A 113,401-nucleotide genomic window follows, 5' to 3' on the forward strand; every position below is an offset into this window, starting at 1 on the left:
ATCCGACAGAGATCCCAGATTCACTTCCTCGTTTTGGAAGAGTTTGCATTCGACTTTGGGTACGAAGTTGCTGTTTAGCACAGCTTTCCATCCGCAGACAGATGGACAGTCGGAGCGAGTTATTCAGATCTTAGAGGATCTTCTCCGTGCTTGCGTCATTGATTTCTCTGGGAGTTGGGAGTCGAACTTACCATTGGTAGAGTTCACCTATAACAACAGTTTCCAGTCGTCCATAGGTATGGCTCCGTATGAAGCGCTGTATGGTCGCAAGTGTAGATCCCCTGTTCATTGGGATGAAGTAGGAGAGAGAGCAGAGTTGGGTCCAGAGATTGTTCAGCAGGCAGCAGATGTAGTAGTCAAGATCCGTGATAGGATGAGGACTGCTCAGAGCCGACAGAAGAGTTATGCCGATCAGCGGAGGAGAGAGTTAGAGTTTGCAGTGGGCGATCATGTCTTCGTGAAAGTGGCACCTATGAAGGGTGTCATGAGATTTGGCAAGAAAGGGAAGCTCAGTCCGAGATTCATTGGACCGTTTGAGATCCTCGACAGAGTTGGGACGCTAGCGTATCGTGTGGCTCTTCCGCCAAATCTGGCCGGAGTACACAATGTCTTTCACGTCTCCATGCTGAGGAAGTATATGGCCAATCCTTCGCATGTGCTGAACTTCGAGCCGTTGCAGCTTACTCCGAACTTATCTTATGAGGAGAGACCCGTGCAGATCCTAGACAGACAGGAGAAGAAACTTCGGAACAAGTTGGTTAAGCGAGTCAAAGTCAAATGGCTCAACCATTCAGAGGAGGAAGCTACGTGGGAGTTTGAGCCGGAGATGAGAAGTCGATACCCTGAGTTATTCGGTGAGTTCTAATTTCGAGGACGAAATTTATTTAAGGGGGGAAGGATTGTAGAACCCGTAAATCAGTAGACGTATAAGCCATGCATAATTCTAGATTTTTAAATTTAATTGACTTCATTGCATGATTATTTTAAATGCATTTGTTTGAAGTTAATTATTTATTATTTCAGTTCAGCAGTTTGATTTTTAGCATTTCAGTATTTTCAGTGAGGCCGGACCGGAGTTGGAGTTTTGAGATAGAATTTAAGATTTGAGAAATATTTTCAGAAGTTAATTTAGCTAGTAACTAAGTTCATTTAAGTTAGAAAGAAAGGTTTGAAGATTTAATTTAATTATTTGAGGTGATTAAGAAATGAACTCATTTAAGTTATTAAATTAAGGGGTTAGCTCACTAAATTATTTAAAGATTAGTAAGGCTTTCAAGGATTATTAGTTGACTAGATAATCAACATTTCCCTTTATTTTATCATGCATTTTTCGGCCACCCTTAGTGCTAGAAGATTCATTTTCCAACTCACCAACTTTGACCAATTCTTTGCATGTAATAGTAGGATAATTCTAGGATTTTTGGGAGCACAATTTAATTAAATAAATGGACATATCCTAGTCTAGAATCAAGCTAAATTTCGGCCACCACCTCCTAGAAGCATCCACCAACTCATTTGATATCAATTCAAAATTCAAATTCAAAAGGGGAGTGGACTTGGTCTTGATATGATCCTATTTTTGTGCACCCTTCTCCTCACCTTCATAACCATCACTCCCCCCTCCACCTCCACCGAAAATAAGACCCCTTTTCAGTAGAAAAAACGTGGATAGCAGCTAGGGAGAAAGGGAGAAAAATCGAGAGCCAAGAAAGGTAGAGAAGCAAGCCACTCCGTCTCCTCCGCGCCGTCTCGCCTCTTCTTTTCGTTTTCTTTCGAAACGAAACCAGGCATGTCTAGATTTCTTTCAAACCTCAATCAAGTCATATTATCATTTATTTTTCAGTACATGATCATGTTTTAGCAAGCAAAAACCGAGATACATGTCAAAATATTTTGGGAACACACATGCAGAATTTCGGCCCTTTCATGACAAGCTTCACGATTTTTTTTGGTTTGTGAGTTTCAGGTATTGGATCGACTCCAGGCTCCCAAGGCGGCTTGTATACATGTAGTAGGATGCATTAGGACCATTTTGGTCCATTCAAACCAGCCCCATGCTTGCTGGAAATTCAGAATGACAGCAAGTTCCCCATAAGTGCAGAAATGTGATTCGAAATTCAGTTTGGATGTCAAGGAGGAAGGATCTGATCTTGGCTGCCCCAAGGGCCTTTAGCCATGTTTGGATCACTTCCCTAGCATGTCTAAGACGTGACTAAGTCGCCCTTTTGGTGGCTTTGTCCATGGCTCATCGGTTTTTAAATAATCAACAAGAACAGCTCCTTTCCCCATTCGGCCCTTCCATTTTTCAGCATATGGTTCGTTTCTTTTGTGGCTTGGTGTGGATCTTGGTTGGCCTATGGCCCTTAGCCACGGTTCATATCATGCTCCTAGATGTCTAGATCGTGCCATGGTCAATCAAATGGCCACTGCAACGACGCAAGACATCGATCATAGCATAAACACTACACACGCATGCACGTTGCTCTCGGTTGGACCCTTCGGTTAAGATTTGGTGTGATGCGGATTGTGGCTGGCCTAGGGCCCTTAGCCATGGTTCAAATCATTCCTTGGGATGTTGGTAAGAGTCTCTGGTCGGTGGTTCACGCCCCTAATGGCCGATAGTCTCGAAACCAATGCAAGTCTTGTAGTGCGCAGCTGCTGTATTTTTTTGACAGCAAGTATGCTGCTGTTCAGAAGCGTCGTTTGAGTTCTTGGTTGGCTTTTAGCCCATGGCCTTGGACTGGACAGTGCCTCATTGAGTTGGGAAGGTCATGTTTTCGACCGTTCGTCATTTGGATCATTTTTGAGGTCGTACGAGAATTTACGGTGCAATGTGCCAAATTGACTCTCGAAAGAGCGTTTCGTGTTTTGGCCTCCATTCCACCTAGATTTCGACCCTACCATTTTAGGAACATTATTTTATGATTTTTCAGCGTATTTTAATCATGACTATACGTCGGTTCAGTGTCGGTTCAGGTTGGCTCGGAGTCATGATTAAATGCGAAGTCATTAGGCGTCATAGTCGCATCTTTTGAACGTAAATTGCATAGTTGGTCATGTTTAAACTATTGCATATTTTTCATGGCACAGTTAGGTTGCAGCGAGCCTGGGAACGATCCAATCCAATCCAGTTGGTAAAATTACAGGAATTTTCATTACGCCAGTTAATTATTTTACGTGCATTAAATATAAAATGATTATTTTTGAGATTTATGCGATATGGCTTGTGGTTCATTCACTATGTGGGAGTGTTATTTTATACGGTCGCCAGTGACCTATCAGTTCAGTATGGTACCACCCGGTCGCCAGTGACCGGCCAGCTCAGTTCAGTTTCAGCCTCCCCGGTAGCCAGTTACCGATCAGTTCAGCTTAGTGCAGTGGCCACAGGAGTAAAACATAATCTCAACAGAAAATTTTACCAGATATTTCAGTACAGGCTCCAAGGAGCAAATATTTTTACAGTGATTTCCAATTCAGTTATGCACGTATTATAATTGCTCAGTACAGATTATTTTCAGTATGCCTCAGGACAGGATATTTTATCACATGCATATTTTAAATTCAGATTTTTACTCGTTACCTGCGATTTATGCATGCTGAGTCTTTAGGCTCACTAGACTTGATTGTTGTAGGTACTGATGAGGCCAGGGCCGAGGGCGGGGACCAGTGAGCCAGCTTGGGTCGGCAGTAGTGGCACCCGAGGACCTCAGAGCAGCAGTTGTTATTTTCTTCGCAAACAATTTTTATCAGTTGTTGGATATTTTTAAATCGTTGTTGTTGGCAAAACTTTGATTTTCTTCCGCTGCAATATTTTGAAATATTGAACTTGATTCACCAGTGATTTTATGAATAAGGCCATTTAAGTTCTTTTAAAAAGAAAATTTTTAATTTTCCGCAAATTTCCAAGCAAGTAGTTCGAGGGCCTTCACAATATTAAGAGCAAAAATCATTTGAATTAAATGATACAAATTTCACCATGTTCGAATAAAAAAATCAAAAAATTGCATCTTGGAGGTTATAAATTAATTAGGAAAAAACTTGTGTGAGACGGTCTCATGGGTTGTATTTTGTGAGACGGATCTTTTATTTAAGTCATCCATGAAAAAGTATTAATTTTTATGATAAGATTATTACTTTTTATTGTGAATATAGGTAGAGTTGACCCGTCTCACAGATAAAAATTCGTGAGATCATCTCACAATAGATCTACTCAATTAATTAATACAACTTTAAGAGATTATATAATATATATTATTTATTTAAAAAAATTCTATTGCTCGGACCCATCACATCCGAGCCAGTAGGGACGGATCTAGACGAATTTTTTCCGAAATAGTTAACATGTTCCAGAGGATGGGACCAGTCCCTCATAATGTAGGGAAAGAGAAAGGGCAGGGCAGGTATGTTATCATTGTTAAAAACCTAATTTATTTGGTTCAATTTCAAATTATATATATTAAAATTGAATCGATCGAAAAAATCGAAATTTCATTAAATTAATAATTTTATTTTTATTATATATTTTTTGAGATGATATCAATGAATGATGAATTATTTTGAATAATATTTAGCTGATTGTTGTTTATGTAATTCATAAACTTTATATTTAGATATTTTACTAAGAAATCATATAAAAATATAACATATTATATTTTACAATATATTTATCTTATTAATTTAAATAATTGTACATCAAAATCGAAATAACCGACCAAAATAACCGAATAATTTTGTAGAAAATTGAACCGAACCGAACCGAAGAAAAATGATTCGGATATCGGATTATATATTTGTAAAATCGACAACCGAAAAAACATAAATAAAAAACCGAAAACCGAACCGAACCGAACCGATCGATGAACACCTTTGTATCCAACAAGTCTTTCGAAGTAGAAAAATTCGGAGTTTTATATCTCTCTTTTTTCTTCTTTTTTTTCCAAATTAGGACAGAGTTATAACTCCGATCCATCTCCTTGAGCCATCAACACAAAGATATAATTAATTTAAATTAGACAACTTTATGTTAGTGCTTTCCCTGCTTCAAGTGCACTATAAATACGGACAAAAGTAAATGTAGAGACAACGTCCTAATGGACCCGAAACTAAATAATAATAATAATAATTATTATTATTATTAATAAACAGCCAATTATTTATTTTACATTAGATTGTGTGAGACACAATCTATTTATTCGATGATAAATGAAAATTAACTTACAGCATGCACTTGTTCACATAGTGTAATACTGATCACGTTTTCTCTGTGTTCTAGGATTCTGGTTATATATAATATAATAATAATTCACACAAAAACAATTGTGATCTGACTCATATAAATTTTTTTTTTATGTCCAAATATTATGTTTTAGTGCAAAAGTTTTATTAGTTAATTTGTGAAGAAATACTGTGTAGTATATGATGATTCGAGTGAATTTTTTTACATTTTTTTGGGTAAAAAATAGAGTATAAGTAATATATGCTTATTTGAACGAAAATAATTATATTTTATATTAAAAGTACTATTTTTTATTGTTTATATAGACTGAGTGGACTGTTCTCACAAATATAAAAATCATTACACGAAAACCTACTGACGTTTTGGGTTGGAAATTTTCTGAAACATATATTTGGTCGAGCTATCTTTTAGATTTTTTCAACGACTTAACGAAATGCAAGCTCAGTTTCTATTATAATAACATAGAGAAATTAAAGCATCAACCTAGAAACCTTAACGTGGAATAATTCATCGTGGGACACAATAATCCTAGTACGGAAAGAAGAGAAGATCAATATATCACATCCAACGTAAACAAAAGGGTCTAAAACAACATCAACGGCACTGCTTAATTCATCATTTAGACACTGGAACAACGTGTGGTGACCAAGACCAAATATCCGGCACACGACCAGCAGGGTCTCCGATGACTCCGTTCGCGGCGTTTCCCCCGAGCGTATCAACATTTTCCATCCCATTAATAATGCGTGAATCTGTAATAGCACTGTAATTATGAGAATTTTCATCTGCACAGCCAGTCATTATCTGGGAGAGATTATCCATTCGATTCATGTGGTTGTGCACGTATGTTTGGGGCGTAGTGTTCAGATAATTTTGAAGAAGATAGCTTAAACTCGAAGTCAGCGAGCCTCGAGTCACAAGATCTTCGGCTAGTTTCACCTGGATTAATGAAGGTAAAATCAGGTGCACAATACTAGAAAAATCGATGAAACGAAACGACGAAATTGTAGCGTGGCGTCTTATATACATACCTTGGCTCTTAGAGCTTCTACATCGGATTTAAGCACTCGATTGTTTGTCGAGGAGTCTTTAAACTGCTGAGAAGCATCTGTCAGTTGTTTGAACAATGATGAATTCTCAACTCGTAGTTGTTCGACCTGCAGCATGCATAAAGCCCAATTAGCATCGAGAGAACTCAAGGTGATTCTTTAACTTAAAGAGAAACAAACATATACATTTACCTGTTGTTCAAGCTCGGATAAATGAGCTTGCTTTCTTTTTCTAGAACGCTGAGCTGATTCCCTGTTAGAAGCCATCCTGAAATCACATTCTCAACTCAGATTAGACGAGCTCAAGCTTTGATAGTCTACTTTTCTTCCCACAATTTCTCAAGAGAATTAATTATACCTTCTGATGCGCTTAATGTCTACGTGATCTGTGCTTTCTACACAAGGTCCAGCTTCAGTCTCTAGACCATCGTCATCCGATTGCTCATGTGAGGAACCACTGCTTGGTCCAACTGTTTGATTATCCTGACCCTTGGGATTGATGGAGGATAATGGACTATCGACTGGAATAACGAGGAGCCAATTTAGTCATCAAATTTTGCTGATTTTTACATGCATAAAGATAACATACTTGCATAGAATTTGATGGCAAATTAGCTATTAGCAAATATAAAGGACTGAGCTCTGAACTGGTTGGAATATCATGGCATTCACTCACCGCACGATGACTTGGAGACAATTGTCGCTGAAGCATTAGACAGGTTAGGATAAAGATCCTGAGACCAGAATGAGGCATCTGCCAAAGAATTGGAACCTGAGAATTCTCTTAAAATTTCCTGAAATTCAAAAATAAAGCAACGCAGTAAAGGCTTTAACTTGATAAGAAGAATATACTGATTTCGTTATACCAACTTCAAATATCCACAACATTTTCTCATGAAATTCAGAGATCCATACGTGAAAATGTTTACTTGATGCAAAAGGAAAGATTACACGGAGAAGCTGACTTAATTGGTCATACCAAATTCTTATATTAATATTGATTCCTATGATCATTTAGTATTTCTAACAAGCCATCACAATTTTTATTGTTCAAACCACGTTATGACACTGTTCGCCAGTGTCCAACAACCAATACTTAAACAGATCTCATGAGGAACGGGGGAACCATCAAACCCCTCTCCCGCTTCTGCAAAGATTTAGCAACAAGAATTTGTGACAAACACTAGCTAGTGTGCCTCGTTAAAGAAACAGTGTGATCACTAGAACATTTAGAATGAAGTCTATTGATCCATGGCAGGTATAACAATCATATCGGCCAAACGCTTGGCTTCTTGCATGTTTCACATTGTACTAGCTTCAGATCCAACAGATCAAAATTTACACACCCACAGTTACAGATGTGACTACCACTATGAAACAAGAAACAAGGACAAAAACTTTTTCAAAAGTGAGATCCATTGGAAAAATAAAGCAACATAACATTTCAAAATGATGCATAAAGCAGTGGCTTTTACCAATTACCAAAGCACCTTTACGTTGCATCTGCATTTCTTTAGTTGAAGAATCACCTCAAGATCAAGATTCATGAAACTTTATTACGAAAACCACCAAACTTTAAACAGAAGGAGATACCTTGAACAGTTCATATTCCAACACAATTAATCGTGGTTCAAAGAATGCTAAATATTACAATTAATCAAACTGGAATTATTTTGGCATATATCAGCAAGCAAAGAGAATCTTAGCCATCTTTTGGTATGAGCTACATATAATAACATGGGGCAATAACTGGTGGCCGCCTATGAAATTTTATATGTTATTTTTCTGGGTTGGCCCCTTCTAATTGTGCGGACGTGTACATAAATATTATAGCTTTAAACAATAAGATAAAAAAAAAACATCATACAGCTAACTTTATCATTCAGACCAAAGAGAAACTAAAAAAAAAATATTTACTTCACATTACTTCTTCTCAATAATTCAATTCCAAGTACATATAAGAGTCACGAGATAAATCAATCAAAAAGACACAAGAATTATATTACAACTGAAAGGAAACAGGATAAAACATTTATTTCAATACTTTAAGCAAGACTGATTACCGAACTCCGGAAAGGAAGTGGGATGTTATGGTCACTATTTTCCATATCAAATAAACCATGATCAGACCCTCCAAATATCTCAACTTTGTGGTGTATTTTCTTCTCATCTTCTGAAGAAAATAACTCACGAAGCGCCAATAATGAATCGCTTTTTTTCATGTCACCGCAGCCTGCAAAGACAGAACCGCCGTTAAAGACTGGTTTTTTACTTTCCATTTGCAGATTTCTAGATATTTTTTCTAAAGGATTTCTTAGCTACGAAGAATATGTGGGCGTCAGGGTGGAGAAGAGAGAGGAGAAGGGAAGGAATATGTGTGGGATTTGAGTTATATATATAATTGGAGAGTTTAGGTGAACCGAAGTGAAAAGAGGAGGAAGAAGCCAAAGTGGCTTTTTGATTAATGAAAAAGCTAAGGAATCTTTGCATGAAGCTGGTCACACTTGGGGTTGCGAATTTACTTTCACGCCCTTCGGAAAATTGAAATTACACTTTGGACCATGGATTATTATTGTTGTTTTTTCTTATCATGATTTAATAATTTATATTTTATACGAACCACACGTGATGTGTTTGTTTCGTTTATATTATAATTGTTTTTATTATTACTTTTATATTTCATATATTCAAATTTTGATATCAAACCAAAAATTTTCCAGTAAATTTATATTTTATATATATATAAATTTCATCCTTGAATATATAATATATATTATTCTTAAGTAGGTATATAATAAGTGTTATGTATCTATTTCAATAAGACGCATTAACTCGATCCATGCTTGAAAACAATATTTTTAATATAAAAAATAATATTTTTTTTCAAAAATTGGGTCGAATCGGAGACCTATTTTACAAATTTGGTCCGTAAAATTGTCTCGTACGAGTTTTTATGATCATTCTTAACAACTTATTAATAATATGTTTTCTTGAAATCTTGACATATTCAGAGTTTTTCTTCGCTTCAAATTTATCAATAATTTTGTGTTCATTAAAAAATTTATCTTAAACTTCACTTACTCTGAAAATCAATGTAGCAATACCAATAAATATACACCTTATAAATTCATTGTGACAAAACATAAAATAGTATCCTTCCATGGAGCCAAGCAAGCATACTAATTGGAATCACGTTTGAATAAATCAACCTTCTTCTTTTGCATTCCAAATACATATAGTTTGATATATTGTGATATTGGATTTAATTATTATATTATGAAAATAGAAAACCAAATTTTTTTAAAAAAAAATCCTTTTATTATTACAATATCATTAATGTTGGTGATGTTTTCTATACTAAGGTCATCTCCAACCACAAAATCTATTTTGGTGTAAATTTTACACTAAAATAGTGCGATTTCTGCACCAAATACAACATCCATCTCCAACCCATTTACTTCAAATTTTACATCAAACAGAATATTCTCTAAATATTTCTTTTATTTATATTATTTTTTTAAATCATTAAATCAAATTATTCTTTAATTATTAATAATTAACATAAATAAATATTTAAAAATCAATAATTATTATTTTTAATTTTTATGCTTAGTATCTCATTATTAAAATAATAAAATAAATATTTTATTATTATTTAAATAATATTTATATTTAAAAATAAATAATAAAATCAATACATATTTATAATAATTAAACAAAAAAATAAAAATAAATAAATACCTCGCAGAGGTGGAGGAACATAATTTTGGTGCAAAGGTTGGAGATGCCGGCATAAAACACACAACGAAAATTTTGTTTTTTTAAAAAAAAAATTATTTTATTTTGTTTAAAAAAATAAAAAAAAAACCCTTATTTGAGTTGATTGAATTGAATGAATAGGCTTTTCATTGATTAACATAAAGAAAAAAGATGGGGTATTGTTCTGGAGACTGATCTGGACATCACCGGCCTATATAAAGACCAACCCATAGATACCTTCAAAAGTCTAATTGGGTTTGCCAAGTGTTGCATCACACTTTGTGCCAATCAACTTTTTATTTAATTCTTGACTAAGAAAGAGCTTTGATTTGGTGCATCAAAAAATTATAGGACCAACACCTTTTGTATTATTAAAAATTATACTAATAATTTGTAATATAATATAGATTTCACGGTCCGATCGTTTTACTCAACATGAATAATTATTACATCCGGTATAAATTTATTGATGTTTTATATTTTCCTTTCTTTTTCTCTCTTTATAATAAAGTATTTTTGGCCGGAATGATTGCAACAAATGAAAATGTGTCAGTAAAGGTGCATGCATTTCAAAGGAAGAAACCTAAATGAAATGGGAATGTATTTTTTGGAACTTTGAAAACAGTCTGAAAATGAAATAAAGCATCATGAATTTTTTTTTAAAAATGTAATATTTTCCATTTAAAAAGAAAGAAATGATGTCTGCTTACCTCTCTAATTGGCCAAGGGAAAGAAGGGGTTAAAATATTCCCCTAATTTCCTCCTCTCTTTTTTTTTTGGTTAAAAAAGTTTTTACTTTATTTTTCTACCTACCAAACTTTTTTTTTTATTGATGACCAAGTTGGCTTAACAAATTAGGTAATCTTTATTTCAATAAGGTGCATAAAATTGTCCCCTTTTCTTTTATATTGTAAGCCAAAAAAAAGTGAATTTTTTACACTCAAGGGCATAAGAGGGGAATGACTCCCATACACATATTAGTTCAGAAAAAAGTAAATTATTTCATTAACCAATTAATGGACCAAAGCATTTTTTAAAATGAAGTTTGATATTAAATAAAACATGAGGTTGCATTTGGTTGGCTTGATATATGATTATTAATTTAATTAAATTCATATAAATATTTATTTATTCCAAATCGATCAAATGATTGAATTAAAATTACAGTATTATTATTTATATATTTCTTTATTCATAATTAATTAATTATTGAAAATGAACAAAAAATAAATTATCATTTTATCCCAAAATTAATTAATCAAATCATTTATTATTTATTCAATATTATTACACATCCTACTCATACAATCATATCAACCCATCTAATGGGACTCTGTAGGATGTATATTAGTGTAATATACAACTAGATACATTCATCACACAAACAAAATGCAATATCAAAATAACCTATTAATTTCAAATTAGAATCCTAAAAAATTTATTTAAAAATATCCAAGAGTTTTTTTTATTATTATTGTGAATTAAGCATTTACAAGAATTTTTTGGGTATTTTTACAAGAGTCACAAATGAGATATTGTCTAGTCTTTAAGAATGCAGAGCATCAGATCCCAAATCCAAACAGATTCTGCAGATTAAGGAAAAAAATGGTTAACATATGAAAATTAACCTGGTTTGTGTAAATGGGATTCTGATCCAAAGTCAAATATTGAGGAGAAATGGAACGAGGGTAGAGATCATATGTTGAGACAATTGATTCAATGATTATTAGCTATTCCTTGATAAAAGGATTCATAAGTTGCAACCCGCGTCTTTGAATCGGGTAGCTCCAATTCTTCCTTAAATTTTGTTGTCATCTTCAAGAAGTCCTCAAAGTGCAGTTGCTTCCATTCCTGTATGATGCAAGGAATTGAGATCGCAACAATTATTCAAGATGCGTCGTCCAGATTCGGCCTCGTTCAAAATTTGAGCAGACAGTTATCATTCGAAAAGTTTCTTTTCTGCTCTATCAAAAAAATTAAAAGATGAAGATTCACCTCAAAATCCCACTCGCCATAGAGGTTTGGATCCGTTTGATTTTGCCAAACATATGTATCTGTTCGCAACTTCTCATAGCCATCCTGCAGATTCAAGAGATAGGCAAAATGTAGAATACATGCAGAAGTAACACTTTATAAGTTGAGCAGCCAAATAACATTTAGATTAAGTTCCTAACTTTTTAGTTTTTTCACAAACAAAAGTCCATGCCCGTTCTATATTTAAGTGGAATAAATTGCATTCGGCAATTGTTGCATAGATATCCACATAACTATAGCATAAGACATCTTTCCCTTATTATATAGCAAGCTGAGGCTTCTCCACCAAGGCACGAGCCTATTCTCTTCCTTCTTCTACTAATGATTTGGCAGAATGCATAGGTCCCAAGTCAGGGAGAAAAGCAAGTTAATCTCTTTCAGTCGCAAAAGCTTGAAAGCTCAAGCCAACAAATTAACCACAAATATAGAACAAGATGATAAAGAACCCAGACACGGTGACCTACATTAAAGAGAACATCGACAGTCTTCCTCTCATATTCAACATCCTCAAATGTATCCAAAATATAAAGTTCAGGTGGGGTGATGCCGATGAGTACCTATAACCAATTTCTAATCATTAGAAAATGCACGAGTACCCGCCGGATAGGCATCACAAAATATGCTGCAACAAAGAAAGTTCAAAAGATTGAATATGTAACACGCAACACACCTTCCCAATAACTTTCTCATTTTCGACATGAATGATTGCAGGGTAAACACGCCCCTTGATGCTAAACCTATGGCTATTCAAAATAAAGACAGAAACAAATTTCAAGAACAGAAACACAGCTCCCTGCTTACTGCATGTTGATAAGAAAAACACTTGATTCAAAAAATTATACATAAAAATAAAAAATAATCAAATCTAATTAATATTGAACATGCATAGAATTGGACAGTGATCTTCACTGAAAATATAATGTGCAAAAATTAGAATGGAGATCATTTTGGTCTCAATCCAGATTCACAGGTAAGTAATAATGAATGAATTCACACCACAATAACAGGGACTTCTATATCGTGCGCACAGCAGTTACAATCTCGAACACAAAGATTTGCTGTTTACAAAAAAAAATCACATCTTTCATGGCACAAATTGCTGCATTAATCTACAACCAAGATTACAGCTCAAACATTTCTGAATTATTCTTCACTTTTATCATCACAAAATAAAAATATTCAAAATGTCTAATTCGAAAAAAAAAAGGGCAAACACCAGTCCTGATAGGATATAATATAAATCAGGCATCGGAAGCGGCACCATCAGTTGCCCACCATCCACTAAATCTCCACAAATATTACAAACAACCCGGATCAGAAAAACAAAGCAAAAGCTAATTTCGACAAATAGCTACGAATACGCCCTCATCTTGAATAGATACATGGATGCATGTATGTATATGTTTGTAGGAAGAAATTGACAGAGACTGACTAGTCGGGTAGGGTGGCAGGGGAAGAAGGAGGGACGCGACTCAAGAGCGCGCAAACGACATCGTCCGAGAGGAGGCTACCGTAGACGAAGACATTGGAAACGGTGGCTGGATTGCTGGTGCCCATGGATGACGATGACTGGAAGAGTTCTCGCCTGCTGCAAATTTGGAGCTCCACAAGTTAAATAAATTAATTCTACTTTTATAAATACAACAAAAACACATAAAAAGCAATTATAAGACTCATGGGACTGTAAGGTTGCTAGGATCAACTCCAATCGAATATTAATACATTTTAAGGTTCAAATTAAACATAATTGAGTTCGATTTTGATTTGCAATTCGAAAATTTTATTTTTCGAATTTGACTCAAAATATTCAAACATATTATCGACTTATTAAATTTCGATAATCAAGATTGATATATAATATATTATATTAATAAAATATTAAATTACGCGAACTGTTTATAAACTATCCAACAAAATAATTTTTAATCAAGTTCAGTTCGAATTCGGTTCGAGTTCGATAATTTTGATTTTAAATCAAATATTTATCGAAAGAACTCGAAATTCGAAAAAAAAAACCCTCAGATTTTGCAAATTTGGATATATGGATTTGATACCGAGACCTTCACTAAAGTGTCATCAATCTTAGCTTGAACACTAAAACTTGTATTTAGGCCATCTCCAATCCATATCCTCTATTTTTCATCCTCTATCCTCCAAAATAGAGATCCATGATCTCTATTTTCAAACACCTTCTCCAACCCATATCCTCTAAATATTACCAAATACTCTATTTCTTTAATTTATTTCATTTTCAACTCATATCCTCTAAATATTACCAAATAATTTTTTTTAATTTATTTCATTTTCGAACACATACACACATATAATTAATTAATTTCATAATATATTATTTAACTAAACATAATTAATTCGCTAAACATGGCACAACTACATGTAATTCGCTTATTAATTTTCAAAAGGACTATATGGCAATTTTTAAAATATCTATTTTGTAATTATTTTTCACCCCTTTTCAAGCCTCTATATGAACAGTGATACTCCATAAATAGAGGATCACTGTTGCATACTCTAAAATGGAGGAAACAAATAGAGTACGGTCGGAGAAGATTTCATCCTCCATAATGGAGGATTCCTCCATTACGGAGGACGGTTGGAGATGCCCTTAGGCGTAGTTTAGTCAGACGATGAATTTTAATATTATATATATATATATATATATATAAATATTAAAACGGTGCTTTAATTTGTAAGTTTTTGATAAATTTAATTATAATTTGTCAACTAAGTACCCAATTGCATTACAATATTGGAAACTTTTTAATTGGCTAATTGGCCGTTTAATTTTTCAGGGCCCAATCTTATTTTGCAGCCCGATCCGTTGCCTCATCCCAAACCCCGTCAGCCCAAATTCTCAATGGCAAGCGAAACGCCACGTCATCGTACGGTACACGCACCACGCGTCACCTTCTCAACTACCTATAACGACCAACGAACCCCCGTCTGCTTCAAAACCAGAGTAAACCCGACGAGATGATCCATAATCTGACCATAATTTTCTCTCGTCCCTCAGCAAACCTTTTTTTCCACTCCACAAAATCCACTTTTCAAGCTAAATCACCCGAAAGATTTGTCCTTTTTTGCTGTTTAACTAGAACCATGCACTCCTCGAATGCTGTTAGAACTGCGCAAACTGTGCACCAAGTTCCCGATTTTGGGCCGGATGAAATCGAACGGGTTGCTGAACAGGCGTTTCAGAGGTACAGTTTTGATGGGTCCTCAGCTTTGCCGAAGCGGAAGGGTAAAGGGGTTGCGATTGTTTGGTTCAGGAATGATTTGAGGATTCTGGACAATGAGGTCTTGTTTAAGGCTTGGGCTTCATCGGAGGTTGTCTTGCCCGTTTACTGTGTTGATCCGAGACATTTGGGGACAACGCATTACTTTGGGTTTCCTAAGACTGGAGGTATCGCTTCGTTCACTCTGTTCATTTTCTTTGTTGAAGATTGCAGTTTTATAATATGTAGTGTGCAAGATGGGAACCACCTCAAAATATTTCAGATTTATTGTGCATTTTTCTAAGGTTAAATTTGAATTGATGCAAGGATTTGAAATGTATTTTTGTAGTTCCTAGATAAGAATACTGTAAACTTTAGATTTAATCATTGCATATTTATACATTGTTTCATGGTAATGAAGAAGCATTTGAAATTCATGCTAGTTAAATAAGTTAATGTGTAATACTTATTTAAGATAAGTAACCCTGTTTATGACTAGCTGTCTTTCTTCTTCTATTGATACTAAATGAGGTTGGTATTTGATCTTGTCACTCGTGTCTTTAAAAATAGTTACTTTGTTTGATTTGAAGTTCTTAATTTACATTCCATTCATTTTTATGCGTTATTCCACAATTTAAATTCGTTGCGTTATTCCATTCATTTTTATGCATTCCACAATTACCTTGTATTGTCTCATTTTCTAAAACTGTTGCTTGGCACATGCTTTGCGGGCTCGTATTGTTTGCCTGTATAGTGTTTTAGTACTTGCAAATCAAATTTTATCCATTAAACCATTGTTCGGATAAAGGGTATTTTATGAAATCAGAAAGTGCATAGAGAGATTAAATGAAATAGCCTTTCATACTAAATAGTTCGTAAATTTAATGCTTTATATGATATTTATGAGAGGAATTTTAGGACATGCAAAAGGTGGCATACTAAAGAGACCAAAGGCGGTTACCAAATACCTCTCTATCTTACAGATAAACATCAAATTACCGCTCTATGTGATTCATATGCTGGTAGTATACCTTTAAAGATGGTGATTGTCTTAACTCGAGGTTCCGATTTGGAACTTTTGTGCTTCGGCTCCTGTTGTTATGGTCGTTATGCTTCGTCGGATTTTTGGACTCCTTTATGCTTTGTTCGATTTTTGGACTCCCATTTGTTGAAAATGTTGAATGATTTTGTATCCTGCAATGCATTTTGAGCTACATTATTAATACCTCCTTCACTTTCAACGGGATGTCTATACTGTTATTGCAACATGTGTGATTGTTGTCTAGAAGTGCTTGATGTGGCTGTTTGCTTTTGAATTTCGACATATGTGAGAACCTTGTGTATTTACTTCTTTGGCAGCCCTGAGAGCACAATTTCTAATACAATGTTTAGCGGACTTGAAAAGAAATTTGGTGAAGCGTGGTCTCAATCTTTTTATACAGCTGGGGAAACCAGAGGACGTCCTTCCGGCACTCGCAAAAGCATATGAAGTTCACACTGTTAAGAAAATTATACTTTATTTTGTCTTTTACTAGCATAGATCGAACTATTTGTTATAATTTTTGAATCATAGTCTTTTTATCAAATTTTTCTGTCTAGTTATCAGGTTTATGCCCAGAAAGAAACGTGCAGCGAAGAGCTGACAGTCGAGAGGTTGGTATCCAAAAATTTGCAGAGAGTTCTGAATCCTAAGTCAACAACATTAGAATTGATCTGGGGTTGTAGTATGTATCACATAGACGACCTTCCATTTAGCTGCGAATCCTTACCGGATATTTATACCCAGTTCCGTAAGGTTCAATTTTCTCTTAGAGTTTGATCTCCACATGTCACTTGTCGGCAGATATTTCTTATTTCTTGTTTAGTAGATGTCTGATTATCAAAATTTCAGTCAGTTGAATCAAAATCTTCGATACGGAATTGCATTAAGTTCCCAACATCACTTGGACCTGCACCAAATGTCGTTGATTGGGGATCTGTTCCTGAGTTGTCTTCACTTGGGCTTCAGACAGAAAAGGCACGTTCTATTCAACTCTATGTATAAGAAGTTCACTTCAGGTGTAACTAGTTTAAGTTTGGTGATAAGTTTTCTTCAGATTACTGGGTCTTGGTGCAGGTCAGCAAAGGAATGTCCTTTGCGGGTGGTGAAAGTGCAGCATTGAGTCGAGTACAGGAGTATTTCTGGAAGAAGGCAAGTACATTTGGCTTGTGCTTTATATCTAGTTACCAGGACAGACCCAGTGGAGGCTAGAGTTATCAACCCCTTTGCATGAAAAAATTTGAAAATTTTCATTTATTTTTTCTAATGTCAATCTCCCCGAACGCATTAAATAACCCCCAGCCATTCCGTGCCTCGTATTTTCTCGGTCTGCGTAATGTTAACCATTTTGTCTTTATGACAAAAAATATCGCTATTTTCCTTCTGTAGGATCTGTTGAGGACTTATAAAATCACAAGAAATGGAATGTTAGGACCCGATTACTCAACAAAGTTTTCTATTTGGCTTGCATCAGGATGCCTTTCTCCCCGATTCATTTATGAAGAGGTACATAGCTACTTTTTTCATCTCTTCCATTAATAACAAATTTTCAATTATACACTGAGAGGCCCAATTTCTATCTGACATGTTTAGGTAAAGAGATATGAAAAGACAAGAGAATCGAATGATTCGACTTACTGGTATTCTTCACTAAGCAATTTAGCTGTTCATTTCTGGATTCTCGTTCGAAAATGAAATGTTGCTGCTCTAAAAATTTTATTTCGCTACTAGTCTTGTGAGTGTTGTTAAATTTCAGACGACAAGATTTTGAAATATCATAAATTTTGTTTATTCGTTATTGCATTAAAGTAAAAAGGACAGGTCTGTATTCAGCCTGCTGTATCTTTGAAATGTTATTATGTTTTTCAGGGTATTGTTTGAATTGATATGGAGAGATTACTTCAGATTTCTATCAATCAAGCAGGGTAACTCTCTCTTCCATGCAGGTAAAAAATTTACCAAAAAACTATTCAGAATTTATAGGGAGGCCCCAAAATGCATATGTGATCTTATGCTTGGTCATGTGTCTCTGTTCAGGTGGTCCTCGAAAAATACAGGCTAATTGGAGCCAAGATCAGGCACTTTTTGATTTGTGGAAGAATGGTTGTACGGGGTACTGTATCTCATATTCCATTGATCAAACATTTCTTATGGTCATTTTGTTTTTAAAAATTAGCAAAGAACATGTTCTTGTCTGCCAATTTTTGTTGCCATTTTTTCCAGCTACCCTTTAATTGATGCAAACATGAAGGAATTGCAGAGTACCGGGTTCATGTCAAATCGTGGGCGACAGGTAAGAAAAATGAAGATATCATAAGACTGAATGGAATCAAGAAACTGTAGCCAAGGTAATGTCTGAGCATTCTTTTTCTCCTAGATCGTTTGTTCCTTTCTGGTTCGAGACATGGGCATCGACTGGAGAATGGGAGCTGAATGGTTTGAGACTTGTCTTTTGGATTTTGATCCGTGTTCCAACTATGGAAATTGGACCTATGGAGCAGGTAATCCCATAGCATTTCGACAATTGGTCAATCTTATTAAATGTGAATGATGACAAACGTGGTTTTACTTACTATTTATATATAGGTGTTGGGAATGATCCTAGGGAAGACAGATATTTCAGCATTCCTAAACAAGTAAGGTTCTTTCTTAAAAAATATTCACACACACACACACACACGCACACAATCCTAGACCTATGTTCTGATAATCAATCAGCTAATCCACTAACTAGGCTGGGTCTGTTTGACTGGTCACTAACCGATGGCCCACGAAGGTCATAAACTCTATTAAACAATCAAGTTAGGTGACTGAGTTTTGATAGACCCTTCCGACATCAACCATGAACTCGATTCAAATTACTAGTTTTGGCTCACCACCCATGTAAAGAATTATATATTTAGTTTCAATAGACTTGAAACAATATAGTATCATGTTGCAATGGTTTTTTCTTGGTCAGGTCAATAAAATCTTGAAATATTTCCTCGCACATCTTTCCTCTAGACCATGAACCCCCTTTGGAATTTTTATTTATTCAACTCTTATTTGAAACGAAGAAAAAGAAAAGGAGAAAAAAAGACGAGTTAGTTTTTTTATTTGAAACGAAGAAAAAGAAAAAGAGAAAAAAAAAAAAGGAGAAGTTACTAACTTGAAATCCAATACTAAAAGTGGGTTCTGAAGTACCTTTAAGGTCCAAAGGTCGCGGGGTTTAGGAACGTATAAAATTGCTGATAATCGAAATGAGTTACATTAATCTTATCTTGGTTTTTTTGCAGGCTCAAAATTATGATCCTGAAGGAGAATTCGTGGCATTTTGGTTGCCTCAGTTACGAGTTCTACCGAAAGAGAAGAGAAACTTTCCTGGAATGTCTTACATAAAACCCATCGTGGCCCTCAAATTTGGCAACACTAAAACAATAAATAACAGGGCGACTACCCTCAGGAACAAGAAGAGAGGAGAGCAAATGGAAGGGCGGTAGAGGAAACAGAATGTGATGTGTTAAAAAATTAGGAGGAGTTTGATTGATTAGCATTTTCTTGAAAATTTTTACTAGCATTTCTTGCCTCTTTGAACGGCGGGTTTCAAATTTTTTTTTTTTTTTTTAAATATTTGCTTTGCATATGCAACGGCGAGAAGTTAGATATATATTCAATATTTTTTCGAACTTAATTTATAACTGTTATTACCAATCATATCTGTCAAATCAAAAAACATAAAGTAAAAATGAGTTCGTACATCGTTCTGCTATTGTTGTACGTTAGAAAGTTACGGTGGGAGCTTGGGTCAGACCAAAAAGACACGTGCATGCCAACGATCCCTACCACCTCCACATAAATGATTAAATAATTTATATATATTATTAATTTTAATATAAACTTAAAAGGACACGTTGCCCTGCACTATTAATTGACTAAATTGTCACATAATATAAAAATATATTATTATATTTTCTATATAGATTTGATATAATTATGTTAAAATATTTTTTAATCTTACGATCTCTCATGTTTAACAACATTGCAAATGATCATGGTAATAATAATAATAATAATAATAATAATTCAATCTTAATTTATTATTCTTTAATAATTATAAAATTTAACGTTGTACGAATGGCATCTATAAAGGGCAAACAAGGTATTTCAGCCATTGTTTGCCGCCGAGGGCATTATCGTCAAATAGTTCAGAAGTTACTCGTGGTCCTGATATTTAAAGCTTAGAAAATATTATAAAGTGAAGGCTTCTTCAAGCCCATCGTGAAAAGACAACACACTTCAAACCAAATATTTATCGTCTTAGATTTCGAGATAAACGAATAAAATCGCTCGATATTCAGTGATCGGAGCGCCGTGGCCTCGATCTGTGGCTTTATGGCGGTGTTAAAGCTGTTCATATTTACCGTATTTCTTTCGCTAATTGTTGGCCGGATAGCTGCCGATGCTGATGTGTTGATTTCGGAAGCCGATGGTGTTTCTAGATCGGAAGGCCACGACTCAGATGTCGTAGAGCGGTTCAAGACCAAGATCCATGATCTCGGTTAGTTTTTTTGAAGATTTCCTCTTTTTATCACTCCAAGTGGAAAACCCTTGATTTTGAACTGTTTTATTGTGACATTTTGAATCCAGTTGTTATATTTCGTGTTTGTTACCTATTGTTTTCAAGTTTTTTTATTTAATGCAAAACCAAAATGTTATTCCATCGTCCTTACGTTGGAACTTATGTTCAGAGCTGCGATTGTTTTACTGATGAAAAGAAAACCTTGGAAAAATTAATACTTATTTGGAAGGTATGGAGTATTCGGTTTCTGCTATTACCTTCCGTATACATGGCGAGTTATGAAAATATCCATTTGAAGAGCGGTGGAAAAATTGTGTCACTTGGTGGAATGCTTTGTGGAACTGGCCGTATTTCTGCTTGATTGCGTTCAGTTGTCTACTATTTTAAATGAATGAACTTTTATATATTTGAAATTTTTGGTGGTAGTGACAGGTGCTGCGTCTTCAGGCAATTTGGATGGTTCTCTGAAATTTTAATTTTGTGAGACATAGTAGTTTATTTTAACGAATTGGCTTACCAATGCCAAGCATGTATAGTACATACAAGAATAAATCAGATTCATGATTCTTGAAAAGTGAAACTTATTACCTGTGATTCATAGGATATCATATCACTATTGCTTCGGGCCTTACTGAAGGAAGGCTAGTTACATATCCCTTAAGAATGTTAAACCCGTAAGGATTGTTGTGATCCCTCTTTTTGTCTCGTTCAAATAGTTGCAAATTTTAAAATTTATTCCCTTTCTAAATTTTATGAGAACCGACAAGTGTACAACACTTGTTGCTGCCTTCTCGTGCCATTAGACAGAGCAGAATAACTTATTGCTATTTTATTTGGTTGCTGTCTTCTGCTATCTTACATGTTTGTTTGGTATTAAGAGTCCCTGATTGGCGAGAAAGCTCGAGAAACCAAACTGAAGGATGAGGTGATTGCTGCAAAGGAGAAGATAATAAAAGAAAAATCAGATAGCATTGCATCATTGGAGAGAGAAATTTCGTCTCTAAATGTGAGTCATTATGTATAAATTAACATGTTTGATTGAACAACGAGCTCAAGAAACAGTTATGTTTAAGCTATATATGTATCTAAGGCTTCTTGTATACTTAGAAAAAGGGAAAGTTAGCTGTTGCTGAACAAATGGGGAAGGCATATGCAAAAGTTGATGAACTGGAAAAGGAGGTGGAGAAACTCAAAACCAATATTGCTTTGAGAAATAAGGAAAAAGATCTATTGGAAACCCGGTCTGCTGAAGTTGAAAAGAAGGCATCGGAATTTAATTCTAAAGTTGAGAATGTAAGTCACATGTAGCCGAAGAGTCGTCCACGTGTAAAAAGTTGAAACTATTTGAAAACTTTCAAGTTTTTTGTTTTCTAATAGCTGCATCTCGGGTATTCATGTTCTCCATCCTTTATCTTCTTGAATTAGTGTAGAGCGTTGAGAAGTGCATGGACTCGACTTTAATTAGCTATTGCATTTCATGAGTTATTGTTAAAAAAGTTTTCATAATTTTCTGATTAATGTGGTTAGTATGTTATTTAACTCTGTGTGTAATTTGTTATTACTGTGACATTCTCTGTCTTTACAGCTTCAAAAGATTTATAATGAACAGAAAACAAAGTTGCGCAAAACAGAACGAGCTCTTCAAATTGCTGAGGTATCGTGTCAACCATATGACAAGGCATTAAATACTAATACGCATTGATTTGTTTGATCAAGTACTGATTTTTTTGTACCAAATATATATAGGAAGAAATGATGAAGGCAAAGTTTGAAGCTACATCCAAAACCAAGGAGTTGATGGAGGTATAGTTTCATTATATTATTTTCTATTTCTACTGCTCTGGATATGAGTATTTAGTAAATGATATACGCTCTAATTTACTGATGTGCGTGCATCCATATTTTTGTAAAATCTTACTGTTTTGTTCACCTCCCCCTCCCTGAATCTTTTTATGCACTAAATACACTCGGGATTTTCTTCTTTATAATGTAGTTGTGTATCAAAATCCTCTGTACATTTACAAGTGAGAAACATGTAACAGCCAAGCCCTACATACTTGCCAGTGCATTGATCAGTTAAATCCTTAATTGTTTAATCATTAGAGAGTAATGGTTTGCCCATTGTACAAATATTTATGAAGTAAATTTATTCTAAAACTAGGTACAAATATTTATTAAGTAAATGTATTCTCAAACTAGATTAACTTAATATTGCACATGCAAAAATTATCTAGTGGAAAATGGACTATTTGATTTGTTATTGTAGGTCCAATCTTTAAATTGTCAATATATTGTAGTATCATGTTGTATACTTGTATAAGAGTTGTTTCAAGGCTTTCTCCAACTATCACCATTTGGATTTACTTGTGATTGATAATTGTCATCAATTGGAACAGTTATAAAATGCATAGGATAGAGATACTGGACAACTTTATTTAGAATTACAAGCTTCTCGGGCAAATTTTTGAATTATCGCAAAATCATCTATGAACTTCGTGTTTAGTTCTCGTCTGTTTTACTTCTGACAATTAATTTGACCAAATTGAATGACCTGCTGAACATAAAGGGAAAGAGCATGTAATTCATGTTCCTGCAATTTTTCATTTGGTTGTTATTTTGAATATATTTCATGTCATTTCATTTCTTGGCAAGTAAAAACCAATTTGGATATATTTCTTATTGAATTTGCCTCTTCAATATCTGCGAAAACTGTTAATAGGCCCGTGGTGCATGGTTTCCACCTTGGCTTGCAGAATATGTAATCCAATATCAGGTATTTTTTATATTATTTTTCTAATTTCTCCGATTTATGTGCTTTATCTATTATTTAGTTGACAGACTTTCAATTTTCAGTTACATTTGGAGAAGAACTGGCAGCTGCATGGGAAGCCTGCTATGGAGATGATGACACAGAAGGTCATTGTTTTTTTAACTGCATATTCTTATTCGTGGACATTGTGATATATGTGATGGCTCATGCTCTCCTTCGGGAATATTTAGTTCGCCCTTTCATCTCAATTCAGGCTATAGAGAAGAAGACGCAAGCCGAAGAATGGGCTGCACCACATGTGGAAACAATTAAAACTGTAAGTCTCACAAGAACTCATATATCCTGATTGTTCGTGTTTGATTTATTCTGATCAGCTTTTGATGCAGAAATGGGAAGTTGACCATCGTGTGTGTAATTAAATTTCAATTGCACTTTTTCTTTGTTTATGTTTACGCTTGTTTACTTCCTAGTATTTTGATAATTAGCTGATCTGTGTTTTGATATACTTTGAATCGGTTTGTGTGGTCTAATGAGATCATTTTTGGTTTCAATTGCATTCGGCATTGCATAATGTTAATAGGGTACAATTTGTTTCTTTATGCCTTTGTTTATTGTTTTGCTTTGCTTACATTGTTCCTTCTATTAATTTGTGATGGGTGTTCATCCTATTCCATATCATCTTATGAAGAAATGGGTACCAGCGATAAAGGAACAGTGGGTGGTGATATCTACCAATGTCGAACCGCATGTCAAATCGTTGACCGAAAGAACTATTGAAATATATGAAGCTTCTAAGATTGCTGTCACTCCCCATGTCATTAAAGTTCGGGAGCGTACGAATCCCTATTTTCAGGTGAGATAATGGTTCAGTTATTTCGCTTGCTTATCTTTTCTATATTCTGCAGTATGAGACATCGTCTGCTTACCATGCAGGAATTGAAGAAATTCAGCAAACCGTATATTGATCAGGCTGCCACTGCAACTAGACCTTATGTTGACAAAGTACGTGTTACTCTGAAGCCTTATACAAAGGAAGCAGTTCATGCCTATGGGAAATTCCTTGAGTCAGCAACTATTTACCATAATCAGGTATGTGAACTTATTGCCTTCAAAGTTTGTATTCTGCAGTTGCCAGTTGCCACGATGGGAGGATTATTGAGGTTTTTTGTCGATGATGTGCTTAATTGAACCATACCAGAGCCTTGTTTTCTTGTGGCTCATTAATAATAGGGGTTTCCTTTATAATGGAATGGATTATTAACTGTTGTCTTTGTCCATATACATACTACAATACTGGTTCATGATCTCAACATATTTTTCTCATCTATAATGAAGGTTCAAGACACAGTAAAAGAGAAACTGAAGAGTCACGAGCTCACTAAACCTCTTGCAACGAAAGAGTTGATTTGGTTTCTTGTAAGAATTTGACTAGACTTTTGTGTCTTATGTTTCCATGATTTCTGTACGAATGCCAAAAAAGTTGGACGATGCTATTCCATTGACCTTTAATATTGTAGGCCTCCGCTCTACTGGCCCTGCCCATCTTTTTTCTGTGGAAATTATGTTCAGCCATTTTCTGGTTAGTCAACTGGTTTATGTATAGTGCTTTCTTCTCTTTCGATATTTATAAAATGTTGTTTTGAATTTGTATGTGTGGACCTTGTTTCTTAAAATTTAACTTATGCAACGTCTTTTTTCGTTTTTTTGTGATTATGAAATAATGTTTTGATTGCAGCAACAAGGTGAGGAAGCCTGTTCGCAATGGTAACTCTAAACATTCACGTCGAAAGGCTAAACGGGGACACTCGGATGAGTGACGAGTTAAACCCTTCCGTTTTTACTTAATTCCAGGTGTGCCTTGCGAGATTTGTTTCCAACATTCTCATGTCATCCATCATATGTGTGTGTGCTATGCGCTGTGCTTTTACACTAGTAGGTCGTGAAGATATAAAACTAGTTTCGTGTTACCTCGTTTTGTGTCGTTACTGTGAAACCATATCCAGCATTTCGTGTGGACAGATAATTTCTGCTTCTGAATTTGATGGCAATATCTCGACATTTGACATTGTTGTTTTCTACTCTCTGCAGGTTAGTTTGGTCTCTTTTCTACGCCTTCTAAGCATATAGCCTCAGCACATGTATTACACTGTCGATCCTGAAGCTTTTTGAATTTCCATTTTTATCTAGACTAGAAGAGAGTTAAAGTATTTTTTGTTATTCCACATTTAGTTTTGTAATTAGTGGTCTGAAAAGGTGTACTATTGCCTTTGTTGTCTACGTTGTTTCTATGTATTTTCCTCTCTTTATTTCCATATCTATACTCTTCCAGACCACAATCTAAACAGTCATTGTTTTTTTGTTTTATGGCAGCAAAAGTGTTGATTATAAATCTTGCATTGTGTTTTGTTGTACGTATGACATACAATCCTAGAAGATTTCGATTAATTATTGAAGAATCATGTTATCTAACTTTTTGGTTGATTGTGATACACTACGTTTTAGTCACTTTAAGATTAATTTAATTTAACTTTGGGAAAAAAAATTCAATTTTACTGATTTTATTAATTTTGGGGAAAACAATTTCCTTTGTTAATTTGATTAGAAACAACAATATAACATTCATAGCATTAATCAAAGGGAATTAATATAAAATATATATTGTTTAATTCGAACGATGAAACATCACATTGTTTCATTCAAAGTTTGTATTTTGTATTAAGTTTTACAAAGCATTATATGATTGTTTGGTGTGAATAAACAATACATTAGTTGATTACAGAGTATTATGACAGTTTGAATTAGAGGTTGCAAAACCAATGCCAAATAATCATCACTAATAACCAATTTTTTTTTTTTTTTTTGAAATCCTTACATTATGATTTACTGATATTTCACAGGTCTGATGTATGGAATGTTATTTTTTCTAATTAATAATTAAATTTAACAAGTAATACTATTTGAATAATTATTTAAAATTATTTATATAATATCATAAATATATTTAAATTTTAAATATCAATATAAAAAATTATTATATCAAAAAAAAATTGTCATTTGAGATAACTTCCTTATTGAGATAACTCCAAAATATTGAAAACAATATTGTCATTAAATCAATTTCTTTTATTTTGGTTGAATGAAAATGTTGTTGATAAAATAATAGAAAAAATAAATTTAAAAAATTATATATTATACTATCTATCAAAATTTTAAAAAATAAATAAATATTATTCAAAAAAATCAAATTTTTGTTATTTATTATATGAATAACTTTTGATTCAAAATGGTAATGATAATGACACTAATAACAATAGCAATTTACAGATAATCGATATACCAAAAATTCACTATTAACCTTTTAAAAAGTTAAAAATCATAATATTGTATATAAAAAATTAGATTTTATTTACTATGTTAGAGAGTAATGATAACTAAATATATAAAAGTAACATAAAACTCAAAATAATAACTGAAATTAAATGAATTGATATAATCAACATACACACTTAAATGTATTTTATATTTTAAAAAAGCATCAGATTAAAATTCTATTTAAAAAAAAAATTGAAAATGCTTCACATTTAACTTTGTATTTATTTTTCATTTGTTTTCAATATTTTAATGTTGTGTGCAGATGCATTAATATTAATAAGTATTTATTTTATTGCATATTATTTTTGGTAGAAATTTTTCAAAAACGACAAAAAATTTGTTTATATATATTATTACTTTAATTACATATACAAATATATTACTTTTTTGTTTAATATCATTTCTAAATCATTGCATTCGCATACATATGCGAGAAATAATGAAGAATGTTGTAGGACTGAAAGCTTACAGTTTTACCAAAATTTATAAGTACTGATAACGATGTAACTCAATTTTTTTAAATTGTATAGTAGCTCAAACACAATGTTTCGAGGTTTTACATTAAAAAAATATTCTCGAAATATTTCCTATTAATTTATCAGCAACAAATAATTTATTTCGCAAAATATTTATTTAAACTTTAATTAAAATATAAGTATATCAATTTTATCTTTAATTAATTTATATATTGAAATTTATTAAATTAATTGATTAATTTAAATTACTAATTAAATTTGGTTAAAAATTTACTTTAGGAAATTTAAATGTTAAGTTTAAGAATTATATCGTACGTATATTTTTTATTAGTTTTTCATTGTTATATAACATGTTAACTAATTAAAAGTTGATTATTTTAAGCAATTAAATATACAATTATAAAACAATAATTAGTTTAATTATTTAGTAAATTAATTGAATCATATCGAATAGAATAGGTGAGTGGTGAGACCATATATATATATATATATATATATATATACTAGAAAAATGCACGTGCGTTGCACGTAAAAACCTAAATTGTTGAAAATATATGTACGAAATTTTGATAATATTTAAATGAATTAAAACATGACTAATAACATTTATCAACTGAAACAAACTGAGCCATAAAAAATAAAAAATCATGACCATAGACGGTATATGAATAAGAAAAATTATCTTATCCACTCGAAACACTTTCCAATATGCTTCTTGGTTGATTTTGAGAACTCAACAACTCTTTGTCGTAGTTTATTATAATATGCATATAACTATTTTGGTATGCTCAGCAAGTATCTGATCGTCTTTAACATATATTATGTTATTTACAATCCTTATCCGGGATCTGACATGCTCATAGTTTGCTTCTTTATCACGACATTTTTTCGGTTTTCTACATTGTTTTTATCTGATAATCTTATTTTTTCGACTATCTTTTTTGTTGTTAAATGATTTTTCAGCTTTTGACAATCATCAACTATAAATCCTAAGAAAAAATGCTTTTACTCGCGATAAGTTTTCACTGTAACTAAAAGTATGTATAACTTATATATTCTTCAACAACAAAATCAATGAATGGTGTTGCACCTTCTTCAAATATTGTGATATTTGTGATATCATTTTTATATATTTAGTATCAATATTATAAACATATAGCTATAAGGTTAATAAATTTTTAACAACTATTTCTCTATCATTGTGAGAAAAATACTTGAAATCTCTTCAAATGGCTATATTTTAAAATTGTGTCCTCATTTAATTTGACGCAATTCAAGAAAGTCATATTGATCGTCATTTTTTGAAAGCTTTGAAATAATGATTGCGTGCATCATGTCATAAAGATGATATAGTTTCAATCTCATTTGTTGCGTTTAGAACATAATATTGTATTATTCATTGAAACAAAACAAATTTTCTTCTATCGAGTTTATATTTTGTTTTATAATATTTTATATCTTGTGGAACGATATACAAAATTAATTATTGTATTTTAAAAATCTTGAGAAGAGATACGAATAATGTAATTAAGATATGCATATGAGATATCATTCAAATATATGTCAAAGTATTTGTCTTATTCAATATCACATCTAATAATATAACAATTTAGATTTCATGAGCATTTTATGATAGTCAAAATTAATTTGATGAAATATTGTAGAATTTTATTTGAATTTCAATAGTTGGCTAAGTGAATTTATTTGACGAGGAGTTTTCTATGCTACCATCATATATGTTATGAATTAGCTGGTTAGACACTTTGACTAAAAAAATAGACAAAAACAATCTCGTAGTCACATCGAAATATATCGAGATAATATTGGAGGAAATAAAGTGAAAATGGCTTAATGTCTCAATAAAATGCACAAAATTGATCTATTATATTGTGTCAACAAAGCGTTAGAATTGTTCTCATACCATTATAAATAGAATGAGAATTATGCACAATTTGTTTTTTATGTATTTCTTTTTCTGAATGAATAATTTTTTTCTTTTTGAAAACTATTTTATTGTGAAATATTGACATTTTATATGACATCCATATGTCGCACAACCATGAAGTAACAACATAATCAATATATAACACTTAACGTACACATACAATTCTTCAATTTCTTCTTCATTGTGCTTCGTTTAAATTTAAATCTGAATCATTCTTGATCTTAATATTTCGCTTTAAATATGATTTAATATATATGTATATGTTTCATGTCACTTAGTTGGACTTAATTTCAAATATCTATAAAAAAATGTGCTTGAATTATATCATACAAAAATTAGGACATAGTATATAGGACCGCGCTTGCCGCTTTACCAAAATCTGTAGATAGTAGTAATGGTGCAACTCAAATCTTTTAAACCGCACAGCAGCTCAAGCACCACGATTCGGCCGCTCTACCAAGCAGGGACAATTATTGCACCCGACAATATCCCTTCCAATAATTGCACTCCTTGCAATCAATGGGAATCGAACCCGTGACCTTGACTCTGATACCAATTGTAGGGCCGAGCGTTTGCCGCTTTACCAAAGCTATAGCTAGTAGTAATGGTGCAACTCAAATCTTTTAAACCGCACAGCAGCTCAAGCACCACGGTTCGACGGCTCTACCAAGCAGGGACAATTATTGCACCCAACATAGTAATACACAACATTATTTTTTTTATTTAACATGTCTTTTTTTTTCATCCACTATGTTTGTCTTAACTTTTTTGTTCAAAATTTGACGCATTTCGTAGACTATATGTATGAAAAACCAAGAAATTATATAATTTAGAGAAACCATTTATTATTCTCTTCGTAGAACAGAATACCCAAAATACGTGGCTTTGATTGATATACTTTCATACTTATTTTTATATAAACAACAAGACACATCATATAATATCAGAAAAATCAATTACCGCCAACAATACTAACCAAAACGAATAAAAAAATCATAACACAAACAACCTCGATAAAAAAAAATGATAACTCAAAGTTTAAAAATAATTTATTTAGTACAATACAAAGAAATTGAAGTATATACGAGCAATAAAAAGCATAAATCACTCTCAAATTAAATATTAACTCATATTATTCACAATTTGTATAAATTTTCCAATATTTTTTTCAAATAAAGAGAAGACACCTTATTAATGTCATCGTTTTATAGATATTCATTCCACTTCTTTAAAAAAACACAAATGAAAAATGGTGCCTTGAAATCATAATAAAACCATTTAGAAAAGCAGCCGTAAAAATATAACTCAAAGTCACACAATTTTTCTTAAACCATAGAAAAATATTATACTATTGACAATATATATATATAGCAACAACAAAGCATGCGTTAACTTGTGATATAATTAAAATTTAGAATCATGCATAATCATTGAATTAGAACAAAATCGCATGCCAAAAATCTACTGGATATTATATATTTTAATAATTTATCCATATTTGTCGTTCATCAGAGGACTCTTAGACCTACCAAATTTTGTAGTTCACCTATTATTTTCATAATAAATAATATTACAAAAATAATATAAGCAAGAAAATAAAAACTCAAATTAAAATGCCTTCTATCAATCTAAGTAAAAAAAAATGATTAGAGAATATAATAATGTCGTAAAAAAATTAAATGTTGATTTATAGACAGAAGTTTGGAAATACATTTGCCCCAAGAAATAAAAAATATTATCTCTTGATATTCTGAGACATAAGGTAAAAACGAAGAAATATTTCAATTTTTTTAATATTTTGTAAGTCACTTCAAACTAAGTAATCTAAGCAAACAGAAAACATGCATTATGTGTTTAAAAATTAACAAAATATCTCAACAATAAAAAATTGAAAAATAACCATTTTTGTTGGATATTTGATTTTGTTTCTCTTTTCTTTGTGCAAACAAAAAAATCACATAAATAATCCAAACACAATTACATGATCAATACAAATGACATATAACAATCAAACATGTTAACGCTAGGGTAAAAAAACTTCTCTCATTGCAAGAACAAAAAATGATCAAATGGAGCATATTATTTAGTAATATTTATTTAGCAGTATTTATAAAAAAATTGACTAAATAACTTAAAAACACTGTTTGAAATCACTTACAGACAAACATTTCTCTCAATCACATATCTCTATTGACACATAAAGAGTCTGAAAATATTTTTATTCTAAATGGGAGAAAGAAATTTGTATGATATTAATATTTATTAATAATTTATTTTTATTCAGTCCGACTCATCTCCCTTTGTCTTCATATTATTATTTGACGACAATATATAAATTTAAGTAATTAAAATTAAATTTAAAAGTAAATTAAAATAATAATTAGTTTGATTGAGTTAAATACACTATTAATAATCTTATTAAACTAAGATAAAAAAATGACTTAAATAACATCATTAACATGACAAATTGTAAAACAAATAATAATAATAATATAATAGTAAGATCACAAATGAAAGTCATATATTTAATAGATTAATTAATAGATAATATATTATTTAGTAATATGTATTTAGCAATATATATTGAAAATTGATTAAATAACTTAAATGTTTGCAATGAAATCACTTACATATAAACATTTTCTCTCAATCACGTATTTTTGTTGATACATAAGTAATCTATATATATCTACCTTCTAAATGGGAAAAAAATGTTTTATATGAACTTAATATTTATTAATAATTTAATTTTATTTAATCACACTCATCTCTATTCGTTTTCCCATTATTACCTTAATGTTCGTAATATTAACAATTTATTTAAATTTATAACATTATGATATTGATTTTCTGTGAATTTGATGTCAATGTAAATATTAAAGTAAATAATTTTAAATTTAAAAATAAAAATATATTAATGATTATTATTAAATGAACAGATGAAAAAAACAAAAAAATAAATATGTATTTATGATAGTGATTTTATGTGAATTTGATGTCAATGTAAATATTAAAGTAATTAATTTTAAATTTAAAAATAAAAATATATTAATGATTATTATTAAATGAATAGATGAAAAACAAACAAAAAATAAACATGTATTTATGATAGTGATTTTATGTGAATTTGATGTCAATGTAAATATTAAAGTAATTAATTTTAAATTTAAAAATAAAAATCTATTAATGATTATTATTAAAAGAATATATGAAAAATAAAACATGTAGTAATTAATTTTAAATTTAAAAATAAAAATATATTAATGATTATTATTAAATGAGTAGATGAAAAACAAAAAAAAAAAAACATGTATTTATGATAGTGATTTCTGTGAATTTGGTGTCAATGTAAATATTAAAGTAAATAATTTTAAATTTAAAAATAAAAATATATTAATGATTATTATTAAATGAATAGATGAAAAAAACAAAAAAATAAATATGTATTTATGATAGTGATTTTATGTGAATTTGATGTCAATGTAAATATTAAAGTAATTAATTATAAATTTAAAAATAAAAATATATTAATGATTATTATTAAATGAATAGATGAAAAACAAACAAAAAATAAACATGTATTTATGATAGTGATTTTATGTTAATTTGGTGTCAATGTAAATATTAAAGTAATTAATTTTAAATTTAAAAATAAAAATGTATTAATGATTATTATTAAAAGAATATATGAAAAAGAAAACATGTAGTAATTAATTTTAAATTTAAAAATAAAAATATATTAATAATTATTATTAAATGAGTAGATGAAAAACGAAAAAAAAATAAACATGTATTTATGATAGTGATTTCCTGTGAATTTGGTGTCAATGTAAATATTAAAGTAATTAATTTTAAATTTAAAAATATGTAGATTATTAGGATATAAATATAGATATAGATATAGATTAAACATCGACATATAAATTTATAATTTCTTATTTTCTGTTTTCTTAAATATAAATTTTTTGTATTATTTATTTTAATAAAAGAATGTTTCTGTTTTGTTAAATATAAATTTTTTGTATTATTTATTTTAATAAAAGAATGTATAATACTATTACTATTATTTGCAAAGTATTTTCACAAAACCAATTAATTTTATAAATAATATTATTATATATTGAAATTTTTTGTATTATTTATTTTAATAAAAAAATGTTTCTGTTTTGTTAAATATAATTTTTTTGTATTATTTATTTTAATAAAAGAATGTATAACACTATTACTATTATTTGTAAGGTATTTTCACAAAACCAATTAATTTTATAAATAATATTATTACATATTGATTATTTTAATAAAAGAATGTATAACACTATTACTATTATTTGTAAGTTATTTTCACAAAACCAATTAATTTTATAAATAATATTATTACATATTGATTATTTTAATAAAAGAATGTATAACACTATTACTATTATTTGTAAGGTATTTTCACAAAACCAATTAAATTTATAAATAATATTATTACATATTGATTCGAATAATTAGTTGTTGAACAAATACTTTGATATTATTTGTAGTCATGCCATGAAATTGAGTGAAAGAGTAATAAATAATAATTAGTGAAAAATAATAATTAACTAATTACGTAAAAGAAGACAAATTGTCATTAGAGTACAATTTTAATGAGGATAATAAAAAAAATTCGCAATTCAATCTATATATATATATATATTTTTTTTTTTTTTCTCCTTTGCTTTTTTCGAATCTCTAGCATAGTCGCATTGCGATCCCCATGGAAGAAAGAGCGTTCCTCTCAAGAAATCATCGGTCTCCGGAACTCCAGAACGAATGGATTGAGTAAGCTCAAACATTTTAATCACCCGTCTTTTAGCCCATTCTAGTTGTTCCCAGTCGAAGAATTCACGCCGGTGCAGGATCCAGGATTCACTCAAGAAAAGCTTGATATCAGAGGATGACTTCAGCTGGAATCTGACCATCAATTTCCATGATTCTGAAGCAAAAGAGGATAAGGATTCATCAGAACGCGGCGAAATCCTCAAGTATGTATGCGGGGTTGACTTGAGTTTTTCGAAAACTGACTCTTCAGTTGCATGTGCGACCCTCGTGGTCTTGGATATGAGTACTCTTGAAGTTATATACGAAGATTCTGCCGTTGTAGAGCTGCGTGTTCCTTATATTCCTGGATTTTTGGCATTCAGAGAGGTATCGTACTTCGAACCCCATTTCTGGTTTTTTTTTTTCCTGGCTTTTTCGAATTGGCTTTGGTCTGATACTGATTCTTTAGTAAGATATTAGGATAATTGCGCAAACTTCTGTGCAACGGAAAACTAGTTATGTTTAATGACAGATGAGATCAGATCTCCATGCTTAATCATATTTTTGAGACACCGTTTGATACGGAAGATGAGATTCAAAGTTAAAAAATAGCTATTCTTTTACTTTACCTCACCTCTCCGCCAGAACAATTAATATGTGGATGGATAACTTTCACTCCCATTAAAGATTCTCAGCTGGATATTTATCCTTTTTTATTCAGTTCATCATCCCATCCAAAGCCCAGATATGTTTAGTAGATTCTCTTTTTTAATGATCGTGGATGATAATAATGTAGGATCTATCTTAATATTTCTCTGTTAACAGGCTCCAGTGCTTCTAGGACTTTTAGAGAAAATGAAGAAAAAAGAACTTCCGTCCTATCCTCAGGTGCCCATATCTTACACCTTTGAAATTTCAGTTCTTGTTTGCAATTGCGAATTGCACGCACTTAATGCATAAGGGGAAACTGTGAAAGTTACTAAATTTAATTCATGAAATAAAGGTTTTATACAATTCTTTTCAGTTTTTGAAAAACGAGAGTTGCTAGGGAGTTTTCGCCCTTAAAAATTATGTGCAGGTGATGCGTGTTTGTATGCCATATATGATTCTTAGATCAATGAAATTCTCATGATGTATATACTAAAATTTCTGGAGTCGTGTATCATAACAGTTATTGATGGTTGACGGCAATGGACTTCTTCATCCTCGGGGCAAGTCTTTTTCTATTATATATTCATACAAGATAAGAAGTATATATTTACCAATGCATTTATCCTTGAAAATAAATATCATACATGCTCCTTCTATCCTCCCACGGATTGTGGATTTGGGACAATAATGTGTTTTCGGTGCCAACTAGATGGATCATACTTGTCTATTTCTTCAAATGTATGGATAAGGCTTAAATTATCGCATACAAGACATTCTTTTTTAAAAAAAAATTTGCCCGTTGTTTATTCATATTTTTATTGGGTTGTTTTTAAAAAAACTGCTTCTTGTTTATTCATATTTTTATTGGGAGCTTGCACAGGCTTTGGATTGGCCTGCCATCTTGGTGTTTTGGCTGACCTTCCTACAATTGGGATAGGAAAGAATGTAAGTTTTTTTTAACTGTAAATGTTATATATGCCTAACTTGCCAAATATGTAGTCTAAGTTGTGGTAGCAATCGCTTCCAATGTGTTACTTGATGTCATTGATATCAGGTCGACTTTTCTAAAATTTTGCATATTTTTATCAAGCTCTAGTTTATTAAGCTGTCAGTAAGATATATGTCACTCTTTTTTCCAGCTACACCATGTAGATGGCCTCACACAATCTAAAGTGAGGCAGATGCTTGAAGCTGCGGAGGATTCATCAAAAGATGTTTTCACTTTGGTTGGTGCCTCTGGATCAGCATTAGGAGCGGTAACAGAATTTGCTACATTGTCTATAGACCCCTTTTTCACATACTTCTTCAATTTAATTAAATTTCATTTTATATTGTCATATGTCCTGGAGTGTTCTTTTTAATTTAACTAACTACAATTCTGGGATAATTATTACTCCCTGAAATCGCCTTCGTAGTATAGCAATTTAGAATTCCTCTATCTCCCCAGTTGACGATGAAACAGCCATTTTTTTCCCCGTTTCAGACTCTGCTCTGTTGTGTATTCTTATATCTCGCAGCATTTACAATGTGAACTGCCACTATCACACTGTATGCCGTAACATGATTTGTCTCAACATGTCTAGCATAATACCACTCCCCAGGCAAAGTGAAGAATTTGTTAGCAAGCAACAATTGTCTATGTTGTTGCATCGATCTTGCGCTGATGCCTAGCTGGCATAGTAATTGAATTGTGGTGTTTGGACAGCTATTATTAGATTTAAGATATTTGATTTATACAATTATCATCGATTATAACTTTTGGTACAGTTCTTGATCCATATCAAATCCAAAGTCATTCATTCGATTGTTGTGTTGTAAGTTGCGACAATTACTGCTAGGAGAATTGTTGGAAAACAACTATCCTCGCTAGCCTACATAGCATGACGTGGTCGAACCATAGTGACTAGGCTATTGTACAATTTAAAAGAGTTAAGTTGCAATATTATTACTCCCTATAAATTTTAATACAATAACAGAAACATGGTCCCATATTATCTTTAATCATATAACATTTGCTTCTCACTCTTTGTATGTCTTTTATTTGTGGACTGCCACCATTGAAAGTAGCATCAGCCAATGTCGGTACTGTGTACAGGCTATGAGATCGACTCAAGGCTCCGTAAAACCCATATTTATATCAGTTGGGCATCGCATATCCCTTACCACAGCCATTAAAGTTGCGAAACTCACTTGCGAATTCCGGGTTCCAGAGCCCATCAGGCAGGTGAGAAAATGAATGCTTTTATTTTTTCCCGTCGATTTTAAGATTCCCATCATCCTTGCTATATGATTCAGTTGTTTCAAAGTTTCAAAGATTTACTGTTTTTTCTCCATTTGATTGTTTAGGCTGACATTAGATCGAAAGATTGCCTAAGGAAGCATGGCTTAAGGTAATTCAGTTCAATTACTTTGGGAGGATTAATGTTGTATGATTGTTCTTGATGATGTTGTAAAGCGTATCTCATGTTTGGTTTTATTTTTGGGAAATGTAGAAAGGAATTATTTTCGGGGAACATGTAAAAGGAATGCCTTCTTGTTTTATTTCTCGAAATTACATCTAATTTTCATATTTCTTTTTTACAATCATATTTTTCAATTCAAGCAACTCCATTATTATATTATAAACACAAATTCATTAAATTATATTTAAAAAATAAAATATCTACTAAATTATTGAGTACTTAAATGACGTGTTATCTAAACATAAACTATTTTTTATTATCTTTTTAAAAATTCAAATATAAAAATTTCGGAATACCATGTCATAAATGCATCAAATGAAAAATTTGTGCTTTGCTAACGCGGTTTTCATGTCGATTTAAACTTTCTGTAGCCCAATTTGATGGTTAATATTAAATCTTATTTTATATTTTATTACATAGAAAACGTACCAAACATGGAATTAAATAAGTTGAAAATCATAAATCCACGTAATCTCTCCAACCAAATGCCACCGTCCAAGAGTGTTCCACCCTCCATAAATTTCCTTAGGGTTGATTTGACTGTTTATGAATATTGACGTTACGAAACCACATGCCTCTTGGACCAATGACATAATCATCTCTTCGAGACATCAAAACCTCGCCCACAATTGTAATAAAAAAATATATTAAGAAGACAGGCCACAGGTAAGAGACCATTTCAAACAAAACAAAAAAGAGTGTACTAATGTTCAATCCCTTCGACATTATTATGGTACAAGATGAAAACTATACTGAACACTGTACGTGTGATGTGACAAAAGAATCACAAAAAACGTACATCTACCGTAGTATACTGACCGACGATTTCGATTGGGAATAAATCTAGCAAGCGGACTAGGTCAAGTAATAGTATTTGGAGATGAGTCCAGGTATCGTACCCACAGAGATCGATGTTTAATTACTAGAATATGAATTATTTTTCCTAATTCAGGCTAATAAAATTCAAATGAAGGGAGATAAATTAATTAAAACTAAATAACACGATTTAAATAAATTAACTAAAGCAAAACTAATCCAAACTATTAATTTAGACGAAAATTCAAATTATTTAAAAACGACTAAGGCGCACAACGGTACCGAGACAATTTATAATCTACGTGTCAAATTCATATTCAATAAATTAATTATTTAATTCACGACGGAATTCCCAAAATTATTTATTAAACGATTCCTCGAATTAATAAAGCTAATTAAATCTAACAGTCCAATTATTCCTAAATGAATTTAATTAGATTTAACCGCATTAGATAGCTGTGAAATTCCAGTTTTTCAACATAAAGTCGCACACTGAAATCGAATAATATTTATAGTCAATTTAACCATGTGTTGATTGATGTGTGAAACAAATATTAACCTATCGCCTTCCGGTTTTAGATTAACCAACAAATATTCTATTTAATTGGCCAGATTAAAAGAACACGTGATAAACGACATCAATCAATGAATAAAATAAATAATCTAATTGAATTAAACTCAAAACATCAAAAATAATATGTCTCGGCCCTTTCATGACCTTAGTCTATAAAAATCTACTCCATAAACTTAAAATAAAAGTGTAAGTCTCTGTTTAAAGTCAATGGAGAAAACATGATTAAGAAGGAATGGAAAGAGATTCTCTGTGATTTGTAGGGTGTGTGAGGAATTCCTCGCTGGTTTTGCCTTCAATCTTCCTTCTTCTTCTGTGCACTTCCGTCTTCTGCTCTTTTGCCATTCTCTCTTCCGTCTGCTATTACGGCACTGTTTTGGCACTTTTCTTTTTTTCTGTACGCTTCTGCCCCCTTTTATTCTTTTTAATGGGCCTTCTCTCTGTATTCTTTTTAAGCCCATCTCCAATTAAACCTTGTAGATAATAAAATTGTATATTTTATTTTCAAAGATTAGACTCCATCTTTATCAATAAATTCAATAATATCGAGATAATAAAATAAAAATATTTTATTTCTTTTCTTTTGAAGTCTGGTAAATTTATTTTATTTTCAAATTTAATCATTTTTCATCTTTTATTTAAATCTACAATAACTGATTCAATTAAGCACATAATTAGAGATAAAAAATCTGGATAAACACGAATAAAATCCATAAATCTCTATAACACTTGGGCTTATCATCTACCCCCTATACAACCACAAAAAGTGCCAACAAAAACACCAGCACCTGAACAAGCCCGATACCGGGCTCTGACGAAAATCCACTGTTTACCGGATTTGTTGTTCGGATCATGATTTTGAACTTGCAAGTTCCAACCGAAGGATCACTCGTTGTGACCACTGAAAGATTTGGAAACTGGCAGGTGCTATCGAGCTGATTATTCCGCTGGTAGTAACTGTTAAAAGCATATGAAGCGTTACCTGGAGCATTCAAATTTGAGCAAGATGTTTCATACCCAAGACTCGTGCAGTCAGCATTCGCACAAGCGTAGCTCACACTTGGGCCTAACTGGGGGTCTTCAGGGTTGGCAGATGGTGATAAAACGCACCACCGTCGGTTCAGATACCCAACGTTGCTAGCTGGTACTAGCCCGTTATTGTTTGAACCAAGGCTAAGGTTGTACTTCAGGTTGCCATCGTAGTTAAAGATTCCCCAATGTCGTTCGAAATTACCGGGTTGAATGCTCTTGGCATCCTCATCAATAAAGCTAAACAAGTAGACATCCAGAGGACCAGGTTTCATTGGAGTACCTGTATTCATATGAGACAAGAATCCTTGGTTGAATCTTTGAGCGTTTACAATGTTAGCGTTTCTGTCCCCGTCAGTAGGCCATCCAATTTCTCCGACGACAATTGTCAAGTTTCCGTATCCGGTACCCTGCAAGGCCCATACTAAGGTATCATAATTCGCATCGAATACATTCGTGTAGATTCTCCCGTTGTCATTTATTGGTGAAGAGTACCCATCGAAAAAGGCATAATCGATGGGAAAGTTCGGATCATTGTAAAGACTTATGAAAGGGTAGATGTTTATGGTGAATATGCCCCCATTAAGACTCAAGAAACTAACAATCTGCACCATGAGATCGTGAATTTCTGGTCGGAAGTTACCAGTGGAAGGATTTTCAGTCGAGCTCTGGTACACATTGGCGTTGAATGGAATTGTGACGCGGACTCTACTACCAAGACCGGCTTTAATAAGGGCCGCTTGAATATTCCTGAGAGCGGGAAAAGTTACGCCAACGAAAGTCCCGTTAAGTGTAGGCAGGAATGGTTCATTCCCTACCGCAACGTACCTTGTAAAGGGAAAGACTTTAATCAGTGAAAAGTAAAACAAGAATTCAAGACACTGTCTGATTTATACGAGCCCATGGATCTGAGTTTTGGATTGAATCAATATTACAGGGCATCCACATTTTGAAAGGTCAATCAACATCTATATTTTTCTTGTCAAGCGGATAAGAAAGCAGGACTCGGAAATTTCAAAGATTTTCAAGCCTACCTTTTCTAGGCAAACGGACAAAGAATATGATCCATGTATGGCAAAGAATCATCCCACGAGCTTTTTGGGCAAGTAAGGGATAATTCGGCTAAAAAGAGGAAAAACAGACAACTGTTTTCACCTACAAAACAAGTAATTTTCATGATGGAATTTTTTGATGGAATTTCACTATAAGAAAGAACCTAATTTTAACAATCTTGAACATATTGATAAAACAGAAATATCAAGAAAAATAGCTTGCTATACAGCACAAGAACACCTATAGTTCATCTGGATTCAACCAAATATAACCAAAGTTCTTCAATCCGTCAATAGCCAGGAATCTGATTTTACCCGGGCTAGAATTTTAAATTCTAAAATCCTTAATATTTTAAATTAATCTACCGGATTAATATCAAATTTATCCAAAATTATACAAAAATATACATATAAATTTTTTAAAATTTTTTGGACCACCCAAGCTTTAGCACAGTGGCTCCGCCCCTGCTTCTAAGAACAAACATGCAAAACCAACTGTCAGAAGTAAAGAGAAATCACCTGATATCAACACCATTGGATGAAACGAATGTAGAAACGTTTTTCTCCACCCATCTCTCAGCAGCATCCATACTATTTGCAAGACTTGACAACATTTCATTTGGGATTCCCACCATCACCTCAATCCCTGATCCACTTAGAGCTTTAAGAACGTTTGATTCTGCATCAAAAAGTTTCAGCTTTTGAATCCCGTTGTCCCTCAGAAGCTTCACCACAGTCTGAGGAGGTAAAAGGTGGCTTGATTGTGTTCCCCAGTTAACACCAATACCATGAACACTGTTTATCGAGAACAGAACCTTAAATACTGCAAGTGCCAACACTTGATTCATCCCCAAAATTCCCATTAAATTTTAGCTGCTACCTCCAAAATTTTGAAAAGAAATGGGATTTTCAGAGGGATGCAAGATTGAGAAAATATATATATATGTGGGCGGCCTTGGAAAACCTCATGAACTGTGAAAGGGTTTCAAGATTAACAGTTAAAGAATCATATGGAGAACAAAGGAATCAACGTTAACAAAGAAAGATGACGGAGCCCTTTTAAAAGTTCCAGAAAAAACATTGAACAGTGAAACAAAAAGTGAAATACAAAGATGCAAGAAAGGCTGAAAAACAAGAAACTTGAGACGGAAGAATGAATTTTGAATTAAAAATGTGACGAGAGTTTAGGAAAGTTCGATGATTATCTATATATTTTGGAGCCAAGACAGCACATATGCACGGAATCGAGCATGTATATTGTCTCAGCCAATAGCTTTCCTCAACATGGCAGAATCGACAAGATATTGATCTTACAAGATATAGTTAAACTTAATATCTTGATATTTAAATGTGCTGTAATTCATGTGTGTGTGTATTTTTGCTTTTAGAACAAACATGAATATGGATATTCCCCACACATGATCGTCAGATATATATATATATATGATGGGGTCAAGTAGTTGAATGACAAGTAATAATATCAAGATGTAGAATAAAATCCATTGTTTTTTATTATATTCTTGCCAGAATGGCTAAATCATTAAAGATCATATAATTTGATTTATGGTTTTCGTGTGGGTGTGTCTTACATTGAGTCGGTGGGATTGTGGAGTCTCATGTCGTGGAATGGAGGACTTTTGTTAGGTGGTAATAATCTAGGGACATTCATCCATAATGGATACTAGTTACTCTGTATATGCGATGCGTGTGTGAACAATCTTTTTTATAATTATCGAGGGATTAAAGTGTTTAAATTAAAAAAATAAAAATAAAAGTGTTTGTTGAAATAAAACAAAAACAAAATTGTAATATTTGTATCACGTAAGGACAAAATTGGAAGAAAAAATTGGTGTCCATTTTTGTATCTATTAGACCCAACCTTAATATACAGTATAGATGCTTAAATCAATTATTTAACTTCCTAATTCTCACGTATGTATGTATATAATATTTTTGCTTACTAATTGTGAATATCTATGTATCTACTAATGAGATAACACTCATTTGTTGGACATAAATAATGAGGAGAATGAAAATTGATACAGTTGGTTGGTAATATTTATAGAGTAAGTATCTTGTGAGACGATCTCACGAATCTTTATCTATGAGACGGGTCAACCCTACCGATATTCAAAATAAAAAGTAATACTCTTAGCATAAAAAATAATATTTTTTCATGGATGACCCAAACAAGATATTCGTCTCGAAAAATACGACCCATGAGATCGTCTCACACAAGTTTTTGCCATATTTATAATAAAATATAATCTGAAAATACAGTTTATTATAAACGAGAAACCAATGTTTCAGGTAGCTAAATCCTATTTCATCATTCGTTTAAAAAGTAATCATTTTTGTGTTATTACTGTTAGATCCCAAAACTCGTGACTTAAAAGATTCATGTAATAAAAAAAGGTTCGTATAATAAGAAAAAAGAAAAGAAAAGAAAAATGAATAAATTATTATAAATGGTACGGTGAATAAATGACCGAAATTTAAGGTGAATAACGTTATTCTGAGTGGAGAAGTTAACTGATGAATAACAATAATCAAGAATTTGACGCAGAATTTCAAGGAGGCACCAGTATTGAATCTTCCTGGCAACCTATATTTTCCGTTGAGGGGAGACCCTTAACTATAGGGGAATTCCAATGAATCTAGTCCAATAAACGTGGCTGAATTCATGTGAACTTTTTCTTTATCTTAAGTCGCCTTGTGGAGGGAGACAGAATCCTAGGACGACCAAGAAAATTGAAGATTCCAAGAATTTTGCGGCGCGTTCAACCATCTCTTGAATTTCCCGGCGACCCCAACAAGGAGATAGAAACATAAGGCAAGTTTGCTTAGAAATTGGTTTCTATATTCAGGTTATTCATGTTCATTTTGTAATTTCAAGAAGATGAAACTTTTGTTTTTGGAGGGAAAATGGTTAATGAGATAGAATTAATTCATCATTCTTGAAAGGGTCATTTGGAGAATTTATTTTACTCGTGTATTCTTTTGCCAATCAAAATCCGGGCAGTTTTTATTTTTAATTTTGGTATTGTTTTGCAGGGGTGGGGAGGCAGTAAAATAAGAGTGGTTGAAAGGTTTAAAAATGGCCGTAACACCGGTACAATATGCTGTGGTTGTGGCCATCCTAGGCAGTGCATCCTTCATTCTTGGCGTTCTGGCAGAATTGAAAAAAGTGAGTTTATACATATGATTCAATTATCAAACAAAACAAGCTTACGCCTATATAATTTTTATTGGTCTAGATACTCCATTCAGACAACTTAATACAACAAAATCTGTAGAATTTTCTGATTTATTGTCAAGAAAAAATTATTGAACTATGTATACTGATATTCAGCCAGCAGCAGGAGAGGTGATCACAGGGAAAGAAGTAGTGATCTGCAAATACCCATCTGATCCCTCCGTATTTCTCGGATACGCCTCTTTCGCACTCCTCTTGACCACCGCGGCTATTGGATATCAGTCCTTGTTTTATCCCTACAAGGGCAAATCAATCCCAAGGGCTGCAATCTTTGGCAGCAGTTGGTGCACCTCATTCTTCTATGTTTCAGTGTAAGTATTTATATACACATAGGGTCGGTTTCAACATAAATTAGTTATATATATACATACATATATATATATATATATAATATTCATCAAGACAGATGAACATCTTTAGAATATTTTACATATCCATACCATCTAATTTGCTGATGGATAATTGCCTATATACATCTTAAATAGCACAAACTTATTGGTGAAAATTTGATATTTTTCCAGGGCGAACACGATCTTTGCTGCTATTTTCTTGTTATGGCCAACGATAACAGAACAACTTCAGCACTCAAGAAACATCCACTCCAATCTTGACTACGAGTGCCCCACTGCTGAAACAGGTCTACTTGGTGGTGGTGCATTTGCATCCCTCAATGCATCTCTCTTCTGGTTGATCTCTCTTATGCTGACCACAAATGTCCGCGAAGATTACTTCGACGATGAAGCAGAGAAACACGAGATAATATGAAGAATCTTCTTTCAAGAATCATACATGATAAATTCAAATTCCTCGTGTATATATCATCATGCACGTGGGGTTCAAAAAAGAAAAACACAGGAGGACTTGGAGGTGGATTCGTGCAGGAACTTGTAATGCTACACCAGAATTAACTTAGGTTTATTTGGTTGAAGATTTATGGTCAATTGCCTTTGAACTTTTAGAGAGTGATATCTATGTAAGTGTACATAAATAATGGTAATTTTTCTACCTAATTTCGATTCATACCTTTTCTGATAAATATTCATCTCATTTGTGATGCTGTGACGTACTAAGATTTGCAGTCAAAGACATAAATCATTCTTTAATTTACAACAAATATTTTTATATATATGAAAAAATTAATCTATACTCACACAAAGTTTATTATAAAAATTTATTGCATTTTTTTTAAAATTTCCTAATTTTAATATAATCTCTAATTTTTTGTACAAAAAGATATTGAAACTAAGTAATATTTATACAAAACAAAAAACTAATAATACGTACATACAAAATCCTTTCATCTATATTGGTCGAATGATCTCTTCGGCTCAAAACCATGAATTATAGATTTAACTTATGAAATAAGTTTTATGGTTTTCAAATTTCTCTAATCGTGTACTGCAATTCGAATTAATTATATTTATATGAAGTAATGTAATTGTGTAAAAAAAATAAGAAATCAAATTACAATTTGAAATAATGAAATAATAAAAACAAAGAAAAAAAAACTTAAAAAAGCCAAACAATGACATAAATTTTGGTCTCTGTTATGCTTACACTTAATAATAGTAATAAATAATATACTTGAGCTATAATAAAATAAAATCGTCTTAGTGCAATTTTAAGAATCGCCAAAATATCTAATTTTTTTCTTGTTTGCATAGAAAATTAAATTTATGTTAAATAAAATCTAAAAATTATTAAAATCAGAAAATTTTAAACTTTATTTCAAAATTAATATGTATCGTCAAACATAAAATTATTTTATTAATCGCATACCGACTTTTGATACATATGAGTGTCATGGTGATGAACTCCTCACTTAGGTAGTCAACCAGATCATAGGAAGACTCGAAGAATACCGTCACTAGTTTGAATCCTGTGTGTCACAAAATGTAGTCATTGCAAAGAAGCTATGCACTAACTTATCTTGTCGATTTGGTTTACTATTTCAATGCTTGTTGTAAAAATCTGTTCACTGATCATCATCATGTTTTTTTGCTATGTGCATTATCATTATATTTTTTTTTTGCTTGGAACTGATGTTAAATTACCATTCCCATAAAAAAAATAATATGTCTCTTGTGAGATGGTCTCACGAATTTTATCTGTGAGACGGATCAACTCTACCGATATTAACAATTAAAAGTAATACTCTTAACATAAAAAATAATACTTTTTCATGGATGACCTAAATAAGAGATCTGTCTTACAAAATACGACTCGTGACACCGTCTCACACAAGTTTTTGTTAAAAAAAAAAATGGACAATGACAAGAGTATATTTAATATTGGATGTGATTACGAAGAGATATACTCGTATATCCGCTCTCGTGTGTATGCATTGAACGCATGTCCTAAACTCTTTTGGAAAAAATGAAAATTTTTAAATATTAGAGAAATTTTAATAATAAATTAATTAGTTAACTAAACTCACATGAATCTCCGGGACCATTTGCCAAATTGTACTAAAGATTCATACAATGTATTTATTCTCCCGATGTGTCTACATTCATGCTTCTCGTGGGCTAGCACCCATCGTATAATCCCAATATGGCACGTAATCCCGAAATGATTCTATTTGTTATCTTCCCCCCATAAAAGGCCAGCAGTCTTCGAGCTCTACATAGTAATATCATTTCCTATCGCTCTCCTCTGGCCTTCTGTTTATTCTCGGGGATCCGTGTCTCTGAAATATTAAGGTATTTATTGCACTAGATTTATGATGGTTTCGTGACAATGGTGGATCTTTGTATCAGTATTCTTGTTTTTTTGGGTAAAGGGGTGTGATTTGTTTTTCCAAGGCTGTCTTTTTCTTGAAAGGATTGTGTAAAAGGATTCAGGTTCAAGTCCGTATTGATTTTGTGAAAAATTAAGGAGAAAAGGAGTGATTTCATGTTTGACAATTTTCGTTGTGATCTGTACTGGACTCTATCTCATGTTTCTTGAATTTTTGGGATTTTTTGTTTTCTTTTAATTTTCTGCCAAAATTTTTGCAGGCAAATCAATGGCTTTTACAATCAAGCAAACATCTTTGATAGTGGCCACACTTGGTGTGCTTTCCTTCATATTTGGAGTTGTTGCCGAGAACAAGAAGGTTTTCTTTTTATTATGAGTGAAAATTTTATAATCGATTCTTGCATTTTTAATGTATCTTCGATATTAGGATAAATTTGTTTTTTCTGTGACTGAGAAATTTGACGAGCTGACGCAATTGTAATTTTGGGGGTTAGATTTCACGAATGAATATTCTTATTCCAGTTTACTTTCTGGCCTAATATGTGGAATGGATTCTGAATCTTACTTTGGTGGATTATTTCTGTGAGAGTAGATATAGCCTGGTGATTTTTCGAAATGTTTTCGAGTGTGTTCTGTATCTACTTTCTTGTGGAATTGAAGTGTCGTTACTCACTCGGAACACAACAAGCTTTCAGTTGCTACATCTGCTTGTGTCAAGCAGTAGTTGCTCAAACGAGACTAGATAACCAAAAATATGTTTTCTTTCATTGTTTCTCATGATGAGATGTGTTGCCTATTGATTGGCGTTGTACTGCTATCCGTCGTTTCCCCTTTCAGTATCGTTTTTTTTTTTACCAGCATCACACATCTTTATTTTAGCTAAAAAGTAGTGAGCCCTGATATTACCTGTTTTCTTCTACTCATATTTGCAGCCGGCATCTGGCAACATCATAACTGGGAAGAACTTTGTCATTTGCAAATATCCAGATGATCCTACTGTTGTCTTGGGTTACTTGTCTGCTGCTTTCCTTGCTGTCTCCACTGGGTTTAGTTATTTCGCCTTATTCTACCCGTACAAAGGGAAGTCCATTCCACAGGCGGCTTTATTCCAAAACACGGGCTTTCTTGTCTTCTTCAATGTTGCTTTGTGAGTATACTTCCAGCATTTTCTATTTATCTATAACCCCAAACCCACCCTTGATTTCATTTCGGTTGAATGATTCTTTTCTTGTTTTATTATAATTTAAATTGTTTGTCACCATCCCTGTGATCATAGCTTATTGTTGTTATTTGTTGTATTCTTGGTTTCTTTTCAGGGCGACGACTGGTTTGGCGGCCACATTGTTGATATGGCCAACCATAACAGAACAACTTCACCAGGTCCGCAACGTCCATCACAATCTTGCAACCGAGTGCCCCACGGCCAAGACCGGTCTTCTTGGAGGAGGGGCGTTTTTATCTCTTGATTCGTGCCTATTCTGGCTGGTTGCATTGATGTTAGCCGACAATACTCGAGAGGATCACTTTGGTTCCGACGACAAAACTGCAGCCGGTCTTGGCCCGACGATGCTATAATAGGCAGTGCCTAAAGCACCCAAAAACTTCCATTTAGATTTCGAATGTGGTATTTGAAAACTATAATATTATGGGTTATTACATGATGTTATTCGTATCTTAATTGTTGGTATTGGTTCCGATTGGCGTTTACTTTTTCTTCGACTTGTTTCACTTCAGTTTCTTCAACGACCCCATAATGTGTATCAACGATTTGGGGCCGTTGGATCCGCAGCATCGAAGGGCTATCCCATCGTGCATGATTATTATTATTATTATTATTTGTTATAAAATGAACAATAAAATAATAACAAATTTTTTGGCAAATAAATATATTTATTTTCGGAAAAGAATTTTGAGGCAAGATTACGTGATTTCGCCATAAGCACACACGATTTGAATTAATTATGTATTTTAAATAAAATATTGAATAATTTGTTATAGAATCATTTTATAAATGGTAGTTTCTGAAAAAAAAATATTTGAAAAAATTATGGATCGCTCAAATATCTTGTCGTAAAGTCAATTATGAAAACGAAAAAATATAAAAATACATTCGAATATTAATACTCATTAATATTTTGATATTTCAATTATTAAATACAAGTTATTCATTTTTCATTTTGCATTGAATGGGAAGATTAATTCTGTTATTGTATTGATTTTTATTATATCAGTATTATATTATATATTATTAATAATATCATTTCGAAGTATTCTTTTCTTAGCTTCAAAAAAAAAGTATTCTTTTCTTTGACAAAAGAATATATCATTTAATTTTTTTTTTACAAAATATCATGGTAAAATTTAATATACAGCTTTTATTTAATTATTCTAATATATATTTTTAAAATTGTAGTTTTTCAAATTTTTTTTTTTAAAAAAATCAATTAATTCTGATAAAATAGCCCAACCCATAACCCGCAATGGAAAACGTCTTAAGAAATACGATTCGGGTAGGGTTAGGATAAGAAATTACGATTCGGGTAGGGTTAGGATTTGAATAGAATCAAAATCAAATATTGGGGAATTTCTTCAAAATCTGAAGTTGTAAACATGTACAACGGGATAGGATTGCAGACGGCGAGAGGTTCTGGCACCAATGGATATGTCCAGACCAACAAGTTCTTCATCAAGCCGAGGACCAACAAGGTTGTTGTGGATTCGAGCAAGGGCTACGAATTGGGTGAGGGAATGGCCGGCGTGACCCGAAAACCCAATGGGGATATACTGGAGCACGACCGTAAGCGTACGATTCAACTCAAGCTTCTTGTGTTGGAGGAGAAACTGATAGATCAGGGTTACACTGATGCGGAGATCGCGGAGAAGCTAGATGAGGCGAGGAAGTCGCTTGATGTTGATGAAGGGAGTAACTCAGCTGTCATCCCGGAAAAGTATTGGGTTTTCTCTATTCCTTTTGTCGTATAAGAATATTGTTTTTGATTTGTTATGTGCGGAGTATAGAGACCAAAAACTACTGGGTATGGTGGTATTGGTTTAAACTTGCATATTATCTTTGAGATGTAGGTAAAAATAATTGCAATTTTAGTATATCTTTTTATTTTTCTTTATTGTCCAATTATTTATATGGGCTACAAAATATATTATTGTGCAGACAATTCGTTTGTTTTGTTGATTGCAACGAAAATCAACAAGCTTGTTGTTTTTAAAGGATTTTGTCATTTGAAATTCAAAATTTGTTACTGACATGAAGCAAAACTTGTTCCCGGTTTCAATTCAGACAGTTGGGCCTTATTTTGATAAGTAGTTAGTTTTTGAACGGTAGATATTTTGTATATAAAATAATTTGAGCGAGCTTAGGTTTTTTAGGTTGCATACTGCGTCACACGCAAATAACAGGATCTGTCTTCTAAATAGCAGAGTTTTCATAGTTAATTCTGGTGTTACCCTCGCTGGTTATCTTCATATAACCACCATAAACTGTGGTCCAACATATTTTGGTAGCTTATACTGGTTGCACTTTCCTCTTGTGTTTGCATGCGTTCATTGGTTAACCAGTATATCTTGGCAATTTGCTTTTGGATTATATGTTGATTTTTTTCTGGTTAATTAGGGTTTCAGAGACGCAGACTCACCAGATTGCTGCGTTGAAGGAAAAACAGATGGAAACACTAAAAGCTGCTCTTGGAATAGATTCTGAAGGTGATAGAGAAAAGAAACAACACGATGCCATGGCTACAAGCATTGAAGAGAATGATGATGAGGATGAACCAAGAAATGTTCACAAAAAGAATACTGCTGATGTTCGTAGGCATCGTCATGTAAAGAATGGAAGAGATGAGAAGGATGGCATGGGGAAGGTTGTTAAGACAAATAATTCTAGCAGTGATGAATCCAAGTTTCACAGCAAGGACAAAATCAGAGGGGTACTTGATGATTCATCTGACTCAGACAGCAACGAGAAGCGTGACAGAAAGGCCAAGAGTAAACCCAAAAAGGACAGTAGAAGAGCAGCTTATGATGATGATTCTAAGATTGGTGATCACAAGAGGAGGAAAGAGACATCAAGGACACGAAAGAAAGTCATAAAACACGACAGTGATTCTTCTGGTTCAGAAGCTCAGTCTGAGCATAGTTCTGATTCTGGTTCTGAATCTGACCATGACAAGAACTATGGAAAAGCTCATAAGCGTTATGATTCAGATGATGACAACAGTTCTGATTCCAGCTTCAAACGTTCAAAGCTAAAGCAGCCTTCAAAAAGCAGACGACATGATGATTATAGTTCTGATGAAGACCATGGGTATAAGACTAAAAAGTCAAAAAGCAAACGTCGCAATTCTTATGATGACGATGAGAGTTCTGATGAAGGCAAGCACCATAGTCAGAAGAAAACCCAGCCTAGGTACAGCAGGCAGCATGACTCTGATGGTATTTCTGATGAAGACAAGCACCATAATCAGAAGAAAACCCAGCCTAGGTACAGTAGGCAGCATGAGTCTGATGGTAGTTCTGATGACGTTCCAAAAAATAGGACTCAGAGGTTGAAAGGACCTTCGAGGAGTAAGCGGCATGATTCTGATGACGAGCTCTATGATGATAGATCGAAAAAAGATGATAACAGGGAGAAGCATTCTAATAAAGCCGGCGACACTTTCAAGAAATTGGAACAACTTTATAAGTCGAAGGTAGATGGATCTGGAGATGAACATGAGCGTGGAAGATGGGGTGGACAACCTGATGTGACGAAGTCAAAAAAATTATATCCAACAAAAGACAAGGGGAGTTGGGGGTCTGAGATTGAATTGGATAGACAGAATAAATCATACAGGGAAGAGAATCATGCCAGAGATTCTAGGCCACCAAGACTTGTTGGGAAAAACCTCGATGCTGATGACCATGGGGATGTACCACGCAGTAGGAAGGAATCACGGCATGACAATAGGAGAGATGAGCATTATCGTGAATACCGTGGACAAAGTAGAAGAGAACGGGGAGATGGAGAAGACCTCCGTGGAAGAAAACATGACAGAGATGGAGGTAAAGATTCAAGCAGAAAACACGAGGAAAAGTTTGAGCACCAGCTGTTAAAACGTGGAAGAGATCAGGAAGATGAACACAGGAGTAGGAAAGACGAGAGAGATCGAGAACATACTTTGAAGAGAGCTAGGTATGACGATGCACGTTCTACAGGGAGAAGGGATGATGATGATGATGATTGGAATGATGATAGGCGGCCTAGACACCGGTAGTAGTCCTGGTTGATATATCTTGCAATTGGAGACAAGGATGGTAAATTTAATTGCTGCTGCATCTTGCACATTTATTTACGAATCTTCAAAATTCTGTGTTAATGTTGGGGACCACCCCAGTAAAGAGTATTTCCCCGTGTAGGAAAGCCATTGCCCTGTTCACCGTGGCCTCTTAACTTGAAGATTTTAGCCTGCAGTGCAATTTTCTCTCATTTTGTGTTTCGATTACTCAGGACAGGATTGTCATCTGTTGTCGTCTATAAGACCAACATAGGCAGACTGTCAAGTTTTTTGGGTTATTTTTTGCTTGCAATTTTTCTCAATATGCGTATGCTTTGTGAACCCATGATAACATCTTTTAAATTACCACGTGTGGCCATAGCAGTCGTCCCCACTCGCTGGATTGTAAATAGTTTCTCATTTTGAATTATGGTCTGTGGACAAGTTATATTTCATTTTATACAATAACAAATCCATTTATTATTGGAAGTATATAGATTGACCTATGGACAAGTTAAGTTTCTTATGGATATGGTTGATACAAAATGTATTGTTTGACAATCAAATTTTAATTCTCTGCAGTTGAATTAGCTTGGTGATGGTAGCTGGTATATGTGGTGAACTAGTTAGCATCTGATCCTGGTTCAGGCACAATGTATTGGATTGTTCTTTGTAGAACAATAAATGTCGAATTCTAATGTAAAAGAGAGCTTGTAAGGGAGTCTTTGCTTTTGTCGTGAGTTTGTGACTGATATGTATGATGAATTTGGTTTGGAAATGTAATGCATTTTGTAAGTTCCGCATATCCACAAAATTGTTAGCTTTTTGGAACGAGTGAATCATATTTGATCTAGTGGCATCACTATAGCACGACAACGATCCAAAGACATAATTGTTGCTTTACAGAGATCGTCTTACCCTTTGATCACTTGCTTCCTGTAAGATTAACATAATTTGCTCCTGTACATAAAATTTTACGAAATTTCAAGGATATGTGAAAGCCAACGAGTTTAGAATCACTTTAGAAGGTGTTTGGTTTGGGCATGAACCCAGTCCTCGTAATCTTGGAGCAGCTGTTGCACAAGCAATGGCACTAACTGGTCCACTAGGGCCTGCATCATTCTGTAAACCACAAGACGTGCAATGTTCACAAGGTGGAAATACATGAGTTCTGCAGATTTCATAACCAATAGTGCCAAGCATTGTAATATGTCTATGTACATGATGGTGGATGTTCGGATGTAAATATCGCTACCTATTTCGAAGATGTGTTTCAGACTATGCAAAATGCTAAGGTGAATGGTACGACTGTACAGACAGACGAGGGATTAAAGTTGGCAGGATAATGAATTAGATTAGAGAGTTGTACGTACGTTAGAAAAATACATAATAGATTCAAAGAAAAAGAACCTCAAAATTTATACCGACATTTACTTTTTGAGCCGAAACTTTGACACATGACAATGTGTAAGAGGGGATATGTAACCGACTCGACGAATTTGCAACTAAGGCACGAAACCGAAAATGCCAAGAAGAGAGCTACTAGAAGTTAGAAAATAAATTTTTACTAGTGCAATTTGTTTGGTACGTACATATTTCCAGGACGCTCCACTGCTGATACAGGCAGCATCGTGAATGGTTGTGTATATATCTGCACAAAATCCATCATTAATATGAAATAACCAGCAATGGAAGCTACACCATGGTACATAAAAATAATTCAAAAATTACTAAAACTCAAGGCTTCCTAATAAAATAACTGGCTTTATGTAGCAAACACATGTATTTATTATGCGGGCTTCCTGCAATTCAATTGCTTCACAAAATGGACATTTTAAGAATGAAAAGGGTATGATAAACTTGGAGATATTTCGCTCAAGTAACAACCTCAAGTGCCAGCTTTAACTTCACATCGAAGTCCAAAAATGCTCTAGCATCAACAGTTTCCCATTTTATATGGTTCCTCATGAAAGCTGCAAAGATTTGAAAACAAATTGTGGAGGTCAGATGAATGTCACTAAGATGCAGAATGATAAGAGTAAGATTTGATTTCTCAAAATTTATGAACTACCAAATTAAATGTACCTGAGAAGTGTTCATTCTGGCGTTTCATTACTTCAGAACCCTCAAACTGCATTCCGCGAAAGTTCAACATGATGTAACAAAAATGAAATTTGTGAAGCATCAAAGTAAAGACTCCAACCAATAGATATGCATCACAAGATTGAATAATTATCCTTATCACTGCATTCAAAGATGTAGTTGGAGGTCTTGATACAATTCAAAAAAAATTTAATCATACACCGGTCCAAACGGTGAGATTTGATTGTTGTAGCAGATAGGACAACTGTGCCAGTTGGCGCTACCCAACAAAATTCATCCACCAATATATTTTACAAAGATGGTGGGGATCGAGCCTGAACTCTTGTATAAACTTGGAACTACTTATTGAACCAAAAGGTAATTCTACTTATGTCTCATTGGCTCACCTTGCAAGACAACATCTCGACTATGCAATCTTCACTTGTTGGAGTTACTTGCAAATCTAAAACTGGAGCAACCTCAAAATTGAAAAATTGAATCTGCGGGAGCATGCACCTGTTATATCTGATATCAATTAACCACAACAATCTTTGTTCAAGGGACACGACAATTACATAACATGATACAAATTTATGTGTTGGTGCTAATCAGAAATAAGTTTTACAGTCATTGATACGCCTGTGTTATAATACATTTGCTTAAACTCAATCATATTAGCTGTGCGTGAAATAAAATGTAATCTTTTCTCAGTGCTTTTTAAACCAATATTGTGGTATTTCAAGAAAGGACAAAGCTAAAACTTTGTTTCACAACTTTTCCAAATAAAACATTGTTTCTTAGTCAAGATACTCAATAACAATTTGGTTACTAAACAGACATGAATGGTGCACGTTGTCATTTATTAGGGACCAAAAAATCGTAGCTTTTGAATCACGCAACGTTGAGAGATGTCATATTAAGCAATATTTCAGTCACTTGGTTCAACATGTACACCAAGAGCAAAAGGTTAGAAATTCCAAAGAAAACAGTTTGTGATCCCTGAGATGGACTCAACAGAAATTCAAGGATTGTGGTCTCTCAAATGAAAATATTTCAAATACCCATGTAATTTACCATAAGTTCCACCTCATGAAAGTTCAATAATTCCCTCCCAGCAAATATCAAGGGTCCATCCATTCATGGTGAGAAAACCATCACACCCCCTCATCAAATATTACACAAAATACAATTTTCACCATTTTTGCAGAACTTCATCAAAAAACTCGCTTGCCAATGGATGAAGAAATTTCACATTTCAGGCCCAAGTAAGAATGCTATCATTTACTATGTTTAGTTTCTGTGTCCATTCTTGTTAAAATTATCATACTCATGAAAAATTATACGAAAAAAATAAAAATTAATTACCTATAAACATTGGAATCAAGGGACTGGCAACTCTGCAAGGCCCTTCTATTCAAGATGGCTTCAATCCCAGAAGGATGGCTAAAAAAATTACTAATATGGTAAATGGTATTGCCTCCATAAGCATCACCATAATCAGGGAGCTTCACTCGCTCCTTCTTGGTTGCAGAAAGATTTGCCCTCTTAACGTTTGACTCTGACAACTTTGCTTTCTTTATACTCACTGTCATCCCCACATTTCTCTTCCTAATTAAGTCAAATATTCAATCTTTAGCCAAAAAAAATTAAAAAAAGGACTCAAACGATTAATCAGCAGCTCTTCGAGCTTAAAAAATTTAATTTGAAGCATCATTTTCTAACAATACTTACTCGTTCCACTTTGTCCCAGCACAAACAAAGACAACAGAATACGACCGAAACGGTATAAAGTACCTGGTTATGAAGGAGAAGGATTCTTGAAAAAGATGCCCAAGAAATGGAGAAGATGCAGAGTGGTACTTAGTTGCTGCCATCAATTTTGTTTAACACATATAATTTATCACTTGTAGTATATTCAAAGTGCCACGGATGAACAGAAGAGGAAACAAAAAGGTCGATTTTTCTACAAATTTTTAAGCTTTGGAGGTGGGCGGTTGGGGGAAACCAATTTTTTAGCCTCACTGCTCTCCTATGAATGTATATATATCTCTATCTTCTCTATAGAAATATCTAAGTCGAAAGTCTGCTCTATATTCCAATTTTCGTTTAAAAGAAAATCGCTAGGTATTATCAAAGAATAATAGCTTTTTCCTCTTTCCTTCTACTTTCCGATTTTTGTAGAATAAATGTAACTTTATATAAATTTTCAGAATAAATGCTAAATTTATGAAATTTTCAAAGCATGTTGTTCCTGTTTATTGAGCCAACTTAAACATACACAAAACTAGAATTAAATCGTACTAACTTTATACAAAAATCAAATCAAGGGATATGAAAAAGAAATTCTTTTTTTTTGTCCACAACCATACTCTACTGTATGACTTGATAAAAAGTTTGATCAGCCATTAGTATTGGTATAAGACTAGATTTTGTTTTGTAACGAACTTGAAGCGTTCTCAAGACCAAACCATAATACCTTAAAAACAAAAAGCTCAAAAGATTCATGGCGGTGTTCTTATTTTTTGATTAGGACACAAAATAAATTTAAGACCTAATTTCAAGATTAATAAACAAAATGCAAGGCAGGATATGACTTGTACAGAAATTTCAACTGAAAAGCAAGGCTAAATGCTCCCTTCGCATATGGATTAAGAGAGTTCTTCTCCATGTCTTAGAATTGCAATAATACAGTTCTTGAGAATTTTAGTGCCGTTTTCTACCGCCACCTTTTCCTTTTCCTTTACCCTCGCATTTTTTTCCACCCTTCTTTTTCTTCCCTTTACCGATAGCATGCTTGATGTCGTTGTAATGAACTCAAGGAGTAGAGCGTTTTAGTAGGTGGTTGACATCAAGGATGCCATTTCTGAAGTATGCTTCAGTTGTCTTGAACATTCGACCTCTGGTCCTAGTGGAACTGCTGCTAGCATAAACTCCAAATCTTCTTAGTATGGCCCTCTGAAAGAACAATTGCTTAGCAATGTCATTGTTGAAAAGCATACGATATCACGTAATCACAGAAAGGGATAAAACTGAAGAAAATGTTGGTGGTAACCTCTTCATGCATTTTTTCTTCCCTTTCCTTCCGTTTCTTCACTGTAACCCGTGCCACGCTAAGCGGTAGCTGCTGCCTCTTTGGGGCCTGTCAATGAAACAAATAGTTAATATATGAAAATTCATAGCTCAATTATGCAGCGACAACCCAAGTACGAGTGGAGTCACCTTTCCACCGAGAGAGACCACTTTGCTGTTCTCCAAGTCCTTCTGTCGTTTCTATGTCATATGAGAGGATCCTGAAACACATTCATCGAGGTGTACTAAGTAGGTAACAAGTAACAACATTAATTCATGACAGTTTGGAAACAAAAACACCCTCAATTTGGGATCTATTAAATGTCTAGTTCACAGCTCCAAGTAATGGAGAATACGTTGAACCAAATAATATTGTGACTAGTGACACATTTTGATTAATAAATCAAAATAAAGAACAGTAAGGAACAAATCAGTGATTCTCCGATGTCCAAATGCCACAGAAGTGAAATTGCTGTAACAAAAATACAAGGGCACCATCTTCAAGCCGAAGAGGTAGGCCATGTTGCAACATCTTTCTAAGAAATTTAAAGACTCTACATGAACAACCATTATATTGGATCGTTCAAAAATATTAAACATTCCAAATACCCATAAACTCAATATCTTTCAGGATAGACTTAATATTCATTTGTGATTCCTTGGAATCCTCCGCAGCAGCCGAAGGTCGTGCATTGGCTCCTTGCCCCTTCGTAGCCATTTATATTCTTCTTCTTAGCTGCAAAGGCGAAAGGAAAACGAAAAAATAACATCCTTACTCAGAAAAACAATTCGAAATCAAAATATATAAATTGTTCTGTACTGGATAAACAACAAACATAACGTCCATGAATTGCTCACACAAATTATTCGTGGTAAATATTATAAATTACAAAAGGAAATTCTCGCAGAACAGCATAAGGAAAAAGTATAAGCTGAATTTCCCACCCAAATTTCACTGTTTCGTTCCCCCTTCTCATTTGTGCCACCTAACTCATTTCTGTCTCAAATTATAATTATGTTTTTCCCCAACTGGCAAGATCTTAACAAAAACCCAATCCTTTGCGAATCTATCAGCGATTCTCTTTCAACAATCCAAATATGTACACAGAAAAACCAGAAAGAAGCATATTTTTACCTAAAACGGGCAAGAAAAACCTTGGATACTGAAACTAAACCTGAAAATTGAAATATACAAAACTTCCGCGGATCGGTCTGTTTCGGGGAAGGTTGTGATAGGGACTAGGAATGGTGATGATAATTGACGTTGGAGAATCCAGGCTTCTATAAGCCAACTGACTGTTATTCACAGAGGTTAGGCAGGCAGGATACTGCGCATTCGGAAAGAATGAGAAATAATATAAAATGTAGCCCAACAAATTTAATGATGATCGAGCCCATTAGCCTAATATAAGATCGAGTTTGGGTGAGGTGACAATGAGCCCACCTCGAATTAAACAAATCTTGTTGGGCTCTCTTTAAATCCGATCAAAAAGACCCGTTTAGTAACGAGTTTTATAAACCCGGTTATATCCGTTTAGTAACTTTTAGTAACGAGTTTTATAAACCCGCTCAATACCCGTTTAATAATAATAATAATAATAATAATATATATGTGAATAAGTCTCTTGTGAGATGATCTCACGAATTTTTATCTGTGAGATGGATTAACCCTTCCGATATTCAAAATAAAAAATAATACTCTTATTATAAAAATTAATACTTTTCATGGATGACCCAAATAAAAGATTTATCTCACAAAATACAACCCGTGAAACCGTCTCACATAAATTTTTGAATATATATATAACGAATAAATTTGAACAATTTATTTATTTTAAAACAAACTGATAAAATATATTCATAACATTTTCAGGTTTGCTCCATCGTAATTAAAATGATTAAATTTGAATATATGGGTATATGTTATTGTATTTCAATTTTAAAACAATTCAGACGAAATTAAAACACAAAGGACATAACATACAAAATATCACAAGTTGAGAAGATAACTTATCTTGCGGCAATATGATTCCAATTCCAAAAGAAAAAATGTCTTAGTGTGTATTTACAGTATCCAAAATTTACAGATTCGTTAACCCTCAATGAGCTATTGGCATCAACTCAAACCCCAGGAACTAATTCTGCACCGCTTCTTTTAAGCACTAAATTGCAGGAAAAGAATTGATAAAAATAGAAAGAACTAACATGAAAATACAGGGGAAAGACGACAATAGCTTATCCCTGAAAATTGGAGCTGTGAGCCTGTGACCATGGAAAATTTACAGTTCTGCACATCTATGCAGCTCGTGTACCCACTACAAAATGATGCAATTATGTTGCATCCTCAAATCCAAAATCTTGAAAGCACATACATACATTGTGCATACTTCAGCCATTTAGTTTTGTTAAAAATTGGCTTAGATTGTATTCCTCAGTGTACTGTGACTGATCCCAAAGATCTTCTAGCCCACCAAGAATGGCTTTTAGTCCCTTGCCCCTACCGGGTACTTTTGCATCAGTGTCAACTCCATTTGAAGATGTTGACATTCTTGCTCCCTGAATAACAAAACAAAAACAAAATATTGAACACAGAAACAGGCTAAACTGGTTAGAAGCTTGTGGCATATGGCTTCGGGGGAGCACCCATTAATTTAGTTGACAAGTAACTAAACGTATTTCAAAGTTCTAAACCTAGATCATCTTAATTTTCATGTTTGAATTTTTTTTTTTTTAATTTGGAGGGCTCCTGCTCCCAGCATACTCTGGAACAACATCCGAAAAGATGGAAAAACAACCAAAGAAAAACTGAGTCAACTGACAGCATCAGTAAATACCTTTTTGCTTTCTGCAGAAGTAAACAGATCAAGTAATTGATCTGTATTCATCGTTTTCATGCTGGAGTTCTCTGAATTTATGACAGCGTTTGCCACTGAAACTTTGAACTTTTGGAGGCTCATAACTTTCTCTTCCATGGTGCCTCTCATGATTAGACGGTGGACATGAACAACTTTCCGCTGGCCTAACCTGTGTGCTCTGTCCATTGCCTGCAAGTTTATTGTCGGGAGATGACGTTTTCAAAATCATGCTTATTCAATTGAAAGAAAGGTGCAGACTTTGTTGTTAAATAACAAGAAATGAAGATATTCAAGAATCAAGAAAACAAAAATTAAGCCATCTAAGAAAGGATACTATTTTCCATTCTAATTGCTGCCAATTTCCTTTCTAAGGCAAAGGAATGATTTACCATATATACAGAGAATCAAACATTAGGAAATGTCATGCCGACAATTTAGTCAAACACAAGTCATGAAGACGATGGGATTGTTACATAATTGTTTCGGATCAGATAAATATGCACTAGTCGAGCCTCAGAGCAAACATATAGTGTAAACTGATTTTAATTAACTAACTTTTACCATCGATCTAGGGTCTCTACATATATTTTCTCCTAACAACGAAACTGAAGAACAGTTATTTAGAAAATGAATCAAGAACAAGCCGTGAGAAAGAACACACAGGTCCCTACCTGATGATCTCTCATAGGATTCCAGTCATGCTCCATGAAAACCAGGGTATCAGCTGATGTCAGGTTCAAACCAAGCCCTCCCACTGCAATAACAATCATTAGATTTACAGGTGGTTTTTATGTAATCATCAATTGCAAAGTAGTACCGTGGGTCGTGAGCAGTAGAACATCAATTGTTGGGTCTGAGTTGAAAGCCTTGACAATTTCAAAGCGTTTTTCAGGTTGAACCGATCCATCCAACCGCAAATATGTAATGCTGTGTTGAGCCAAAAAGCAATTAAATAACAATAAAGAAAGGGGGACAAAGGCTCGTTCCCAGAAATTACTTGGGAAGGACAATTCTCGAGAATTTTCAAGGAAAATAAATGACTACAGGGAAAAACACAATAGGAAAGAGAACTTCAAGTTTTATCCCACAAGAAATATCAACAAGGACCTACTCACTTTTTCATGAGAGTCTGAAACAAGTCTTTCTCAATAATGTCCAAGAAGGCCTGCACGAATGGACAAAATTAACCAAGGGAAGCACACAATACAATGGAGAAAATATCATCTGAAAGAGAAAGGGGTGTGATTACTTTATGCTGAGCAAATATTAGAACCCTGTGCTGGCCAACAGTGATGTTGCCCTCAGAATTTGATGCATCTACACCTATCCCACACTCTTCCATTATCTCCTGAAGAGCGACAAGTTTAGGAGAATGTCCTATTTTATGAAGCTCTGTAGAGATATCAGCATTGGCAGGAATGTGTTCTGACAGCATAGGCAAGAGTGTCTCTGGAATTCTTTCGCCAAGGACAAGCAATGGATGACTACAGACTTTTAACAAGTATTGAAGTGCCTGAAATTGAAAGAAATGAAATGAGGGAAAAAAGGAAAAACAATATAATGGAAAGGTACCAGTTGCCACTCTCTCATCTTACCTGGAAAACATGAGCAGATGCCTTAGGTGCCCCACCTGCATCTTCATTTAGCTTAACCATGCTTGTAAGTTCTTGTCTAACATGTGAACCAGAAAATTGTTCATACAACTTCAGTTGAATAGGACTTAAATCACAATATCTGTCCTGAATGATCTTCTCTGGCAGATCAGATAATACTTCATCCTTTGTTCGGCGTAAGAGGAAGGGCATGACCTAATCAAGCAAACTCCATATAAGAGCACATAAAAGAAACTAGAGAAAAAAAGTACGGAGAGCGGGAACAGGAAAGTGGGTTTAATAAATCATTACGGATAGCGGGAACAGAAAAGTGGGTTTAATAAATCATGAACCTGCTTGTGCAATGCTTCCATGGCAAGGGCACCTGCTTCCGCATCCTTTGCTGAACATTTAGGATCACGGGCAGCTAAAAGGGGTTTTCCATAAGTAGCTTGAAACTGTAGAAACAAATTTTTTTTAGCATCATAATGTATCATATGTGCAAGAAATAATTTATAGAATTACAACTCGGAAAAGAACCACTTCCAGTCACCATTGCAATCAGCTTAAATAAGGAAAGTTTTAGTCGGTCAGTGTCTATGTTTGAGATACCACTGCTGGAGAATTGGACGAGATATCAGGAAAAATGCTCTTATTACAGAATTCAAGTTTTTATTTCATTTCCACTTTCCACAACTTTGCTGGAAGCAGAATAAAATCCATGGATTTCCTCACAATTTCACGTTCATGCACGAATAAAACAATCCTTCACAGATTTTCTTCGGAGTGTTAGCACCAGAAATGTCAAAAACAACATGACAAATGCTACGCAGCAAAATATTCAAAACAGTTCAGGAATTTTTCAGCGCTGCACGGCATTGGGGTGGAGTGACCGTACATTGAGCATTTAAAAGCATATCAGCATTGACAAACACATAATGAAAATATCACACAAGGATTGTTTTCAGACTTTGGAGGCTTGGAAGCTGACTGTTTCTATCTTTTTTATTTCGCCAGAAATAACGAACACATATGTGTGTGTATATTCACGTAGGGATGCATTTGTTTCCAGAGAAACAATAAACAAAAAATTCAAAACCAGAAACAAGGCCTCTCTTTTCTGCTTTCGGGCTACTTTGTTCATTCTACCAACCGAAATATAAGATTTAATATTGCCACACATAAACGCAAGAAAAGACAATTTTGAAGAATGAAGGAAAGCAGCAATGTAAAATACCTGTCTATCAGTTCCAAGAAACCCCGGCATGAGGAAGTCAAATAGAGACCACAGATCCAACACATTATTCTGCAATCCAATATAGATTAATCAGCAACAGTACAAACTTAAAAAGTAATTATAAATTGAGCTTCATGACAAACCTGGATTGGTGTTCCACTCAATATGAGGCGATGCTGAGCCTTCAACTGTTTCACAGCAACTGTAACTTTGGATTTCGAGTTCTTAATAATATGTCCTTCATCCAGGATGCAGTAGTTCCAGTAAACCTGTCTGAGATAATCAACATCTTTGCGGACGACATCATATGATGTCACAATGACATTATGCTTATCAAATTGCACTCGCAAAGACAAGCGCTCAGGAGCAGAACCAATGTATTGAAGTGTTGTTAACAGAGAAGGATCAATAAACTTCTCTATCTCATAGACCCAGTGTCCAACAAGTGTTGATGGGCATATAATCAAAGATGGTACCAAGTCCTTGCCATTATTTGCAGCAATGTGCTCTGCTACATCAGATGCCACAATTGCTGATGCTTGAAGGGTCTTACCAAGACCCATATCATCACATAAAACACCGTGAAGATTAAACCGCTTTAAAAAAGCTAGCCAGTTTATACCTTCCTGTTGATACCTGAAACCACAAAAATAAGCACATTAACAACCTCGATGTACTGTTGAATTAGAACCACAAATTTGTGAGACAAGATAATAAAACTTGAATTTACTTGTGCCAGCAGATAATAACATCATACCCATAAAATAGGGATTTATGCATAGGCAACCTTCAAAATAACTAATAGAGAGATAACGGTAACTAGACACCAAATAGTAGAATTTCAAATTCGAACTAAAACAAAATAATAGTAGAAATTAGTGATGGAAAAAGGCAATAGCTTTCCTTGCACTCCCTTTCAGTCAAAACTGTTCACCTCAAAAGATATCGCGAGAATTGCCAACAAAAGATAAAAAAATGTTACCTCCTCAAAGACACTTTTAGTTCAAAGGAGAGCTTGTAATCATCAATGTGAGAATTGTCAACTAATTGCTCCAGAAATTGTGCATCTTCATTATTTCTAGACAAACGTTCAGTCAAGCCATCTGGCAGAGAGACACCACGCGCCAACGGAAGAAAAGGTACTAGGGCAGCAAAACTATGCGTCACACTCTGCCTAACAGAATGATCGCAGTCGCTCATACACCTCAAAAGAGGAACAACCAACAATGGAGCATATGGGACCAGTTCCAAACCCAACCCCTGAACAAGCAAACTAACAAGCATGCCAGCTCCTTGTCTAGCGTGTACAAATGACGCATCACTTAACATAGGAATAACATTCTGAATTATAATACCCATGACATCCAAAGTCATAGACTTGGCCATTGCCGTGATACATCTTGATGCAGATAATCTTACAGCAATATGAGAATGGCGCACACATTTGAAAATGCAAGGTAGAAGAGTGAGAAGTTTTGGTCTTAGACTTGCGTCCAGTAGAGGAGATATAGAACGAACCACCTGCACAGAAGAGTAGAAGTATTAGATGGGAGGCAGCCAAAAATCTTCTTAGGATGTGAGTAAAAAGATGTTCAATAAATCTCACGTCATCATACAGTAAACCAGTAGAACTATCTTCCAGTGAAGTGGGCAAGAAGAGGATTGAACCTAGGTAAATAAATGAGGAACTAAGTTCCACAAGATTTCAGCTTAATACCTACATAAAGGCACTGACCAGAAACTATAAGAGACCTTCAAGGCGTGAGTTACAAGACTTTGCAAAAACTGCTACTTTCACAATTTTTTTGAGCTGTTTTTGGGAATAAAAGATTCCTTTAACCAACTCTAAACTAGAGTAATTGTAATAGAGCTAGTGACCGAACTGATTCAAACAGGTAGAACTGGTTATGGCTTCAAAAGTCTAATAACTGGTTCGTCTTGACCGGGCTGGTCAATAAAACCAGCTCCATTCACTAAGGTTTTAAACGGGTTTAGAGCCTCATAAGAGATACCAAACCATTAGTTTTTTAACCTTTTTCAGAACTACCCATTTTCCTACCAGCTTGTAACCAATTCCAATTTTTTTAGGCTGACCAGTTCAACCCAGGTAGAACCAATCTAACTGATTCCGGTTTGGTTCCAATTCAACACGACCGTTAGAATCCCTAGACCCAAAAAATATACAGATTAATTCATTTTCTAAACATGATGTTTAAGATGACAATTGTTCAAGTGAAGTTTGACAGCTTGCTTACTTGGATATTGTTTATCAAAATTTGAGGATCTTTAACGGAATCAATAGCTTGATCAATCAGTTTATCATCTTCCAGTGTCTGTCCCTCAATATTACAAGGCTTAAGGACCTCAACAAGGCAATCCCAGATCTTAGGAAGTCTGTTGAACAAATAACCACCAAATTTCAAGCATAGATATTTCAATGCAAGTTCAGATCCTCGTCGACTAATGAAACCTTCAAGCCTTGATCGGTCTTCACCAGGAGACAGCACCTGAACTCTTGACTCTGATCGAATGCTACTGCTTCCAGAGGACAGAAGATCTTGGTCTTCAATTATTTCCACAGAACTCATGACTTCTGCTTGGGGTGTTTCACGAGGATCCATACATGCTAAAGTACACAGATTCTTGATTAGCTTGTCATTGGGACACGGTTTGCGTTCAATACACTGATGGATGAGTTCTGCCAGTGATTCAGCAGCCTTTTTTTGCAGAATTTCCTCCTTAAAATAAAACACTATTTTAGTCAAAGTTTGGTGTTCCCCAATAAAGATACACCGCAACTTTTATATTACCTGTTCTCGTTTGACAGAAGCCATTATAGGCAAGATAACCGGATTGAGTTTTGCAGGAAGCTCTGACATCCATACAAATGCAGCGGCTAGTAAAGCCGAGACAGTAAGATGCAAATTATTCTGCAACCACTCAAAAAGCAGAGATTGAAATATTAGAATATCTCTTCCATGGCCAGTGACCTACGCAAAACCAGAGCATGTGTTCTTTCAGATAAAGAGAGTAGATATTTTGACAGACCTGAACACATTTCAGATATCCGGCAGTTGTCAAAAGATTTTGCTTTAGAGACTCTAACTCCTCAAATAAATTCTTTCCATCAGATTCCAGTCCGGTGTTTATATTGCTCACAAATGGGAGCTGCGATGCAAAATTCACTGCATCATCAACAGTCATAATCTCAAGGTCCACCTTGGTACCTGACAGAAGATCACTGAACAAGCCAGATGACTCTGTAGCGTAATACAACTGACTGGCCTCATTCCGCATCTTACCACATAATCTAGAGAGTTCGGCATAAGGTAGAAGAGAATCCTTTGTAGGAAAAGCAGGGTTACTGCAAACTAATAAATCTAATAAACAGTGCCGAAAATTATTTGAAATGCCAGCAAAAACCTCATCCGACTTCAAAAGGCCTTTCAGTTCTTTAAACCAGGATATAAGAACCATTGAAACCACCTGACACAATCAACAAAGAAACAAAGTAATCAGCAGCCTAAAAGGTTGAAACACTTTTTCCCAAGAATTACCCCAAGATTATGTTAAACTAGAAAGTCAATGATATACAATCAATGAATTTGTCAGAAAAGAATCAACCTGCCGCTGAACTCCAGATAAAGAAGTCAATCCCTTCCACAATGGATCAACCACATACTGCACAGATGCAACACTTAACTTGGAAGCCATAACTCCTAAAGCGGTTGCTGTAACAACTCTTGTACAAGTTACTGAGATGTCCAAATCAGCACCGACAATAATTTTTGATGAACTTGCTAGAGCATCTCCATTTGGCTCTGCTGACGTGGTTTCCATGGATTCTGAGGATTTATTTTTGTGATTTTCGTTTTCAAGCTTAACTGTTTTAATTTTAGCTGCAGCTTTGAAACGACTTTTACGAGGCAGGGCAACAGGCCAAAACATCTTGGAAGCATCCAGTGGAGATCCATATGGAGTTGTTGCCAGCTCTACCCACGAAGAAAAGTACAATTTTGCAGCATTTTCTAAATCTTCCATCAGGCACTAACCAGTTGAAGAACTGTGTTAGTAGTGAAGCCGGAAAGCCAGGAATGAATAGATTAAAACAGTTCCATGATTCTTAATTCTTAAATATATGACAATGATGCACAACATAAAGCTTAATTGAGTATCTACACTGCCAAAATTAATTTTATAAAAAGAATTATACAACTGCTAATTAAGGGCGGGAGGGCAATCAAAACATTAAACAATTAGGATGAAATTCAGGACTACTGACTCAACGCTTTTTACAATAGAATTAATCATATTAAATGAGCAAGATCAAGGTGCTTAAAATCAAGCTTGATTCACGTGAAAACGATCACTGCCAGACTTAAAAAGTAAAAACCTGCCTAAACTTCCTTTGTGTTTGTAAATTACCGATTTTCTAGATTCTTTGGGTCAACAACAGATTGAGAAACTATCAAGATCGAGTGTTTTGACAGCTGTCATAAAATTAATGGCTGACAGAAAAATGATGAAATGGCAAGTATCAGTAACACAGATTACGGAGCAAGTTGCATACACGGACTAGGAGATTCCAAACTCTCTCTGAGCATTGCAGAATCTCCTCGTTCGATTCGAGCAGTAAATTCTGGAACACTATCCTTAGAGTGTCACCAACGATAAAAGAAGGCCAAAATGAGCTAGCTTCATCAGTGATGCTCCTCCTATGACCAGCTTCAAGCAAACGTTCCTGCACATCATACATAGTTCAATTTCTACATGCCGTACATAGTTCAATTTCTAACCAATTTAAGCAAATAAAAGCAGCATTCACTGTTTTTTCTGATATAAGCAAGCTATTTCAAATCCTGAAGAATGCAATGATTTTGAAAAAAATCATTCAAGGTTGCAGGAAAAAAGAAAAAGAGTGACAAAAATGTTACGAACATGAAAGGTCAATATAAGAATATAAACTACCAAGGTGCGGATTGCAGACAAGCGAACTGACGTTATACTATGTCTCATAAACGGCCATAACCGTGGTGCCAACGTTGACAGCATATAAGGGTTTTCTAGAGAACTCGTCCCTTCGTCATGACCATCCGTGTGACTGCTTTCATTAAGGTCAAGTTCCAGCTTCTCCCTGGAACCCGACATACTAAAAGTATTCGGAATCATCTGCTCCTGGGAATAAATTTCTGCTAATAGATTCATTACACTGCAAAAGCAGTATACAGTATTAGGAACGTTTTAAAAACCTCCATTTAAGCATGTACTTACAATAATATTTAATAAAAACAAAAAAATCAGAACTCATAAATGGCTTTCACAATCAAGCAACAACTTGGCCAGCAAAGTAACAAAATCGAGATATCCACCATTGCACAGTTGATAATTGATTACAAACTAATTGTAAACTGAAGTTTGCAAGAAGATGATTTTTAACAGCACAAATGACATTCTAGCATCAATAAAATAAAAAACTGAAAACTAGTCTCATACCATGACTTCAATACAAAAATGCAAAATCCATCACAGTACAAACTGCTTACTGTTAAAAAATGCAGCAATCATTTGAACCCCAAGTCCCCACAATAGATAACAGCATGTTAAAATTTATGTCGTACGTATTCATTAAATATTGACTTTTAAATCTTTATTTTTCATCTGTAAAACTGTACTTTTCTTGTTAAATAAAATCAAGAATGAAAAATACAACAGAGGATTAAAAGACAGTATGGTAGGACCTACCAGCCAGTAAATTAATCGCATGCACTAATGAGTTTAGAAAGGCCTAGTTATATTTCATAGCACACAAACCTCAAATTGAACAATATAATGAATGTAGAAAAGAATGGACTAGCGGTTAAATAAAAACTGTAGCGAAAACAGTGAGTTTTGAAAGGCTAATTAACCTGAGTAAGAACAGATGTGACGAAAAATTCCACAAAAATAGATTCATAAATTTAACGAGCCCTGAAATGATAGTTAACGATTTTATGGTCGAATTGTATCCATATGAAGGTCTAGAATGTTCTAGAAAAAGTGGAGTGCCATGGTTGACAAAGCTGTCAAACAAAATCATATCAACCGAACAATGTCTCGTAAAAAATGGAGGAGCATCATACGACAGAAGAGAGGTTTAAACAGACAATATATTGTGGCATTTAACTAATGATGAATGAAAAACAGTGTGAGAAAAAATGAACTTTCAAACACCATTTGCAATATAGCAAAAAGAGATCAAAAAGGAATACCAAAAAGTAGCAGATGTACCAGCAAGAAGAACCTCAGACAACAATAAAATCAACACAGTACCTGCTGGTTGAGGGGCTTAAATCATCCAGGTTAAGCAAAATGTCCCAGAGCAGCATAACAATAGAATGCAATATTGGACCCTTGAGAGAAACAATAGCAGCTGATGTCGGTAATAAAGCTTCTGCAGCAACGGCTCGTACATCATCATCAGGATCCTCAAGACCAGTTTTACAAGCAGGAAGAACAGGGCCAAGCAGATCATGGAGCATTTCCTAGAGTCATAGGGAGAATATTAGCCATCGTCAAAGCAACAAAACTGACAAAATTATAAATGCATGGACAAAATGTACAAAGAGATCAGCTCAAGTAATCTATCGAGGAATAGATAGAAACTTACAGCTGGACAGAAAAGAAAAAAGAAGCTCAAAAAAAATTAGGTACGCAACAGTACAACACAAAAAAAAATGATGCACTTTTTAATTTATAAGAAACAAAATCCATAAAAAAATATATGATGTACAGATGAAGGAAAGGACTACACAAAAATGTAATACAAAATAGTAGCATCAGCCCATTAAAACAATTCTGAATAATTTCTGGCTAGCTCGAGATTTTGACCAGGAGAATGAAAATCATGGTTTAAGACGGATTATCAACTCCATTTCAAATGCAACAGAATGATTTTCTTGTTGAATTCTCCGTCTCAAGATTTTCCACAACACAAAATTCTTCCAACCATGAATATCACATAACATCTAAGAACAAGAACAGAGAGGCTACATTCTATTCCTTGGAGGAAAAGATTTAGTGGTGCAGATTGTCTAATAAAGTTGTCGCATAAATTAATATCTAAAAACAAGAATAAAGGACCTACATTTTATTACTCTCTTGCTCATTTTATTATCGGGACATCTACCATGTATAGGCTGGTATTCACATTTTTTTTAAGAAACAACTTAATTAAGAAAATCTACAATAGTACAACCAGAAGGTGGACTACACATCATCTGGTACAATCTTTAGGTACTTGACTTGACACTCGTGTTTTCAGTTACGGGTACAAAGCACGCAAACTATGACTTAGTTCAATACAAGTTGGCATCCAAATCAGAAAAGAACCAAATGGGGTTTCTTAAGGTCTTTATCTTATAGTACCAAGCTTCAATTCGTCACTTAATATTCCCCCATACCTGATTTTTTGAAATCTCGTGCTCCTCCCAAAATCCACGATTCTCAAGTAATTGCTAATACCACAGCCATTGAAATTGAGATCATTTTGGCATTGTATATGTCAAAGACTTCCCAAAAAGGACATGTGATGACATCTCACATTTTAGTTACCTAACAACATCAGTAAATCTCTCTCAAACACATTCTATATCACAAAGAGTGCACTAAGCAATCAAGTTATCTAATATGACAAAAATTCCTGTTCAGTTTCTGCTTCTACCCAGCAAATTTGTGGTAACACATAATAAACACATATGTCGTATCACCGTTGGTCAAGGCAAATGACTCCAGATTTCTAAAACAACATTCTATTGGAATCAGAAGTTTATTTTTATTTGACTGCAAAAGGTTTGGTGAAGTATATCTCTTCACATTCACATGACCTTTGTGTCAACAGTACGAGGTTCTTACATGGATCCAAATCAAGACCATCAAAAAACATTAAAACTGTCATTCTGAACCGATAAAACAAAATATTAAGATCAAATTTGCGGAGCAATTACCAAAAGAACCATGCCAAGAAAATCAGAAGGAAAAATGCATTCCAATAACAGCGTCATATAGCACAACTATATACCTGTCGCACAGCAACTAGATATTTAGTACCCAAAAGACTCCCATGGCGAATCTCCCACTCTGATCTACGCTGAAAATGTGATGGCTAATTAAAACAATGTTGCATAAAGAAAAAGAGAGTCTCACAAAAAATGTTCAAATAAACATTCTTTACTCTATGTTTACCTGCATTTGCAACAAAATATTCAGCGTCTCTTGTACTAATGTTGGATGCATGTACTTGAGCACAGCGCCTAAGGCTTGAGCACAGGTTTCCCTCACCGGTGCCACAACTTGATCAGAGATGTAATCTCCAAATCTGTACATTAAAAAAATGACATCGAACAAGTTCCCAATAAATTCAATCTTCGTTTCAAGGTTTATATTTCCAAAGACAACTCTTCCACTTGTTATTATATAAACAAATTAATACATTAAGTTTAGGATGACAGCCCATTGAAGAATATTGATACATGATAAAGGAAAACCAAAGTATTTCTGCAATAACATGCAAGTATCTGCTATAGCAAGTTAATATCTTTCATGCTTGAGTCATTAAGTTCCTTTTCTCCTCGTAGTTGAACTTTTCTGTTAACTTCACCACCAACCACTCAAATAGAAGTAGTGAGCATTTACTAAACAAATCATACCTATCCAGGGACAAGACACACAAGAAGCGAATTGCACAATCTTGTAGAAATTCACAATTTCTCAGCCAAGAAGTCCTACCCTCCATAATCAAGTTCATCAATTCGGAGTTTTGAGGTATCTTTTTTATTGTTGTCATCTTCTCCGTCAATTTCTTATCTTCGGAATAATCATTCGTCTCCTTAACATCTAATACACAATGGCATGTGCTGTCAATACCAGATTGTGGTTCCCCCTTCACAAAACCGCAATCAGTTTCTCCATTTGCACATATGGGAAAAGCATCTCCTCCATCACCTTCAACTTTTGAACAAGCATTTAGATCTCCATCAGTGGATTCAAACACAGAACTAGAAACGTCCTCCAACTTTGGTCTCTTCAAAACTGGCTCTGAATCATCAACTGAGACTTGCAAATCAAATTTTGTTTCCCTCTCTCTTCTCACATCTTCCAAATTAAATCCTGATGAACCTGCAGAGCTGAACTCAGGCAGAAGGATTCCCGCACAAGCTCCTTGATAGGTCAATATCTCTCTAAGAGCCATGATACTGCCATGGCGAACTTCCCAAACTGGTAACAAAATCAGAAAACGTGTAATTTATCACTATCGTGATCAGAAGCTCCAAAAAGTAATTACTAACCAGGGTCGAAGATATCAATGAGGAGTTGTTCAACAAAACTTTGAAAAGGCCAGCCCCCATCTCCATCATTTTCGATATTGTCATCATCGGAAATGGTTTCTGTAAGTAACTGCATCAAAAACTTCTTCAGTTGATTGCACTTAGTAGTCCTCCAGAGAAAGTCTTACGAGGTCAATAGAAGATGGGAGATATTGAAGGAAGAGGAAGAGGCTTGGCATAACATGCACAGAGGAGGAAAAATACGCAATTATAATGACAAAGTATTGTGACGGATATGGCTTGCACAAGATGCCAGGGATTTCTATACTAGAAAAATCCTGGTTCCCTTAACAACAATGGCAAAGAACTAAATGGAAAAAAGAGAGAGAAAAAGCATACAATCAAATCAACAGGCTCTAGGTCCAGAAGGAAGCATATAGACTTGCATCAAAAATGTTAGGAAATCAGAGGGACAAAAACTCTGGCTGGGATATATCATTCATTCAGATACAGAAGAATGATGAATGCTTTATGCTCATTGCCATCACTTTTAGGCAAACAACTATCATAACTTCCATTTCAATTATTATATAAACCGGTTCAAGATTATGGTTACATGATTTAAGATATTGCATTTTCTGTTTGAACAGTCAAATCTGCTTTTGTTTGAAGAAGCAGTCCACTTAAAAACATATAATTCATATTAATATTGGTAAATACAAAATTTTGGAACACAGTTGTCAAAAGCGCAAAAAGTGTGCGCTTCAGCGCAAAGCACACAGCATGTGCTTCAATGCGCTCCAAAAAGCACGGCTTCCATGAAGCGTGCGCTTTTGTGCGCTTTTTTTGTGTGTGTCTGTGCTTTCCAAAAAAACAGTTTTTTAAAATAAAATATATGAATGATGAGAAATCGCTCACTAAAAGTTCGATTTCACTTCTTTTTACTAAAAAATAGAGCAAGGGATACCCTAATATCTTGCCTTTGCCCCCACACTCCTTCGCCTTTTGCCCTCACATTCTAATATTTGATACTTGGAAGATGAAAATGATGATTTAATATTTGATATCTAATGTTTCATATTTTTTAAAATAAATTGATTTTATTTTTATCTTTGTAGAATATTTTATGAAAATAAAGCATATGTTTCACTTTACACTTTTTAGCCCCAGGAGACCTGAGCGCTTTAATGCGCCTTGCGCTTTTGACAACTACGGTTTGGAATAAGTTAAACCTACTCTGGACGGTATAAGGGTTGCTTACATGCATGTATGCTGACAGATTCATATTCTCTCCCTTAGACATAGCCTGAATCATGTCTTCTAAATTGGTTGGTTAAAGAGTGTGAGACTGCTCCCAATATTTCTATTAGCAAATTAGAATTTTGGAGCTGTAAGGGTGTCTGATAGAGAGAGAATTCCATTCCTTTGTTTCAGAACCATAGGACTTTATTTTTCTAAATTTATCAGAATAGACAGGCACCCTAACTCAATTTCAGGCTTCAACCAAAACTTCAAATGTGAGCTTAGTATGGAATGGGAATTAAAGAAATGATTTGAGTCAAGAGCTCACAATGCAACCAGAGAGTCTACATTGAAATAACAGGGAAACTTTCTTCAATGTCATCAAGCAAGAAAGTATGAAGAATCAAAGGACTTTGGAGACAAAGAAACGCGTCAACAGAACGATGCTCAAATAAAACATGCATACATTACATAGGGTATTAACCACAAATGCCAAGAAAATAACATTGTCGAAGTGGGTACACATTTTAAAATCAGAAGCAGCATCAAGCATCAAATTTTGAGACATGTAAATGACACCTAAATTTTCAGATTGAACAAAATATGAGGATTGAGAAAGAATATGATGGAAATTAATAACCTTGTTGCTAATAATATTGGTAAAAAAACTGAGACGTTCTTCATTCACCTTTTGAGCAGCCGACGAGTTTAGGGAAGTAGTCCTGGGTTCCATCGCATCGTTTGATTGGGTTGCCTCTGTGGACCCATCCTTTGGCCAACCTTTGGATTGGTCTTTTGAATTATTTTTTGCTTTACGTTTTAAGAGATTCAGCTCCCTGGCACTGGGCCTCCTAGATCTTGAGGTGGGCACCATACTCGTCACAAGTTTGTTAATATTACGCAGAGGTTGTGACGCATAATAGTGGGAAGCCATTCCATTTGCAGGGTAGTTAAACTTGTGCAAAACAAGGTCCTCATCTCTTATCATATCACTGACATCCATGAACTGCTCACACACATCTAAACCTGCAAATGAAATGATAATTGATGTTCATACAATTTTCTGTGTTTTGTATTCTTTTCTTGCTTTCTGATCTTTGGATATCCAAACTATAAATAAAATTCAACATCCATAAGTAACTTATGATAAAAAAAAACAAAACAAAAACTGGTAAAAACAATTTACATACATTTGATATATAACACATTTCATATTTATCAGGTAAAGCCATATACTCGCTACAATAAGGATAAAAAATTAAAACATAGTACAGAATTTAATTGTTCTCGTATTCACCATGGCGTTCAAGCAATCACTTTACAGTACTTGGTTTTCCAGCAATTTTATACAGCAAAAGAAAGGTTTTACACTTCGTGGACAGCGTCTTTGACACAAAATTAGAAGGTAATCTTTGGATGCTTTGGGTACCCCAATTTCAACCGATCCAACATCCACCAAACAAGCAACACATCAATTTTATTCATAAAAAACTTTAGGGCAATAAATCATCTGTTTCAATTCTTGAAAAATCTTTATGGATCATCGATAATGATAGATAAACTAAACTATTGCAGTTAAATATTAGACCATACCAAAAAATGGAAAGACAAATATCAAAGATTGTTATTCCACTTGCCCAAAGATCTTAACCGAAAGTGAGTGAAAACAGAGCATACTCAAAGTTTCACTTTCAATTGTAAGCCATCTGGTAAAGAATTAGAATCCATATAAGAGATTGAACAGCAAAAGAATCCATTGAAGAGGGTCGCTAAGAGAAGGGAAAAATATTCTGCCAAAAAGAGCAAAATAATTTGGCTTGCTTTAGCAAATCAAAGCAGACAATGAAATCTTTTTGGGAGGATACAACGATCAAACAAGAGGGTCGCTAAGAGAAGGGAAAAGTATTCTGCCAAAAAGAGCAAAATAATTTGGCTTGCTTTAGCAAATCAAAGCAGACAATGAAATCTTTTTGGGAGGATACAACGATCAAACAAGAATAAAATAATACAACTAGAGATCAGTCAGATCTACTTTACACAGAAAAATCAAATCATCGGTACATCACATAGGGAAATCTTCTGCAAAAGGAAGGAACACACGAGCCACTGCCCCTTTTCAAAATGAGATTCCAACCCTAGGAACAACATTTGTTGCTCTCCTAGCAGAGTTCAACAATCCACAAGGTTTAATGGAACTTCCAATCCACAAGGTCAAAAACGTACGGAAGAAATCTCAACAAAAAATTATAGAGTAAACAATTTTCTGTTGAAAAGAGAACTCTTGAAACAAGGCAGTATTGTAATGCGTCAGGTACCTTAATACATGTGTTTAGAAAACAATATGTTCCAAAAGTTACTGCTTGATCGAGACACTTTGTACTCAATAAAACTGATACAAGAAAATAACACTGACCTAATCGACGCCGAAGGTTTTGTTTCTGTAGTCTCAATCGTTCCCTATGATTCTTGCATTTGTCATTTCCAATATCATACTCCTGAAATTATGTTGTTGAAAAATCAATATCTGGTGCAACATGCTTACTATCATCCAATTATTTATAAGATATATATTAATGACATAAGAGAAATAAAAACTTTGCTTCTAAAATCTCAGATTGGAAGCTCCAGACAGCTACCTCACAAATGAACAAACAAACGATATAAACAATTTGCGAACACACAGATTTTCAGTTTACAACAAGAATATGGGTAACGAGGGAAAGCACCTGACCACCGGATGCCAACAGAGCCCCAAACTCCAACACTTTATCCAGATCGAAACTGCAAATGGTAATTACATGGAAGAAATTTACATTTCACAAAACATTGTGATGAGATGGTGTTTCTTAATAACAAAACAAGTAATTATTATAGCTCGGGCTTTATGACAATTAGAAGAAAATATTATATAATATATAATAAATATCGAAGAGAATGAAAAACCTTCTAAAAGAAGTGCCAGCAACAATTTTAGAATGGTAACTGGGCCAAATCACCACTTCATCAAAGGTAGCAGGAATACCAGCTTCTAACAATTTCTCCTCAAGGCAACTAGAGATTTCACTCAAAGATGTATGTTTGACATTTTCTGCAATGGCCCCCACAGCACGAGCTGCAGCAACTCTTGTGTCCCACTTTTTACTATGTAAATATTGAGACACCTGCACAACTAATTGAAGAGTGAGACTCCAAGCGTAAAATGAAATGCACTACTCCTGCTACAATTCAGGAGTACACGGAACTTCAGTGACAAATATTAAAATACAAAAGAAAAGATCATGTATCCAAACAAACAAATGAATAACATGGGCATGCCATACAAAGAAACAAGGTAGAAATCAGATCTCACCATACAAATTCTCTTTATAAAATCAAACAAGGTACCAATTCCTAGAGCACTGGCATTTAGATATACATATTGTAATTGAAATTAACTAGCAAACTTTGGCTTCATAAACAAAAGGATTTAACAATATGTGAACAACATTAACCAACAGGGATTAAAACTATTAATTTTATACATGTAGCGTAAGTAATCTATTATTCTCTTGAATCATTAAGTTCCATTAGATAAAATTAATCAACTTCCACTTAAAACAGAGTTATAATTTCTAACTTTCTGTTGGAATTCATTAAAGAAAGAAGTATATAGTGGGTTCTAGATGCAACTAATCCAACTTAATAAAAAGTCAACAAGAAGTTTGCTGAATAGTCCAAGCCCGTCCAAAAAAAAAGAACTTTGTGCCAAAGTATCCATGTGACAGCACATAAAATCCCAGTAGCATCACAATGAAGAGAGAATTACAGACATTCTCAAGGTAAACGTGTGGTTATGACATTAATCAAGTTTAACCAATAGAAAGGCAATCGTTTAGAAAACTAAAAACCTAGGCAACAAAACCATACCTTGTTCAAGAGGGCAATAAGGTCCTGAGGATGTGATTTGGCGATTTCCCCTATTTGCCTTGCTGCTGAAAACCTTGTCGCTTGGGTTGAACCAGCTTAGCATTTGTTAAAGAGAAACAGACAAAGTCGGCACTAATTTTGCGAAAAAAGGTATTAAAAAAAAAGGACTGATATCCCTGTATCTTAAGAGATAATTGAATTAAATCTGTATATCAAACACAACCTGAAAGAGAACAGTTGGACAAAATTTTATCTTGTAATAACAAGAAAAATAAAAGCGTGAATTTTTTAGATTTTCAGACTCCAGTGAAAGATAGCATAAAAGTACACACAGCAATGATGTTGAGAACAACTCAAGTTGGGAAGATATTTCAAATTTCAACATAAACTATCCACACAATTAAACTCGCAAATAAGAAGCACGAATACAAGACAGACATGTGCATGCAACAGTTAAATACCATAAATCACACATTAAAATGCATCGAGGATACCGTCCAGTAAAGTAAGCAGACGATGCAGCCGGGACGACTGCTGGGCCATGGTTTATGCTTTTATCAAATTCCACTGTTCCACCTTATTTCCACATATATAACATAATCATGGACTGCCATCCGAGAACAATTCCGAATAAATTTCATTGCTTGCGTGTCACTCATTGCTTCGGAAGCATTGTAAATACAACATTACACCTACAGCTGATTGAAGAATATTGATCAGGGGGAAAAAAACAAACATGATTAACCCAATTATTCAAAATGGATTGACATATAACATTTCCCGAAGACTTTTAAGAGTTCATAAATCCTTCCAACAACATCGTCTTACCCAAAACAGACGAACTTTTACCATCTTAACTATCTTAAGAACAAGCAAATAAAAAGACCCCCCCAACAACAGTTCTGTTCAAACTAATTTAACTGAATTCTACAAAAAAATTCAAATAACTTTTCCTAGATCGATGAAACAACTGCAAAGCATCTAATGCGGATCCATCTATCCACCCTTGACTGAAATCGTATATTAAAGAAGTAAATCACAAAACATGTAAACAGAGATGAATACGTACCAAACACAAATCGCCTGGGCGATATCTTGGACAGATTTTTCCGTATTATATCTTCAGATAAAATTATATTTCTGTGGGTCAGAAATTTGAGGGAGACGAGGGTTTCGATTCTGGTAACAGGGGATGGTGCTCGTTTATATAGAACTCGAAAAAATAAAATAAATATTTTTTTGTGTTTCAATTAACGGGTCATAACCCGACTTGATTTCTGATGAACGGGTATTTGTGTTTCATAATTACAATCGAGCCAAAAACTCAACAAAATTATCTTTTGAACACGTTTTTAACTTTAATCTATTTTTTATATGTTTTTTCACATTTTGGCCCAAAATTCCGACAAAAAGAACACTAACTCTCTGGAAAATTTATCAAATTGTTCTGAAAATTTATTGAAAGTTCGGGATGTTGTCGGGTAGGAAAAGGAATATGCCAAAAATTAATTATAAACTCTCTTTTATTCTGCATGGTTTTATTTGAATTATAATTTATATTTATGTGATTTTTTTTTTAAAATGGATCAGTTAACTGATACTCACGGGAGATTTAAGGTCCGATTCCAGTAAGTGTCACTAGTATAAACGCAGGCTTACAGCCTTCGAATTTGCCCTAAGCCTGAAATCACGAAGAAGACCGTTAGAAAGGGGTTGGGAGGGTGTCCCGGCGTAGCCACTCCGATGTTCAAGTCAGAAATTGAGGATATAAGGGGATGCAGCTAAGGGTATTGCTGAAAAATAATTTATTGAATGCCTGAGTTATACACTCGAACCTGATATTTATAAAAGAATACCTGAGCCCGTGATGGACATGTCTTCCATTTGGGCTAAAGATTGGCATGAATAATAAACTCATCTATGGGGTATCATTAATCATTTAACTAAGACCCTTACATCGTCATCTATATATTAATTTCTTTTCAATTTGTAATCAATTTCTATATGTACTTCGACCCAATATTATTTTGTCTAAAATTATACTTTTTCAATCCAATGTGTTAAAAATATTATAATGTTTTTTAATTTTTTTAAAAAAAATCAAAATAATTGGGTCGGGAATCCTCGAGTAATATTAGTTTTCTCTGCCTTCTCCCAACATTTATCGGGACGAGAGAAATCCCGACAACTCGGATTTCAAATTTTTTCCGGTGATATAAAATTGTTCTGAAAATTCAGTAAATGCAGTACAAATGCAAAATATATCGATTATCATAGAACTTATATAATTATTCTCGAAATAATAAATAAATTGGTTACAAGTATAAAAAATAATGAAAAAACTTGAAGATGGTTAATTTATTCTAGGTACATTGATAACTAATAACACACAAAAAAATGAAATTTTTTTTACAATATATGAAATTTTGTTTTAGATTAACCTATAATATTTTTCCTATAATAATATTAATACTCCGTTAGTTTGTTCATCACATGCTCAAGCCCAATACGAGCACATACTCAAAATTTGAGCTGAAATAATGCTTCGGCCCGTTTAACTAAAAGCCCAGTTGGTGACTCTATAGCCCATTTTTATTTTTATAAATAAATAACACAAATTGTGCCATGTCGACTTTAATTTGGAGATCTCATATAATTACATTTTTAATTAAGTCTAACTCGATTGATGGACAACGTAACAAAATTATATGAATTGTTCCTCAGATTTAGTAATTTTTTTTAGAAATTGGCCCAAAATATGGTCGTGCCTTGGCTATTAATTTTTTTATGGTGAAGTTTCGTGATGCAAGTGTGTGTCGTGTATTTTGATAGTAATGTACGCTTCTCGATAGTAATTTGACAGTAATTTACGCTTCTCGGGACCTCGCATCTGATCTATCGTTGATTTTGATTAACTTATTTGTTTTTATAATTAAATTTGTCCCCATACCATTTATATATATTTTTTGCGGTGAATAACTGGTCCTCTCGGCCGGCCGGCTACATTGATATATTACAATATTTTATGCACGTGACGTGTTGGAAACCATAATAATAATAATTTCAAAAAGCTATTAGTTGTCATTTGCGGAACCACGACTTTCATTCTTAAATTGGAGGATCCCATCCCCCCCACTTGTCACACCCACTCAGCTTTTCAGCCTGCCTTCGTTCGATGTATCACCTCCTCGTTCAATGCGCCATCCTTGCAACAATTAGGGGTGTCAATCCGGTCGAGTTTCGGGTAAATCCGCGAAATTTTTTTATTTTTTCAATCTGAATCTAACCCGAACCTGAAGCAATCCGAAAACACTCAACTCGAACACGAACTCGTCTAACCCGACTCAACCCGTCTAACCTGAATTTTAATTTTTTTTTAAAAAAATAAATAAATAAATTCGAAAAAAAAATTAATAATAATATTTTAATTTAAACACGTAATAACAAAATTTCGGATTTAAATTTTAAAGTTTAATCGTATAAAATTAAAGTATATTTACTAAATCAAATAAACAATTATTAAAAAAATAAAAAAATATACAAAATAAATATTAAATGATGAAAATTTATCATATAAATATACAATAAATTTTGTTCAAACATACAATATATAAAAATATAGGTAATATTTTCAAAAAAAAAAGTTTTCGGGTCAACCCGCGACCCAACCCGACCCAACCAAACCCGAAACCCGTCTAACCTGGCACTAACCCAAACTTATCCAACCCGAACATGACCCAAACCCGAAAAACACCAAACCGAACATGATTTTTTTCGTGTTGGGTCCTGTCGGGTTGACGGATCGTATTGCATTTTGACACCCCTAACAACTATATATATCAAATTATGCATGCACGCCCCACTTCTCAAATTTATTTAATTTTTTGTTATACCGATTAATAAATTATTTTACAAATAAACTTCGTATTTTATATTTATTTAATTAATTCAATATATATATATATATATATACATGTATATTTACGATGATGCAAAAATTAATAAAATACAAATTTAAAATAAGATTAAGCTGAGAAGCCCTCGTGGGTGGATGTGTTCGGGGATGTATCTAATTAAAACCCAAGAACACGACAAAAATTACTTTTCCAGCTTTACTCGTTTAAGTATCGAGTAGGCTCCGTCACCCGTGTATTTATTTATATTTAATCTATTAGGTTAGATATCACATCATCCAGGAAGAAATTTGGAACCACTTTTTAAAAATAATAATAATAATAGTTATAATTACGATTGAGTGACTTAATTGAAAGGATTTTTGTTCGTATTTATTTTAAATAACATAACATTATATATTGCAAAATTATAGTATAAAATATAGGATTTCGAAATTCTCAAATTTTCTTTAAATTAAGTTATTCACATAATAAAAAAATTTACACTGATTTCAAAGTGTAGAGTAGTAATACACGGCCGAGTGGATATTTATTTTCTTAATATTACTATCATTGCGGAAGAAAGCTTTAAATATATATTTTAGAAAAAAACTAAAAAATTTGATCAATATATCATTAGTGGTGTGTTACGAATGAAGTAAATGAGTGTTTGGTTAATGATCATCCGTTCAAATCATTCTATCAAGACTTTATCGGATGAGACTGTTGCACAATACAGTTTATCTGATTAACGTATGATACTGTGTTATCTCGGAGTTTACTCGGATATATCAATATAATAACGTTAACCTAATAATTATTATCATCATGAGGACATTTATGAAAAATACAGGAGAATCTTATTAAAATGTTATCCACTTGCACCAACTGATAATAAAGCCATCTCTTACCTTTACGCATTGAATGCTCTCTTATCTCTCATTCATTCACAGCCACATCTGACTTTGTCCCCTCCGACTACTAACTCAAGCCCGCCTCAGTTCATGAATCAATGGCCACCACGTTTCTTGAATTTTCAGCCACCAACTCCAACATCTCCACCCAAAGATCCACCTCCAAGAGACGGAAGTGCCTCCACCTCAGGGAGGCGGCGGAAAAGGAGGAGGAGGATCACCACCACCAGCCTCTGCTCCCTGGACTTCCCGACCACATAGCTCAGCTCTGTCTCTCTCTCGTCCCCCCATCTGTTCTCTACTCTGTCTGCTGTTCATGGCGCCGCCTAATTTATACCACCTCTTTCCCTCCATTTCTGTCACTTTACGCTCTGTTCGAATCGACTGAAACGTTTCCTCAGTTCTCCGACCGCTTGAGATTCTGTTCGTTTGATCCTATCTCTTGTAAATGGCAAAACTTACCTCCGCCGCCACCGGAGTTTTCGTTCAGCTTCCTCTTACGGCACCCATCATTTATTTCTCGGAAGTTTTCAATCCAATCCATCGCCGTTTCTGGCAAACTGGTACTTCTCGCCGCCACCAACGATCAATTCCAGCCGGCGTTATCTGGACCCATCTTATTCGACCCCCTTGCTCGAAATTGGATGCGGGGTCCTTCATTCTCCATGCCGCGTCGATGGTGCGCTATGGGAGCTTCACGAGCTGCCGTTTTCGTGGCGAGTGGGTTTGGATCCCGCTACAACTCAAACGTTGCGCGGTCTGTAGAAAAATGGGATCTCAATATCCGGCACCAGAAACAACAGCAGGAGCTGCGACGGGGGCACCAATGGAGATGGGAGAAGATGGCGAATCTCAAGGACGGAAAGTTCTGCCGCGAAGCGATTGATGCCGTTGGATGGAGGGGAAAACTATGCATGGTTAACGTGAAAGGCGATGCAGCGAAGGATGGAACGATATACGACGTGGAGAAAGACTCCTGGGAGGATATGCCGAAAGGAATGCTGGCGGGTTGGCTGGGGCCAGCGGCGGCTATGGACGAAGAAATCCTCTATGCCGTGGATGAGACGAGTGGATCACTGAAAAGGTATGATCATTCGAGGGATTCGTGGGTAAAGTTGATGGAGAACAAGATGCTTAAAGGGGCTCAACAAGTAGCGGCGGCGAAGGGGAAGGTGTGCGTGCTCCGTGCTGATGGTACCGGAATCGTGGTGGTAGATGTGGCAGCTCCGCCGCCGGGTGGACTATGGGTGGTGGATGCTCCTCCAGGGTTCCATGCTGTCACGATGCATATTTTGCCAAGATTGAGTTGCTCATAAATTATTCCGAACTAGCACAACATTTTCTTTGTTTTTTAAAAAAAAATTTGCTAATTTTTTAAAAGAATCAATGTTTATTATATTATTAATACTTCATTTTTAACACATTTAGGTTATGTTTTTAAATATTGATGGGATCCCATAAAATGTTTCATTAATACAAAATTACAATATTATGTTTCTTTTATTTATTTTTATATTCATTAATAATTGAAAAAAATAAAATCGTTATTGTTATTCATTCAACCTAAAATATTTTAACAATCACAACATATTTATCCACGCAATTCTATAAAATCAACTAAGAGCAAATGCAACCTTGATGAATGCTTTTAAACTTGAGAAAATAATCGAATAACTTGAATTTATGTATCGGAGCTAACTGAGAGAACAAAAGTATTTATCTACAAAATACAATTAATCATAAATTTTAATTTGGTTCAATTTAGCCAGACACTTATTCCTTTTATTTATATATTTTTTTACATAATAAATAATAATGGAATAATGAAAACACGAAACAACACTTTTTCAAGTCAATAAAACACCAAATCTTTCAAATAAATTTATATATCACCACCGGACATACATATTTCTTATTTATCTATTCTATGAAGCACAGTACAGTATCATAAGAATAGACATGATGAGACATTTATATAGCTGATGCCTGATCGATTAGTTAAATTAGGAAACAGTTGATTTCTCAAAGCTTAAAGAGTACATTTTTACTGATCTGTTCAGTACACACAGCATCTAAGTCATTCAGAGTATCTTCGAAAGGCAAGACATAAAATACATTCACATATAAACAAGGAGCAACAGAACTTTTCCATTTCATTCCGATCTTTGTGAATTCACTATTAGAAAAAAGGAAGCAATTTAGACACAAATATGCTATTCTGAGCTGCTCGGTGGCTTTTCTTTCGGATGCTTGGAGGCATAGTGATCAACGAGCTGATTATGATTTGCTAACTGAGCCTGAAAATTTTGAAATGCAAATTTAGATAGCTGTTTCAATCACTACTAGATACAGCCACTATTCAGAATGGATCATATAAAACTGAATAAAAGCGAAAGATTAGTATCCAAAAAATGTGTGTATCCACTTTCAAGAAAATTGTCAAAACACCAAAAACCCATAACCAGTTCAAGACAGATGCTGAACTGAACTTGATCAGGCACATTTAATGGCAATATCTCCAGAAGAGATGGATTCTGCGAGAGGAATAGTATATTGGGCTAACTAAAGGCAACTCTCCCAAAATAAGAGATGGTTCTTGGTAGTGGCCATCTCTCTTGTCATCGCCATTGATACAAAAAAATTCACTTCTGCCACACCTCGTCTCCTCTAAATCAAGAAGTTAGACCCATCAAAACAAGATAATGAAACTGATTTTGGGACTCACTTCTAAAAGATATTTGTTTCCTGACGGCCATACTGCTTCCAGCATGCTGAACAGGGGCACTCAGCAGCAGAGGGGGTATTGATTGACATCCCTCAAGTAAAAAAAATTTGATTTTTTATATGTAAGTTATATAAGAATATGTGGTTGGCCCCCTCAATATAAGAAATCGCCTCCCTGCAACCCCAAGCCTTCCCATCCTCGTAATGGATTTCCTTGGCCCACCTTTGATGCTAACTGCCTCCTTCTACCCTTTCTCAAACAACCCCAAAGATTCCCATTCAAAACAAACAATTTGAATCGACAAGGCACTCGTTTGACAGAAATAAGGTAATGATATATATTAAAGGAAGTAAAATTTATAGCACACATGTGCCCATGCAGCATTACTTAAAGTATTCTTCTAATATCAGAAAACAACTAAGTTCTCTAGTGTAAAATGGGCCTTTAACAAGAAAAGGGATGCCTGAGAAGTGATTGCGAACATATCATCAAAATATATCTTTGACTGTCTTCAAACATTTGTTCACTTCAATCCTAATCTGTAGGTTTGTCCACATCTTCACATAACAGCAAGTACTAGTAAAAGCCTGTTGAAATCCTTTAGGAACATAAGATCACAGAAAATGTAAAAACGGGGGTTTAGATGTAAGAAGACTTCATGGAAACAAGCTACAAGTGCAATGCCTTGATATGATTGACACATGGATCGACTAAATGAAAAAGAAGATAAAAGGATGAGTGTACAAAGAAATTGCCGCTCTGTGGATTATGTAATCAGAAAAAGCTCTAACAAGACAAAGCTAAAAGAATAAACCTGTCATCTTTCCAAGAAAAGTTATCAATGTCGACCCATAGTACAAGATCATTCAAGAACAGTTTAACAATTTCATCATTTTTATCAAACTACAGGATCCACTAAAAATAATTAATTCCCAACAAATCAAACTGCTAAGAAACTTGTTTTCTTTTTTCACATTAAAACTTCACTCAGCTTCTTTGGATGAAAGACTAAATTTTCATCTAGGCTTGAAACACACGACACGCTTATAGTGCAACACAAGTAAATTATATTGCTCCAAGAATACTTACAAACTTCATTTCAGCCAATACCTATCATCTACAAATCAAAGACATCCACTCTAAGAAAACCCGTCGCATAAAAGCAACCCATAGGAACCAAGAAACATATAGCAGAGAAATGAAATGAATTCTCACAAAAGTAAAAATTAAATTACGAACAATCTCGACTGTGTTGTGTAAAAAGAAAGATTACCTTACATACGGGGCAGATTACTTTGAGGCCGATGGCTCGAGCCTCGATCTGTGACCCTTTTGCCTTCTGATTCTTCTCCGCATTCTTTCTCTGTGCCTCAATTTTCTGTTTCCCTCTCGTCATCTCTCTTTTTCTCTGCGAATTCCCTGTTATTTCAAACACACAGTTCACGCTTTCGTGTGTGTGTGACAACGGGTTCAAATTCTGGGGGTCGCACGTGTGGAGGTTTTGCTCACACGCTACATGCCGACTTTCATTGGCTATTATTAATTGTGCAAAAATTTTTATTTCTTGAAAATCAGACTTTTTTTACTTCAAAATAAAAAATCAAACTTCGAAATTTTTTTATTCAATAATCCCAGGTAGTGAGGTCTTCTTTGTAACTTTATAAGCTTCGAAAATTACAAATTTATTGATGAAAACAATGAAGTTTTTTTTATCAAGAAGTGTAATTTAAATTTCACCTTATCGTTATTATTTTCTTTTTCACATGGTCACAAAGGATTTATGAAATTCCAAATTTGAATTATGAAGAGCACATCAGATCTCCAAAAGCTAATCAAAACTAACAAAAACAACAAAATACAGCCAATGTTCCATCCATTCAAATAAACGACTTCAACATGCTTATGTCCTCGTCTCACACAGCCTTCGACTTCATTTTAAACCATGAGTTAGGAACGACGGAATGGAGAAAATGCTGCATTCTTTGAACAAATCCGTGGTTCGGTTCCTGTATGCTACTTAACAGCCACTGATAGTCAGATAACGCGTCTTCTGACAGTGGCTCCAAGAACTCACACTTGGACAGAATATCAGCAGGCGGCACATTAGCTATGAGATTTGTGTCGAGCTTTGGTTTACCTTTACGTCGTTCTTGGGGTTTCTCCAAAGGTTCATCAAGCGAAATTGGTGATGCGCCAACAATGATCTCTTCCTTGAAAGGTAATGCTCTATCTGGTTGTAGACAGAACTCTATCCACTGATAAACCAGTGGTGAAGGTCCTCTGACACGGCCCCCAATTTGGTCTGTGACGAGTCTTGTGACATTTGGGACTGCCTGTGATAATATACAACGCAACACATGTTAGATGTATGGCAAACTGAATGCAATAATAAACAATGCAAAACGAACACATGACCCAGATAGTCTTGCCCGTCCTGATATCTTATTTGGGGTAAAATGTTTGGACTAATTCCAAACTACATGGGAGAAACCACCAGTTACAAGAAAACCGACAAACTTGTTGCCATCCAAATGCTGATTGCTGTCAGGAAAGAGTGAAGATCCTACCACTTTTTCGTTTTTTTTTTCCTTTCTGAAAACACCCATTTGATCATTTATGAAACATGTGACTAGTCCCTAAGTAGGTAACTAAAATTACTGATAACCTCGCTGTAGGTCATTCTAATGAATGAAAAGTTTACCATACTTGAAGTATTATTACCTGTCGTCCCCCAATGGCAAGTGTTTACTTTAAACATTTATAATGTGCTTATAATGCACGACAAAACGAACTTAATTATGAACCCAGAAAGATTTCGACTGAAATGTTACACGAGGCTGATTTTTCAGAAGAGAAGTTCTCAGTGAAAGGACAAACCCAAAAATCTGCCCATAAACTAGCTCCGGACTTTGGAACAACTACAGCAATATTAGACATTGTTTTAGCCATAGGAAGAACGTCACTACTCCATCCGATGGCCACCCATACATCTCCTGCTTTGAAGGCTTTAAGATAGTACTGACTGTCAAATAGTCGAACCTGTACCAAATCGTGAAAACATTGGTTAATTCAATTGTGTTTCAATCACCGAACTAAAGCAACAGTGACAAAATATCTGAAGAGGGTGGAAGGGCATTATATGTTGTGCCACTACTTGAACAGGACTAAAAAATGGCAGTCCAAAGCTTCTTAAACAGAAAATTTTAATGCTCTTAAATGGCTGAAATGAAAGAACTGGAGCATAATTCACATAACTGAATGGATATAAAGTTTTAAATAACTACAGCAGTCCGAAATATTGGTCAGTTCACCCCGAAAAAGTAATATTGACAAAGCTAGTTAACTAGTCCACTTAAAACTGCTTGGCAGCAGCAATTTTCCAGTTTAGTCAATGGAATTGTGGATCAAAGATCGGTAATAGGAATATTACTTGATGAGATCCAAAGGAGCTGAAAAATTCTGCTTTCTGCTAATCAAGAATCCGTCCATCTACTTTACCTGTTGTAATGTCTTCAACCTTCTGTGCATATGGAATTTTTTTAGTTGATAGTGACCCTAATAAATTCAAACTATTATCCCTTCTTTAGACATGAATATAAAGGCTGCAACCTTTTAATCTCCTTGCCAAATTATTAATTCATTTAAATTAAATACATCGAAGAAGTAAAGGATGTATAAAAAGCTTAAAATTTAGAATTCAACACAGCATTAAACTATATATTTCGTCACTCACTTCTAGGAGCTGCCCTTAAACTGAAACCTTGGGAGAGTCTACCTATAGGTAAGCCTCCCGACAAAGGCACCTAAAAATAATTTGTTCTCCCAGTACATTTTCTGCATCATGTTACACCCATTCAGCGGTCCAAATTTCCACTCACCTTTAAGATCAATATTTCGTAGTCAATCACATCATGTGTACCATGTTTCACAACGTTTGTCTACTTTGTAGTAAAGAACAAACTCTTGAAAATGTCCCTAGCACATCTTACTGCAAGAACTCTCTACCGTGTTTTCTTACCTGCTGAAACAGCAGATCCAGCTTCTGTTGCACAGCATGTCTCCCCCCAACCACTTCAGAGTCAATGTTGGAAGTATTGTAAGATGCTCCCATGTACTTCAAAACTGCCCCAACAATCTCTCTGGGTGAATCAACCATTGAAATCTTCCCAGCAAGATCAGGTCTCCATAAATCCGACCAGTCCTGTTTATGGTAATAAAATATCACGTGTAATTTAGCAAAAGCAAATATAAATATAATATTGCTCACCATATTTTAAACTCAAGCTCTAAGGCAACCCCTTTATGTTGATGTTACATTAGTAAAAATCAAGTGTAATATCAAAGATCACATGGAAAAATGTATTTCATGAAAAATATAGGACTTCCTGCTTCAAATCCAAGCTAAACAAAACAAGATTTTAGTATTACTGATAGTCCAAGATCTAAGGCAACCCAGATACTTTCAACAGTGAGCTAACTTTTTGCAGCAACATTAATAGAAAGTATGAAACAACATATAAAGATCACAAGGCACCAAATCCAAACCAATAGTTGCAGAGGCTTAGAACTCCAGAATGATTTTGAGGCAGAAAGAACAATTACCTCAACAGGAACCAATTTATGCTTTAGAAATTCTTTCTTATTATAAGCTATCACCATGCACCCCCAACGATATGGCACTGCCCATATTCTACCCTGAGAATCTAGATTCCCCTCACTGCTCCTGCGCAAATATACCTGAGATTATTTCAAAAGTAAAACAGGACTGATCCACCATACATATCAAATGGAACTAAAAGGAATAATAAGGTAACATATAAAATTCACGGATAAACAATGGAACAAGAAGTGATGTAGCATGATGATCATTTAGCAGCACAGATTCAAGGTCACCAAGAACTCCAAATAGACAAGGGCTGAAATTGTATGGGTCCTTTCATTCTTCATGATCTTTGGACTTCTTTTAGTTATACACTCCTTTAATTTTTCTTCTTCATTTCTATATTTTCTATCTTGAATTAAAGAAGACCACACAAATGCACTTCCAAAGGCATGCATTTTTCTTGATTATCATGTCAGCACATGAGACCATAGTATGATGAAGAAGTTATTGCAGAATTGGAGAAGACATTCAGTTGGAAAATTCAACTTAAAAATATGTATATTCAAGGTATCAGTTAATCTGTTGAGTTCACCTAGATCATTCTTCAGTTTTCACATATAGGACAAATGATTATATGATTACAGTAAGTAGTCTGCATTCTTACCTTCCATTTATCACTTATATCATTAAACCAGTCTTTTTCTTCCAGTCCTTTCATGGGCTCAATTAGACCCTTCTCGATTGCAAAATTTAACCATGAATCTCCAAGAGCAACGACATCAGCCACAGCCGCAGATTTAGGGTTGATTTTCCGTTTGTTAATTGGATCAGAAAGTTCATGAAAAATGTCATTCAGGCTTCGACGAAACACTGGTTGGAACTTCACTCTCTTACCTTGGGACCGTAAAAATTCCTGATTTCCAGGAAGTAAATTATCAAATATGATTCAGAAGGGCATAAGCAAATTTTACGACTTGGCAAAAGTACCAATGAGGATAAAATAGAATAAATAGTTGCAACTACAGTCTACGTTTAAAAGAAGTTGATATTTTTTATTTTCAAAATGTGATTTTAGGCCTGATTTCAATGAAGTACCAAATTTAATCTGCACATCCACATGCAGAAAATTATCCAGGAAGCTGGGAGTGGTAAAGCATTATTGACAATAAAGACAAGATTTTAAATTTGATTACAATGCCTTCCATAGCTTTTCCCATATCTCCTCCTCCACACGATTCATAAAAACAGAAGAACCACCAGCTGCCAAGTTTGGATGCTGCAAAACCTCAAACCAGGTAACCAGAATTGCTAACTTTCCAACTCTCCCTATCTGTTTTTACTTTATGATAGATTTGCTAATTCATATGGATATGCTCGACAAATATGGCAGTTTCTAACACAACGGTGAGTTGTATTCTAGGCAATATGTGTTTGTTCATCGAGTCAAGGGTGTTTCTCTCACTTAGGAATCTTAAAGGCAACATTTGTGTCGGGAAGAAAAATAAAAGTCGTCCAAAACAGTGTGATAAGACAAAAGAATTTACTTCTGGTAAACAAATTTGAAAGAGTAAATTACAAATATAGAACATACACGGATCCATATGGGAGGTAGCGAGCCTTCCAAAGCGACAATTTTCAGAGGGACTGTCAAAGCATACGTTTTCGATTTCCAGAGGTCAAAAGCTGCTTTCACACTTTCATCTTCAAAGTTCTCCACATTTGCAAATTTTTCTACATTATTGCCATCTGTACATGAAGAAATGGATCATAAACCCCAAGAGACAAAAAAACCCGGACTACATTTCCACATGATCCCTTGAAGAAAAATAAAGAACCCACACAACCACTTTTTATCATTCTTTCAAGTAAAAAATCAGAACTACATAACGTGAATGTATGCATCTTCTCCTTAAATTCATGAGCATGCACACATTATAGCACCAGTGAGTATGTGTCCACATTACAAATTGGAAGAAATTTCTTTCCGCAAAATACAAGTGGGAGATGAAAATGCTCTTAATTTCAGTGCATGCACAGCAAACAAGGTACGAGCAATGCATGAGAAAATCCAACCCAATAAAGCAAACCCCCTAGCTCGGCTTTGGGCATTACTACAAACACACACATACACACACTCGCAAAAGCATAATAACATAAATAATTCCATCAGTACTCGCACCGTAGCACCATCCCCAAAGAAGTGTACGACCGACAAAGCAAAAGTCACAACACCTTCCAAGCTAGAAAAGGAAAACGATTATACCTTCTGCAGTTTCTTGCTGCTGAGCGATTGAGGGTGAAGCAATTCGGGCCAGAGCTGGAGATGAAAAGGCCCAAAGGCCGCTGAGTCCCAGCCCAAACAAAAGAACGGAAGAGAGCGAGAGCTGCCGTAGGAGGTCTCCCGGCGAGCTCGCCTGTACAATCCGATGGTCTTGAGAGAGTTCAGGAGAGAAGGCTTTGAGTGGACAGCCCAAACGGTGGGTCCTGATACGGGCCGGGTTCCAATTCGGATATGTAAATGGTCTGCTATTCGGGTTCGGATTGACGAGTCGGGGAAGAAGAGGGAGACTCACCACAGACATTTTTAGGCGACCGTACGACTTGTGTATTTCTCGGGTTTTAAAAATTTTAAATTAAATAATACAAATAATTTATATTTTTCTGAAAAAAGATTACCGACGGGCCGGCCGACCGGGTTCTATGACTCCGGTCCATCCTTAACTTTTTTAAAAAAAAAAATCCTGTTATAATCTTCTTTAATTATTTAAAATCATTAAATTTTTTAATTATTAATAGATATGAGGACTTCGATTTTTTTTTAAAAAAATATTATTGTTGATTTATACGTATAGCAAATAAATCAAATACATTATGGTTATAAATAAGTAATAAACTAAAAATAATTATATTGATAATAAAAAATGTAAAACAAAACAAAAAATAATACTTAATAAAAATTAGAGTCTATGAAAATTTATATTAAATTAAAATTACCAATTGAATCGATTTGATTTGAAATTTGGTTCTATTTTATTTTTGTAAAAAATAAAAATAAAACAATTGGTTTATTTCTTTTTATAAAGAAATAAGTCAAAGCAAATAGATTGATTTTTTCCAATACAATTTAATATTTATTGATATAATTAAAATAGCAAAATTTAATTTATTCCACCAACAAAAAGCTTGATATTGTAATATAAACATATGAAACATAGAGGAGAAATCTATGAAAATCATATATTAAAGTTTCACATATCCAATCCAAAGCTAGTGAATTGAACCACCTTCAAGCCAAGCCTATAATTGACTCCAACTTAGCATTTTACTTCAAAACTAAAGCAAAAACTTGTATGAGACGGTCTCACGAGTCGTATTTTGTGAAAATGATCTCTTATTTGAGTCATCCATAAAAAATAATAGAGTATTACTTTTTATTGTGAATATCGATAGGACTTACTCGTCTCGCAGATAAAGATTGTTAATTTTTTATACATCTGAAAGATATCCTTGTAGATAAATAGAGGACTCCACATTCGACGCAGACATAACACTATGTTTTTTGTATCAATGGAGGTCGGTCGAAGGTTTTGTTTTAACGTAACTTCGAATTCATAATAAGAGACACAACGATGATACTGACAACATAATACTAAACATATCTACAAACGGCAACCATCACCTCAAGAAATTTTCAAGAATATCTCCTTTCAGCCTACGTTCACGCAAATAAAATTTAAAAATAGAAACACTAAAATCATAATGTCCAGTTTTCACTGTGGTAGTTCATTGTCCGATGATTTAGTGGCTGGAACTGTCTCTCCCTTGGTTACATAAGCAGAGGGAAACCATCCTGTATTACCTTTGCATTCGCCTTCCGACCAACCATTTGAAGCCACCTTCCAAATTCAGGTAAACAAATATCCCAAGCAAGACGATCAAATAAAATTACGCAGTGAGAGTTAGCTCATTGGAACATTTGCAAGTAAAATTATCACTTTCTAGATATAGAGAGTAGTCGGAGTACAAACAAACCGAACCTTCTATTATTTGAATTATGGAATGTGATCCGATCTCGAGCATGTTCGAAAATATTTTCAAGCCAAATTCAAAGATTACTTTATATGCTGGCTTTTGAGCCGCTTGTGAGCTTTGCTATATTTATTAACACTTAATAAATATACAAAAAATCAAAACAAGTTCCCGAGTTCAAGCTATAATTTGATCCTTTATTTTCGAATTGCAAGCTAATATTTGCGTTAGTTAAAAAAATCAAAGCTGAAACTTAAAAATGAAAACACGAGTATTATTCAACTCAATTCATTTGTTTGCTGCCCTAAACAGGACCTATGGCGAAACTTCAGGCCATCGGAGAAAGGATGTAATACCATGTGTTACAATAGACCATGTTAAACATAAGAGCATTGGATAGGTACCTGTCGAACTACAACGTAATCATCAACTTCAAGTATTAGCTCACCATCTGCTTGAGCGTCGAAAGGGTGTATGACCTGATAACAAAAAATATCAAGAACCAAATTAAGTAAAGACACCGTGCATACAATTCGAAACAGATACAAAAGCCAGAAAATTCATCTGTATTCAGGGTATAATAGAAACAAGAAACTTCCCAAAAAATACCATCACTAGCCAAAACAGTGATAAGTAACTAGCCTTTGCAAGAAAATAGGTATAATTTTTATCCTCGTCGTTCCGGCTACTGGATCTTATTGAAACTCTCTCCTCATTAACAGGTGAAACGTCATCCTTGATCGATGGATTTTCGGATTGTAGAGATGAGTCATTTGTTTGCTCCTCGAGAATCATCTAAAAATAAACAATGAAGTTAAAACAAATAAAGAAAGTAAAAATCATGATAAGTGATTGAAGTTTGACCTGAATTATACGAGAGGCTGCATACCTCAGAATGCAGTTTCTCCAATAAGGCAACTGCATTTTGATGATAAGATCTCTCAGCATCAACCTGTGTGCTTAAAGTTTATGATCCCACAACCAAAAAAATTCGAGAAAACTGGAGATATAACCAGATCTGCTTAAATGCAAATATTTAGAGTGAATCTGATAAAGCATGCATCAAGTTTCCATCAAAATTTTAAAAAGAGATCCGGTAATCCCATTATTTCATGAAACATTCAAATGATTCGACATTCTAGGAATTATTGAAGTGCCATTACCTCGAGATTTTCTATTCATAAACAAATACTAAGAATCAAATCAACTACCATTCCGCTGTCCACCTCTCCACGATGGCCTCGTCAGGCACAAAAAGTAATGAATAACTGAATACGAGGAAATAATAGATGCAAAAAAAAGGGATAAATCTTCCCTTCTGAACACATATTTACTTCATCATTTGCGTAATTTTTTAAAGAAAAGTATCTAAAATTACATCTGGCACACATTGAAAAAAATATTTAACAAGTACTATATCAGATCAAGGAAAAACATCAAAATAAAATAACTTCGTCAGTTAACTACATAATAAATAATCAACAGTTTGAACTGTGAAATTCAAGGTTAATAGGGTCCAAAAAGATTGCATATAAATGCTACACCAACAAAAAAAGTATGAGTTCAAATATACCATGGAAAGAATCTTTCGGAAAGTAGACTCTTGCTGCTGATCCTCTACATACAACGTAGCAGCTGTAGCTTCTCTTCCAAGTGCCAACATAGAAGACTTGAGTTCCGATAACCTCTTTTCAGAGTTTTTAAGTTTTAGGACACTTTCTGCAGAAGAATCTCTGAACTTTGATTGCCTTCTTATTACTTCAGCTGCCTATATGGGGTTTGGGAAGTAGAAGATTAAACAATTAAATTAATTCGACAGTGATTAATTTCCAAAAGTATTCCTCCATGTACTGTATTGGCATATACTAATCTTTGGATTTGTCCTATTTTCGGTATCTCAACTATAATCAATATTGTCACTCACTGTATTAATGAAGTGAAGCATTAGATCTATGTAGTATAATTGCAATAATTGTTTTTTTTTTCATTTTCTATCACGCCCCTTACTTTAACAAAGATATAATATATTAAAATTTTGATATTTAAAAATAAACTGTGCCATGCACGTTATTAATACCCCCTACTTTGCCCATAAAGGGGCTCCCCTCTAGCTGCAGTTCCAGTTGAGCTCCATCAGGACTTGTTCTGTATTGCTCAATCGCCGCGAAGGCTCGCTACATTTCATATTATCGTATATGATGTTCGAAATCGCCTTTGTTCGATTCTTGTTCGAATGATATAATATATAAAAATAACCGTACTACGCATATCATTAATTTAGAGACACGATGCATTCACAGTATTACAGTATTAATGATTATTGAACCTGAATTTCAATCTCTTGGCGCATTCTATCATACTGGTGAGTCAAATGGCGAGCATCTTCCAAAGGAGCACCGTTTATCAATGCACGAAGTGGTTCAGAAACCTAAAGATAAGCAAGTTACAACGATAGATTTAGAGAATACAATAAACTTGAACAACCACTAAAATATAACAAGACATGGATGATATCCAAAGCAAAATGGAAAATCCAGTTCAAAAAGAGGAAACCCTTTGATTAAAAAAAAGGCCGAGTTCTCTTTTTCTAGATTGAAAACCACATGCAAACTGAACATCAATACAAGCACTTCATATTACCAACGACCTAAAAAATAATCACCATGGAGAGATTTGAAATAGTGGACATAGAAAATTATTTAATCTCGTCAGTAATGGGAAAAGATAGTTTTCCCCCTTTCTGAGGCAAATTGGTACTCCCAATGGTTGTTTCTTTCATATAATGATACGTCCATGGATAAAAATCGATCATCGAGTTTATGGAAACTCAAATTGACCTTAAACCGAGAATAGAAAGCACTTCTATGAAGTTAAAGTCCTGCAAATGCCATTCCCGAATAAATTAATAATATTAAGATGCCCGAGATTTCATTAACACGCGATTTTACTAAATTCATTACCTGATAACTAAGAATTCCAAGCATTGTTTCTCTATGATCTTCAATTGAGGCATGTGAGGTACCAAAATTCAATGCGATCCTTGCAAGGGCATGAGTAGAATCCTGATTTTCAATGCCAAACTTACAAGAATCTTCAGCCAATTTTCTGGCTACAAAGTCAGGTCGAAATTATTTTTTCCCCTTGTCATCAGAGAAATTGAATAGAGAAACACAGGACTACACACCTATCACCATTTGTTTTTTGCTCGCCGAGATGAAGCCATCTAACCCACGGACAATATCCCTCTGGAAATGCTGTGGAACAAAAAGCTCCTTAAATGTGACTGCTGAAGTTATATAAGAGGATTCATTAGATTCAGAAACCACTACAGAAGATTGTGGGTAACAAAATAAGCCCCCATGTATTTACTTTGGCTGCTCTAGTAGACTTGTATAAATTCTGTAGCTGTTGATGACAATGCATGTCAGTTTCATCAATCATAACCCCTTCATGGCCCAATTGACCGAGTTGCCTGAGAATTACCTGCCAACAAAGAAGGATAACATTTTTATGACGACAAAATTTAAGATTTATATCATCAGCCAACCTACATGATTGATGATTGCAGAACAAAATTCCAAGAAAGACACAAAGAATGAAGACCAATAGTTGTTCAATCCAAGTTGGAAGTATATGGAATAAAAAAAACTCCTTTAGGGCAGACAAACAGAAATAGAATAAGTATTATTATCCTAGGAGGGATGGATCTAGCAACAGCGAGGGGTGAGGGATATATCAACTGAATTTTTTTTGAAATTTTCTGCTCTTTTCTAAAATTTCAAGTTTTGCTACCCCAGAATCTATTCAATTGTCTCATCTAACCCCTTCGTCTCATTTGGCCCATATCTCATTCCTCCACGTATAAGTAGTATGATAAACGAGAGGTAAATGAACAAGACTAATTGTCAACTTTTTTTAATATTTTTTCAAAAAAAACAGACGTAAATGTTCGTGCTTAGTTTCAAAAAAATTGGAGGATCTAGTGCCATGAAAAGTAAATAAGTTGCATCCAAAATAGAAGGGCACCAGACATCATGTGTTCTTATGAACGTCGTCTCTGGCCAATATAAATGTTTTATATAGTACACACACAAAGGTCAAAGGTAAAGCACTATAATACCCAAAGATAATTAATTATAATTCGTTTCACTAAGGAAAATGAACCATGGATTCAAACAAAATGAAAGAAAATTAAGTCCTTCATTAGGTAAAATAACATACGGGTACCAAACAGTAATTTGTGACTGTGTCAACACTTGCATAACATATCCCAGGACATCGAATCCTAGACCTTCCCCCAATAAATTTTTTTCCTAGTATGAATACCAGTTATCATACTTAAGCTCATAAAAACTGTGCTTGGCATAACTCATCAATCTAACATCAATATTAGTAGTAAAAAACCCAAAATTATTACTAATTTCCACGTATCCTTGTTTCTGGTGGTCCTTGTACATTAGAAAATATTCCAATTTCTTTTGGTAAGAATCTCTTGATCCCACAATTATAGATAGCATACCAAAAAGGAGAGACGCAGATGGCATCCAAAAGTGTATCTCATACACACGGCACAGAAAGAAAGCAAAACCCCATATCACACACAATCACACACATAAATAAATAAACTGCGATTTCGAAACCTGTTATCTTATGCCAAAAATCAATCATCTGACATCTCCAAAAACAACATAATAAAAGCCCGAGAAACTTAATTCACTAGTTTTCACTTTTCAACACCCGTTTCCCATTTTCTTTAAATTCCAAGAATTTCATTCAACAATTCGAATCTTTCAGCAAGACATCTCTGTGCTTTAAATTCAAGTTTTTAAATGAACTCCTCGAAAGTTTTAACATGACAAAAACACCATACCTGTTGTTGCCTAGCCACTTGTTCTCTTAGTTTACTCGCTTGCTTCTTGATAGCATCCATACGTGCAGGGCCACCATAAACTAACTGCTCTCGAAAACTTCTGACACACAGACCCGCGAAGGATGAAAGAGGTTGAATTTACACGGGCAAGCAAAGTATGAACTGGAAGAAGAATCAAATGATAAAAAGCCGATCGACTTTTATTTTTGAGTGGAATGAGAAAAGTCTAGGACAAGAATAAAAGGTGTGGGCTCTGTCGGTGAAAGGGCGCGTTGAACTCGCCACTGCCCAACAATGCCAGCCGGAATTACAGTATTATGGAGAAAATGGGTCGATTTTCGAGCTGGAGAAATGGTAAAAAATGAGTCTACACTCCTTTTCTGAAAAGAAACGGAGGTCTTCTTGGACGTGGACAGTTGGTTCCACAATCCCAACAACGCAACAAGGGAGCCGATGAGTTATTAGTTACTTGGCACATTCCAAATTTCAATTCTCATGTTCGAAATAACAAAATCTAACTCAAACAGTCAAAATACGTCTCGAAAATTACATAAACTTCCTTTCATTTTTTGTTTTCTTGTTGTCATGAATATATTATTTAGTTTCTATATTTAATAACATTTTTTAATATATTTCTATTAATTAAATCTTAGAAATTTTGTTACTGTTTTGAATGAATTAAATAAGAAAATAGAAATTTTGTTTGCAAAATTTTGTTTTTCGTTGATTTTTTGTAATGATCAGAGTTCTATTTTAAATAAACTATTGCTTAAGTGTGATTTAAATGTAATTAAATTATCAAATTGAACAATCAAGCGTCGGTTCGTTGAAACCACCGAACTGAGATTGTTCAGACCATCCGAACTAGCTAGCAAGAGAGACTGCGTGTCAAAAGTACATCGACACGTAACAGATCAAGCGTTGTGAACCCTAGATTGGACGTTCCAAAGCTAGGTAGGTATCAACTCAGGTTTCAAAACGAACATGTCAAATAATGCATTTAGAGTTCGGACCATCCGAACTTTTCATATTTATCAGTCAGAAGAGTTACGAAGTGATTCCATTAGTGATAGCAGAGTGAGCAGCGAAGAAATCTTTCCCAAAGGGCTATCGACATACGCATGTATAGCTCTGCAACATTAGTTAAGATTGGGGTTTGATTATAAAAGTTGGAGTATGATTTGTCAATAATACTAGTATGATGAATATGTTGTCTAGAACTGAAGCTTAGGATTTCTAGACCAATGCTTAGAGTTACATAATTGAGATGACCGACGTAGTATGCATTCTTATATTAGCATTTTACTTGATATTCTTTGCATGCTTATGACATAATAGTATGTTACATCACTTTATCATGTTGACCCAATATCCTATGAGATAACATCTTGTATGGGGTTGCTCAACCCTTTTCTTTCGTGGATGGGCGGGGATCGAGAGTCACAACTCACAATGACCGACGGGTCGAGCGAGCCCTGATGATCCGGGACATTTTAGGTCAACGTCTTGATAAGTAGTGTGTTAGTGATGGTTCATGTTAGCAGTTACACGTGATGGCGCCAAGACCAGATAAGCATGATGATGATCCAGTTTTGATCTCAAATATCCCGTACATGTTTAATGCATTTGCGTATAGGTCTGTATACTTGTGTCTTATGTTTTGGGGAATTATCACTCACATTCTTGTTTTTATCTCGAACATCCAATTACACGGGATAAGTTTCACGTTATACGGATCAGGTCGACAGTTTGGTTTCTAGGACAGATCGAGATTGGATAAACAAGAAGAGGTTATTTGGTCATCAGTATATTATGGTTGGTTTGTAAACTGTATTTTGAATTTAGTAATTCGATGTGATTGTAATAACTTATGGATTATGTTATTTTTAGTTATTTTCGCTACTTGATTAAGAGATATTGTTTCTCTTACTTTCGCCGTTATCTTTAGTTCAAGTTTTATTGCATGGTTAAGTTTGATCAGTAGCATGTCCGAGTAAAGGTTGCAGAACATTTTTTATTGCGTGAAAAATAAACAAATCTATATAATTTTTATATATTCTTTTAGACTCATTCTACCTCAACTTAGTTTCCAATTATCTGATTGGACAAAATATGATTGAACGATTAATTTAATAATTTTTTTTTAACTTTTAATTAACTTTTGCATCAAAATTACACATTGAATTTGAACGCAAGACTCTCTTCTTACAGAGAACGAAACTTTCTGTCGACCTAGAAAAGGTATAGTTTTTCATTTATTTTGTCTTACTAGGAAGTTATTACTACAATTTTCCTGCTAGATCTAGTATCGGATATCCCATATTTCAAACAAATTAGGTATTTTCTTTTTGGCAAACTTTTTCTTGAAGAAAAGTCGGTACTTTTTGTGGGAACCGACTGAAAAATCTTTCGAGTCATGTAATATAAAAAAACTAATGGAGTTGCCATTAGTCCAAATAAAATAAATTAAAAATGCACACATCACTCCAAGAAAATTCTACGCCTCAGACAACTTCAAACTCAGCACCAATGGGAAGATGATCACTTGGATGATAGTAGTTCGGCAATCCACCATCAATATCCGGCGAATCCACTGCCGGAAGTTCAAGATAACTACACGGTTTTACATCTCCAACAGGGGTAAAAAGAATATAATCAAGAGTACCAGTAAAACCAGGTGTACAGTTTGTAAACTCAGGTTCCCCTCCAATGAATCCATATACACTTGATAATGGAATTGGCAGCTTGTCGTCCATCATTTCCTGTCCCGAGGAAGTGGTGCCTGTGACGAGGTATTGATACACCTGAAAAGTATTTGATCAATGTATGCAGTCTGAATGAATTATTGAAGAAGGCTATGGTAAATATTTCTGACCTGATCACCGGGGATGGAGTTGAAGTCACCAGCAACTATTATCGGCGGTGTGCAGTGGAATTTATTTGATACCAATTTCTTGAATTTTGCTAAGCGGGAAAGCAAGTATTTGGCCTGCGCAATCTTGACATCAGCCCATTCGGGATCCCTGCAATTTGGATGGATATAGTCAAGTCTTGGAAATTTATGGATATTTTTTTTATGAAAAAATTTCAAGTAGGAAGAGAACCTTGTAAAAAGCTGTAAGAGAATCAGTACTCTTTAATTAGGCTAGACCCAAGAATTTGGATCAAAGAAGGTGACTTGGTGTATTTTGAAGGAAAAACTTAAAATTTCAAGAAAAATTACACACGAAACTGGAAATTTTTAATTCGATTGGAATTTACTATTTTCTTCTCTTTGTGTCCGGCTCTACCTTTAACTAAAATAATTTGTTTTCCAATACATACGTCCAAGAGGAATGTAAGTTGTAAATGGAGAAGATACGTGAAGAATAACCAGATTACCAGAACAGATGAGTGTTGGCAATAATAATATGATTGCTGGATGGACTGTTAAGCTTGAAGGCAGCCATTATTCCAACACAATCACGCTTTAATCTGACACGAGGGTCGTTAGGATCTCCACGGTCCGCTTGAGGGTCTTTTAGCTCCACACCTGAATTTGATTTGCTGATCAGTGGTTTCATATGTAGCGCAGCGCTATATCAGTAATCTGAGCTAGCTTTAAGGCAAACACAGTCTGTGCAAAACGTCATAAGTCCTCAAAGATAATCTTGGAGACATGGAAATATATCCGGTAGATAACTACACGGAGCCAATGGTAGGCTGGAAGGGGCAGTTCCCCCACCACATCATTATAAAATATTACCACATACTTTCATGAGTACGTAATATCTATGCACAAAGAATGATAACCTTCCTAAAAGTTTCCCCGATTCACTACTCTTCTTGCTCCGCTGCCACCTATATCTACTTGAGAATAGCTGCTACAAAAGTAAACCACAAAATTCATGTAGTGAAACTTGGACTAATAAATTCGTTTTCAGGTGCATTGAATATAAAGTAAAATAAAAAAAGCGGGTAACTGAAGAAGCCTCTCTACGGGAAAAGCCTATACTAAAACAGAAATTTGGCTCTTTACAAACAAAAGGGAAATCATATGGAAAAGAACACGAAGATAAATCAAAGACAAAAATTAATTTTCAAATTACTAGTTTTGGATTCATCTTCAATATCACCAGCCAATGATTTGTCCACTTTATCCAAAGATGGGGTTTTTCCATCTCCAACAGAGTCCACCAGATCATTGTATTCAATTCTCTCTTTGACGACCAACTCTGCACTAATTACAATATCAAGACAAAGAGAGCTAGTTTACCAAAGAAAATACTCTTGAGTTCATTTAAGATTGTTGTAAAAAAAATCCAGATGTCATGATTTGCCCACTAAATTTTTAGGTGAAAAACCATATTTCAGTAAAACTAATATTTTGTAGTGGACAGTATTTCGAAAATACACATCACATTTTTGTTTGTCTATTATTTGAGTTATTGGAACGATGAAGTTGACGAGTAATTTTGATATTCATATATTTTGTAAAAGTAAACTTGTTTTTATCCATCCGGTCGCAAATAATATTTAGTTATAGACTATACATCCAAATTAAATATATTTCTCAAATTCATGGCACACCTGTTTTGCCTATAAAAGATTCCACATCCATCGCGTTTATTCCCACTTCTTTGAATATAGCAACTTGCATATCCCAGGATCTCCATATTCTTCTTGTAGAAGGTATCATACTCATCAACTTCCTGAGAAATATTTCTTTAAATAAGGGAAAGAAAAATGATTGTGAAACAGTATGAAGTATTGCATCTAAGGCCATCAGAATTTTTATAACAGGTGCAAGAAGGAAATAGAAACCTGCAGACAAAGAAAATCTGCCTCAAGGCCCTTGAGAATGTTTAATAAGGCTTGAGAACGAGCTTTCCACCTAGAGATACACTCAAAGACATATTTAGTAAAAACTCCATGAGTACAATATTATAAACTCCGTGGTTGTAGCAGAAACTCGTGTAAATTATAGTTGGATAGAACAACTCAAACGATATAAGAATTGTCCATTAGGAAATAATCTTGGCATTGGAGTTCATACTTCAGACAAGGTGCTGGTGAGTGAGGAAAGAAGGCACTCTTCACGTATGCCTGAAAAAATAATTATAGAATATAGTTAATAGGAAGAACAACTATATAAAGGAGGCAAAGCATAAAAGAAAACTAAAATTATAGAGGTAAGTGATGTAATATGCCATCTGCAATTAAGTTAACAAGGCGAGAACTCTTTTTAAGTCATTGAGAGCTATTGTATCATAAATAAAATAAATAGAATTGATTGAGGAGAAGGGAAGAGACGGTTCAATAACACAATATGTTACCATTCGATGCATATACTCAGCCTCATATTTGGAAACCTGGAACAATACTTCATTGCAACCTTATAAAGACATATCTAGTAACTATTTTATTCTCTCTAATTCTCTCAAAAAGGCTTTAAATGGAAGTCACATAATTTGATACTGTTGTCCATTAAAGTTAACAAAAGAACTTCAATGCCATAAAAAATGTTGAAACAAGGTAAAATATTCACTGGAAATCCAAAATTTATTTATTTAGTGCTCTATTTAGTCCTAAATTCATGAATTTCAGGATGCAATTTAAAAGCTAACATAAGTGCATCAAAAAATAAATCAAAGAGAAACGAGATCCAACTTAGTTGACTTTGAACAAACCAATGGCCTAAGCAACATAACATCTGTATACCTGAGCCAAAATATTATATGACACCAAACGGAATTTGAAGCCTGTAACATTGATCATTAAAAGGTATCAGAGCAAAATGGTCCTAAAATATATGGGTTTCTTATTGCCTAACCGAAAAACAGAAGAGATCCACACACAAGTGAAAGAAATAATGCTTCATTCAAGAACACGTAATATACAAACCAGCAGGTTTATTGATCAATATGGTTTCACTCTGCTGAACTGGCACAAATTTTCGACATATTGGTTCGGGACCCGTACTCATCTTGCTGTAACAAGCTACTCTGCAAGTCAAAGAACCACAAAATGTCTGCGCCCAATCTCAAAAACGAAAAAAGAAAATCAAATTTTATGTCAAGGGGGGTTGAAATTTTGGGTTTGGTGAACTCTTCATTTAAAAAGTGACCCTCTTCAATGTATTTCATTACATAGGGAGGATCATTTTTCAAAACAAAGGGTTTTCAAGGAAGTTAAAATGTCCCCAGTTAACATTAAATAATCCCCCATTGACTTTCTTGCCTGACCAAGCTCATGGCCGCACCCACACTCAACCTGCCATGGTTTTCCCACATAGGCTGGACCCTCTGCAAAAACACACTCAAACCATTTTCCATAACATCAAAATAACTACAGAGTTGCAAATATTTTGAAAAAAACAAAAACAAGAGAAGATGGTGGCGAAAAAAGGATATTCCACCATCTATTTCATGCAATTGGGCCCTTTTAACAACCAAATTTCAGGTTTTCGTAAGTGGGTCACCGAAAAACCATAGAATCAATTCACTTTCATAAAAGCATGAAAACATATAAACGCCCAATAAAACTTTCACCAGAATGGGGCATCACATAACATGAATTTGCAAGAAACATTCAGTAAACACGTGAACTCAATATTTAGTGTCTCTGTAATAGATATGCTCCATGGACATGAAATCTGCGGATACAAATAGCCCCAATACCTTGAACGAGGAAGCAAGAAACAGCACTTGACCATAACTTTCATCCCAGATATTTTACCAACTGTTGCTATGCAATAAGCTGAGCTATATAACACGGCGGCCGAATGACACGCTTCAATTTGAAAGAATTCAGGAGTTTGGGCTTTCTATCGGGCCTGGTTCGCTTTGGGTCAGACAATAATTATACTTTTGGTCTTGAATAATTTATAATAGTCAGATAAATTTATCTCGACTGTTTACGATTTTTAATCTCGTAAATGATGAAATTTCAATTTATTTTTTTTTGACAAAAAACTTGTAATTTTATTCAAAACGGAGTAAAATCTTCGATTACAAGCTTTACTAACCAAGCAGGAAACTCTCCACAAATCCACACGAAAGGTGAGGGAAAGGAAATAGCAAAAGAGATTAAAGAGTGCGCAACACCATATGTGGTGCGCAAAACATGTTCTAATTTTAAATGGGCATGAGTTTCCAATAAATTCCTAATATTTGTTTCAAAGGCCCCAGTGTATCCAAAGTCCTCTGCTGGATTAGTGACTGTTTGCACTGCCATCAGAGAATCCGATGTAATCTGGTTTATCCTTAAATGTTGAGTCTGGGTCATTAGAAAACCTTCCTCGATTGCAATAAGTTCAGCGGCTACTATAGATGGTGGTTTAGTAATTTGCTTTCCAAAGGCTAGCAATGTATGGCCCTCGTGATTTCGCACAACACCGCCAATTGCATATCGATTGGAATTGACATTATAAGCTGCATCAACATCCAAACGCAATTGGTTGATTGGTGGTGCTATCCATCGACTCGGTGATGATATATGTTCTCTTCTGCTTGCTGAAGTTAGTATTGATGTTCTCGCCTCTTGGTAACCGCAAAGCATGGTCTTGCACCATTCGACATTAATCCCCTTCTTCTTAGAATCATTGTTATGTACTGCAGTGATTGTCACGTCAATATTAACGAGAAAAAATACAAAAATTATTAAAAATCAAAAGATAAATCTAATGATATGATAATCTAAATAATACAATTCTAATATAGAAAAACAAAACTACAATTTCCCATGTTTTATGGGTTTATGGATCATAGTGTTTCTTTAATTATGCTATTGCTTCTATAATTGGTCTAATTTAATTGGTGTCTACAAGATAATTGTAGAAAGTGGTTGATTCAATCATGCACATTAAACCACCACCACAAACACATATGTCCATATAATTGGTCCCCTTACGATTGGATCATTTGGGCTTTATATAAAAAAATAAAGATTCCTGCGAGTTTTTTGCAATCTTTACCTGTAAAATATACTTTATATAAAAAGTAAAGATTCCTACGAGTTTTTCGCAATCTTTACTTGTAAAGACTATTACTTTAATTTCCATAATCATCGTATGTATGTCAATTTTACACATTTAGGTGCTGATTGATTCGTATGATAAGACGATAAAATGAAAAATAAAAACAACAAAAATATTTTTTGTTTTAATTATTTTAAAACTCGAGCTATATTTAAATCATACAAAAACGTTGAATCTCATCCATCGTATCAAAAATGTAATCGGCAAATATTGATGAGATTCATTTGTTTATCGAGTTGCTTGAATGAAAAAACTTTTACACTGTAATCAATGGAACGATTAGGGAAATTTTCTTTTATTATCCTTCGTTATGCATATAAATAGAAATCATAAATACATTCATTTGAAAACAATATAAATATATTTTTTTTTATCATTTTAATCATAATAATTTTCATTTCGTGCTCTTCATCAGTGCTTAAAAAATTAATTATGAATTTTTTTCAATTGCGAAGTTATCGAAATTTGTAAAGAAAAAGTTCATAGTCACTTTATTTTAAACGTTTGAAAACATTACCTAAATTACGCGGCCTTTAGTGAAATTATATTTCGTATATTATGGGTATAAAATGAAGGGAAGAAAAAGGGAGTGAGTGCGCAAAAGAATGGACATCCACTTCACTCACCTCTTTTTTAGAGGGACGCTAAAGCAAAACATTCCGAGGATTCAAGAATTTAGTTAAAACAGCAACAAGAACAATGATACAAGTAATGGCTTGTTAATTTTATTTTAGGAGAAATATGGTTTTTTAGTAAAATTACACGTGTTATTTGAATTTATTTATTTAATATCTATGCTAATTTGTATTTATTTGGATTGTACTAATCTAAAAAGTGGCTTTCTATTTCTGCAAGATCGCATCAGACAAAACTAATACGCGATAAATTCGATCGATAAAATATTGGTACGAATAATCGTATTCATAATCATTTGGTCGGTCGCGTGTTTATTAACTTCACCAACTCGAACATCTCATGTGAGTGTTGATAGTGTCCGTCTCACATAATAAATATATAGGTCTCATTTGATAGGTATTTTAAAGACATTTTTAATATAGTAAGAGTTAAAAAAAATTAAAATATGTGATTGGATAATATTTTTGTAAAACGTTTTTTTATTTATTTTTAAAAAATGTTATACAAAATAGTTTTTAAAGAATAACTGAAAACTATTTTTTAAATATTTAAAATTAAAAAAACGAAAGTTCAAAAAATAATACGATAAAATTGTTTTCTAAAAAAATTCCAAATACCTTTAATATAATATATATATAAAACAATTTTATAAAAACATTATATAATTATGCTCTTCATTATTCTTTCGATATTCGTCCCAACTTTATTAATTCGCCTAATTTATTTTGTCCTATATTAAATGTATGGATGCGCCCAATCAATTTACCATCTTGTAATAATTATAGATACAAGTCGCCGCCATGCATAGGTCTCCCTCAATTAAATTATAAGGAGACAATGATTTCTCCATTATTAAAGACAACGATAACTTTCATGTTTTATCAAGTACATTGTCAACATTTGTGAAATGAAATAAATTCTAATTCTAAAATTAACCATTCGTATTGGTTTCGTCCACCGAACATCATTACTCGAAAATTGCTTAATTACCCATTTTAATACATATTTCAAGATTTAATTCTATGCTAAATAAAATAATAAAAAATACAGATTTCTTGGTGAAAAAAACATACTAAAATATGCATCATGATGTTTGCTTTTGTCCTACTTTCAGTCATTCAATGCCGAGCGCGTTCTTTGATAAGATTCTTCTGTGGTTCCACATGCGTGGAATGAACACCGGTCGTTTTTTTTTTTCCTTCAAATCAATAAAACAAAAGATATATCAATCAAAACGATAAAACTTTTAAGTTAATATATTCCAGCTTGTAAATAAGATAGTTGAAATGATTTTTTTGTATAAAATATTATTCTCTTTTTCGAGGAGTTTGGAATGAAAGAATGAATCTAAGATATAAAAAGCTCTCTATTCATTTCTAATATTGTATCATAGTTTCGATTTCAACGTTATGTGTTGGATTGCTTGTATTTGAGCCACTCGTTCTGTTCATAGTCGGGTCATTTGTAAACTTCAAGCTTCAGATTTTCATTCACGGGCGTGAGAGGAGTGTTAGTTGTCCTACATTGGTTGAATAAATTCTCTGAGAATTGTATATATGGAATTGAACAATTCTCACCCTTAGAATATGGGTTATGTTACGTTTATAAATTGGGTTACATGGTATGTTAATTTTAACTCAATTGTACATTTTTCTTAAAGAAAATATATATACTGGTTAAGTGTATATATAAAATCCAGCGGAGAAAACACAATTGTCGGCGGGTTACCTGTGCCCACATGGACTTAAAGTTTGTTCAAAAGGTGGTGTTATGCATAGTTTGACACCAGTTTTTTTTCTCAGTTTATCGTCAATTTTAGCTCGGAAACTAAAAGTTTCTGAACTTGGGCGTTGGGTTTTTTCAGTCGAGGTACGTTTTCCAACTTCCAAGGGATTTGGATTCGTCATCATCATAATTATTTTTATTCGCGAGTGTAAACAAACAGTGAAACTTGACAGAATGATGAACGAAAGGTATGAGCGATTGCTGCAAACTCTGGTTTTTGTGCTGATTATGCTGAGAATTGAGTGCTACAATGTGGACATCACTTATGTCAAGAGTGCTGTGGCAAAAGGAGCTGGTAAGAATGTTAAATGGAATTGATGTAATTAAATTTTTTTTATTATTCTTAATTATTATCATGATTTATTTTTTGTGTGGTCTTGTTTCGTAGTTTGCTTGGATGGGAGTCCACCAGCATATCATTTTTCTGCGGGATTTGGAGCAGGGATTAACAACTGGTTGATTCAGATTGAGGTTAATTGCTGTAGTTCATCCAATAACGTGATTAGTTAATCTTGTAGTTGTATGGTGCTCGGATCAGAATCGAATTAGATGTAAATCAAGTTTACTCGCAAAAAGTACATCATAAACCATCAGACGGAATTTCTCGATCCAACTCCGAATGAACTGTCTATAGATAAAATCGTATTTGATTGATCTCTGTCACATAATGTATGAAGTATTTCTTGAAGGTTGCTTATGAAAGTTGGGATATAAAATGAGTCTAAATTGTTTGCATACTTTTGGGTCTATTAGGGAGGAGCATGGTGCAACAATGCCACGACTTGCCTAGCTCGAAAGAGCACCCGATTAGGCTCCTCCACGAAAATGGTTAAGACCCTTTCCTTTTCTGGGATGTTGAGCAACAAACCACAGTTTAATCCTGGTATAGTTCAATATTTCATTTACTAGAAGCCTACTATGCCTCGAGTGTTTTTTGGTGTTTTCCGAGTTAATTATATGGTCCATTGTTGATTTCCAGATTTTTATGACTGGAATAAGGTCAAGGTTAGATACTGTGATGGATCATCATTCACTGGTGACATTGAAGCAGTAAATCCTGTAAGTTTTTCAACATAATTTTTCTTAAATTATAAAAATTTTCCAAGTGGATAAAAGTATGAATTTTCCGAACACCGGTACATGTACATCTGACATGTTTCACATTTATTCAGGCAACTAAACTGTACTACAGGGGAGCAAGGGTCTTCCTTGCTATAATGGAGGATCTACTGGTGAAAGGAATGAAATACGCGAAAAATGTAATGTTTTTCATTACGATTAATCATACTGATCAACCTTTTTCCACAATACAATGAATAGTATACATAAAGATCCTCCTTTTAATGGTAATTCAGGCTATTTTATCTGGATGCTCAGCCGGTGGATTGACATCGATTCTTCACTGTGATAGATTCAGGGCTCTTGTTCCTGCAAGCACAAAAGTGAAGTGTTTATCGGATGCTGGCTATTTTATAAACGCGTAAGCTTTTGCATCAACTTAAATATCTCAAGAAGTTGAAATAATCTAAACTCGGCAACAATGGTCAATCACTTTTTGAGACAGGAAGGATGTTTCTGGAGCTGAGCATATTAAAGATTTCTACAGTCAAGTTGTTGAAACTCATGTAAGATTTGAATTTCCTAAATTTTCGACTTTTTGTGATCGTAACTTGTTTATTTTTATGTGACTATAGGGATCAGCAAAGAATTTGCCCGGTTCGTGTACCTCAAGATTGAGTCCAGGCCTGGTATGATCACATTTCCTCAGTAAAACTTCCCCCTGGGAAGAAGCAACTAACATGTGCAAGGTTATTTTCATGCAAATTAAATAATATCGCGAGAAAATATTTCAGTGCTTTTTCCCGCAATACGTTGCCCAAGGAATTCGAACGCCCCTTTTCATTATGAATGCAGCCTATGATTCATGGCAGGTCAGTCTATATTTCCATGATACCAGATATGCAAAAATCTTGATGGTTAAATTTCGCTATTAAATTTTTTTCTGACTTCATTTATGTCAATCATAAGTAAGTGTATGTGTGTAACAGATAAAGAACATTCTGGCTCCTGGAGTTGCTGATCCTCATGGTCTTTGGCACAACTGTAAGCTTGACATTCTCAAATGTTCATCTGCTCAACTCCAAACTATGCAAGGTTTACCCCATAATCTATCAGTTCTTTCTTCATGATTTCTACATAGTACTAGAGTAGTATCATGGAGAGAAATTTGTCCTGAGTTTTCAAGATTCCACGGCAGAAAACATGAATTTCAATCTACAACTTTAATCTCATCTAAATTTTGTTGAAATTAAACGATAACAAAGTATCATACTGCAGAAGAACTTTTGTCCCCCAATCTTTCATCAGGTGGGGAGTCAAACCAGACAATCTGGTAGTAAACTGTTGGTTTCCTCATTGATTTTGGATTTTATCAGTCTACCTAGTGAGAGTGAATTATCTTCTTAAAAACATAAATCTTGCAATATCAAATGACTTAATTTGTATCTGATATAACATGTTTTTAGGTTATCATACGGAGTTCTTGAGCTCATTGACAGGATTAGGCCCCTCTTCTACGAGAGGATACTACATAAACTCCTGCTACTCTCACTGCCAAACCGAAACACAAGAAACGTGGCTCAGAAGCGACTCACCTAGACTAAATGGCAAGGTTATACAAATCTATGAACTACTTCCACACAACTATTACCCGTTTTTCGTTTAAATTTTGGCGAAAATGAGTGCATTCACACAAAAAAAACACTTTCTTTATATAGACAATTGCTCAAGCAATTGGAGATTGGTACTACGACAGGAGCCCGTTTCAGCATACCGATTGTCCTTACCCTTGTGACAAGACTTGTCATAACCGTGTCTTCGAGCCTCAGGACTATCCTTCTGCAGGAATATACTAAATCCGTCGGATTCGTCGAACTATGTTAAGTTACAGATGAGAAATGCATTGAAGGTGTTCACAATAAATGTACTGTGGCTTTTGAATAAGGGAGAATCTAATGTTCTGAAACACAGTGCTTTTGATTTGTTCATTCTTATTTCAATATCATTGGAATATATTTACAAGTTAATAATTAAAGTGGTATTTATAATTGCAGGATAATAAGTTTAAGAATATCTAAAAAGTTGTAGAGGCTTTTTTTGTTAATTCAATTTAATATACTCTATAAAAGTTTAATGATATTAAAAATAGATTTTTGTAAAATTTTAAAAGTCCAGTGATATTCAACCTTGATTTTTAAAAAGCTTTTAAAAAAAATCTAAAGTTATTCAAAATGTCAATAAAATTTTAAAAATTCCATGGAATTCACTGATATACAAATATTAAAGTTTAAATACAATTATAATTTGTCAAAAAATGTATTTGATCTTATTTATAGATTTGGATGGATTTTTTAAATTTATAACGCACATATTTCACTCTATATCTCTTTTTCTCTTTCTCATCTCGCGTATTCTCTTTATTTCACTCTCTCTTTATCTTCAAAATGCATCTCTATACATACACTATTTAATTATCTCTTTTCGTCATCATATATTCGTTTTTGGCTGATTCAGGTATAAAACCTATATAAAAAAATTTAATTAACTTATTTTTACAGTATTATTGAGGTACAATAATCGTCTATGCTAGGAAAATAATTGAATCGTAGTATTTGTGCTATTATACGATTTAAAAAATTTGAGTTGCACTATTATCATCATCTACAAATTTTGGTAAAACAACAAATGTCCTATCCTTAAATTGGTATAAGAGTCAATGTCACGATTTCGATTCCCTATTGATTGCAATGCATGCAATTATTGCGAGATCGATTGTTATAGTGCAATAATTGTCCATGCTAGGATAGTGATCGAACCATGACGCTTGAGCTGTTATACAATTTAAAAAATTTGAGTTGCATCATTATCACCGCTAATAACTTTTGATAAAGCGATAAATGGTCAGTCATACAAATAGTGTGAAATCAAAACAAAAACTACTAACGTCGTAAAAATGTTGAATTTATTTTGTGATTTTTAATCTATGATTTCGTGTCAATGATTGTAAAATTCAACAATAATAAAAGATGTTTCAAAAAATTATAAACTTAATTCAAACAACAAACATGTTACAAGCTTTTTTGGGCCCAACCTATTCAGATTCACACCGTTAGTTAGGAAATGAAGGATCCCACACCTTGTTATTGCATCATCAATCATGCTATATTGTGGGTATGTCGGCTCTTAAAAGTGTGGAAAACCACGGGATTGATGCATGTAGTCGACGGAGGTGAATAATCTGGATTGCTCGAGATGGCTATACTATTTTGAATGAGAAATGCTTGTCTCTTAAAAGTAATTCAAAAGATGTGGATGAGAATTTGCGGATTCGGTGGATGAAAAAAATTTCGATAAGTTGAAATGTAAGTTGTGTAGAAAAATTTTTAATTGTGGTATTAATCGGACGAAACAAAATATTGTCGATATCAAGGGAAATATTGCCCCGTGTAATAATTCTTCAACGAGGATAAAGTGAAGTATAAGCAT

General features: G+C 34.1%; 17 protein-coding genes across 28 annotated transcripts; 8 read left to right on the forward strand and 9 right to left on the reverse strand.

Annotated features, from left to right (window-relative positions):
• Positions 1-5,706: 5,706 nt before the first annotated feature.
• LOC142555566 (basic leucine zipper 9-like) lies at positions 5,707-8,712 on the reverse strand. The gene is made up of 6 exons (XM_075666489.1): positions 8,349-8,712; positions 6,962-7,079; positions 6,644-6,806; positions 6,478-6,553; positions 6,268-6,393; positions 5,707-6,175 (listed from the first exon to the last, which is right to left on the reverse strand). Exons 1-6 carry the CDS (start codon positions 8,562-8,564, stop codon positions 5,852-5,854), a joined length of 1,023 nt encoding a protein of 340 aa, XP_075522604.1. The 5' UTR covers positions 8,565-8,712; the 3' UTR covers positions 5,707-5,851.
• A 2,768-nt stretch (positions 8,713-11,480) lies between these two features.
• LOC142555567 (AIG2-like protein D) lies at positions 11,481-13,719 on the reverse strand. Of its 3 annotated transcripts, XM_075666490.1 has the most exons (6): positions 13,511-13,719; positions 12,749-12,821; positions 12,543-12,635; positions 12,040-12,123; positions 11,729-11,895; positions 11,481-11,630 (listed from the first exon to the last, which is right to left on the reverse strand). In XM_075666490.1, the coding sequence occupies exons 1-5, from the start codon at positions 13,633-13,635 to the stop codon at positions 11,761-11,763; spliced, it is 510 nt and encodes a 169-aa protein (XP_075522605.1). In that variant the 5' UTR covers positions 13,636-13,719; the 3' UTR covers positions 11,481-11,630; positions 11,729-11,760. The 3 variants fall into 3 exon arrangements, with proteins under 3 accessions (XP_075522605.1, XP_075522607.1, XP_075522606.1); XM_075666492.1 differs by lacking the exon at positions 11,481-11,630 and having other exon boundaries at positions 11,662-11,895; XM_075666491.1 differs by lacking the exons at positions 11,481-11,630; positions 11,729-11,895; positions 12,040-12,123 and adding an exon at positions 12,130-12,393.
• A 1,322-nt stretch (positions 13,720-15,041) lies between these two features.
• On the forward strand, positions 15,042-19,908 carry LOC142555568 (cryptochrome DASH, chloroplastic/mitochondrial). The gene is made up of 13 exons (XM_075666493.1): positions 15,042-15,499; positions 16,671-16,810; positions 16,918-17,106; positions 17,203-17,328; positions 17,428-17,502; positions 17,740-17,856; positions 17,944-17,990; positions 18,220-18,296; positions 18,388-18,463; positions 18,574-18,643; positions 18,728-18,851; positions 18,937-18,986; positions 19,626-19,908. The coding sequence occupies exons 1-13, from the start codon at positions 15,070-15,072 to the stop codon at positions 19,827-19,829; spliced, it is 1,725 nt and encodes a 574-aa protein (XP_075522608.1). The 5' UTR covers positions 15,042-15,069; the 3' UTR covers positions 19,830-19,908.
• Positions 19,909-20,584: 676 nt separating this feature from the next.
• On the forward strand, positions 20,585-26,090 carry LOC142555569 (uncharacterized). Its single transcript, XM_075666494.1, has 14 exons — positions 20,585-20,887; positions 21,787-21,914; positions 22,016-22,201; positions 22,494-22,562; positions 22,655-22,711; positions 23,628-23,681; positions 23,762-23,824; positions 23,932-23,994; positions 24,367-24,531; positions 24,612-24,767; positions 25,014-25,094; positions 25,196-25,257; positions 25,414-25,529; positions 25,767-26,090. Exons 1-13 carry the CDS (start codon positions 20,722-20,724, stop codon positions 25,493-25,495), a joined length of 1,332 nt encoding a protein of 443 aa, XP_075522609.1. The 5' UTR covers positions 20,585-20,721; the 3' UTR covers positions 25,496-25,529; positions 25,767-26,090.
• An 8,083-nt stretch (positions 26,091-34,173) lies between these two features.
• On the forward strand, positions 34,174-37,383 carry LOC142555571 (uncharacterized). Its single transcript, XM_075666495.1, has 8 exons — positions 34,174-34,277; positions 34,355-34,643; positions 35,082-35,144; positions 35,428-35,467; positions 35,788-35,852; positions 36,047-36,163; positions 37,003-37,131; positions 37,254-37,383. Exons 1-8 carry the CDS (start codon positions 34,213-34,215, stop codon positions 37,299-37,301), a joined length of 816 nt encoding a protein of 271 aa, XP_075522610.1. The 5' UTR covers positions 34,174-34,212; the 3' UTR covers positions 37,302-37,383.
• Positions 37,384-39,503: 2,120 nt separating this feature from the next.
• On the reverse strand, positions 39,504-42,506 carry LOC142555572 (glucan endo-1,3-beta-glucosidase 5). The gene is made up of 2 exons (XM_075666496.1): positions 41,357-42,506; positions 39,504-40,613 (listed from the first exon to the last, which is right to left on the reverse strand). Exons 1-2 carry the CDS (start codon positions 41,698-41,700, stop codon positions 39,506-39,508), a joined length of 1,452 nt encoding a protein of 483 aa, XP_075522611.1. The 5' UTR covers positions 41,701-42,506; the 3' UTR covers positions 39,504-39,505.
• Positions 42,507-43,470: 964 nt separating this feature from the next.
• On the forward strand, positions 43,471-44,923 carry LOC142556633 (uncharacterized). Its single transcript, XM_075668113.1, has 4 exons — positions 43,471-43,670; positions 43,892-44,024; positions 44,190-44,404; positions 44,615-44,923. The coding sequence occupies exons 2-4, from the start codon at positions 43,935-43,937 to the stop codon at positions 44,856-44,858; spliced, it is 549 nt and encodes a 182-aa protein (XP_075524228.1). The 5' UTR covers positions 43,471-43,670; positions 43,892-43,934; the 3' UTR covers positions 44,859-44,923.
• Positions 44,924-46,607: 1,684 nt separating this feature from the next.
• LOC142556634 (uncharacterized) lies at positions 46,608-48,558 on the forward strand. 2 transcript variants are annotated; one of them, XM_075668114.1, is made up of 4 exons: positions 46,608-46,795; positions 47,093-47,190; positions 47,765-47,979; positions 48,149-48,558. In XM_075668114.1, the coding sequence occupies exons 2-4, from the start codon at positions 47,101-47,103 to the stop codon at positions 48,405-48,407; spliced, it is 564 nt and encodes a 187-aa protein (XP_075524229.1). In that variant the 5' UTR covers positions 46,608-46,795; positions 47,093-47,100; the 3' UTR covers positions 48,408-48,558. The 2 variants fall into 2 exon arrangements, with proteins under 2 accessions (XP_075524229.1, XP_075524230.1); XM_075668115.1 differs by lacking the exon at positions 46,608-46,795 and adding an exon at positions 46,912-46,936.
• An 802-nt stretch (positions 48,559-49,360) lies between these two features.
• Positions 49,361-52,930, forward strand: LOC142555573 (uncharacterized). Its single transcript, XM_075666497.1, has 3 exons — positions 49,361-49,780; positions 50,461-52,139; positions 52,682-52,930. The coding sequence occupies exons 1-2, from the start codon at positions 49,443-49,445 to the stop codon at positions 52,097-52,099; spliced, it is 1,977 nt and encodes a 658-aa protein (XP_075522612.1). The 5' UTR covers positions 49,361-49,442; the 3' UTR covers positions 52,100-52,139; positions 52,682-52,930.
• Positions 52,931-52,934: 4 nt separating this feature from the next.
• On the reverse strand, positions 52,935-56,256 carry LOC142555574 (uncharacterized). 2 transcript variants are annotated; one of them, XM_075666499.1, is made up of 7 exons: positions 55,976-56,256; positions 55,547-55,789; positions 54,589-54,706; positions 54,185-54,230; positions 53,987-54,072; positions 53,692-53,750; positions 52,935-53,221 (listed from the first exon to the last, which is right to left on the reverse strand). In XM_075666499.1, the coding sequence occupies exons 1-7, from the start codon at positions 56,053-56,055 to the stop codon at positions 53,116-53,118; spliced, it is 738 nt and encodes a 245-aa protein (XP_075522614.1). In that variant the 5' UTR covers positions 56,056-56,256; the 3' UTR covers positions 52,935-53,115. The 2 variants fall into 2 exon arrangements, with proteins under 2 accessions (XP_075522614.1, XP_075522615.1); XM_075666500.1 differs by having other exon boundaries at positions 54,589-54,697; positions 55,976-56,252.
• Positions 56,257-59,534: 3,278 nt separating this feature from the next.
• LOC142555575 (TATA-binding protein-associated factor BTAF1-like) lies at positions 59,535-78,580 on the reverse strand. Of its 4 annotated transcripts, none has more exons than XM_075666501.1 (29): positions 78,454-78,580; positions 77,879-78,076; positions 77,385-77,479; positions 76,422-76,639; positions 76,205-76,259; positions 75,892-75,973; positions 74,167-74,504; positions 72,258-72,366; positions 71,619-72,186; positions 71,155-71,287; positions 70,991-71,059; positions 69,244-69,455; positions 67,903-68,143; positions 67,505-67,675; positions 66,559-66,981; positions 65,983-66,420; positions 65,745-65,864; positions 65,190-65,672; positions 63,917-64,455; positions 63,078-63,570; positions 62,935-63,003; positions 62,051-62,155; positions 61,701-61,913; positions 61,355-61,618; positions 61,221-61,270; positions 60,923-61,032; positions 60,777-60,859; positions 60,085-60,294; positions 59,535-59,806 (listed from the first exon to the last, which is right to left on the reverse strand). In XM_075666501.1, exons 2-29 carry the CDS (start codon positions 77,925-77,927, stop codon positions 59,639-59,641), a joined length of 6,108 nt encoding a protein of 2,035 aa, XP_075522616.1. In that variant the 5' UTR covers positions 77,928-78,076; positions 78,454-78,580; the 3' UTR covers positions 59,535-59,638. The 4 variants fall into 4 exon arrangements, with proteins under 4 accessions (XP_075522616.1, XP_075522618.1, XP_075522617.1 ...); XM_075666503.1 differs by having other exon boundaries at positions 78,459-78,574; XM_075666502.1 differs by having other exon boundaries at positions 77,879-78,082; positions 78,454-78,574.
• Positions 78,581-82,203: 3,623 nt separating this feature from the next.
• Positions 82,204-83,588, forward strand: LOC142556635 (F-box/kelch-repeat protein SKIP25-like). The gene has a single exon (XM_075668116.1). It carries the CDS (start codon positions 82,290-82,292, stop codon positions 83,505-83,507), a length of 1,218 nt encoding a protein of 405 aa, XP_075524231.1. The 5' UTR covers positions 82,204-82,289; the 3' UTR covers positions 83,508-83,588.
• A 2,658-nt stretch (positions 83,589-86,246) lies between these two features.
• LOC142555576 (uncharacterized) lies at positions 86,247-92,137 on the reverse strand. The gene is made up of 7 exons (XM_075666505.1): positions 91,783-92,137; positions 91,111-91,265; positions 90,184-90,432; positions 89,519-89,653; positions 88,935-89,117; positions 87,794-87,955; positions 86,247-87,249 (listed from the first exon to the last, which is right to left on the reverse strand). Exons 1-7 carry the CDS (start codon positions 92,099-92,101, stop codon positions 86,830-86,832), a joined length of 1,623 nt encoding a protein of 540 aa, XP_075522620.1. The 5' UTR covers positions 92,102-92,137; the 3' UTR covers positions 86,247-86,829.
• Positions 92,138-93,179: 1,042 nt separating this feature from the next.
• LOC142555577 (SH3 domain-containing protein 1) lies at positions 93,180-98,793 on the reverse strand. Its single transcript, XM_075666506.1, has 10 exons — positions 98,419-98,793; positions 96,918-97,031; positions 96,733-96,802; positions 96,509-96,657; positions 95,875-95,976; positions 95,122-95,316; positions 94,438-94,500; positions 94,191-94,343; positions 93,953-94,027; positions 93,180-93,415 (listed from the first exon to the last, which is right to left on the reverse strand). The coding sequence occupies exons 1-10, from the start codon at positions 98,476-98,478 to the stop codon at positions 93,290-93,292; spliced, it is 1,107 nt and encodes a 368-aa protein (XP_075522621.1). The 5' UTR covers positions 98,479-98,793; the 3' UTR covers positions 93,180-93,289.
• Positions 98,794-100,775: 1,982 nt separating this feature from the next.
• LOC142555579 (carbon catabolite repressor protein 4 homolog 4) lies at positions 100,776-105,227 on the reverse strand. 4 transcript variants are annotated; one of them, XM_075666508.1, is made up of 11 exons: positions 105,078-105,121; positions 104,638-104,702; positions 104,302-104,402; positions 104,119-104,159; positions 103,454-103,503; positions 103,222-103,291; positions 102,988-103,109; positions 102,507-102,637; positions 101,800-101,950; positions 101,294-101,441; positions 100,776-101,222 (listed from the first exon to the last, which is right to left on the reverse strand). In XM_075666508.1, the coding sequence occupies exons 2-11, from the start codon at positions 104,688-104,690 to the stop codon at positions 100,923-100,925; spliced, it is 1,167 nt and encodes a 388-aa protein (XP_075522623.1). In that variant the 5' UTR covers positions 104,691-104,702; positions 105,078-105,121; the 3' UTR covers positions 100,776-100,922. The 4 variants fall into 4 exon arrangements, with proteins under 4 accessions (XP_075522623.1, XP_075522624.1, XP_075522625.1 ...); XM_075666509.1 differs by lacking the exon at positions 104,638-104,702 and having other exon boundaries at positions 105,078-105,227; XM_075666510.1 differs by lacking the exon at positions 104,638-104,702 and having other exon boundaries at positions 104,302-104,428; positions 105,078-105,158.
• A 157-nt stretch (positions 105,228-105,384) lies between these two features.
• On the reverse strand, positions 105,385-105,957 carry LOC142504452 (uncharacterized). The gene has a single exon (XM_075617315.1). It carries the CDS (start codon positions 105,955-105,957, stop codon positions 105,385-105,387), a length of 573 nt encoding a protein of 190 aa, XP_075473430.1.
• Positions 105,958-108,718: 2,761 nt separating this feature from the next.
• On the forward strand, positions 108,719-111,903 carry LOC142555580 (pectin acetylesterase 8-like). Of its 2 annotated transcripts, none has more exons than XM_075666512.1 (13): positions 108,719-108,940; positions 109,030-109,151; positions 109,245-109,327; positions 109,610-109,739; positions 109,836-109,915; positions 110,029-110,115; positions 110,212-110,336; positions 110,421-110,481; positions 110,551-110,604; positions 110,710-110,787; positions 110,905-111,010; positions 111,382-111,527; positions 111,634-111,903. In XM_075666512.1, exons 2-13 carry the CDS (start codon positions 109,031-109,033, stop codon positions 111,769-111,771), a joined length of 1,209 nt encoding a protein of 402 aa, XP_075522627.1. In that variant the 5' UTR covers positions 108,719-108,940; position 109,030; the 3' UTR covers positions 111,772-111,903. The 2 variants fall into 2 exon arrangements, with proteins under 2 accessions (XP_075522627.1, XP_075522628.1); XM_075666513.1 differs by having other exon boundaries at positions 108,745-108,973; positions 109,017-109,151.
• Positions 111,904-113,401: the final 1,498 nt, after the last annotated feature.

This window comes from Primulina tabacum, chromosome 9, assembly GCF_025594145.1.
Source record: "Primulina tabacum isolate GXHZ01 chromosome 9, ASM2559414v2, whole genome shotgun sequence".
Taxonomy (NCBI): Eukaryota; Viridiplantae; Streptophyta; class Magnoliopsida; order Lamiales; family Gesneriaceae; genus Primulina; species Primulina tabacum.

Coding starts and splice junctions, on each gene's coding strand:
- LOC142555573 (XM_075666497.1), top strand. CDS start 49,443: ATGTACAACGGGATAGGATTGCAGACGGCGAGAGGTTCTGGCACCAAT. Junction 49,781..50,460: donor TCAGCTGTCATCCCGGAAAA/GTATTGGGTTTT, acceptor CTGGTTAATTAG/GGTTTCAGAGACGCAGACTC.
- LOC142555576 (XM_075666505.1), bottom strand. CDS start 92,101: ATGTCTGTGGTGAGTCTCCCTCTTCTTCCCCGACTCGTCAATCCGAAC. Junction 91,266..91,782: donor GCAGCAAGAAACTGCAGAAG/GTATAATCGTTT, acceptor CTTCATGTACAG/ATGGCAATAATGTAGAAAAA. Junction 87,956..88,934: donor TGGATCTGCTGTTTCAGCAG/GTAAGAAAACAC, acceptor GATTTGGTACAG/GTTCGACTATTTGACAGTCA.
- LOC142555572 (XM_075666496.1), bottom strand. CDS start 41,700: ATGGGAATTTTGGGGATGAATCAAGTGTTGGCACTTGCAGTATTTAAG. Junction 40,614..41,356: donor TCCAATGGTGTTGATATCAG/GTGATTTCTCTT, acceptor TCCCTTTACAAG/GTACGTTGCGGTAGGGAATG.
- LOC142555579 (XM_075666507.1), bottom strand. CDS start 104,732: ATGGAAAATGGTTTGAGTGTGTTTTTGCAGAGGGTCCAGCCTATGTGG. Junction 103,504..104,118: donor CATATAATATTTTGGCTCAG/GTATACAGATGT, acceptor TTATTTTTTCAG/GCATACGTGAAGAGTGCCTT. Junction 103,110..103,221: donor CAGATTTTCTTTGTCTGCAG/GTTTCTATTTCC, acceptor AATATTTCTCAG/GAAGTTGATGAGTATGATAC.
- LOC142555571 (XM_075666495.1), top strand. CDS start 34,213: ATGGAAGAAAGAGCGTTCCTCTCAAGAAATCATCGGTCTCCGGAACTC. Junction 34,278..34,354: donor CTCCAGAACGAATGGATTGA/GTAAGCTCAAAC, acceptor ACGCCGGTGCAG/GATCCAGGATTCACTCAAGA. Junction 35,145..35,427: donor AACTTCCGTCCTATCCTCAG/GTGCCCATATCT, acceptor GTATCATAACAG/TTATTGATGGTTGACGGCAA.
- LOC142556635 (XM_075668116.1), top strand. CDS start 82,290: ATGGCCACCACGTTTCTTGAATTTTCAGCCACCAACTCCAACATCTCC.
- LOC142556633 (XM_075668113.1), top strand. CDS start 43,935: ATGGCCGTAACACCGGTACAATATGCTGTGGTTGTGGCCATCCTAGGC. Junction 44,025..44,189: donor TTCTGGCAGAATTGAAAAAA/GTGAGTTTATAC, acceptor ACTGATATTCAG/CCAGCAGCAGGAGAGGTGAT. Junction 44,405..44,614: donor TCATTCTTCTATGTTTCAGT/GTAAGTATTTAT, acceptor ATATTTTTCCAG/GGCGAACACGATCTTTGCTG.
- LOC142555569 (XM_075666494.1), top strand. CDS start 20,722: ATGGCGGTGTTAAAGCTGTTCATATTTACCGTATTTCTTTCGCTAATT. Junction 21,915..22,015: donor GAGAAATTTCGTCTCTAAAT/GTGAGTCATTAT, acceptor TTGTATACTTAG/AAAAAGGGAAAGTTAGCTGT. Junction 23,995..24,366: donor ATGTGGAAACAATTAAAACT/GTAAGTCTCACA, acceptor CATCTTATGAAG/AAATGGGTACCAGCGATAAA.
- LOC142504452 (XM_075617315.1), bottom strand. CDS start 105,957: ATGCTTTGCGGTTACCAAGAGGCGAGAACATCAATACTAACTTCAGCA.
- LOC142555574 (XM_075666499.1), bottom strand. CDS start 56,055: ATGGCAGCAACTAAGTACCACTCTGCATCTTCTCCATTTCTTGGGCAT. Junction 55,790..55,975: donor TCCTTCTCCTTCATAACCAG/GTACTTTATACC, acceptor TGACTTAATTAG/GAAGAGAAATGTGGGGATGA. Junction 54,231..54,588: donor TCGAGATGTTGTCTTGCAAG/GTGAGCCAATGA, acceptor CGCGGAATGCAG/TTTGAGGGTTCTGAAGTAAT.
- LOC142555568 (XM_075666493.1), top strand. CDS start 15,070: ATGATCCATAATCTGACCATAATTTTCTCTCGTCCCTCAGCAAACCTT. Junction 16,811..16,917: donor AAGCATATGAAGTTCACACT/GTTAAGAAAATT, acceptor TCTAGTTATCAG/GTTTATGCCCAGAAAGAAAC. Junction 18,464..18,573: donor TGGAAGAATGGTTGTACGGG/GTACTGTATCTC, acceptor CATTTTTTCCAG/CTACCCTTTAATTGATGCAA.
- LOC142556634 (XM_075668114.1), top strand. CDS start 47,101: ATGGCTTTTACAATCAAGCAAACATCTTTGATAGTGGCCACACTTGGT. Junction 47,191..47,764: donor TTGTTGCCGAGAACAAGAAG/GTTTTCTTTTTA, acceptor TCATATTTGCAG/CCGGCATCTGGCAACATCAT. Junction 47,980..48,148: donor GTCTTCTTCAATGTTGCTTT/GTGAGTATACTT, acceptor GTTTCTTTTCAG/GGCGACGACTGGTTTGGCGG.
- LOC142555567 (XM_075666490.1), bottom strand. CDS start 13,635: ATGGGCACCAGCAATCCAGCCACCGTTTCCAATGTCTTCGTCTACGGT. Junction 12,636..12,748: donor ATGAGAAAGTTATTGGGAAG/GTGTGTTGCGTG, acceptor AATTGGTTATAG/GTACTCATCGGCATCACCCC. Junction 11,896..12,039: donor ATGGCGAGTGGGATTTTGAG/GTGAATCTTCAT, acceptor TGCATCATACAG/GAATGGAAGCAACTGCACTT.
- LOC142555577 (XM_075666506.1), bottom strand. CDS start 98,478: ATGGATGCTATCAAGAAGCAAGCGAGTAAACTAAGAGAACAAGTGGCT. Junction 94,501..95,121: donor TCCGAAAGATTCTTTCCATG/GTATATTTGAAC, acceptor TTAAGCACACAG/GTTGATGCTGAGAGATCTTA. Junction 94,028..94,190: donor ATACCTATTTTCTTGCAAAG/GCTAGTTACTTA, acceptor TTTTGTTATCAG/GTCATACACCCTTTCGACGC.
- LOC142555580 (XM_075666512.1), top strand. CDS start 109,031: ATGATGAACGAAAGGTATGAGCGATTGCTGCAAACTCTGGTTTTTGTG. Junction 110,788..110,904: donor CAGCCTATGATTCATGGCAG/GTCAGTCTATAT, acceptor TGTGTGTAACAG/ATAAAGAACATTCTGGCTCC. Junction 111,528..111,633: donor CACCTAGACTAAATGGCAAG/GTTATACAAATC, acceptor TTCTTTATATAG/ACAATTGCTCAAGCAATTGG.
- LOC142555575 (XM_075666501.1), bottom strand. CDS start 77,927: ATGGCCCAGCAGTCGTCCCGGCTGCATCGTCTGCTTACTTTACTGGAC. Junction 72,187..72,257: donor CATTGATATCTTCGACCCTG/GTTAGTAATTAC, acceptor TTTTGTTACCAG/TTTGGGAAGTTCGCCATGGC. Junction 66,982..67,504: donor TTTGGAATCTCCTAGTCCGT/GTATGCAACTTG, acceptor TCAACTGGTTAG/TGCCTGATGGAAGATTTAGA.
- LOC142555566 (XM_075666489.1), bottom strand. CDS start 8,564: ATGGAAAGTAAAAAACCAGTCTTTAACGGCGGTTCTGTCTTTGCAGGC. Junction 6,554..6,643: donor GACATTAAGCGCATCAGAAG/GTATAATTAATT, acceptor ATGTGATTTCAG/GATGGCTTCTAACAGGGAAT. Junction 6,394..6,477: donor TATCCGAGCTTGAACAACAG/GTAAATGTATAT, acceptor TGCATGCTGCAG/GTCGAACAACTACGAGTTGA.